A 144,179-nucleotide genomic window follows, 5' to 3' on the forward strand; every position below is an offset into this window, starting at 1 on the left:
CATTTCCTTGTCCTTGGCCAACATCAGATTCCTGCCCAGGGGCACCCAAAACAGCTCTCCACAGTCAGGCTCATTCTGTGCCCTCCCTCTTTCAGTAGTTCAAATTAGTCATGTATTACAATGATTCATGTTATCTTTTGTGTGATTGAAACCATGCAAAACTTTCTGCATTCATTCATTGATAAGTCAACAATAGCCTAAAAACTTGGAATGCCCAAGATACAATTGAAAAAGCACATGAGGCTCAAGAAGAAGGAAGACTAAAGTGTAGATACTTCAGTCCTTCTTAGAAGGAGGAACAACCAGAGACACTGAAACTTATAGAGGAGAAAGTTGGAAAAGCCTCAAAGATATGGCACAGGGGAAAAATTCCAAAACAGAACATCAATGGCTGGTGCTGTATAATCGAGAATCAACAAATGGGACCTCATAAAATTGCAAGGCTTTTGGAAGGCCAAAGACACTGTCAATAAGACAAAAAGACAACCAACAGATTGGGAAAGGATCTTTACCAATCCTAAATCCAATAGGGGACTAATATCCAATATATACAAAGAACTCAAGAAGCTAGACTCCAGAAAATCAAATAACCCCATTAAAAATGGGTAACAGAGCTAAACAAAGAATTCTCAACTGGGTAATACTGAATGGCTGAGAAGCCCGTGTAAAGATGTTAAACATCCTTAATTATCAGGGAAATGCAAATCAAAACAACCCTGAGATTCCACCTTACACCAGTCAGAATGGCTAGATCAAAAATTCAGGTGACAGCAGATGCTGGGGAGGATGTAGAGAAAGAGAAACACTCCTCCATTGCTGGTGGTATTGCAAGCTGCTACAACCACTCTGGAAATCAGTCTGGCAGTTCCTCAAAAAATTGGACATAGTACTATCAGAAGATTCAGCAATATCTCTCCTGGGCATATACCCAGAAGATGTTCCAACTTGTAGTAAGGACACATGCTCCACTATGTTCATAGAAGCCTTGTTTATAATAGCCAGAAGCTGGAAAGAACCCAGATGTCCCTCAACAAAGGAATGGATACAGAAAATGTGGTACCTTTACACAATGGAGTACTACTCAGCTATTAAAAAGAATGAATTTATGAAATTTCTAGGCAAATGGATGGACCTGGAGGGCATCATCCTGAGTGAGGTAACCCAATCACAAAAGAACACACATGATATGCACTCACTGATAAGTGGATATTAGCCCAGAAACATAGAATACCCTAGATACAATTTGCAAATCACGTGAAATTCAAGAAGGAAGATCAAAATGTGGATACTTCATTCCTTTTTACAATGGGGAATAATATACCCATGGCAGGAGTTACAGAGACAAAGTTTGGAGCTGAGAAGGAAGGAAAGACCATCCAGAGACTGCCACACCCGAGGATCCACCCAATAAACAACCACCAAACCCAGACACTATTGCATATGCCAGCACAATTTTACTGACAGGACCCTGATATAGCTGTCTCTTGTGAGGCTATGCTGGTGCCTGGCAAACACAGAAGTGGATGCTCACAGTCATCTATTGGATGGAACACAGGGCCCCCAATGAAGGAGCTAGAGAAAGTACCCAAGGAGCTAAAGGGGTCTGCAACCCTATAGGAGGGACAAAAATAGGAACTAACCAGTACCCCCCAGAGCTTGTCTCTAGTGGCATATATAGCAGAGGATGGCCTAGTTGGTCATCAATGGAAGGAGAGGCCCTTAGTCTTGGGAAGATTATATGCCCCACTATAGGGGAATTCCAGGGCCAGAAAGCAGGAGAAGGTGGATTGGGGAGCAGGGCAGAGGGAGGGAGGGTAGAGGGGACTTTCAGGATAGCATTTGAAATGTAAATGAAGAAAATATCTAATAAAAAAAGAAGGAGGAACAAAATACTCATGGGAGGAAATACAGAGATAAAGTGTGGAACAGAGACTGAAGGAAAGGCCACCCAGAAACTGCCCCACCTGGGGATCCATCCCATATACAGCCACCAATCCCAGACACTGTTATTGACGCCAAGAAGTCCTTGCTGACAAGAGCAGGATATGGCTGTCTCATGTGAGGCTCTGCTAGAGCCTGACAGTACATAGGTGGACACTCACAGTCAACCATTGGACTGAGCACGGGGGTTCCCAATCGAAGAGTTAGAGAAAGGACTGAAGGAACTGAAGAGGTTTCCAACCCCATAGGAAGAACAACAAGATCAACCAACCAGAACTCCCAAAGCTCCCAGGGACTAAACCACTGATCAAAGAGTACACATGGTAGGACTCATGGCTCCAGCTGTGTAGACCTAATTGGTTATCAAAGGGAGGAGAGGCCCTTGGTCCTGTGAAGGCTCAGTGCCCCACTGTAGCAGAATGCCATGGTGGGGAGGCAAGAGTGGGTGGGTGGATGAGCACCCTAATAGAAGCAGGGGGAGGGAGGATGCGATAGGGTTTCCGGAGGGGAAACCAGGAAAGGGGATAACATTTGAAATCTAAGTAAAGAAAATATCCAATAAAAGGAAGAAAAAATAAAAAATAAAAATAAAAACAAAATTTCCCCATACTTAGATTAGGTAATTGTCATTGATCTGCCTTCTATTTTATTGATTCTCTTCTGTGACATCCAATTTACTGAGAAGACCATTAGTGGATTTTTCATTCAGGAAATATACTTTTCAGTTACAGAATTTTTGTATTTTTCCATAATTGAATCTTTGAGACAGTGCCTTCCCATGTTCCCCTGGCTGACATTTGCTACATTGCTCAGTATGGTCTTAAACTCACAATCCTCATTATTTTCCCTCCCAAGTGCTGGAATTACGTATATGCCTTTGGCTAATTTAACTTTCATTAGTCATCTAAGATTCCCTGTATTTTAGTGTCTTATAGCCAGAGTTTCCCCTAGGCTCTTCAGCATGTATATAAAAGCAAGTTTAACTTCCTCATATGCTGACTTCACGCTGAGCCCTCTCCTCTTCTATCTTGATTGTGGACTGTATTTCTCCAAAACATTATGTTATCAGTGGAGAAAATATGAGTCTATTCTCTTCTTCAGGAAAACATTTTGCTCTGACAGTGAGTTAACTTCCTGGCATGTCACCTAGAACTTGAAGTAGTATGTTGGAGAATGGGTGGGAAGACTGTGAAGGTTTAATTTAGAAAGACTCACATCCCAAATACTGTCTTTCTTGCCACAAGATGAATCTAAAAATCTCTTGCATCTGCTTTTCGTGGCAACTTTCTAGAAAGATCCTTGGTGTCTCTCCTGTCACTGCAGAGTTCACAGGCCAGTCAAGGAAAGTATGAAGACGTTTGGCAGTCTCTACATGCCTACAGATGCCTCCTATATTTCATTTCCAATCACTTTTTAATTTTAACTGTATATTCTGATCCTTCATGTCATTATAATGTAAATGTAGGTTACATCTAGGTGGCACAGTAAAGTGTGTATATATATATATATATATATATATATATATATATATAATCCTTATGGATGTGACTATCTCCCAGGGAGGATAGGTCCTTTACAAAGCTTAATGCCCTTCCAAGCTCTGCCTGCATCTGGGCATTTGCCATTGTCTTCAAAACATTTGCACACACACACACACACACACACACACTATGATAATGGACTGAACCTCTGAATCTGTAAGCCAGTCCAATTAATTGTTGTCCTTTATAAGATTTGCCTTGGTCTTGGTGTCTGTTTACAGCAGTCAAACCCAAACTAAGACAGAAAGAGAACATGTTGTGTTTGTTTCCTATCCCTGGGGTACCTCTCTCAATGTGTATTTTCAGTCCCATCTATTTAGAAGCAAATTTCTTTTTTTTTTTTTTTAGTTGATCAAATTTTATTGTGTATCCATACTATATTTTCATTGTCCATTCATGAGTTGATGAGTATCTAGGCTACTTCCATTTCCTAGTTATTGAAAATAGCACAACAATGAACATAGATGGGCAGGTATCTTTCTAGAAGTATGTAGAATCCTTTGAGTAAGCACAGAACTAGTACAGCTAGTTCAAAGAGCAATTTCATCTCTGTCTCTTAGAGGATTCTAAAATGATTTGCATAGTAGCTGTACCAGTTTGCACTCACATCACTGGTAAATAAGGATCCCTCTTTCCTGTTATATGTTGTCATTGATTTCTTCATGGCACTCATTCAGACTGGGGTGAGGTAGAACATCAGAGTAATGTAATATGCATTTTCCTGTTGACAACTGATGTTGGACATTTTCAAAGTGTTTGTTTCCTAGCCATTTGTATTTCTCTTCTGAAAATTTTCCATTCAGACATATATCCCATTTTTATTAGATTATCTGTTCTCTTGGTGTTTTGCTTTGAGGTTATTTACATATTCTAGATATTATTCTCTATTAGATATATTGTTTTCTACTGGTGTATAACCAAATTAAGAAACATAACAACAACAAAGAAAATAATAGAATTTTACTGTTCCCAGAAGCCACATGTTATTAAACAAAAGCCCAAGTGTCAGGTATGTGATTAGATGTCCTTCTATGGTGTTGTTCAAGGAGCCCCCAGAAGTACATAATGTAATATAGGCTCTTGTCATTCTTTTGGACAGCCCTGCCAGTTCTACATATGAGATGCAATTTATTGCTGGGCTGGAGAGGTTGCTTAGCAGTTAAGAGCACTTACTTGCAAAGGACCAGAATTCATTTCCTAGAATTCATATAAGGCAGTTCACATCTGTCCGTAACTCCAGCTCCAGGTGATCTAATGCCTCTAACCTCTAACTCACATGCACACAACACACAACAAATACAAACATTCTGAGAGAGAAAATTAGAAATATTTATAAATATCTTTTTAAAAAGGACATTATTGATGAACGCATTCTATATTTGGATAAACAATATAGAAAAATCAAGCTGGAATGGAACTAGAAACTTTGGCCTTCCTAGCTAGTTTTCATAGTTCCAGAAGGTGCAGGGTGAAGACTTCTAGAGTGGGGGAAGTGCATCAGTTGTCTTAACCAGCTGTGAAACCCATTGTCAACAAGACTAACCTGACAAGTGAAATGAACCCTCTATGTAATAATGGAACTACTATTATGGAAGTAACCAAAACATCTCTAATATGTTGAATACCAACTCTGCAAGGTTGATACATGTCTGGTACTAGATACCTGGTTAAATAACCATGCTGGGGAGAAATAGGCCCTAATGGAAATTGCATATTGCTGTTTAGCTAAATAGCAATATTTAGAAGCTTCCTTCTAAACAGGTTTATACCCATAGGTATACATTAATGTCACCTATAATCGGAGAAGTCTCTTTCCAGTGAATGGAAGTTAATACAGAGATTCATGAGGAAACAAGATGCTGAGAATAAATGATGGATAAGTGTTAATTCCTATACAAGTCATTTATCCCATCCCCTTTGAGACTCAAAAAAATACTGCATGACAGAAGAGGTTTTACAAAAACTATAAGAGCCAAAAAATTAAAAGCACTTTAAAGTGTCATTCCCAAGCATGATACAATCATATGTTCACACAGGCTCACAGCAGCTAAAGATGTATTCATTGAGTGTGCACAATAACAAGCCAATTAACAGTCAAGATGAAATAGTGCATGAGTCCCTAACTCCCACTGCTGAACTATTTGCAACTGATAGATTCAGGGAAGGGGCCATCATTACCTGCAGGTGTATATCCTCTGATGACCCCATCCAGCTTCAATGGATAGTTCCAATCCAAGGGTCACAGAGATGACCTTGGTTAACCTGGTTTACAAAATCAACCCAAAAGTCATGAACCTGGGAAGGAGACTAGTAGAGATGGAAGGCAAAGATGGCAGAGATGGGAAAGATAAGAGAAAGTGAGAAAGTGTGTAGGAAAGAGGAATAAGAATGAAGTGTGTGTGTGTGTGTGTGTGTGTGTGTGTGTGTGTGTTCAAAACAAAATTAATCAAATATAGGGACAGGGGAAGAAAGAAATATAAGTAGATAAATAAATAACCTGGAAACCTGAAACCTGAGCATTGTTTTCATCAATGAAAGGAAGGACCTAATGTCCTTTTCCCTAGTTTCACAGTGAAACTTCCCAGCTGGTCATACTACAGCAAAGCTGCCAAATGACAGCCCAGCTTCCATTCAAAAACAACTTCCAGCCAACTTTTACTGCTTGGATCTAGAATATGAGCAGATAGACAGAGACCATTAGACTGTGGAAAGGATATCATGTGAAGAATGAAGGATAAAGGACATCACACATGGATGAAATGTGTTTGCCAGAAACAGATATTGTAGATATTTTTAATGGTTCAGTTAGAAACATTGTTGACTTAGGAAAATAACAGAAGTTCTCCTCAAGGTCTATGTCATCTACAGCCACAGGTAATTGGCTAGGTTTTACAGTCCTAGGCAGGAATTCCTACTGATTGATTTGCCTTTAGTTCAATTAGACAGGTGTTGATTATCCCCCTCATATAATTGTGATTACTGCATCATTAGTAAATATCTTGCCAGGGAAGTCATTTCATGGTTCATGGGTATACTGGCTAGTTTTATGTCAACTTGACCCAAGCTAGAGTTTTCACCCAAGGGGCAGCCTCAATTGAGAAAACGTCTCCACAAAATTCAGCTGTAGATCAGTCTGTAGGGCATTTTCTCTTTCTTTCTTTCTTTCTTTCTTTCTTTCTTTCTTTCTTTCTTTCTTTCTTTTTTTATTGTACATTGGATGTATTTACATTTCTTTTGTTTTGTTTTATTTTTGTTTTTTATTGTATATTTTCTTTATTTACATTTCAAATGTTATCCCCTTTCCCAGTCCCCCACACACACAAAGCCCCCTATCATACCGCACTCTCTCTGCTTCTATAAGGGTGTACCCCCACCCACCCATTCCCACCTCCCCACCCTCACATTCCCCTACAATGGAGCACCTAACCTTCCCAGGAACAAGGACCTCTTCTACCATTGATGCCTGACAAGGCCATTCTCTGCTACATATGTGACTGGAGCCATGGTTCGCTCCATGGTTAGTGGTTTAGTCCCTGGGAGCTCTGGGAGGTCTGGTTGGTAGGTCTTGTTGTTCTTCCTATGGGGTTGCAAACACCTTCAGCTCCTTGGGTCCTTTCTCCAGCTCCTCCATTGGGGACCCTGTGCTCAGTCCAACGATTGGCTGAGAGCATCCACCTCTGTATTTGTCAGGCTCAGCAAACAGCTATAGCAGACTCCTGTCAGTAGCACTTGTTGGCATCCACAATAATGTCTGGGTTTGGTGACTGTATATGGGATGGATCCCCAGGTGGGGCAGTCCCTGGATGGCCTTTCTTTCAGTCTCTGCTCCACCCTTTGTCTCTGTAACTCATCCCATTGGTATTTTATTCCCTCTTCTAAGAAGGACTAAAGCATCTACACTTTGGTCTTCCTTCTTCTTGAGCTACATGTGGTCTGTGAATTGTATTTTGGGTATTTCGAGCTTTGGGGCTAATATCTACTTATCAGTGAGTGCATACCATGTGTGCTCTTTTGTGACTTGGTTACCTCACTCAGGATGATATTTTCTAGTTCCATCCATTTGCCTAAGAATTTCATGAATTCATTGTTTTTAATAGCTGAATAGTACTCCATTGTGTAAATGTACCATATTTTCTGTATCCATTCATCTGCAGAAGGACACCTGGGTTCTTTCCAGCTTCTGGCTATTATAAACCAAACAAAAAATTCTCAACTGAGGAATATGGAATGGACATTTTCTTAATTAGTGATTGATGGAGAAAGTCCCAGTCCATTAGGTATGACGCCATCCCTGGGCTGGTGCTTCTGGGCTCTATAAGAAAGCATGGAAGCAAGCCAGTAAGCAGCACTTTACCATGGTCTCCGTAGAAGACCATGGTAGCTGCCTCCAGATTGCAGCTCTTCTTGATTTCTTGTTCTGACTTCCTTTTGTGATGCACCATGATGTGGAAGAGCAAGTAGAATAAACCTTTTCCTCCTCAAATTTCTTTGGTTATGGTGTTCCATCACAATAGTAACCCTAAGACCAGAGGCTTTATCACTAAGCAGAATTCATTGATTTTTCTACCTCAGAAGTTTGCATAGCACCTTCTGATACATCTGCTAATCCTGATGGAGGAGGTAAGGCCTTGTAAAATTTCTCCCACTCATATATCAACTGATATGGGCATTACTCAGGTCTTGTAGTGTAACCACACTGTTAAGATTTCATAACTGTAGCATCCCTACTGTCCCTAAAAAGCACTACCAAGATGTAGGCATCTTGATCCTCTGGTTTTTACAGTCTTTCTGCCTCTTCTTCCCCCAATACCCCCTGAACCTTGGATGTAGGGTCTGTGTTGTATATGTACCAGTTATTGATAGAATTTCCATTGTCATTTATTCTTTGCATTTTGACCTGCTGTGGATCTCTATAGTAGCAGACATTTGCTAAAGGGCTGGGAAGTTTCTATGATGAAGGGTGACCTACATTTAAGAGCTACCCACTAGCCATCAATGGATGATGGGAGAGGGAAAATCAATTTTCTCCAGTGGTGAGCAAATTGTAGGTTTTTCAATCCCAAGTGAACAAGCCCTAAACACATGTATGCATAGCAACACTAAATGTACTTAGTAGTTTAGATATTTATGTTTAGACTGAAATGTATTTAACAATAATAATTAAAGAAAAGTCATTAGTTTGAGAATGAATGGAGAATATACTAAAGGAGTGAAAACGAGGAGTAAACATCATGCAAACAATACTTATGCATGAAATTGTCAAAAAATTGAAAATTTAATTTAAAATATTTTTAAACAAATTATTAAGGGCTTGGGAAGATAGATCAATAATTAAGGTGCTTACTATAAAATCATAGGAAATTGAGTTCAGATCCCCAGAGCTTTGGACCCCAGTGCTGAGAGTAAATAGGTGGATTCCTGCAGTTCACCAGCTAGCCAGTCTAAAGCTGAATTGGTGGGTTTCACATTCAGTGCAAGAACCTGCCTCAAAAACTAAAGTAGAGAGACACTGAAGAAAACACTTGTCTCCAAACTTACATGTATGCGTGTGCATGCACACCCACGCCAACATTAATTACCCATACTCAATCACACACATGAGCACTCATAGACACCATATTTGTACAAACCACTCACTGATATCCTTATATGTCTAAAGTTTTGTTTCTATAAAACACATTACAGGAAACTTCAGCTAAGACATTATCATATGATTAGAATACCAGAAACTAAATTAAGAGCTAAGAGTATGAAGAACTTACACGTTTTCAAACTGATATGGTTGAGAAGTTGGACAACTACTGAAAATACTATCAGGTTAGCAGCGCATTTAGAGAAAGTGTTTGGGAGAATTACTTGTGTGGGCTCTGAACAAAAGAGCAAAGAGTGTCTTCAGTAGAGATACTGAAAGTGTCCTGAAGAGTAGGTGGGGGGATTTGGGAAGCTGAGGCCTGACTCTAGTCCAGGATCTGTGTGTGACAAGAGCAAGATGGCAGACTTCTTTTACTATGACAAGGATGAGAAATACAGCAATCTCCCAGAACACAAGGTGGAAGGCTAGATACAGTGCCTCAATCTCAGTCTCCAAGGAACTCAATAAACTGCTCTTCAGTAGAGGACAATCAGACTAAAATAACATCCAAGGGACCAAAGGGAAGTGACCTTGCAGCAGGACATTCATAAAAAGATTACTGGTATAGAGAGAATATAAGAAAGATACTGATAGAGTTAATGTTGCTATGATTCCTTGCTCTTCTTCCTACTCATAAAAAATCAGTATAGCTTGGTGTAGAGTTTTGAGAAATGGTGAGAGATAAAATGCACATCTAGCAATTACTATCTTCTAATCACCCTCCATGATTCATATTAACCCATTTGAGTATTACCATACACCATCATAGGGGTGTCATCAGTCTCATTGTTCAGATGAGGAATCTAAGGCTCTAAAAGATTATGAGTCACTAAGGTCACACAGCTGTTCACACAGTGGCAATTCCAGTCATGCTCCCAACCAGTGTGTTTTCTGGTTAGCTCTCTCATTCAAACTGAATAAATTATCCTCTGGTAAATCCTTGGTTATAACACATGCTAAGTATTCTGATGTATGCTTAGCCTCATTAAAACTGTGTTCTGAAGAAGCAATCTTCTGCTGCTTTAGCTGCCTTTACACTCATTACCTTTCTTCAATATAAACAAAAGGAATTTATGATCCTCAGGGAGTACTGCCATCACAGGAGTTGGCCCTGGAGCACTCCAGTGTCAGCTCTTGTGCTGACACAGGAAGCAGATTTTTACCTTGATGGAAAGTTTCCTGGACGAAGCTGCCATGGTAGTAGATGACTATCACCTGTGTACTGAGCAGCCTGGGAGGATATATATATATATATATATATATATATATATATATATATATTATTACATCTTTTCCTCAATTACATTTCCAATGCTATCCCAAAAGTCCCCCATACCCTCCCCCCACTTCCCTACCCATTGCATTCACTAGCAAGATTTTGCTGAAAGGACCCAGATATAGCTGTCTCTTGTGAGACTATGCCGGGGCCTGGCAAACACAGAGGAGAGGGCTTTTAATTCAAGGCCAGATTCAGCAGTGCAGGAAGGGTGAGCTCATTCTAGGCTCCAGAGGGAGACCATGTCTCTCAAAAACACAGTCCTTTTTTTGGAACACTATGTAGATCTAGTAATCATAATTTAATATGTATATCTTCTAAGGATATATTTGAACATGAAAGACATTTTTTAATTAAGGCTCACTTTTATTAAAAACTGAAGACCCTGCTGTGAAAATCATTCCAGTAATGCTATGCATAACACTCAAGAATTGATAATACCTAAGGATAAGACAGAAATATTACTTTCCATACATTTTAACAAACCTGGTTTAGAAGTCCCGTTTTAAAGATACCAATCAATCATCTACTTAAAAGTCAATATTTTACATTTGTGTCCAATTATGTTGTTCATATGCATTTGTTTGGTTGGTTGTTGTTTGTTTTTTGTTGACTATACTCACAAGCTTAATTTTGCTTTCAGTCTCTGTAGTTGCCAATATTAACATTTAAAACTTCTGTATGAGAGGTCATTCAAGACAGAACTGACAAATAGAATAGAGTACATCCCTTTTGAATTGTCTCTAAAAGGCAACACTGTTAACATAGTAAGTGAGTTGTTTTGGATTTCAAGAGTGCATCAGACATTTATTTCATCAGCTAAATCTGTGTTTCTTGATTAGGGTCAATTAATTTCCACCCATTCATTCTTCAAATATCCCTGAGCAGCTATTATACAGTAATACAGTAGGCTTATGCTGGGCATAGAAAGCCAAGGCTAAAAATAAGGTAGAAATGATCTCAGCTCTTTTTGCTCTGGCAATGTAAGGGATTTATGGAGTTGAGTTGATATACCTGTTCCACCCATATAGGATCTCTTTGCTGGAGTAGAAGATAATTATACTCATAGGAATGTCATATAAAACCCTTGACAACATCTGTGAGGGACCTGAAGGACCAATGTATGTTCTGGTTATCTTTTTCTTCTTTTTCTTTTTCTTTTTCTTTTTCTTTTTCTTTTTCTTTTTCTTTCTCTTTCTCTTTCTCTTTCTCTTTTTCCTTTTCTTTCTTTGTTTCTTTGTTTGTTTCTTTCTTTCTTTCTTTCTTTCCTCTCTACTTTTATTAGTTCTGCTATCATTTTTTGTTAAGAATTAATAGTCTTTGCCTTATTTGTAAATCAAAGTCACAGTTCTCTGTGGTTTTGTTAATCGAGTGTCTACTGACTTTCAGCAATCCTACATACACTGTGTTCTGTTTGAAGGCAGACAAGAACCAAGGACTGGACGAATATTGCAGCTCATGCTACAAAGGGCTCAGCAATCCAGAGCTTTGAAAGAAATCATTTCTTCAAATTTCCTGGAGTTGAGGTCAGAAAATCAGGACAGAGATGTCTGCAGGGGGACAATAAGAGCAATTTTCTGGGACAGAAATATACCTAACACTCAGTTTTCCAGACAAATACCAAGATGATAAGGTGCCATAAAAAAAAAAATTGGCAATCCCTGCAATTCTCAGTACCAAAATTAAATGCAACGACTAAGCTAAGTAGGGCTGCATGTTGCCTATTGCTCATCATAAAATCCCCCAGGCTGCTAAGCTGATAGGAGCCCCAGAGCCAAGTCCTGCAAGTGACGCCAAGAGCTGGGAATCAAGTCAACTGCCACTTAATTGACTCTAGGCATTTCCCATGCTCCCTTGCCAAACCAGTTTCTGCAAATCCTTTCTGTGTACACTTTGATCTTTACAATTTTCAAGGACAGTTTTTATCTTAGTTGCCTTTTCAACCTATTTTACTGCTATTGCTTTGGATTCTTGTCATTTTTTCCCTTATTTTCTCTTTTTTTCTGGACCTCCTGAAATGAGAGGGTTGGTTTTGTTTTTGTTTCCTTTTTGTTTTTGTTTTAGAACCTGCTGAGAGTGAAATCAACCAAGCTTGTTCATACTTAATTTTTTTTCCCAGCAAGTACAGTGGCTCAGCTGCTCATCTGGACAGAAATATGATAGAGCTTTTGTTGAACTTCCATGCTACTTGCCAGATCAATAAGTGATTAGAAGACCTAACACACAGTGAGGGGCTCCAGTGACTACAATGATGAACAGTAAAACACTTTCCCATGATCATAACATTCACTGCAAAAGTCTACTTTTGTAATCACTTGGTCTTTTACTAGAAAGAATATGTGGTCCTTTGATTGTGGTCAAGGCTGCTGCTTCTTTCTCCTACCAAGAGAATATACAAGTTTGGCATGGATATAACTTGGCAACATCTTAGTGTTGCACACTAAGCTTCCCACACAATAATACATTCATATGTGCATTAGTCTTGCTGTGTTTAGAAGGCCTGTTTTCTTGGTGTCCTCCGTGTCCTCAGGCCCTTATGGGATTCCTGCCTCCTCTTCAGCAGGGTCCTCTGAAACCCAAGAGCAGGATCCGATGGAGACATCCCTTTCAGAGGGAAGTATTCCAAAGTCTCTCATGCTCCTCCTAATGTCCAGTTGCGTATTTATCCCCATCTGCTTCAGAAGGAAGCGTCTCTGATGATAGCTGAGCAAGGCACTGATCGTGTCTGTCTTTCTTTGTCAGGGTTAACTCATTTGAGATGATTTTCTTTTCTTTAGTTCCATCCATTTACCTGTAAATTTTATGATTGGGGTTAGGGGCTGAGTAATATTCCATTGTGTAAATGTGTGATGTTTTCTTTATCCATTATTCTGTTGAGGGACATCTAGATTGTTTCCAATTTCTGGCTATTAGGAATAAACATGAGTGAAAAAGTGTGTCTATGGTAGGATAAGTCATCCTTTGGGTATAAGTCCAAGAGTAGTGTAAATGGATCTCAGGGAGATGGATTCTCATCTTCCTTATTAACCAGCACACTGATTTCCATAGTGGCTGCACAAGTCTGCACTCGCACCAGCAATGGATGAATGTTCCTCTTACTCCACATCCTCTCAAGCATGAGCTATCATTTGTTTATTGATCTTAGATATTCAGATGGGTGTAAAATAAAATATCGAAGTAGTTTTGATTTGTGTTTCCTTGGTGGCTAAGAATGTTGAATTTTTCTTTAAGTTATTCCCAACCATTTGAGTTTCCTCTCAAAAATTCTATATGTAGATATCTACACCATTTTTAAATTGGCTCATTACTTTTCTTGATATCTAGTTTCTTAAGTTCTTTATATATTTTGGTCATGAGCCCTTTATGGAATGTGGAGTTAGTAAAATATTTTCCAATCTGTAGGCTTCCATTTTGTCCTAATGACAGTGTACTTTTGGTTTCCTGAAGTCCAATTTATTAATTGTTGCTCTTTGTTCCTGTGTTAGAAGTGTTCTGTTTCTTGTGCAAATGATTTCAACCTATTCTCTGTTTCCCTTCTATCTGGTTTTACGTTGGGGTTTTTGACCATTTAGAGCTGAGATTGTGCCGGGGCTAAGCATGGATCTATTTGGATCTTTGTATATGCAGCTGTTCAGTTTGACCAGCAGCATTTGTTAAGGATGATGTCTTGGTTTTGCAGTGTGCATTATTTGCTTACTTATCAAAACCCTTCTTTTGTTCTAGAGCTTCCAAGTGCAATAAGTTCTAGTATAAGTTCTCTCCATTTTTTTCATGTAGGCATTTGGTGCTATGAACTTGCTCCTTAGAGTTACCTTCATTATGTCCCACAGTGGGTATGGTGTGTGTCCATCCATTTCATTCAATTCTAGAAAGTCTTTCATTTCAAAGGCCTGTTTTTCATCTAATGAAATGATAATATAGTTTTTATCTTTCAGTTTGTTTATATAGTGGATTACCTTATCCACTATATATGTTGAACCATCCCTATATCTCTGGGTTAAAGCCCACTTAATCATGGTGAAAGATCATTCTGCAGTGTTCTTGGCTTCAGGTACAGTTATTTTATTGAGAATTTTTACATCTATCTTTATAAGGGAAAGTAGTCTGTAATTTTGTTTGTTGGATCTCTATATGGTTTGAGTATCAGGGTAACTACAGCCTCATAAAATGAATTGGACAGTTTTTTTTTTTCTGTTTCTATCATGTCTTCTATCCATCTCTTCCACCTCTTGTATTCTATTGGCTCTTTTTAATTGTGTTTTAATGCTGGTGTCTAAGCATTTGGGATTGGAAAGATTGTAATTCTCCATATTGATATCTGCTCTTGTCTTTGTTGGGTGGGTATTTATTTCATGGTTTCTGTTTCCTCTCTTGTTCTGGAAATTTTTCTGGGGTCCTGATAGGTATGGCCACTGAGAGTTCCCGGTAAAATGTGCTTGGGGGTATTGAGACCTGTCAGGGATGGGAAATGGCTTATGAGGACTGACAGCATCCACAGGAGGGAGGAAAACAGGGTGTTTCACCAGGACCTGCTTAGTCCTCTGGGAATGAGGGCAGAGAATAAGGAGAGGCCAGAACAGGTGGTCTGTTACAGAGCTGGGGATAACACTGGCGGATAAGACTCGTAGAAACGGAGGGAGTAGCAGTGATCTGTAGTTAGCCTAGTTGTTTCCCTGTCTTGAGTAACCTGTGAGTTTCTAGGTTGTGCCTACTGAACTCAGAGGGAGACAGGGCTTAGATAAAGCAATATGATGGGGAAAGATTAGGAGGGGAAGATCTGTGTGGTCCACTGGAGATGGATGCAGGATAGGAAGGAGGCAGGCAGCACATGCTCCACTGCACAGCTGGGGATGAGACAGGAGGATTGAGTCTGGAAGAGAAGACAGAGAGCTAAGGCTTGGCAGTCAGCCTACCCAGGCAGAAGTGGCCTTCAGGTTTCCAGGGAATGCTAGCTGAATTTGGGTTCTGCTTCCCTGTTCAGAATGTTATTTTCTTTTTCTTTCTTTTTCTTTCCCTTTCTTTCTTTCTTTCTTTCTTTCTTTCTTTCTTTCTTTCTTTCTTTCTTTCTTTCTCTGATCAGGATTTTATTTGATGAGCCTTAAAAAGCAGAATTCAGAAATGGCCACCCACTACTAGGACATTTAGTGGTAAAACATTGTCACTGCCTGTCTTTTATAAGGTGAGTTCACATGCAGATATCACAGCAGACATGGAAAGTCCAGGAGGTACATGCACACTCTTGGGAGGCGAAACGCTTTCTGAGCCCACTTTGATAAAAACCTTCAATAGGTTCCTTATAAAAAATTCTCCCGGGCTGTTCCCCCTTTATTTACTAAAAATACAGAATTGAAAGTTTCTCTCCATTTTAGCACTCTCCAAAATGGGTAACAGAAGATTCAGTTCGGAAAGCTACAAAAGGTGTTTAATCATTCTAGCATGGAGCCCACACTGACACTACCTTGCTGATCACAGACTCTGCAGAGACCTAAGGAGTCGCCAATACACAAGTTTCAAAGAAAGCCAGTCAGCAGTGCGTTGTGATAGGCAGAGGGGCAGAATGCTAGCGAAGACACAGAGTAAAGATTCCCGAGAAGGTTTTGGTCCCATTTCCATTTAATGACCCAGTAGTGTAGCGAGTGAGCTACATGACTCCGGCTGTAGCACACCACAATGTTTCTACGGAACTGCTACAAGGATCCATGCCTGTTAGCTGGCATCATCGAATCCCAGTGCTGGGCACGCAGATGCAGCTCCAATTCCCACAAAGACTTAAGGCTGGGGTGTATAATGGAGGTATTTTTTGCCAGGTGGGAGATCTTTGGTGAAGACTCCTTATGGTTTGGCTTCCTCTTCAGGGAGGTCGGGAAGGACCATCAGGTTCTCCCCTTCTTCCAATCAACTGGCTTTGCTGCTGTCAGCTGAAGAGAATCAATCACTCTGAGAATCTCATCAAAGTTCCTGCCCGTGATGGCTGGGTACAGGATAGACAGCTTTAGTTTCTTGTCAGGGAAAAAAATAAATAAATAAGTAAATAAGTAAGTAAGTAAATAAATAAATAAATAAATAAATAAATAAATAAATAAATAAATAAATAAAAAACAAAAAACCTGAACACCACACAGGCGGTCACAGGCACGTCATTATCATCCTTCTCTACTGGATCCAACATGCCCAAAGGATAGCAAGGTCCCTGTCCTTATCATCGATGATGGGAAATGTTTCTATGTTAACCAAAGCAATTAGAAATTCTCAACAATTTACAAATCATCTTGTACACCTTGAGAAAGATATAGCATTACCGACAATCTGTTCACACCACGACAAGCAGCCTGCCCTGGGTTTCCTTGGCTGCCACTTCTTACCTTACCACACCACATTCTATGCCTTTAGTCCTTCCTTCTCTAGTAAGCATCGGGTTTTCCTCTCTGATCTTTCCTTCTCCTTGATTTTGCTCTCCTCTCCATCACAGATTCACACAATTTCAGTTTACAGAGGCTGCCATAACACATTACTACCTCCTGGGAGGCTGAAAGCCAGAATCAGAGACTCAGGTATCCAGAGACACAACTTCTTCTGAATCTTCTCCATAGCTTATTATGGTCCTCTTGCCATGTTGTCTGCAGATAGTCTCCTCATTGGCAGTGCCTAATTGAAGATATTGTATAAGTGTCCAGACACACTGCTTTAGGGCCTAACCTAATCACTTTCTTTAACTTAGTTACCTTATTATAGATTCTGTCTTCAAATACAATCAATCACACCCCGAAGCTCTAGGGATTAGGCCTTTAAATTATAAACTTTGGAAGGGCAGAATTTAGCCAACAATTCATACCAACCTTTCTCTCTTTTGAAAAGAAATGATAAAAACCTTCTATCTAAAAGTTGACTTTAAATTATCAGCTGCATCAGAATCAAATTCTCTTCAGAGGTGCTGTGTCTTCCATTTTGCTCAGGCTCTTGCTACAGGAAAAAAAAAATGTTGGAATCAAGTTTGAGTAGGCCAGCCTCCATTTCTAAGTGACTGGGAAGCTTTGCACTTTGAAAGTTAGAATAGAAGAAAGGGATGTAAGTGTAGTTTGGAATTGTTGCCTCATAATACCAATATAGTAGTTTGAATGAGAATATATTTGAATGATTGCTTTTCAGTTGTTGGAAGTCTTTGGGGAGGATTAGGAAGTACAGCCCTATTAAAGGAGGTGTGTCATTGGGGATGCTCTCTCTGCCCCATGCTTGAGTGATTTAAGCTCTCAGTTACTGCTCCAGTACCATGCTTGCCTATCTGCTGCCCTGCCCTGACAGTGTTGCAGTCTAACCCTCTTAAACAATATAGCTGTCTCTTGTGAGACGATGCCGGGGCCTAGCAAACACAGGAGTGGATGTTCACAGTCAGCTATTGGATGGATCACAGGGCTCCCAATGGAGAAGCTAGAGAAAGTACCCAAGGAGCTAAAGGGATCTGCAACCCTATTGTTGGAACAACATGATGTACTAACCAGAACCCTGGAGCTCTTGTCTCTAGCTGCATATGTATCGAAAGATGGCCTAGTCGGCCATCAATGGAAAGAGAGGCCCATTGGACTTGCAAACTTTATATGCCCCAATATAGGGGAATGCCAGGGCCAAAAGAATGGGAATGGGTGGGTAGGGAAGTGGGGGGCGCTATGGGGGACTTTTGGGATAGCATTGGAAATGTAATTGAGGAAAATATGTAATAAAAATATTAAAAATCAAAAAAAAAAGAAAGTTTGTTGTAAACTAACATTACATTTGTGGTAGTTAGTTTTATTTGGCAATTTGACACAACCCAGGACCATCGGGTAAGAGAGCTTCAATTTAAAATTTTCAAAATCAGGAATGGTCTATGAGCATAGGCATGTGGTGGACTGTCTTGATTAAGTTACTTAATGTGGGAAGACCCAGAACTCTGTGGATAAATTGATTCCCAGTGCTTGAGTGCTGGACTGCATATGAGTGAAGAGGGACATGCTGATGAGTAGGCATATATGCAGTATTTTTCTCTATCCTTGCCTCTGGAAGTGTCTAGCTTCTTGAATGTTTAACATTACAAGTTACTTAAGACAAGAAATAAGCACCATGAGATCAAGGAAGTGGCTTCTTCCTTTGGATCACTGATCATAGGATACCTATGATGTCACCATTAGGCACAACACTGGTCCATACAAAAATTCACTCCGTTTCTACTGATAGGAATCTATGTAAAAGTGTCCAGACAAGCAAGTTATGGATCTAGGAACACACCCAAAAAAATGTGTATTCATTTTTTTACTTCCATTCTGTGTCTACCTTAAAGCCAAACCCCTGCTAATTTCTAGCTGGTGATAATAAACTGTGACATCTCCGTAGTGACTTTCTGGCAACCATCTCTCATTCGGAGAGATTTCTGATCTCCATCAGTGCCCCTCATTTTGTTGATGTCATCACTCAAAGGTTACTTTAAAAGTGATACTATTTATCAGAGGCATGGCCTTGTTCTGCAATGGCAAATATATTTCCTAGCAAGCATCAGTTTTGATACACTGTCAGTGGCTAGCTGGGACATTGTTTTAGAAGGGTTCCAAAGCTGTTTCCTGGTTTAGTAACACAAATGTCATAATTTATTAGTGGTCTGCCAGTAGACCTTAGCTTCGATGCTGTGCATTTGCTGACCCTATGGAATCAACTGAATTCACTTTGGCAAACACGTGGAGGACAAGACAATAAATGTCTAGTCCATGTAAAAACTGCACAGCAATATAACTACTATGTGGAGCAATAACAGAAATCAGCAATAGCATCAGCCTTATCAGGAAAATGGATCTGCTTAAAATGAAAACAAAGGAAAGAAATATATAAGGATGTATTAATTCCTATAAGGCTTGCAACAACGTGGGTTATGAATCTACATACCTATGCTAGTTATCAACACAAGCTAAGGACATCTGAAAAATGAAGCTTCAGTTAAGAAAATTGCTTCAGCAAATTAGCTTTTTAAACAAGGTCTGTGTGGTATATTCTTGGTTAATTATGGTGTGGAGAGAGGACAGCCCATTGAAACTAGTATGAGGGTCCTGGGTTATGTAAAAGCACAGGCTGTGCAAGCCGTGATTGGGTAAGCCAATAATTAGTATTCTAACCTCATCTCTGCTTCTGATTTCTGCATTGAGTCCCTGCTCCATCTTCCCGCCATGATAGAGATGAACTGTAAACTGAAATAAACCCTTTCCTCCCCAGATTGCTTTTGGTCATGGTGTTTATCACAGAAATAAAAAAAATCAAAAGAAGACAACACCTAAATATCCCCTTAATAGTGTCACTTTCAGATCTTGTACTCAGAAATGGCTTTTCCAGCATGGACTACTGGAAGGAAGATTTTAGGAATGCCACCGGTGGCTCCACTCTATTCTGTATGTTGTCATTGTTGCTGCTGTAGTATAACGTCAGTTATGGCTTGTTTTGCTTTGTTTTGTAAGTTTAATTATAGTGTATGATCACATTGATGTGACTAATACCTGATCATGAAGGAAAGAGAGTAAATGGAAAAGATGAAGATGGATCAGGAAATCAAGGAGGACACAGGCACTTTCTCAACCTTGAGGAAAGTCTTGGCTTTCCCCTCCTTTCCAGGTGAGGCAGATATTTTGTATTTATTTAATGTGTTCCTACAGCTGTTACCAGTACTATGAACACTAGTGCAGAGCAGTGATAAAAGCTAAAAATAAATCTTTTAAATCACATTTTGTTGATGAAATACAAGAATTTTCAGCTCCTTTGGGACTGGGACAAATCCAAGCCCTGACAAACACACTAAGGTTCTTTTGTGGATTTGCCTTTTCTCATTTGCCTGAGGGTTACACTGTACAGAAGTTCATAGGAAAACGATGCCTACAGCTAATAATTCTGGCATTGTGCAAGAAAGGAAAAAGAGAAAATACTAATATAGAATTCGTTCCCTTGGAAACAAAAGAATACTTACTGTTTCTGGGGATGAAAAAAACATATTTACTGCAGAGTTTTCACAAAGCTGTGATACCAAGATGTAATTCTGACAACATAATCACAAATAATACTGGTTCGAAATAAATGGAAGTAGAGACACAGAGATAATTTATACCTTTAAAGGCACTTGCATAGATTTGACTAGACAGGTCAGAATACCAAAATTACATATGAAATAATAAAATGATAGAGAGCAAAGAAACATAAGTCATTGTTTTATTAACAGGGGCTGGGGACCATAATGGTGAGGGCCTGGCTCCTCATCCCTCAAGAAAACACATTGCCAGGGAGGGGAAGAGAGCAACATGATCAGGTATTGGGGGTGGGGGAACTGAAGCCCTGAGGGCCAGAAGAATGAATAGAAACAGGCAACTTTGAGAGGTAGGAAGTGGGAGGACCTTCTAGAATGTACTGGAGACCTGGTAGGTGAGAGACTCTGAGGACTCAAAGGGAGGGACCTTGGATGAAATGCTCTACAGCGGAGAGGGGGAACTTATAGAGCCCACCTCTAGTAGAGAGACAGGTCATCAAGTGGAAGGATGGGATTGCCATTCTACAGTCAAAAGCTCTGGCCCAGAATTGTTTCTGTCTGAAAGAACTACAGGGACAAAAAAAAAAAAAAAGAGAGAGAAAAAAAATTGAGAAGAGCCTGAGGGAAAGGAGGTCCAGCGACAGGCCCAAATTGGGTTCCAACTTAAGGGGAGGTCTCGGGGCCTGACTTTGTTATTGATGTTGTGGTGTGCTTGCAGACAGGAACTTAGCATAGCTGCTCTCCAAGAGAGGCCTAACAAGCAGCTGAGTCAGATGCAGATCATGGCACCCAACCAATGCATAGAAGCCAGGGAACCCTGTGGTTGTTTTGCAGAAAAACTAGAAGAAGCTGAGGAGGAAGGCAACCCCATAGACCAGCAGTCTCAACTGACCTGGACCCCCAAGATCCCTCAGAGGCTGAGCCACCAACCAGACAGCATACATTAGCTAATATGAGGCCCTCAACACATATACAGCAGAGGACTGCTGAGTCTGGCCTCAGTGGGACAAGATGCACCTAACCCTCCAGAGAGAATTGAGGCTGCAGAGAGTGGGGTGGTCTGGTGGAGTAGGGATGAGGAGGGAGACATCTTGGAGATGGCGGGAGGAGGTATGGGATGGGGAGTGGGAAAGCAGACTGGGAGGAGGGATGAAGACTGGACTGCAAAAAAGAATTAAAGAATAAGAAAAAAAAGAGAGCTAGAGAGATGGCTCAGCACTGACTGCTCTTCTGAAAGCCCTCAGTTCAAGTCCCAGCAACCACATGGTGGCTCACAATCTCCATAATGAGATCAGATGCCCTCTTCTGGGTGTCTGAAGACAGCTACAATGTACTTACATATAATAAATAAATAAATCTTAAAAAAGAAGAATAAGGAGAAGGAGGAGGAGGAGGAGGAGGAGGAGGAGGAGGAAACATGTGGCTAGTAAAAGGACTTTACACATTGTTGGGGGTATCAAAAAAGCAAAAAAGAAACAAGAGTGATTCTAAAACAAAGGATTAAAAGAATGTCACAGACTTTACATTAAGCAAATAGTGATTAAGCACCAGCCTGAGTTTCTTAATGTCAAACTAGAGAAACTTACAAAACTAAAAAGCAGAATCCTATAACTTTGACTTCCATTTAATAGAGGTGTGAGACTTAGGACAATAATATTGAAATATATTTTGTTTTGGTTTTTTGGATTTATTATTATTATTATTATTATTATTATTGTGGGTGCTATGGGGAAGGGCATGGAGTATGTGAATCACCACCGGAAGGAAGCCAGAGGCATCAGATCCCCAGACAGTTCTCAGCCTCCTGACATAGGTGCTGAGGCTTGACCCTTGGTGTTCTGCAAGAGCTTAACCACTGAGCCAGCTCTCCCGCACCAAATGCGTGTCTTAACCTCTAAAATAAAAACGAACAAATCTGGTTGTCTCTAGTTCCAGCTTGTTTTTAAAATATAGGAGTCTAATAAATTGGATCATTGCCTTGTCTCTAGTTTTCTCCCAAGTTTGGATGCTACAGTAGTGGGAAGAGAATAATTTCTGGGAAGTACAGGGAGAAAGGGATCTGGGAGGGAGAGAGGACACAGAGGAAGGGGGGGGGCATTCAGATATGGGAGGAGATGGGGGAGAAGTACAGAGGGTCAGGAATTTGAAAGGAGGTGTGTAGCAGTGGGGGAGGGGGAGCTGGGAGTATCCACTAGAAAGTCACAGATGCCAGGGACCCAAGAGGTTCGCAGGACCCAACAGGGAGGACTTTAGCCAAAATACCCAACAAAGGAGAGATAGAACCTGTAGAGACCAGTGGATAGGCAAGGCCCCCAGTTATGGGATGAGGTCACCCACCTACCTCAAAAATATTAATCCAGAATTCCTCCTGTCAAAAGGAAATGAAGGACAAAGAGTGGAGCAGAAACTGAAGGAAAGGCCATCCATAGACCGTCCCACCTAGGTATCTATCCCATCTGCTGACACTAAACCCAGTCACTATTTCTAATACCAGAAAGTGCTTACTCACAAGAGCCTGGTGTAGCTGTCCCCAGATAGGCTCTGCCAGAGCTGGATCGATACAGATGTGAATTTACACAGCCAAACATTGGACATAACACGGAGACCCTAATGGAGAAGTTAAGGCAAGGACTGTAGAAGCGAAAGGGGTTTGCAACCCCATAGGAAGAACAACAGTATCAACTAACCAGACCACCACCCCCTCCGCCCCCAAAGCTCCCATGGACTAAACCACCAACCAAAGAGTACACATGGTTACAGCTGGATATATAGCAGAGGATTGCCTTATCTGGCATCACTGGAAGAGGAGTCCCTTGGTCCTGTGGAGGCTTAGGATAGGGGAACACTAAGCGTCTGAGGCACAAGTGGGTAGGTGGGTGGGTGGGTGGGTGGGTGGTGGGTGGGTGAACACCCTCACAGAGGTAGGGGAAGGGAGAACAGAGATAGGGGACTTGTGGAGGGGAATCTGGGAAGGAAGATAACATTTGAAATGTAAACAAATAAATGAGCAATTAAAAAAAATTCTCAATCAATAGTGTTACCCACTTTAATGAATATATAATCCTTATCAAATTTCTGGTGACAATATGAAATAAGATATAATTTTTAAAATAATGTCAAAAGATTTAAGCTTTTCTATAATATTTACAGAGCAAAGAGACTATTATACAAAAATCCTGATACCTGACCAGGTGTTTGATTTCTGCATGTTCAGAGAGCCCTGTGTCAGGTCTCCCACTTATACTCGACCAGAAATCACCACAGAAACTGGCTTTTTGCACTTAAAGGATCCAAAAGCATCCTGCAACCAATACTGCAGCTGATACAAATTCAGAGAGTACCACGGAACTGTAAAGTACCATACTCTGGTGGCCTCAGAGATGAATGTAGGAACCAAGCTTTGCTCCAGTGTGCACAAAGTCCTTGAGGAGAGCTAAAATGAATGATTAAGCTCTACTTTTCTCCGAGGTCTGTGTGGGTTTTTTGGATTTGACTTCTGGGGTTCCAGTGGTCACTGCAGAACCAGGCATTTATACACTTGTGATTCTGGAGGTTACTTCTGACCTGAACCTCTAACCACAGTCTTCTGGTAGTATATAGACTTGTCTGACATTGGGTATTCTGTTCCTAACCAGTTCAAAGAATTTAAAGAATGACCAAGATTTTTACTCCATTGCATTCCCTTGGGGATAAGTGTGCACCTTACCCTTGGTCCTTGTGGTGCTTTGAACAGTTATGGCCCCACAGACTCATCTGTGTGAATGCTTGCCCCATAGAGAGTGCACTATTAGAAGGTATGGCCTTGTAAGAGTGGGTATGTCTTTTGTGGAGGGAGTGCATCTCTCTGGAGGATTTTGAAGTCTCTAAACTCAAGCTAGGCCTAGTGGAGCTGGTCTTTCTGATGCCTGTGGATCCAGATGTAGAACTTTCAGTTTCTTTTCTGCTTGTGTGCCCCCATGCTTACTGCCATGTGATAATGGAATAAACCTCTGAAACTGTAACTCAGACACAATTAAATGGTTTTTTTTTATAAGGATTGTCATGATCATAGTGACTATTCACAGCAAAAGAAACCATTACTAAGAAAGTCCTGTTGGTATATAGGCAAAATGGGGTCACCTTAGCTATTACATTTGACAATTAACACCAAGTTTTACCAGTTTCCATAGCTGTTCTTCATACAAATATCCTCTAAGAAGGATCATAGAAGACAATATTCAAATAGACTCAGAAAAAGGGAAAATCAATATTGAAAGGCAAACCTGTTCCCACAGATATAAACACCTGCATGTACACATGAATACAGAGAGAGAGAGAGAGAATATAATACAACCATCACCATGACCCAGTCAACTCTCCTATCAGGGAATTCAAAGTTTCAGAGAGAGGTGGAATATCTGAGAAAGAATTCACCTAACCTGGATTCCCCAAATCTCTCAGACACTGGAGTACCAACCAGGCAGCATACACCAGCTGATGAGGCCCCCAACACATATACAGAAAAGGACATCTAGGTCTGGACTCAGTCAGAGAAAATGCTCCTAACCCTCAAGAGACTAGTGGCCCCAGGGAGTGGGTTGGTCTGGTAGGTGGGGGCGGGGGGGAGGAGGTTGGAACATCCTTGTGGAGAGAATGGGAAGGGATATGGCATGGGGAACAGTCAGAGGATGGGCTGAGAGGGGGATAAAATTTGGATTGTAAAAAAAAAATTAAATAAAATTTTTAAAAATTCAGTCATATTTCTTAAAGAATTAATGATAACACATAAAATTAAAACCAACACATGCATTGATTATAGAAACCTACTGAAGACCTTAACAAGACAGTTTCCAAAGTGAATGAAAACTTAGTAAATAACAGACAAAAATCTAAAATATGAAGGAAAAATAAACAAGGAGATTGAAACATTGAAAAAGAAACAGACAGAAATGAAGTTGAAATGAAGGAGGTGGTAGGTAAAATAGAAACCGTATCAGATAACATAACAAACAGACAAGATTATTCAGAAGAAATTTCGTGGATAGAAGAGAAAAAGCCAAAGTTGAGACAAGTACATAGACATATATGGAGCAGGCAGGGTTATGGACCATGGATGACATTTCCAAGAAATCTGGGATATATTCAGGAGTTTAAAGATGAGAACTGTATTATATCATCTCTCCTTAAACAGAGATATAATCATAAGAAATAGGCAAACTACTTAATGAAATTATAGCAGAAAGCTTTCCAAGCAACTCTAGAGGAAGAAGTAGATATCCAAACATAAGCGATGTATAGATCTCCAGATAGGCATGACCAGAGAAGAAATTCATCACGTAACATAGTCAAAATGCCAAATCTTGAACGCAGCACGCCAGAAAAAAATAAATAAATAAAAAAAAATCAATCAATCCACATATAAAGGCAGAAATATCAGGATTGCCACAGACATTCCATAAGGATCCAGGAAAGCCAGAAGAACATAGATGATAACTTACATTGATGTAAGTTAAGAATGCTATATCCTGAAAAGTTATTAAAAATTGATGGGGAGATCTTGGATCCAGGACTCCACCCAGACTACTCTGCACAGGTGAGAGGACTACAGAAGCTAACAGCTTCTGGAATAGGTGGGAGCCATAGAGCTCCTGAGGCAGCCCCCTTTTCAGGCTCCAGACATCCGGGCACATTCCCTGCCAGAGGATAGGTGTCCACCCGGCCTGGAAGGGCTTTGCCTGAGCAACTGCCGGAGACATCTTGGCTCCCAGACTCCACCGAGAGTAGTCTGCACAGGTGAGAGTGTGGACTACAGAAGCTAGCAGCTTCTGGGACAAGCCCTGTTTCAGGCCTTCATATTCTGCCAGGAGGCAAGTCTGAACGGCAGATATCTGTGCACCTTCCCTGAAAGAGGAGAGCCTGACTGCAGAGAGTGCTCTGACCACTGAAACTCAGGAGAGAGCTAGTCTCCTTGGTCTGCTGGTAGAGAATAACAAAATCATGAGAGGAACAAGCTCTAAACAGAGACAACTATAACAACTGACTCCAGAGTTTACCAGATGGCAAAAGGTAGATGTAAGAATCTTACTAACAAAAACCAAGACCACGCACCATCGTCAGAACCCAGTACTCCCACCTCGGCCAGTCCAGGGCACCCCAAAACATCCGAAAAGCTAGACCCAGATTTAAAGGCATATCTCATGATGATGGTAGAAGACATCAAGAAGGACTTTAATAACTCACTTAAGCCAGAAGATCTTGGATAGATGTTATACAGACACTAAGAAAACACTAATGCCAGCCCACACTACTATACCCAACCAAACTTTCAATTACTGTAGATGGAGAAACCAAAGTATTCTACGACTGAAACAAATTCACACATTATCTTTCCACAAATTGAGCCTTTCAAAGGATAATAACAGAAAAAAACCAATACAAGGACGGAAACCATGTCCTAGAAAAAGCAAGAAAGTAATCCTTCAACTAACCTAAAAGAAGACAGCAACAAGAACAGAATGCCAACGTTAGCAACAAAAATAATAGGAATAATTACTTTTCCTTAATATCTCTTAATATCAATGGACTCAACACCCCAATAAAAAGACATAGACTAGCCCTTCCGGTCCGACCAGCACCTGGGTAGCTAGGGCACAGAGTCTGCTGACACATAATAAGGACACATGCTCCACTATGTTCATAGCAGCCCTATTTATAATATCCAGAAACTGGAAACAACCTAGATGTCCCTCAACAGAGGAATGGATACAGAAAATGTGGTACGTTTACAAAATGGAATACTACTCAGCTATTAAAAACAAGGATTTCATGAAATTTACAGTCAAATGGATGGATCTAGAAAATATTATCCTGAGTGAGGTAACTCAATCACAAAAGAACACACATGCTATGTACTCACTGATAAGTGGATATTAGGCAAAGAGCATGGAATACCCAAGATACAACTCACAGAGCACATGAAGCTCAAGAAGAAGGAAGACCAAAGAGTGAATGCTTCAGTCCTACTTAGAAGGGGGAACAATATAATCAAGGGAAGTAGAGGGTGGGAGGGATTTGGGAGGAAGAGAAGAAGAGGAGGGGGGAAAAAGAGAAGAATCAGGTATGGGAGGAGATGGAGGAGATGTACAGAGGGTCAGGAAATTGAGCAGAGGTGTGTAGCAATGGGGGATGGGGAACTGAGGGTAGCCACAACCAGTCCCAGATGCCAGGAAAGCAAGAGGCTCCCAGGACCCAACAGGGATGAGATTAGTTGAAATGCCCAACAAAGGGGAGGGAGAACCTGTAGAGGCCATATCCAGATGCTAGCAAGGCCACTGTTTGGGGGATGGGGCCACCCACTCATCTGCAAATTCTTAACCCAGAAGGGCTCCAGTCTAAATACAGAGACAAAGTGTGGAGCATAGACTGAAGGAAAGGCCATCCAGATACTGCCCCACCTGGGGATCCATCCCATATACAGACACCAAAGCCAGACATTATTGCTTATGCTAAGAAGTGCTTGCTGACAGAAGCCTGATATGGCTGTCTCCTGAGAGGCTCTGCCAGAGCCTGACAAATACAGAGGTAGAGGCTCAAAGCCAACCATTGGGCTGAGCACTGGGTCCCCAATGGAGGAGTTGGAGAAAGACTGAAGGAACTGAAGTGGTTAACAACCCCATTGGAAGAACAATAATATCAACCAACCAGATCCCACCCCCACCCCTGAGCTCCCAGGTACTAAACCACCAACTATACACTTGGATGGCTCCATGTGTATATGTAGCAGAGGGTGGCATTGTCTGCATCAATAGGAGGAGAAGATCTTGGTCCTATGAAAGCTGTATTACCCAGTGTAGGGGAATGCCCTGGCGGGGAGGCAGGAATGGGTGGGTGGTAGGGGGAGCATCCTCATAGAAGCAGGGAGAGGGGGGTGGGTGGGAGAAGGGAGTTCCAGAGGAGAAACCAGGAAAGGGGATACTATTTGAAGCGTAAATACATAAAATATCCAATGAAAAAGGAAAAAGAAAAGAAAAGAAAGGAAGAAAGAAGGAAAGCAATTCTCCTTTGAGAACTCTTGAGCCATGTCTACACACTATTCCAACAAGGCCACACCTCCAAATAGTGTCACTCCCTGGGTTAAGCATATACAAATCATCACAACAGTCACATACTTTATATCTTATAGCACTAGGAGGAAGGATGTCAAATGTTTAATCTTGGATAATACATGTTAGGTGTTTGATATAATGTAAATGTTATCCATGTATGCATATGTTCAAGCATCACAGTGTTACATTGCTGTCTCTAATTTCTTTTTATGTCAAAAGACAATTTCTAAATGATCCCAAGAACGTGTAATAAATCCTGCACACGTTGTAGCTAAAGATATCAACTATCCACAGACTGTCTGCATGTCAACATTAACAAGGTGTTCGTATAACCACAGACAGCTATCATAACATTTTATAAAGAATGGAACGTCAACTCCCCAAATCTATACAAGTTCGTTCTTTAAAAGAATCTCCTGCCCTTTAAAAAACAGCTGCTTAGTGTTTGCTCTGTTTAAAGTTCCTCTGTAATATCATATATTGGTCAAAAATGATCCCCTCCCTCCCTCCCTCAAAAGCACTGAAAATGATGGGTGGGAAGATGCTTGAAGGTTAAAGTGCTCTCTGTGCAAGCATACAGACTTGAATTCAGAGCCCAAGCTCATCTTGAAACCTGGGTATGATCATCAATCTGCCTGGGAGATGAAGCCAGGAGGAAACTCAGGGGCTTACTTGATGGGAGGCTGGCCTACCTTTCTGAGAGACTCTGCTTCAAAGGATAAGGTGGAATGCCAAGCTTTATCATGGAATTCTCTAAATTTAATCAAAGCTAGGCACTTCAGAAGCCAAATGGATTTATCTACTGGGAGTGTTATATAGACTAATATATTTACATAGGAAAGAAGCAAAATATTCTTTACTAAGTACAATCAGGCTTCTGATTTCCCCACTGATTAAGATGGGAAAATGGTATGTGTGAATAAACAATGGCAGCAGTTATCTTGTCTAAGAAGTACAATGCCATTGCCTTCCCCAGTTTCACTCCCAGCAACGGTCATTCCTTTGTCCGAGTAAATAATAATAATAATAAGTTTTAGAACACATGAACTGAAGTCCATGGCGTTTGCTATACCCAAATAGATTCATTTTGGAAGAACAAAATTCAAACTGATGCAGTAGTGTGGAACAAGTTTCTCTAAAACTGACTTCATTCTTGGCTCAAATAAAAGCCCCATTCACTGTTCAAAGTGGATTAGTCACGGTTTGTAAGAGTCCCACAAAAGAAGTGTGCCTCGTCCGCTCAGCAAGGGCGGAAGATCATTTGATGGTTGCTGGACAGAAACAGGAACCTTGCAAAAAAAAAAAAAGGATTACTGAGTCAGCTTCAGCTTGGCTTTGTAGGAGTTTAGGAAGCCGCTTCCCGCAGGCCACGCCCAGTTGAGGGCGGAGAGCTCGGCCGTCGCGTTTCTGCTCGCGAATTTCCTTGACGCAGGTCTCTTGGCCCTCTGCGCGGCCCGTCCCGGGGTGCCTGCGGCAGGCTGAAGGCTGACGTGTCTGCCGTTTCCCTGTGGCGGGGCGAGCGGAGCAGTGATGGCGGACGCCTGGGAGGAGATCCGGCGGCTGGCGGCTGACTTCCAGCGGGCGCAGTTTGCAGAGTCCACGCAAAGGTGCTGGTTCCCTACGGTGTGGAGCCGGTTTAGGCCCGGGACGCTGCCCCGCTCCCGCACTGCCTGCCGGAACGCGGTGGGACCCCGGAGCCCGTCTGCTGCGGCGGCTGTCGGTAGAGGCGTTCGCTGCCCGGCCTAGGGCGAGCTTGCAAAGTCCCCAGTGCAGCGCGCAGCAAGTAGTCTGTCCCTCCTCTAAATCCTTTTTACGTGCAGCCACAGATCTAAGCCAGGCCCACACGCCATCTGTCATATTTTAGGGACTCCGGGACACCAACTTTTCTACACTCCAGAATTGGGGGAGTGGCCGAATTACCCCGACTCTGCGCCCGTGATTACACATCACATATATAAGGCGAATAGACTTTGTCTCCCTGTAAACGAGTTCTTGTAGTATTTTATTTCTCTTGGACCTAAACACCGTAGACCGTTGATGCTGTTCTATAACATCGAGAGCTACAGACATATATACACTCTCACAACAAACAAACAATAAAACCCAAGAAAAAAAAATCTAGTGCAAGAAGGCTGTGAGTAGCTTAACAGTATAGTAACTATAGTTCTGCTAAGCCACATGACCTGTCTGTACACCAACTGTACCAGTAAGGCCAGCATACTGTGATTTTAAAGAAAAGTTTGTTTTCAGCTGGAAATTTTGACACTTAAGGCAGGACTAGGAGAGAACATCTGTAGAATCAAAATACAGTGACGTGTGTGAATTAAATAATTGAAGGGAATGTAAGCCTACTCTCAAGTTTTCTTTTTAAATTACTCAACCAATATCATTATTCTAATAAAAGGCAGATTTTGTAATGTAGAAGTTACTCACAATTTTGCTTTCAAATACTTTGGGGCGGGGGGGGGGGGGAGGGTTGGGGGGAGACATAGCAAGTACACTCTTAAAACTCCTGGCTTCTCACAGGTTGTCAGAACGGAACTGCATTGAGATTGTGAATAAATTGATCTCTCAGAAACAGCTGGAAGTAGTCCATACACTTGACGGCAAGGAATATATCACTCCAGCCCAAATCAGTAAAGAAATGAGAGACGAGCTACATGTCCGAGGTGGTAAGTAAGTCCTCAGTGTCATGCTTTTGTCTTTACCGGATGTCTGAAGGAAATAATTAAAATTAAAAATAAGTGCTTACATGGAGGTTATAGGGCATTCTCAATGGCTCCTTCTTCTTTCCTCTTTGTGTTGGGTGTCAGACCCAGAGCACATACTAGGCAAATACTACCCCTGAGCTGTAACCCTTCTCTACTGATAACTTGATGATCAGCCTTCATAGGATCATGCAGTCAACCTTCGTATGTTCATATGAACATAATCTTACAGGTTCATGCAAACATGACCTTAACTATTGCCACTTAACAAATACTATGTTTTTGTTGTATTGAATTAAATGTACTATATATGTGTGTATGTGTGTGTGTGGTGTATATATATATATATATATATATATATACACACACACATATATATACCACACACACACACACACACACACATATATATATATATATATATATATATATATATATATATGCACACACACACTTCATGACCTAGGGGTGAATACCTAGGGGTGAATACCTAGCTGCCAGTGATCAGGTACTTAGTTATAAAGGAGAAATAGAGATTTCATAAAGTTTTAAGATCTCAAATATTAAAGCTGCATTACTAATTTTAAAAAACTTTGTAAATTGGTATACTGTGGCCTGAGGCCCACCATATTATGAAGTGCACTTAGCACCATCAAACGTAAAATATTGTTTTGCTTTATGTTTTTGAAATTTGAGCAATTGAGCAGATTGGGCAGTTTGATTGAAACAGAAACAACCCGTCACTAGATACCACTTGGGTCTAGCCTGGGTGTTTTGTTTCTTCCTGCAGGAGTGCTAATAAAATGTGAGCTGTGATTTGCAATAACTAACAGATCCTCTCTTGCTGATAGACACTCGTTTCAGTTTTGAGCAGTGGGGAAATCATCTTAATTTAGCTGCAGGCATTTCCTCTGGTCATTTTAGCTGAGCTGACTTGTGAGAAGAATTGAAATTCCTTCCACGGATTTCTCCGCATTGTGTCCGCTGATGTTCATAATTGGTCTGATGTGATAAACATAGCTTGGAGAAGAGTGTTGCCTGTGGCTTTACCATGAAGATTGATCAGCTAGTAATCTGTATCTAAGTCCATCAGTTACTACTGAGGTCCTATGCCCTTCCTAGAAGGACTTAGAGCCATCAGCACTGTCTGTTAGAGTTGAACCTGTTCATCTGCACTTCCATGTAATTTCAATTCCTCTCTTTTGTTCAAAGGTCGAGTAAACATTGTTGACTTACAACAGGTAAATTTATAAAAATTTTGCTTTGATTTCTTAAAGCTTTCTTAATTTATAAATACTACGGATTTGTTGGGTTCCTTTCTACATGTCTTAGGGTTTCCATTGCTGAAAAGAGACACCATGACCAAGGCAACTCTTATTATAAGGGACAGTGTTTAATTGGGGCTGGCTTACATGTTCAGAGGTTCAGTCCATTATCTTCAATTGTGAGAAACATGACACCATCCAGGCAGGCATGGTGCTGGAGGAGCTGAGAGTTCTACATCTTTGTTCTGAAGGCAGACAGGAAAAGACTGGCATCCTCAGACAGCTAGGAGGAAACTCTTTTCCCACCCCTACAGTAACACACGCACACACACAGATTGTTTTACTCTGTGTCCCTGTCTCACCTTGCCTAGAACTGGGTATATAGACCACACTGGCCTTGAAATCATAGTTGTCCTTCTGCATTATAGGTGTTTGCCATGATACTCAGCTATCAAAATTTTAGAGTAATTTCAAATTTATCTAAGTGATATGTAAAGGGTGTATAAATTAAATATATGTATATAAAATACATAAAAGTATAATTTTTAATCTCAGTGTATAATCTCAAATTTTAAAAGTAGTGGAAACTAATTGTAATTTCTGTGTAATTCTAGGTTATTAATGTGGACCTGACTCATATTGAGAATAGAGTCAGTGATATTATTAAATCAGAGAAGCACGTGCAAATAGTACTGGGACAACTGATTGATGAGTAAGTGTAACACTGAAGTGTTCTCTCTCCTCCTGTCAGGTGCTCCAGGCCGGGCGTGGCCAGCTAGGCTTTATGTTTAGAGCTCATGTAATAGAGACATTTATTATAAAAACCATTCTTTTTTTAAAAGTAAGTGCTAATTTGGGGGAATACATATTTATAAATAATATAAATTTTGATCTTTTTCCTATTAAAGCCATATCAAATTTTAACTTATTTATTGTGAATCAGCTGCACTCAAAATAATGTTCTAAAACTGATGTGAAATGACTATAAAATTTCTCTTGTCATAAGAAAAAAACCTGCCATTTGATTGCCCTTACATTAATTATATCTATGAGCAAAAAATAAGGTTTAGATCTGAGCAACAAGTGATGCTCATTCCCGTCCATTACTTGGGGGCCTACAATACTCTAGCAGAAAAGCGTTAAAGGGGAAGATACAGAAGGGAAGCATGTTTTATTTAAAAACAAAAACAGAAAAACTTTTTTTCAATATTAGGAACTATCTGGATCGGTTATCAGAAGAGGTGAATGATAAATTGCAAGAAAGTGGTCAAGTAACTGTTTCAGAACTGTGTAAAGCCTATGACCTTCCTGGGGATTTTCTGACACAGGTACTGTTTTTTCTTAATAATGGAAAGAATTTTAAAGAGTCTGAGTAGGGGTCAGGACCAGGTGGTTTTATATAAGGTTCGAGTGGATCTGACTCAGAGCCATGTAAATAGGTATAACCTACCTGATGGCTCTGAAGGGACTGTTCAAATGATACAGTTATCCCAAGCCCCGGGCTACCACAGTCCTGAGAGTAGGATGAGTTCTGAGAGTGTCGTGTGTGGATTTGCTCAATCCTTAGGATAGCTGCTATTTATAACCTAGCCAGGATATATACAGTTGTAGTAATAGAACATAGAGAGTGTAAAGATTAGGGATGCTGCTCAATATTTTGCAATGTAAAACACCTTCAGCAACTAATTTTCTTATCAGAATGTCAGTAGAACCATTCTTTTTGCTGCCATATTTTTCCTCCACTGAGCTGTGCCTATGTCTCAAGAACAAAAAATGTCACATATTCTCTCTTTAGGTCTTTATGCTGATACTAAATTCTGATATCATGACTATAGTGCAGCAACAGTGTTACCTAAAACCTGAAGCTATATGTCATCTTGTTTTAAAAGTAGTTTTTTTATCTCACAGTCATAGATATCCATGTGGTACAGTGGGAAACTTGTAGGCCTTAGTGTCACATACAACTGGATTTGAATTCTGTCAATGTGACTTCTTAGTTACCTGAGATTAAGAAAGGTGTTGTTTCATCTGTATGTTGTTTCCAGTGCTATATCTTTTGAGAAGGAATAACCATGCCCTTTGCATAAGCATTGGGGCAGCACTCTAGGAACAGTAGTTTGTTTTTAATTTACTGAAATAAGAAAACAGCCAAATCTCATTTTAACTACTGTCTTAGTTACTATACTATTGTTGTGAATAGACACCATGACCAAAGTAACTCTTGTAAAAAAAAAAAAAAAAAAGTTAGTTGGGGACTTCCTTACAGTTTCAGAGAATTAGTCCCTTGTCATCATGGCAGCAGGCAAGCAGGCAGGCATAGGACTGAGAGCTTCCTTGATTATCTACAGGTAGGCAGTCAAAGAGAGAGAGAGAGAGACATTGCCTTGGATTGGGCTTTTGAAATCTCCAAGCCCACCCCCAGTAACACACCTCCTCCAACAGAGCCACACCTCCTAATCCTTCCCAAACAGTTCCTTTAACTGGGGACCAGGCATTCAGACACAGGAGCCTGCGGGGACCATGCTCATTCAAACAACCACAACACCTTTCACCTTAAAGAAATCCAACTTTAGATCGTTACCGAGCCGTAATTACCCATGTGTAGTGTAGATTTATTCACTCACCTATATTAATAGAATAAGCTTTCCAGGCGGCATTTAAAACACAATTGAGGAAATATAAATGTCTAACACAGCATTTTAAAGGTCTAAGTCCTATTTTTACCTGAATAACTATAAATCATAGAAAGTCAAGCTTAAAAAATATAAGGATTACACCGAATGGTTTCTTCTGTAACTGTGTTTCTAGATACTAAGGAGTTTCCAGTTCTATTTTCTGAATATCACAAATGTGTTCCTCAAAGCTTATTATATTTTTCTTTGTTGTGAATCTATCAAACCAACTTGAATAATCTGCTTTGAGCCGGGAAAGCGGGGTATGAAATGTGTCCTAACCTATTTCACATGGACTTGTTCAGATGCCGTCTAGCTGAGAAGAAAAAAAATACTATCTTGAATTTGAAAGCTGGTCAGGAAAGCAGATAATCTGCCAGTTTAAATCAGGAAGAAGTCGTGTTGCTCTTAGAGAATATAATTTTTCAGAACTTACGTTTCCCTTAGTTGCAAAGTCATGGAGTAACATTTCTTTCTATACCCTTTATCCAAAGGTCCAAAGAAAGGCCTTCCTAAAGCAGTCAATCATGTTTATTTCTCTTTAGAAATAAGTATTGTAAGCAAGAGCTGTTATTGTGGTTAAACCTTTATCAGTTAACTAATAATTATTATTATAGCTAATCTTTAATAATTTGGTATGGTTCCCGACTCTGCAGTGAGACGATGAAACTCTCCAGATATTAATCCTTCATTTTAGTTTAGTTATCATGTAATTTGTGCAATTGAAATTTCTGTCACAGCACATACCAGGAATTGAGAAGGATTGTACAAATGCACATTTTAATTTTGTTATTTCAGATTAATAACAATTGACCTCTTATTCCCAGGCATTAACTCAGCGACTTGGTCGGATTATCAATGGCCATCTCGACCTTGATAACAGAGGAGTGATTTTCACTGAGGCCTTTGTAGCTCGCCATAAAGCACGTATCCGTGGACTCTTCAGTGCCATTACCCGGTAAACATGTTTCCAAGTGTATATAGGAACTTACACACCTATTTGACACGATTTGCATTTTTTCCCAGCAGCTGAATGTTTTTGAAGCCCAATCTCTTTGAGCATCCATCCCAGTTGTTAAGCAGGTGGGTGGAGAGCTTCTCTGGAAGGGGGCTACAAAGCCTCCAGAGTTCCAACTTCACCTGTCTCCACACATTCCCCTCCGCTCCCTGCTCCAACAACTTCTGTCCTGATGACATCACGACATATAAATCACCCTGAGGTCACATGAAAAGACCATGCAGTTATTAAAATAGAAGCTTGGGTCCATTGTTATATTACACAGTAGCCTTGTGTTGCAGGGCAGTGAAGTCAATAGCTTAACTTACTTGGAGTTTAGATGGCGCTGTTTTTGGATCCTTTTCCTGCGAGTCCACAGTATTAAGGAAGAGCAGTGTTACATTAGACAAGGAACTAAGTCTGTAGCCTACTTAGATTTATTTAAATATAGAATTCAGAAAGCCTACATTCTTAATTGTCTCCTCACCTTTGCATCAGGTCCTGTCGAGTGGCTTTGTGTTCGATCAGAGTTTGAGATGTCCAGATTTTCATTTCAAACAACTCTCTAGATGTCATCTTCTCGTGTCTACATTCACTGTTATTTTCTTACCCTCTGTCCCTTCTCAAGCCACTCGTCTGGTTTCTACCGCGTACAGTGTCACTATCACTAATCTAATGTCTATTATCTATCCTTGTTGTCCTTGTCTTTACATCAGTGTTTAACTGCACACACCTCTTTTAGATGGGGAAGTTGTAGTCATTTAGCAATAGGATGCATTTATTGAATACTGAACACATACAAGGCAAAAGGAGAACAGAAAGGTTTGGAGAGGAAGCTTATAGTCTGGTGGAACAAAATTTTTTTTTTATTATTCTTTTTTTTTTTGATTTTTAATATTTTTATTACATATTTTCCTCAATTACATTTCCAATGCTATCCCAAAAGTCCCCCATAGCGCCCCCCACTTCCCTACCCACCCATTCCCATTCTTTTGGCCCTGGCATTCCCCTATAATGGGGCATGTAAAGTTTGCAAGTCCAATGGGCCTCTCTTTCCATTGATGGCCAACTAGGCCATCTTTCGATACATATGCAGCTAGAGACAAGAGCTCCGGGGTTCTGGTTAGTACATCATGTTGTTCCAACAATAGGGTTGCAGATCCCTTTAGCTCCTTGGGTACTTTCTCTAGCTTCTCCATTGGGAGCCCTGTGATACATCCAATAGCTGACTGTGAACATCCACTCCTGTGTTTGTAAGGCCCCGGCATCGTCTCACAAGAGACAGCTAGAGAGTTTTTCTATGACCAGTATCAAAGTTGGTTAAATTTTACAACAAATAATTTTATCTGTGATTCCTACAAAAGAGCATTATTCTGTACAATACAAAATAGAACTCATAGTCAGAAAATTAACATTGATGCATACACTCATCTAGTCTTTGGATTCATTTTGATATGCAGAATGCTTCAGCACTGCCCTTTCTAGCTGTTTCAGGTTCGGTTCAGAATCACATATTTCATCGAATTGTTACAAGTTTTTGTTCACCTTTAGTCTGGAACACTTGTTTAGTCTTTTTCAGACTTTCCTGATATCAATAATTTAAAGGTCACAGATCTGGTGTTCTTTAAAATATTAACTTCTCTTGTCTGCTGTCTGTTTGATGGTGCTGCGAGTGTCCATATTTACCCTGGCCATCATTGACAGGAACACACAGAAGAGACACTTTATTCTTCTAATTAAATCTTAGCAGATGATACACAATTAGATTTTTTCAGTTACTGATGAATATATTTACTTAACAGGTATATGTGATAAAATTCTTGTAAAGCTGCTTGCTTTCCTTTGTAACAAAAACAAACAAGTGGTCATGTGCAGGGATGAAATTTTAGGACCATGTATCCCATTCCTCGTCAGACTTACAGTTTGTTTGTTTGTCTGTTTGTCTGTTTGTTTGTTTGTTTTATCACTGGGGATTTAGTGTTCCCTAAATGTGTTATTTGGCTTTAGGTTGTTATAAGTTACATTTTCAGATCACCATTGATTTTTCTAAACGATGGCCCTCAGACTGGCTTTGACCTCTGGCATGACCCTGTCATTCCTCTGTGGTATACTTTTTCGCAGATACGACAAAATGTTTAGGTTCGGCTCATAGTTCCCTGTCTATCCAGTTCTCCAAGGCTACCTGATTCTTCTTTGAGAGCACGTCTGGGTACTTAGATGCTTCTCACACAGTCTGCTTCTTACTGTTCCTTGGCCCTTTTGGTAAGGAGGAGAGGACGCACTGACACAGATATGTGCACATTCTGTAGATGGAAATGTAAACATATACAGCAGAACCATGCTTTCAAATTGATCGCGCCAACTAAACAGATAGTAAGCTTCACTTCATTCTTATTTTCTTTTTCTTCCTATTTTATTCATTTCCTGTATTTGTAATCCTCTGTGTCAACCATGGGAGACTGAGCATTTATTACCTGTAACATGTTGGTTTATCTCATTAACTCCCCTTATGTACCTGACTTGTTGCTGCTATACTTTCTTCCATGTACTCTCTGTTCCTTGGGTTCTGACCACCCATATGCAATCACCCTCCAAACACAGCAAGTGTTGGTCTTTAGGGGTGCAGAACTGGGAGGGAAGCTGATTGGTAGCAATAGAGGGAGACAGGTATGATACCTTTGTGCCCTTCAAGTTTCTCATTTAGTTAAAAACTAAAAATACTTTTCTGTTACTATATTTGCCATTTATATTTTGCTGATTACTGTAGCAAGTGTAAATTTTGTCAGCTCAGCATTTTGTTTTGTTTTCTCTCATAGTAGCCTTGAGCTACTGTGTAGAGATGCTGTCAAACTACAGAGTAAGGCTAATTCTGAACTGAAAAGATACGGCTGAGACTGGTGTCTTCCAGTTAGTACATTCAGTCCACTGTATGTGTACAAGAGCTAAAAACTAAGGAACCGCTTCTCTTTTCTGATCTGAAGCCATGTACATCCAAAAGGTTATGTTGGCAGCTGTTATGGGTAGCTAAACGGTCAGGAAGTAAAAACTGATATGAGTGGGACATGCAAGTACACTGGACCATGTTCTATTCCAAACCAAAATACAAATTCATCAAACAAAAACCTTAGAAGTTTAGTACATTTGTTTAATACACACAATGAGTAATACCTAAGAGTTCCAAGGTAGAGTCCTTTAAGGACGGACTGTTTTTATGTTTTCTTAGCAGGAGGAGAAAACATACACAGAATAACATGTAAGAAGGTTGTGATGATTGCTGTAAGATAAACAGAGATGACACATTTCGCAGCATACTGGGACCTAATTCAAACAATTTAATAAAGCAATCTGATCTACATGAAATTTTGTTAAATAATTTAGTCAAAATTCTCCAAACACAGGAGTAGCTTTTAGTATTTCATTCATTTTTTAAAATAAGTGTTTCTATTTTTACCAAGTTTCTTAAATGATTTAAAAGAAAATAAAGTTGTGGCATTCTAAATAATCAGTAAGGCATTAATAAGTTGGAATTAAAGGACTTTGAGTATACATAAAAATAGAAGCTAATTGAAGGACAGAGATGATGGCTTAGGGTAATTAGAAACAAAATGTTACTTTAAAACTATAGGCAGTGAGAAGTAAGTTCCGGCCTGTGGAGATGGGTGAAGTGCTTGCCTTGCAAGCAAGCAAATCTGAGTGCAGCCTCAGCGGGCTTTAAAGCAAAGCTTGGAGGAACATGTGTGTGACCCAAGTACTGTAGGGTGGAGGCAGGCAGATCCTGAGAGCTCTCTAGCTAAACAGAAAGCTCCAAGATGGGTGATAAACTCTGTCTGAAAAGGTACAGTGAGGAGACACAGGAAGATATCCAAAGTTGTCCCTCTGCCTCTATAGGCTCACACATAGGCTGACATGCCTGAAGACATATATACATACAAACACACACAGTGAAACAAAGACATACACTTGGGAATATGTCAGCTAGCTAAGAGAATATATTGGGCTTAGGATATAAGTTAGTGATAGTCACCTATACATAGTAAAGTCACCTATACATGCACAGGCCCAGGGATGAATTCATAACATGCTGTTATTTCATTACCACAGTCAGATACAGTGTCCACCCAGAAACATACCAAGGACATGAATACATGATATTCATTAAATCCATTCATGATGCCTCAGGCTATTGTGACAAACACTATAAATATCTATCAGCTGGTGAAAATAAAAACAATGTATGGAATATCTGTATGATAGAGTGCTGTTCAGGACTGAACCACTTCATGCATGCTTCATTCTTGAACATCCTATAAGATAAGTGAAAGAAGACAGGAACACAAGACTTCCTATTGATCAACTCTATTGGATGTCTGGAAAGGCAAATGTACAGACTCAGAAAGGATGACTCCTCCACAGAGTGGCAGCAGTGACTGACGGACTGCAAATGCTACTGTAAATTGTAAAACTGGATTGTTGTGATGTTTACACAAGCTTGCAAAGTTATTAAGACCATTGACTTACATACTTGAAATTAAGTAGATGTTGGTTATATGTAGATTATATCCTATTAAAATAGTTTAAAAATGTTACAGAAAATATACATAAGTAAAAAAGGCCATTTGTACATTGGTTTCTCCAAGTCAAACACTTTTGACTAGAAACATCTCATTCCACATACATTTAAGTCACATCACACTTTCTTCAAAAACAAAATGCTGAACCACTCACGTGAGTATTTCCAGGTGAAGAGGGAAAGCAGCCCAAGGAAAGTTACACACACCCGGCCTCCCGTGTCGGTGGGTTACACACTTACACACAGCCGACCTCCCATGTCGGTGGGTTACACTCTTACACACAGCCGGCCTCCCGTGTCGGTGGGTTACAAACTTACACACACCCGGCCTCCCGTGTCAGTGGGTTACACACTTACACACACCCGGCCTCCCGTGTCGGTGGGTTACACTCTTACACACAGCCGGCCTCCCATGTCGGTGGGTTACACACTTACACACACCTGGCCTCACGTGTCGGTGGGTTACACACACCCAGCCTCACGTGTCTGTGGGTTCTCTGTCATTCTGGGATGCAACCATGGACCAAAAATATTTGGGAAAAAAATGCGTCTAGTATTAGAAAACCAGGAAATCTAGAAATGGTACGTGTACAGGGTATAGGGAGATCCTCCAGCATTTTATACGAGAGCCGTGAACATCTTGGACTTCACTGTACCGCCCAGTCAAGGGCAGAAAGCAATCACCTGGTGGAATCATAATAGAAACCAGTCTGGGTTGTGAACAAACACTGATCCCTGCTCTCTAGGTAGCACAGCCCTGATCAGGTGTCTAAATTTGGGTATAACTTTGCTGTCATTTTTTCCTTTAAGTAACTTGGTAGTTTTCCTATAACAAATTCCAGTTCTTATTTACTTTACTCATATACATTGTATAATAAATTAGTTTCAATTTTTTCTTTTAATTTCCCATTAAGGCCTACAGCAGTGAACTCTTTGGTTTCAAAATATGGATTTCAGGAACAGCTCCTTTACTGTGAGTTTTGTTTACATTTGTATCACTTTGGTTGTGGGTGTAATGCAGTAATAGAGTATGTTCTGAGAATTCACAGGTACCTAGCTTTCCTCCGGACCAGGGATGAGAGAATGGTTATTTTTTATTTTATTTTGTTTTTTGGAGACAAAAATAGGACTGGTGAAGAAAAGAGGGGGCTAGAAGTGGGGAATCAGAGAAAGAGAGGTGGTTTGGTTTGGTTTGGTTTGGTTTGGTTTGGTTTTTTTGTTCACCAATCTGAGATTGGGTGGACTCATTTCCTGGGATCTCAGTAGGGTATTGCTGAGTGATACTGGTGTGGATCCTTTGGCAAATAAAACTATGCCAGGAACACAGAAAAGAGGGGAAGAGTCTGGGGACACACAGCTCTCTTCAAGTATATTCATTTACTGCCCAAGGATTTCCCAGTAGGTTCTACCTCCTACAAACTCCATCAGCTCTAGGACCAAGAAGATAATCAGCATCCAAAGTACAGCACTGCTTTGTAGACCATTAATGAAACAAAGTGATCTCATTTTTTCTTTTTTATTATGTCTTATGTTTTAAGAGTATAATATAACCATGTATGTAATTTCTCCCTTCCCTTTCTGCCCTTAAACTTCCCATATATGCCTCCTTGCTCTCTTACAATGATGGCATCTTTATTAATTGTTCTTGTTCGGTGATGGTGGTCGTGGTAGTTGGGAGGTCGAGGTGTGTGTGTGTGTGTGTGTGTGTGTGTGTGTTACTGGAAAACTAATTGGGAACAGCTGGGGAAGGCGTTCTCCTGCTCTGAGCACTTCTTAGTTTCCCGTGTTAAGGTTGAAGCCCCCTGGGCTTTCTTCTATCACATTAGCATGTCTGTTGTTGTGGGCATCTGTGTTGGTAGGATTTTGACATTGCTAGGAGACTCAATTTCACAGTAAATTCCCTGTTCTCTGGCTCTTTCCACCCTCTCTTCCACAATAGTTCCTTAGCCTAAGGTATAAGAGTTGTATTATAGATGTCCGTTGTGTCTGGGCTCCACAGCTCTGCCTTTTGATTGGTTGGGGTTTTCTGTAGTGGTCTAAGTGTCTTGCAGAAAGAAGTTTCCTTGATGAGGAGTTGGAAACTCACTGTGGGTATAAGGACAAATATTCAGAGGATAACTTGGGATTATGCTGATTTTAGTAAAGTGGTAGTTGTTGGTTCTCCTCCAAGTGTCATAAATATTGGGACTTTTTTTTTGTTTGAACTGTAATTTTATGCATGGTGTTAAAATGTTGAATTGTCTTTTAAAAGTTTAGGAAGATGGAGTGAAGAAGTACTTGGCCTTTAAAAGTGTGTCCCTAGTCTGACCTGTCTGTGTCATGTGCATTTGCTTTAAGCTGTGCTTGAGGACCTCGTCAGCACTGGCCGCTTACGAGGCACTGTGGTTGGCGGGCGACAGGATAAAGCAGTGTTTGTCCCTGACATCTACTCCAGGACACAGAGTACTTGGGTGGATTCCTTTTTCAGGCAGAATGGCTATCTAGGTAACTATGCTTTCTTTTCTTTGAAACCAAAATTTCTTCCTAGTACTGAAATATTATTAGAAAGTATTGTACTCCAGACTCCACATGCATTTTCCTGTGGTTACTAGATATTGTCATGGTTTCATTTGACTGCAAAAGTTGTTACTTTCAATTCTGTAGGGCTTTGGAACTGAAGATAATTCCATTATTACTAAAATACTAAAATTTTAAAATGCCAAAAGATACTGATAGCTTCAATATGTATAAAAGTGATATAAAACTTAAGGTTTTAATCCCCCCGAAAGTATCATATGTTTAATATACTGTGTTTATTGTTTTATTAAGTTTTCTCTTCTCAGTTACTTCATCTTAGAAACATTTATTGACAGATTTGCAATGCTTGCTTTTATCAGCCATCTACTACTCAGAAACAATACTATTATTCTAAAGTATATTTCTTAGGTTGTACCATGATTTCAGTAAAGTAGACTGATTCATTTAAAGCAGTAGCCACTTTGTTTGCTGAATGCAGTCCTGATCAAGCTGCAGTGTGTTGCATATTCCCATGTTTGTGAAGAATGGTTTGATTATACTGTACATTAGGTACAGGGCTTTGCTTGTGGTCACTTGATCTTTGCTGATTTGTGTTCAACTTTAAACAGGTTAGAACTTAGTATTAATAACCATGCTACCTTCAATACCAGTAACATTTATAACTCGGAACCTATTATGCTAAATCATCTACTTTAGAGAATGGCTCTGCCCTAGTGTGCAGTGATACGGTTTGAAAAATAAAATTCACCCCTTTAACTAAAATAAGCAAACTAGATTCCAGTTTTGATTTTTAATTTGGACCATTTCCATTTCCATTACTGCTGTTTTCTGCTGCATTGCTCGGCAGTCCTATCAACCCTTCAGCTGGAGAAGGGGCCATGCAACTTGTGTTCACAGAGCACTGGAAGCAGGTTTCCTACAGAGACCTTTAATAATAAACATCCAGGAATATTACCTAGGGAACAAGCTATGTTTCTTTTCTTTTATTCCTTTGAAAATACCAGAATGCATTACATCCACAGTCAATGGGTTTGTGTATAACTTAACTTCTTGTGACGCTTCTGGAAGATGTGAGTGATTGACAGTTTCATTCTACTTCCTTGTGCATTTCTAGAATTTGACGCTTTATCCAGACTTGGGATCCCAGATGCTGTGAACTATATAAAGAAAAGGTATAAGAATACCCAACTCTTGTTTTTGAAGGCAACTTGTGTTGGCCAAGGACTCGTAGACCAGGTAGAAGCATCAGTAGAGGAAGCCATCAGCTCAGGGACCTGGGTTGACATTTCGGTATGTTTAACCTTTGTCTCGTACTGATTTTTGTGTAAACCAATGATAAGGGATGTTTTACTTGGATGTGCACATTTTAGAACTAAGCCATGTAAAGGTAATCTTGCCTGGTTACAATAGAAATTCTATTATTGTAGGCTGATGTTTTTAGTGTACATAACTGTAAATCTCAAAAACAAACAGGAAAATAATATAGCAACCATATTGATCTTGATAGTGAAATTAATGAGATTTTGCACATTTGTGAATTTTCTTTTGGGTTGCTGTGACAGATACCCTGATAAAAGCCACCATCAGGAGGAACAGGCTTGTCAGCTTACAGTTCCAAGTCTTATCTTTAGGGGAAGTCCCAGGAGCAGGGTTGTAAAGCAGCTCGTCATAGTACATCCACAGTCAAGGGCAGAGAACAAACTGCTTTACTTCCTTCTTTGTCGTCTAGGCCAGGACCTACACCTAGGCAATGTGCCGTTAACTCTTAGGCTGAGTCTCCCCTTACTAATTATCAGAGTCAAGGCAGTCCTCCACAGACATGCCCACAGACCAACCTGATCTAGATTGTCCCTCACTGAGACTCCTTCCCAGGTGATTCTATACTATGTCAAGCAATTGGTTGAAAGTAACCATTATGATATCTTTTTTTTTTATTAATCATTTTATTTGTTTACACTTTAAATGAAAACCCCCTCCACAACCCCTCATCCTGTCCTCCTTCCTCTTTGCCTCTATAAGAGTGCTCTTCCACCCACTCACCCACTCTTATCTCACTGCTCTACCATTCCCCTATGATGCATCAAAGATCCACAGGATCAAGGGCCTCCCCTCCCACTGATGACAGATAAGGCCATCCTCTGCTACATATGTAGCTAGAGCCATAGATCCCACTATGTGTGCTCTTTGGTTGGAGGTTTAGTTCCTGGAAGCTCTGGGTGGTCCAGTTAGTTGATTTTGTTCTTCCTATGGGATTACAATCCCCTTCAGCTCCTTCAGTCCTTCCCCTAGCTCTTCCATGGAGTCCCCAGACTCAGTCCGATGGGTGGCTGTCTGTGAGCATCTACATCTGTATTGGTCAGATGCTGGTAGAACCTCTCAGGGAACAGCCATATCAGGCTCCGGTCAGCAAGCATATTTTGGCATCAGCAATAGTATGGGGTTTGTTGTCTTCAGATGGGATGGATCCCTAGGTGGGGGGCGGTCTCTGGATGGCCTTTCCTTCAGTCTCTGATCCATTTTTTTGTCCCTGTATTTCCTTTAGATAGGAACAATTTTGGGTTAAAAATTTTGAGATAGGTTATGCTATCTTATCCAAGCATGAACAACTACCCTGGCCTCAGATATCCTGTTGCTTTTGCTTAGCCCTTCTCCAGTAGTCTCTTCTAATGTGTTAGCATACATTAGCATCATTGTTCAAGCTGTGTCTGTCCTTCATTATTCCAAAGGGATACTTACCTGTGGGTAAAGGTTACCTGGAGGCCAGTCTGTTATTTCTAGTCAGAGTTTAGAAATTTATTATAATAGAGGAGGACTCATGCTGTGGTTACCAAATTTCTTAAGGCATCTTTATCCTTATTTCTGGTTTTAGGTAGTTTCTGTATGATAATCACCATTCTGAATGCTATACAAATGGTAGACAAACAAATGACTTCTCTTAGGACAGGCAATACTTAGGAGGAGATATGTAAAAATTAAAATAATAATTTGGATGATAGAGCTGAAAGGAAACTTTGTACAGGTAAACTTATCAGGACTTACTGGTGAATTGTTTGTAGGTCTGTAAGAGAAGAAGCACAGAGGGGCCTTGTGGGTTTTGGTGGGAATTTGCCAAACTTGACATTTGTATAGGGCATGCAAGTGGAGAAATGAGTTAAAATAAAAAATGGCATATGACTCTTGAGTGCCAAGTGCTGATGGACCCAGAAGACAGTTTGGAAGTTATGATCATAACTGCTTCTGAAAGCCACTGGCTTCAACGAGGATACATGAGGGAAATTGTATTTATGAATATATCTACTCATACATATGTATATTATGTGTACAAAACATATAACCCCTGTTTCCCTGCATTTTTCTCATTTTCATTTTGCTCAAAATTGTAGCCTCTGCTACCCAGTTCCTTGTCAGTTGAAGATGCTGCTATGCTGCTCCAGCAGGTGATGAGACCATTCGGCAAGCTCGCTTCAGCTATAGTCTTTAGTGACACGGTTGTGGTGAGTGAAAAGTTCATAACTGACTGCACAGGACTGTTCAGCGAACGGATGCACCAAAAAGCTGAAAAGGTATTACAGATTTTCTTCCACCTGCTAATCCTGACAGTGTTTTCTTTCTCGTTAGGATCATCTGCTATCTTTTGGGAAATGCCATAAATAGTCTGACTACCAAGGAATATATCATTTTACATAATTCTCTTTTATCTTCTCTAGGATTTATTGTTCTTTTTCTTCATCTTCATTAGACCCTGTTAAAAATTAGAGAACTAATTTTACAAATTAAGATCTTATCAATAGAATTACATAGTTTTCAAATTAAGTTACCAAAGGCTTTGATCCGCTGTTAAAACACTGAAGTATGCAGTAGTATGTTACCTATATGTAAATCAAAATTATTTTGTTCTCAGAGATCAAAGAAAGAGAAGCAATTTCTTTGTACATATTTTTAGTACGTAGCATGTTCAGCACTGTAGACAATCACTAAATCTAGCATAGCCTCATTAATTTTTACTTCATTAGAATAAACAGGGAAACTCAGTGAGAAAGGAAATGTTATTATCAAAGTTTATTCATTTCTCAAGCATGATGGTACATTTCTATAGTTCCAGCTCTCAGGAGCTAAAGGCAGTGAGCATGAGTTTGAGTCTACTTAGGCTCAAGGTCTGCACTGGACTATATATATAGTAAGAGTCTATCTTAAACAATCTAAATATGATGGTTTTTTTTTCTTTTTTTAAAAAAATTGTTTTTATTTATCATTGTGTGGCCATGTATGTGTGTGCACATGTGTGTGTGGATGCCCTCAGAGGTCAGCAGAGACTCGTAGATCATGAAGTTTAAGTTACAGGCAGCTATGATGAGCCATGTAGGTCCTCTGCAGAGGCAGGTGTTGTTCCTCACTGCTGAGCCATCTCTTCAATCCCTGAACAATTTTGTTTTTTAAATTTTTACTTTTTAGCTCTACTACAAAAAGAAGCAAATACACCCAAGAGGAGTAGAAGGTAGGAAATAATCAAATTCAGGGCTGAAATCAACCAAGTAGAAACAAAAAGAACTATACAAAGTATCAACCAAACCAGGAGCTGGTCCTTTGAGAAAATCAACAAGATAGATGAGCCCTTAGCCAGAGGACACAGAGGCAGTATCCAAATTAACAAAATGAGAAATGAAAAGGGAGACATAACAAGAGAAGCTGAGGAAATTCAAAAAATCATCAGATCCTACCACAAAAGCCTATATTCAACAAAACTGGAAAATCTAGATAAAATGGACAATTTTCTGGACATATACCAAATACCTAAGTTAAATCAGGATCAGAAGGATAAACCATCTAAACAGCCCCAAAACCCCTAAGGAAAGAGAAGCAGTCATTAAAATCTCCCAACCAAAAAAAGCCTAGGACCAGATGGGTTTAGTGCAGAATTCTATTAGACCGTCAAAGAAGGCCTAATATCAATACTCTTCAAACTATTCCACAAATAGAGACAGAAGGAACACTACCCAATTCATTCCATGAAGCCACAGCTACACTGCATATTCTCCCTTGGAACAGTTTCTGTCGAATCAGGAACCCATTGCAATTTCCTTTCTTAGAGGACTTCATAAGAGATTTTTTTTTTCTACTCTGTCTTGTTTCCAAATAGATTTTAAAAACTGGTTGAGTGCATGTTACTTTAGCTTCAAAAGATCTCATGTATATTAAAGAGGTATTTAACTATTATTAATTATTTTTATGACTCTTTTAAAGTTTTTTTTTTTTTTGGGGGGGGGGGTTCGAGACAGGGTTTCTCTGTATAGCCCTGGCTGTCCTGGAACTCACTCTGTAGACCAGGCTGGCCTCGAACTCAGCAATCCGCCTGCCTCTGCCTCCCAAGTGCTGGGATTAAAGGCGTGCGCCCCCACGCCCGGCTTATAACTTTTTAACAACTGTCTAGATGTACTTTGAAGCAGAGTGCTTACTAGGACTGTCATCATAGCCGTCTAATTCATGGTTGCAGTTAAAGCCATGATCTTTGTATAAAGCATCTCCTCGGATAAGACAAGCCCTATGTCTTAATAGACTGTTACTGAATTCATGCAGACCTATTAAATGTTTAGCTATACTATCTGTGTTTAGCTGTATTCTTTGAAAGTTTACTAGTGCGAGTATGAGATAGTTTTCTGCAGTTATCCTGTTAGGCAGGCAAGAATAAAAACATGTAGATGTGATATTAGTAAATGTTAAGTTTAAATATGTTTATTCTGTACTTGGACAGGTAGACCTTTGTATTGCTTATTTTCAAAAACTATCCTCTGGAAAGGATATATGTAAATACAGGCTAGAAGAGTGTGTTTGTGTGTCTGTGTGTCTGTATGTGTGTGTGTGTGTGTGTGAGCTATCACTTATTTCCTTGAACACTTGTTTAACTAAAAAAAAAAAAAAAGAGTTTAAAGAAAGGTAACCTTGTCACTGGAACCTCATTAGTAAGCAGTTTTCTTAGGAAACCAAAAAAGGAAATGATAGTATTTTAACTGTGACAATATTTCTTTTGTCACTAGAAATTAAAGAACTATTTCTCAGAAAAAAGAACTAATTTCTGAAGCTAGAAATAGTTCATTGTTGTTTTAGTTAACATAAAATTTAAACAGTAGAGATCATCAAGAACTAAGTCATAGGAAAAATAGATTTATTTGAATTGGTTTGCAACCTGTAATCGTGAGGGTGGTAGCAGTTTCCATGCCTGTCTTGTCATTTCAAGTATCTACGTAGCATTGCACTCAAAAGAGTCTCAGAAACAAAAAGGAGGGGGGGGGGGTAGACCTAAGTGATTATCTTATTCGTGGTAAAACCAGCTGGTAACTGCTGGAGAACTGTTTCTGCTGCTCCATAGCTAGGTGCTTGGTAATTATAGGCCACTTGATTTTGCTAGCCAGGAATAGGTACTGAAGCTAAAAGAGCAGCAGATGTAATTGATGCTTAGGAAGACAGCCAGCCTCAGAGGAGCAGTCATAGATTTTATCATCTTTAGCAATGGAATCTAACAAGTATAATTCCGAGGTGTAAGTAAATAAGCAACTGCTCGTTATTTGAAATGTTACATATATTTTGCCTACAACAAAACATGTTTTATTTCAGGAAATGAAAAATAATCCTGTGCATTTAATCACTGAAGAAGATCTGAAACAAATTTCCATTTTAGAAAGTGTTAATACAAGTAAAAAGGATAAAAAAGATGAACGCAGGAAGAAAGCAACAGGTAATGGATCATTGATAAGTAAGACACAAAGATGAGTTGTGTGTAAATAAATACATATTCAATGAACAAAGGGGTTTTGTTGCACATTTCTATTCTTGCATAGCAGATAGCCCCTCTTCTGCAAACAAACCTGAAGTCAGAGCAGTGCTGGAGCTGTGACGATCCCTGACTACACTGTACCACAAAGACATAGTGTAGGGACAGTCAGCGCAGTACTAGCACACAGTAGACACACAGATCTCTGTGTGGAGGAAAAGTCAGCCCAAGTGGCTGCAGCTATCAGACCCTGACAAAGGGGCTAAAAACATACATTGGAAAAAAGGATGCTTTTTTTTACCAAGTGCTGCTGGGAAAATTGAGTTTTCCTTTTTTTCACGAACTTTGTACTAAGGCCCTTTGAAGGTTTTCTTTTATTTAACAGATTCATATTTTTATTTTAATGGCTAATCTGAACCAAATCTTTCAGTAAATGAAATTTTAAGGTTTTGATTAATTTTCAATTTATTTGTATGGATGTTTTCCTTTATGTATTTCTGTGCACCACATGTATACCTGGTGCCTGAGGAGGCCAGAAGAGGGCAGGAAATGGAGTAACAGACAGTTGTGAGTTGCCACGTGGGTTCTGGGAATCCACCATGAATTCTCTGTAAGAGCACACAGTGTGTTCTCAACCACTGAGCCGTCTCTTCAGCCCCTAATAAATGAGATTTTAATCATGAAAAGGGAAATGACACAGTGAATTCTGGTTTTGAATGTGTTCATGAAAATATACAAAGTCTGTTTTCCATCTCTTCTGTTTTCCCTTCTATATTCTCATATTTGCCAGACTCATGTTCACTTCATGGCCTCTGCACTGACAGGGCTGCTCAACCTCACCTCTTCTTCTAAACTGAAAGAAACTGGATTCTTCTTTCATTATGAGTATTACTCCAAATGTCACTTCCTTGGTGCCTTTCTGGTCCCTGTCAGTACAGACCACATTTCTATCTTTCCCATCTGGGATGACGTATTGATGTGGTATCTTGTTTGCAAAAAGTGCCTGTGGTTATACCTCTAGGATCAAAGGCACCACTTGGCATAGTGTAAGGTTTTCTAAGCAAGCAGATCGCCCTGCCTGCTAACAATATATTTTAATCTCTTTTAAATATATGCTCAGTGGTAACTGTTCTATGTAGTACTATTATTTAGTAACTTACCATTGAGATGTACGTGTATTTTCCCTGTTTTTACTAGTAGAAGCAAATTATTAGTGCTATGTCAGTACCAAAAACTTTGATATTCAGCCTTTTCATTAATAGAAATATGTATCAAACACATATGCTTAAAACATAATTTTTGCTAGGAAAATTCATTTCTGTTTTATTATTACGATTGTTCCTCTTGTGAAACTATTTTTTGCAAGACTCTTGAAATATTTTTAATATTTTCTCCATTCTTCCAGAGGAGCCACACTAAGTTATTTCAGTGATTCCTAATCCTCATGCATACACTTATTCTCCCTCTTTATTTCAAGTGGCATTTAGAAATACATGAGTATTGATTAAGGGCTTAAGTCAGTATAGTTGATTATTTCTTTCTCAGAGTTATAGGTCATCTAGTACTTTGTTCTGAGTGACTGCAGTTGTATGGCAGCAATTAACTACAGTGCATGCATGAGTCATGTCCAACTCAAATGTCTCCCATAAAAAACTCACCACCAACTATTAAAGATACATTTCACTTTAGGCGTATAGTTTTAGTTTTTTATTTATTTTTATCTTTATAAAGTCAAGGAAAATAAATTATAAAATATGATGAACTATGATAATTGTGCTTAGGTACTAGAAAGGTATATTTAGTTTATAAGACTCACTTTATTTAACTCAATAATCCTTATGGTGAGAACTGTTTACCACTTATAACCCATTGTCAGATGAGTGTTCTGTTTTATAGACAAGAGATCCTAAATGTAGGCGACTACAGACAGAAAACGAACTCAGTAACGTGGCTTGACTGTCACGCATAGTACTTGAGCTTCTCCAATGATTTGTATTGAACTCTTTAGTAAGTAATTGAAAATAATTTGATGATTGATAAGTTAATAAGCTAATTGATGATGTTAGTTTTCTGCTACCAATTTAATATGCCCTGACATTTATCAAGTTTCTGTTACTTTTTAACCATTTCATATTACAAATTTATAATTGAGGTGAGTGGTGGGTGAATCTGACTCATCCAAACATGAGTAGAAATCAGTCTTTTAGCCAAGAAGGCAAAACCACCTTGAAATGTCAAAGAGATGAGGATTAAATAACGCTGTGATAGCAGACATGAGTAAGTGAAAGGATGTTTCAAGTTGACAAGAAAGGTGACAGGGTGGCTGAAAAGATGGCTCAGTGGCTAAAGGCAGTAGCTGCTCTTCCAGAGGACCCTGGTTCAAGTCCCAGCACCTATGTGGTACCTACCAGCCATCTGTAGCTTCAGTTCCAGAGGATCTGCCTTAATGGGCACTGCATGCTTGTGGTACACAAACACATAGAGACAAAACACTTGTAATTTAAAAATAGTCATAATTTTAAAAAAGGAGAAAGAAAAGATGAAGGAATGGATTTGTCTAAAAAGATAAGCTACAGAAAACAGGCAGCTTTGAGTATGTTACAGTTTAAAACAGTTTTAAGAGATTGCAGAAGTTCAAGAGATTTCGATTTTTAGTGATATACTTTATTTACTATTGTTATCATCCTTAGTACCTTAACATGGAAACTGATCTTTAAAAGAATTAAATTTTTCTTTAGTTTGCTTTTCATTTTTCTGTTACATAGTTTAATATAATAATATGGTATCATTATTTTCTAAAACGTGTTAATAATACTAACTGATGTATTTCTACCAGAGGGCTCTGGAAGTGTAAGAGGAGGAGGAGGGGGCAATGCCAGAGAATATAAAATTAAGAAAACCAAGAAGAAGGGAAGAAAAGATGAGGACAGTGATGATGAGTCCCAGTCGTCGCATGCTGGTATGCAGCTTTGAGTTCGCTATTTATTTGTGTGTAGATGGTTGTCTTAACATGTTCATTAAGATGAATATAATTAGCTACATATGTTTGTAAAGAAAGTATTTATTTTACATTTTTAGTGACCACAAATTTTACAGTTTAATCATATAAAGTATAAACCTGTCTCAGATTTCAAGCTAGAAGTTAACATATAAACGGAAGGGGCCTATTATGATCTTTAACAGTCAATTGTCTCGTTTTAAGGTTTGTTGATATGTAGTATTTCTTTGTGTAAAAACAACATGGCCTGTAGTTAACTGTGTTGCTTCTCGTCCCTAATGATAAACCCATATGACAGTTTACAAATTTGAACAGTTAAAAGACAAAAGAACTGAAAAGTGGTAACACTGGAAATAAAATTACTATCAAGCCATGCATGGGGGCACATTGTTATAATTTTACCACATTTGAAGTAGAGGCAGGAGAATCAGTTTAAGGACAGACGAGATGGAGGTCACAACACTAGGCTACAATCAGACCCTGTCTCTGACTAAATCAAAACTGAAGTCAAGTTTAATGCTGGAGTAGTGTCTGGAAAAGCTGACTCAACCTTCGTGAGGTTAGCGGCAAATGGAGGAACTTAGTATTGACTCATTCACTGATATCATTTTAGCAAAAGGGGTGAATTTTTTTAGAAAATGTAAAATAGGAAAAAAAAAACAAAAACAAAAAAACTAACAACAAAAGATCGTGGGTCTCTGTGACCACCAGTGACAGCAGAGTGTTGATCCACATGAGACAGGAAGGAAATCTGGTTCAGCATTTCTCAACAGCCAGCATTGGTTCAAATGTCTAGAGTTGGACACAGGGAGTTTATTGTGGGCATATTTAAGTACAGTACAATTTGACAAAAGTTTTTCTTGGTACATCACAATCCTCAGTGAACAAAGAGGCATAATTACATCAAAACGTTCCTCAAAGTACATGTCACTTCTTGCGTGCATATGGGTTCTAGAGATAAGCTCTATTATCTTAAGGGTATAGGGGAGGATCTAGTATGGTTTGGGACATAGATATTACAGAGATCATCTAGGCTACTGACCATGTCCAGTCCTGGTTGTATGAATTTGGATGAGTTCCTGGCCATACAGATAGCACAGAGGTCACCTAGACTATTAGCTACATCTGGTCCTGCATGTGGAAGCTTGGTATGGCCTAGTACTGGATCTCCTTAGGCCGGTAGCCACCTCCATTCCCCACCTCTCAGGCAGAAAACAGTTCACACCTTCCTTTGAAACAACAACCCTACATGTTTAACATTCCTGGTTTCCCCAGTGCTATTTGTGAACATAAAGACTTTTATGCTCCCAATAGCTTTTCACCCTAAAAGAACTCTAGGAAATAACTGGAAACATTAAAAGGTGAAGAATATGTATTGGAAGCTGAGGCAGAGAATCATGTGCTTGTTTGAACTTTGCCAGTACATGGCTGGTTTGTTCTGTACATCTAAGATTAATTAATTAACTGCCTTTTCATCTTCTAGTTCCCAGACTTCTTAATATTTGCCAAAGTTAACTACAGAAGATACCATATTTTCCTTTTCTAAATACACCTTTTTTCATTTTTAACATGAAACAATACTACTCCCTCCTGTATCCCTAGCAACAGTTATGTACATGCGCACACGCATATAGACACACACACGTGAGAAGATAATAAGCTGTTACTGGCAGCATCACAATGCTTAGTCCTTCCTTAAAATATTCTAAGAAAGACTGAAAAACTATGATTGTCAGTGTGCAGAAAATAATGCTAATTAAGGAAGGAAACTGTTTCCTCTCTCCCCCTATACTCCCCTGATTCCCAGCATCAATATGGCTTTATGTGTATGTCATTTCTCACTGTGTGCTTATTTATGAATTCCCAAGATGTAGTAGGGACAAGGATAAAGAGGAATTTTTTAAAAATTATTCTCTAATACCTGTAATTTTAGAGAAATGAGGCATGTGACATTGTTTTGTGCATAGATTATTGAGGCACTATAACAGCAGTAAAACCATTCTACCTTAAAAGTAATTTCAGTGCTTTGAAAAGGGTTATGTTGTAATCTCTGAAATGGAGGGTGAAATTAGGTTCTCGACTAAAATACAGAATCAAGTCAGTATGACAGATTACTGGAGGAAATGTAATTTAACAACCTGTAAAAGGCTTATGGGAAGCAAACAAGAAAAGACAATTTTGCGTGAGCATCAGGGTTGGAGAACAGATCTCAGAAGAGAATAGAACTTTGGGTGTCTACCTTACAGCTATGGTTTCAACTGTTTAGATCCTCATTAAGATTAAAAATCGATTTTTGAGCCATTTTATTTTATTGCTAAGTTTTCACCTGCAGAATCAATAATCTGACTTAGCTAAAAGTAATCAGTTGTATAAAAGATATAGCTTTATCATTTATAATGGAAATATTGTTTGCTTTCTTTGCTACCAATACTTTTCAAGTATCTGGTTAGGCATGCCATTTCCACATTTGAAAACATTTCCATTACAGTAGCTGCATACTAATTTTATTGTTCATCAGTATAGAATTGTCTTTGAGAAAGCAAAAATAAATTACAAGGGTCTTTTCCTATTCATTTGTATTTTTCCAAAAAGATAAATTTTAACTTAGTCCTGTCCATTTCTGAAGCTCGTGTGTAAATTCAAAGGCTGTTGACTTCAGTGAGTACTCACTTTTGCGAAGAAGGAAGGTCTCCTCCATATCTATTATGGAATGAGGAGAAGTCACGGTTTTCTAAAACACGATCTCTACTTGATTGATCTGATATCTAGCTATTTGCATTTCCCAATTTAGATGGGAGGAAAGAGTTATTATTCTCTTCTGGCTGTCTGATAGAAAACATTATAAGGGAAGTTAAAACATGGTCACCTAAAAGAAATTCTACGATATGAAGTTTTAAATTTTAATTTTACTATTTACAAATATTTACTAATATTTGTACTTAGAAGTAGCAGTTTTGTTGACATAAAAATGTGTTGCTGCCTGGTGAGGTATGCGGTCTCTGCCTGGTCTTTGCTACTGGGGTCTGTTTATTTTCCTGTTGCTGACATATGTTACAGGAAAGAAGAAGCCGGACATCACATTCATGTTCCAGGATGAAATTGAAGATTGCTTAAGGAAACACATTCAGGATGCCCCTGAGGAGTTTATTTCAGAGCTTGCAGAATACTTAATAAAGCAAGTATAAATTACACCTTTCCCCATTTCTTACAGCATGTAATTTTCACTAATAGCCTCCAAAACAGGTTTTAGACTTTTTTTTTTTTTTTTGGATTTAATTTAAACATGAAATTCCAAATTCATTTTCCTTCAGAGACACTTCCATTTAGCTTTTATTTAGTTAGTGCTCTTGACAGAATGGACAGTAGAAATTGAGAACCTCTGAAGTGCTCACTGACATTGCACTCTTAGGTCTTAATTGGGACTAACTCACCCTTGACATAGCATGAAAGGTAGTACCTAAAAAGAGAAGGTGGTCACAAAGGTTACTGTTAGTCTCTGGAGGGGTACAACTGACCTCAAAACCAGTAAGGGTGGAAACTAACACCGTGTGAGTCAGCCAAGCTGAGTTTCCATGAAAAACTAAAGGAAATATTACATAATTTAGCCTCTTAACCATACCTGCTCATCGCTCAAGTTAGACCTAGCACATAAGTCTACTAGAGACGATCCAAGAGCTCGGCGCATCTAAGCTATTTTATTTTGGAATAGAGCTTTTTTTTTTAATATAAGTAAATTTATGCATAAAATATTACAGAGCCATACAGTTTGTAAAAATAGGAAATAAATACTACTGGCTATGCACCATTGAGTTTTTTAAATAATCTATTGTAGAGGATATAGGTGCTTTTTAAAATACATTATGTTAATACTACCTGGGAAATTGAGAGTTTTTCTGTGGTAATTTCTGAGAATGAGGAACAAATTTATATTCTGCTATTTTCCAAATTAAATTTACACGTCTGTTTTATGGAGTGTTTGTTACTATCTTTCTTGTCATCTTTACTGCAATTACTTTGAATGCTTTAAAATTGTGAAAATGTTTAAAATTATTCTAAAATTATTCTTAGATCAATAAGAAAAGTTCTTTACTGAGCCTCTTTCAAATTAAGTTTAACTGTTAGAAAGATGGAGGGTTTTTAAAGTGTTATTTCACTATAAGCAAAATGCCTTATCTAATTTAAATGTACATTTTAATTAACCATATTTATCTTGTCCCAGGCCTCTTAATAAAATGTATCTTGAGGTGGTACGTTCAGTCTTCATGTCTTCAACATCTGCTTCTGGAACTGGTAGAAAACGCACAATCAAGGATTTACAAGAAGAGGTTTCAAACCTATACAATAATATCAGATTATTTGAAAAGGGGATGAAATATTTTGCAGGTACATTTAAGTGTTTTTTTTTTTTCACTGAACGTTGTAATTCTGCAAGGAAGTCAGTTGTAATAAAGTGTCCTTCTTTTCCAGATGACACACAGACTGCTCTTACCAAGCACTTGCTGAAGACAGTGTGTACCGATATCACTAACCTCATGTTCAACTTCCTAGCCTCAGATTTACTGATGGCAGTGGAGGAGCCTGCAGCCATTACAAGTGATGTATGTTAGTGAATTGTCTGCTGCTTGGTGCAATTGAAGTCTGAGCACGTTTTTATTTTCTCTCATTTGAACAAGTTTAAAGGAAAAGTAAAATGACAGTTTTTATATAGAAAAAAATTCTAAAGAATTTAATCGTACAATGCTCATAAAATTTTACAAGGATTGATAATATGTCCAAACTACTTATAGTAAAGAGATTCAATTACTTTATAAAAAAGATGACTTTTTCTAATAGTTTCTGTCAGTCTTCTCCCCTTTCTTGTTGATTTATAACTCCCTTAATAATTAGTCCAGTTTTCTTAAGCTCACTGTCATTCTTTTTATTTTATTATTTTTTATTAGATATATTCTTTATATACATTTCAAATTTCAAATGCTATCCCAAAAGTTCCCCATACCCTCCCCCACCCACTCCCACTTCTTGGCCCTGGCGTTCCCCTGTACTGAGGCATATAAAGTTTGCAAGACCAATAGGCCTCTCTTCCCGGTGATGGCAGAGTAGGCCATCTTCTGATACATATGCAGGTAGAGACACGAGCTCCGGGGAGTACTGGTTAGTTCATATTGTTGTTCCACCTATAGGGTTGCAGATCCCTTTAGCTTCTTGGGTACTTTCTCTAGCTCCTCCATTGGGGGCCCTGTGATCCATCTAATAGCTGACTGTGAGCATCCACTTCTAGATATAAGATACAATATGCAAAACACATGAAACTCAAGAAGAATGAAGACCAAAGTGTGGACACTTTGCCCCTTCTTAGAATTGGGAACAAAACACCCATGGAAGGAGTTACAGAGACACAGTTTGGAGCTGAGACAAAAGGATGGACCATCTAGAGACTGCCATACCCAGGGATCCATCCCATAATCAGCCTCCAAATGCTGACACCATTGCATACACTAGCAAGAATTTGCTGAAAGGACCCTGATATAGCTGTCTCTTGTGAGGCTATGCCGGGGCCTAGCAAACACAGTCATTTTTTTAAAGCAATGTACTACTTAAATATTGAGACAAACTCTTAAGTCTATGTGTTTGAAACTGTTATCTTCAACCAGAGCCCAAGACCATCACTTTTGCCATGTGAGGTTGAACCATGGCTCAGTTACCTATAGGTGGAAGGTTTTGGTCCACCTATAGGTTACAATGACCATTCCTCCACCTCTTTCTCTTCCTTCTCGCCCTTCTGGAACCATCTTACAGCTAGAGGTTCAGGAAAGCTGAGTAAGAAAGTCTTCATATGGCTGACTGCATTTATAACTGGCTTTGAGTGTGATAAAACCACATCCATCTAATGTGGCCTCTGTAACTATGGTTGTTGCCACAGAGGTGGCATGATTTTTCTTGGTATAAAGGTTAGGTAACTCTGCTACATAATAAAGTCCATCCTCAACCCCCAGACAGAAGTGCGTTATTTACCCGCTACTACTACTTGGAAGATACTAGATTCTACCTCTTTCACTTGGAGCAGCAATCTCCAGCACTCTGGAATGTTCCATGTCTCCTGTCTCTTTACTAACTTCCACTCTAAAAAGACAATATTAGCATCCTTGCTCCTTGACCTTACAAAGAACTAAGAGATGGAAGAAGAAAGCCCTGAATAGCCTGTGTCTTCATAGTATACCCCTCAGGTCATTCTTCCTAAAATATATTAGAGGGATCGGTCTGTCTGGTTTACATACAGTACCTCAGAATTGACAGTATCCTCATCTGTGAAAGATGATGAAAGCTTCCATATGCCATGTACTGTACAAGCATCTAACCACAGAACTAGCTACACTGCCCTTCCTATAGGCATCCCCTCTGTGTGAGAGCCACTCTTCAGGAGAGGCTGAAAAGAAAAGCCACGATGTGCTTACCCAAGTTCTCTCTTTCCACATGGCCAGACACTAGTCTTCTAATGGAGGCTGTCAAGATGAGGGCTAAGCTCTGTGATTCTGTAGTATTTTAACATTTTTATTTCTGGCTTGAGACCTAACATTCAAAACCCCAAATATACTACACTTAGCATTCTATTCTAAATGTATTCTGAATTTGTGGATATTTGTGTTTGTCTGTTTGAGCTTATATCGAGTATATATCAAAAACACAATGCCAAAAGAATTTTTTTCCGTTACAGATAAGAAAAAAAATTTTAAGCAAATTGACAGAAGAAACCAAAGTAGCTCTCACAAAGCTCCATAACTCTCTGAATGAAAAAGTAAGTCAGTGCTAAGTGGTGGCTGCAGTTAGCACTTTGTGTATAAATCAGGGTCCCTATGAACATCCCTACAGGATCATTCCAAGCTGGATCTAAAGCCTGTGCTCGGTGTGCACGCACCTTGTGGGAAGGGGAAAGGAAGAAGATGGGAGCACTTAACAGTTTTAGTCCTAAATCATTTTCTGTTTGCCAAATGCCCTGCTAAAAGTTTGTGTTTAGCATGTAAAATTACAAAACAGTATTAAATGTCTTTAAAAGTAAAGTATGGAATTGCATGCCTTCAGAGCATAGAAGACTTCCTGTCTTGCCTGGATGCTGCCACGGAAGCTTGTGACATTATGGTGAAAAAGGGAGACAAGAAAAGGGAAAGGTAACATTGATTCTGTTGTTGCTACTCCGAAACACGAGCTTCTTTGTGGTTGAGGCTTGAGAATGACTGAGCCATAGAGAGTTGTAGACCTCCAGTCTACTCATGCCCCTAACCCTAGGACATTTTATCAGGATTGAGACCTTCGGTACAGAAAACCTTATCGTAGTCATGCCTTGTTTGATCCCAGCAACATATGAGCAGAAGTACTTGCTTTATAGCTTTCTCTGTAATGTTTATCTACCTATGACAACCAAAGTTAAAGTAGGATATAATCATATCACCCATATTTAAAGAACTCCTTAAAATGCTGTGGAATCAAGTCATTAAACTAGAGAAGGTGAAAAATGAATGCTAAAGGGAAAATACGCAAATGATGAGGCCTCACTAATTATGTATTTCTGTGATTTGGGTTTTGCAGACAAATCCTATTCCAGCATCGACAGGCTCTGTCTGAGCAGCTGAAGGTCACAGAAGACCCTGCTCTGATTTTACACCTCACATCAGTCCTGTTATTTCAGTTCTCAACCCACAGCATGCTCCACGCACCTGGAAGATGTGTCCCACAGATCATCGCTTTTCTTCACAACAAAATCCCAGAGGTATTACATCTTAATATGCTAGAAAACTGCAAGCTTTTAAACGTAGTGTTCTGGATGTGAATCACTGCCAACACCTAACAAGAGTTAGAGACAGAAGCTGTTAACATCTGTCTGCTGTGGGCAGGAATGGGGACAGAGTGAGGAATTGATTTAAAAAAAAAGAAAAAAAGAAAAGAAAAATCGAGCAAAATTCAGCATTCTGTAAGATCCATGGTGAAAAATCCTCTGGTTTTAAAGGTTAAGATTTCAGGAAAGATATAAGAATCTCTGAACTTCTGTCTCAGTTTCCCTAGTTTTGATTTAGCCCCCAAGGACCCTTCAAAAGTCTTGACCAGTTTATCTAAGGAATTCAACCCCTAGCTAAAAGCAGCTTAGCTTCTTTACTTATTATTTTGTGTCCTTAGGTCATAGAATCTGGCTAAATCAGATTCCCGTGACATGGTCTGCACAGGTCTTATGTCTCCTGATCTGCACTCTGAGAACATAGACCTTGCTTGCCAGATTCAGCTTTCCACTAACATGCCATTGTTCCGTGAAGATAAGGCTATTCAGTTTGTGCTGTTCAAACAAATTCTATTCTCTATGTTCACAGAAAATCAGATGTGCTTGGTACAGTTTCTTCTTTCTTTTCACAGGATCAACATACTCTCTTGGTAAAATATCAAGGTTTGGTTGTGAAACAGTTAGTCAGTCAAAATAAGAAGAGTGGGCAGGGAGAGGATCCATCAAGCGATGAATTAGACAAGGAACAACATGATGTCACAAATGCTACTCGGAAAGAGCTTCATGAACTGTCATTATCCATTAAGGACCTTGTTCTCAAGTCCAGGAAATCATCTGTCACAGAGGAGTAATGCCCCTAACTGACTTTTGTTACATAGTATTTGCCCCAAAGTAGGTGAGTGATCACAAAATTCGTCACTCAGCACACCTACCCCCCCTCCATCCCGCCCCACACAATTCAAATAAAGTAGTGGTGTTGTAATAGATGCAGATTTTATGGGAAGCTTTACAGCTGAGTTCTCCATGAAATGTTTTCTTTTCACATAATCCTGTGTGTAATTTTTTATGTAATAAAAGTTCTTCAAAGAGTTCTGAATCTAGAACATAATATATGCTTTAATGTTCTTCCAGATGTTAAAATGAAAAATAAAATAGAATACTTTTTATCTCTAGGAAAGGACTTGTTTGTTATTTAATTTATATGGTATATTTTTTACAAGGAAAAATGTTTATATGTCTGAAATAAAAAAATGAATCAGTTTTACTTTTAAATTTATAGTGAATGCTTTAGAAGTAGAAATTTTCAAATATATTTTGTATTCCTAAGTTCCGGCTCTTGCTTTTAACAGCTAGAAGGAAGGCCTCCTGCATGAATGTCTCCAGAGGCCTCAGAAGTGATTTAACAAGTGAGAACACTGAAGAAGCAAGCATTGCTGTGTTCGAATAAAGCAAGCCACAGGGTACTGTGAGGGAAAGCGTGAGGCACGCTGCAGGACAGTGCAAACCATGTGTCTGTCTGAGGGGCTAAAGGCACAGAGATGCTTCTGTCATTAGCCCAGTCTAGAGTTCTAAGGCTTGGTTGTTTGATTTCTGTGGCTGCTTTTACCCTTAGTTCTTTGTTGGAACCTGTATAACAGGTAGCTAGGCTGTTCTAATGAACACAGAATCTGTGGGTGTTTAAACTGTGCAGAAATTATATTCTAAAAGTAGACGTGTTTAAAAGTTGAATTTTTGTTTTCTATGATTATTAGGTAAGACATACTAAAACAGTTCCTTGGAACAATAATTTAAAGCAAGTTATAAGCAACATCCTATTGTTGAAATTTTAGTTTTTCTGAATGTAATAAAATTAAAACCCAGATGTTTAAGGAATGCTATTTTATATAATGTCAATGGAATTTTTATATTTTAAAATGTTTAAATAAGACTACCTCTTTTCTGAAATGGCAAAGTGTTAATAATACTGCATAGAAGTCCTTAATTATTAATTAAAAATTTTGTTAAAGTTGATGATAGAGATTTATAGAAAACATTTAGGGGCTGTAGAGGTGTCTCAATGGGTGCTGCTGCTGCTGCTGTTGTTGTTGTTGTTGTTGATGGTGATGGTGATGATTTGCAGCACCACGTGGATGCTTTGTATCTCCAGTCCCAGGAAAGCCAATGCTTTCTGGCCGCTCCAGGCACTAAGCATACACAAGATGTATAGGCGCACGTGCAGGCAAAACACCCACACACATAAAAGAATATAAATGATTTCACATGGGTAATTTTTATTGTATATTTTCATATAACCAAAGGAAGAAAAGTAATAAATTCTATGACTCCAAAACCACTTTATTTTCGTATTCAGATTCCAAATTAGTACCCAACGTACTCAACTTTTGTTTAATAACATGTTTCAAAAACTACAAAAGGGATCCATATTTGCTTCATACTCTACAATTAAAGTAAACACAAGAGATGATCACATACTCAGTTTAATTTACAAAAATAAAGTAGGAAAATGTAAAGCTGTGTTAATCTTACTTGCATTTATTTCATTTGTCCAAACAGTTTCTATTTTTCCTTCATAAATAAAAAACGTGTTTATAAATTATACAGCTGATTTTGTCTCTACAGATTTAATTTCTGATATTTTTTAATGGACTGAGTTAAGAACATTATTTAAATAAAGTTGTCTATCCTATTACATTTTATGTTATACAGTCTGTGTAATGCTTATATTTTGAATTATTCTGATTGTTAAAGGAGATAACATTTCTTATTACACAAAAATAACTTCCTTGTATGTTTTGTTGCTTGAAGGTTTGCCATTATCTTACTAAATCATTTCTCAGCCAGATTTCAGCAAATATATAACGTTCTTAGGTCTGTTAACTCTTGCCATTATAGTAGAGATCTGGGAAAACCTGCCCCAGTTTTCATATTCTGTTGTGTTCCATCTTTACACTGTTATACAGGAAACCCACTCTGACCACCTACAACAGCAGTTCTCAACCTTTGGGTTGTGACCCCTCTTTAGTCGTCAAAGGACCCTTTCGTGGGGGTTGCCCAGTGCCATGGAAAAACACATATTTCCATTTTGATTCATGAAAGTAGCAAAATTACAGTTATGAAGTAGTGAAATAATTTCATGGCTGGGGGTCAATCCAACATGAAGAACTATATTAAAGGGTCACAGCATTAGGAAGGTTGAGAACCACTGCCCTAGAAGATAGAATCTCACGGTGCTTTGAGCAAAGACTATAATGCTATAGAATACTAATAAAAAGTGTCTGACACTCTGTGGAGGGCTACCCTGGACATGTTAGAGAAGCTCTTTACCCAGATAATGAACAAGGTCAAAGCTGGCCAATGAACAAATGTCATCAACCACGGGCATAAATGTTTTATTGTTGTTTTTCTATCAAAAACTACTTATGATACATTGGATGAAAGGAGGGTGGAGAGGAAACTTTATTTTCTTTAAATTCTATGAAGTCTTTACCTCAGTAGACCTGAGAGATAAGGTAAAAATACACATTGAAAACTCTGGGATGATATTCCACACGCATTTTGATTCATTACTATTGACGTGATTGTTTTTTTAACAAAAAACAATTTTTAACTATTAAAAAATTAAAATAATAAGTAGCCTTAAAAAGGGTTAGACATATTGTTCTACTTTTATGGACAATTAACAAATGAGAAAAGAGATAGGAGAGTCTTATACATTCAATAAGAACCATGACTTATAGGTGTTCAGAAAACAGTTGCACGACACACAAAAGAAGTAACATTTAGTTAAGTATGATTCATGTTCACAGTCTAGTACACAAGAGAGAAATCCTTTGTCTGCCTCAGCCAGCCAGCCAAAAGTACAAAAGTTCATCTTTTATGCTTAAAAGGGAGGAAGTAAAATTATTTCCTTTCTGAGCCTTTAGGCCTTTAACTTAATTAGACCTCAAGATTGGACAAGCAACTGAAGGCATTATGAAAGGTTGGTACAGAAAATGCATATGTTTAAGCAAGGCATGATATTGCATACCTGTAACCTCCTGTGGGTTACAAGATCAAAGCCAGCCTTAGCCACATGGTAGATGTCTCAGACAAAACGAACACAGAAAATGCAGTTGTTCATGTAGTATTAAAATGTAAATGAACAAAGGTTTGTTGTTGACAGAAACAAGCAGTGAGCTGTGGAAAAAGGAAGACCATTAAAATTTTTATTGTAGCCATTATTCTCAGCTACTTTAAAGACAATATTTTATTGATTCAGAAAGTCTCAGTGTATTCGTAAAAGCCTTGTGAGATAGCAGTATGGACAGTCATAGCTTCCTGAAACATGTCCTCTGCTTCACCACTGATCTACTCTTCCCTGTCCAGTGTTAAGTCACAGCTGTCCACTCGGCAACAAACCCAGGCCAAAAAAAAAAAAAAAAAAAAAAAAAATCCCAGGTCAAGTAAATACATTTGTCCATTGTAGTGCTTTTTATGAGAATGTCCCATAGGCTCAAATGTTTGAATACATGGCTCCCACTTAGCAGTGCTTCTTGGGTAGGTTTAGGGGTGGGGGCGGTGTCATAATGGAGGAGTTGTATCAATGGGGGCAGGCTTTGAGGTTTCAAGAGCTGCATGTCACTTGGTTTGCCCTCTGTTTCTGGCTTGGGGCTGAGATGTGAGGTCTCAGCTTGCTGCTCCTGTTCACCATGCCTTCCTGCTGTTATGCTTGCCTGCTATGATGGAAATGCACTCTTATGCCTTACCTCTATAAGTTGCCTTGGACATGGTCTTTTATTACAACAATAGAAAAATAACTAATACATATGTTTTCTCTTTAATTTGCCTTTATATCTGTGAACCTAGAAATGGGAATTCTGTGTAAATTATAGTTGGTCACTTCTTGATAAATATAATGTGTACCTCTGAGGCTATATTTAAACATTTATGCAAATACCTAAGTATTGCCTGATGTAGTTAACATATACATACAAAATTCTACAGAAAAATGGAATACTGTGAAGTTATGCCTGTTCCTTTGAATGCAAGTAATTTTAAATTCTGTTTCTTCCAGAATGTAGGCAACATGCATTTTTATAACTCAATAAGACATTTTAAAGTAAACATCACTTTTTAGTAATATAAAGAAAGGAGTGGTATTAGTGGGTCCTCTGGTAGTACTATGTCCAATTTTCTGAGGAACTGCCAAACTGATTTCCAGAGTGGTTGTACTAGCTTGCACTCCCACGAGCAATGGAGGAGTGTACCTCTTTCTCCACAATCTTGACAGCATCTTTTGTCACCTGAGTTTTTGATCTTAGCCATTCTGACTGGTGTGAGGCGGAATCTCAGGGTTGTTTTGATTTGCATTTACCTGATGACTAAAGATGTTGAACATTTCTTTAGGTGCTTCTCAACCGTTTGGTATTCCTCAGTTGAGAATTCTCTGTTTAGTTCTGTTCCCCATTTTTAAATAGGGTTATTTGGTTTTCTAGAGTCTAACTTCTTGAGTTCTTGGTATATATTGGATATTAGCCCTCTATCAGATGTAGGATTGGTAAAGATCTTTTCCCAATCTGTCAGTTGCCTTTTTGTCCTGTTGACAGTGTCCTTTGCCTTACAGAAGCTTTGCAATTTTATGAGGTCCCATTTGTCAATTCTTGATTTTAGAGCATAAGCTATTGGTGTTCTGTTCAGGAAATTTTCCCCTGTGCCCATGTGCTCGAGGCTCTTTCCCACTTTCTCTTCCATTAGTTTCAGTGTATCTGGTTTTATGTGGAGTTCCTTGATCTACTTGGACTTAAGCTTTGTACAGGAGATAAGAATGGGTTGATTTGCATTCTTCTACATGCTAATCACCAGTTGAACCAGCACCATTTGTTGAAAATTCTGTCTTTTTTCCACTGGATGGTTTTAGTTCCTTTGTCAAAGATCCAGTGGCCATAGGTGTGTGGGTTGATTTCTGGGCCTTCAATTCTATTCCATTGACCTACCTGCCTGTCACTGTACCAATATCATGCAGTTTTGGTTTTTGGGTTATGTTTTGGTTTGTTTGTTTGTTTGTTTGTTTGTTTGTTTTAATCACAATTGCTCTGTAGTACAGCTTGAGTTCGGGGATGGTGAATCCCCCAGAAGTTCATTTATTGTTGAGAATAGTTTTTGCCTAGGTTTTTTGTTATTCCAGATGAATTTGCAAATAATACCACTCCTAGGCATATACCCAGAAAATGCTCTGACATGTAATAAGGACACATGCTTTACTATGTTCATCACAGCCTTATTTATAATAGCCAGGAGCTGGAAAGAACCCAGATGTTCCTCAACAGAGGCATGGATTCAGATGATGTGGTACATTTACACAATGGAGTACTACTCAGCTATTAAAAACAATGAATTTATGAAATTCTTAAGCAAATGGATGGAACTAGAAAATATCATCCTGAGTGAGGTAACCCAATCACAAAAGAACACAGTATGTACTCACAATATGTACTCACTGATAACTGGATATTAGCCCAGACTCTCGGAATACCCAAAATGCAAGTCACAAACCACATGAAACTCAAAAAGAAGGAAGACCAAAATGTGGATACTTCAATCCTTCTTAGAAGGGGGAACAAAATACCCATGGAAGAAGTTACAGAGACAAAGTGTGGAGCAGAGACTGAAGAAATGACTATCCAGAAACTGCCCCACCTGGGGATCCATCCCATATACAATCACCAAACCCAGATACTTTTTTGGATGCCAACGAGTGCTTGTTGACAGAAACCTCTTAGAGCTGTCTTCGGAGAGGCTCCACCAGTGCCTGACAAATAGAGAGGTGGATCCTCACGGCCTACCATTGGACTGAGCACAGGGTCCCCAATAAAGGATCTAGAGAAAGGACCCAAGAAGCTAAAGGGGTTTGTAGCCCCATAGGAGGAATAACAATATGAACTAACCAGGACCCCCAGAGCTCCCTAGGAGTAAACCACCAACCAAAGAGTACACATGGTGGGACTCATGGCTCCAGGTACATATGTAGCAGAGGATGCCCTAGTCGGTCATCAATGGGAGAAGAGGCCCTTGGTCCTGTGAAGGCTCTATGCCCAAGTGTATGGGAATGCCAGGGCAAGGAAGCAGGTGTGAGTGGGCTGTTGAACAGGGGGAGGAGAAAGGGAATACCAGAGGGGAAACCAGGAAAAAGGACAAAAAAAAATTGAAATGTAAATAAAGTAAATATCTAATTAAAAAGAAAAAGAGAAAAAGAAACAAAATATAGAAGGGAACCACACTGGGCCAGAGGCACATGCTTATGGTTGATAAAGCAATTTATGTAGTTAAGTTTTAAGTAAAAGGATAATATGCCTATGAGATGTCATTAAATAAATCCAACAGAAGCTGTAAAAATAGAGGTGGGTGGAGAATAAGTGAGGAAACCTAAGATTTAAGATGACAGGTAGATGGCAGTGCCATGCTCTGAGAGACTTGGACCCAGAAGATAAAAAACTTCATTCCAGCAGATCACAGGGCACTTAGGAGAGCCATGTCAGATGGCACTAAAGATCTGCTGGTCGTAACATGTAAAGTATCTCATAAGGAACACTGGAGAGTGCAGAGAAACACTGAACAAAGAATAAACCGCCAGAGAAGAGAGGAAACCAGAAGTCTAACTTAGAGAAAGTAAGGAAGCAGGTTCCAAGAATAGGCCTGGCCAGAGGAACTTCCTGCAAAACCTGACAGTGCTCTGGGAGATTCTAGTCAACACACTTCATGACCCTAAAGATTTTCTTCTTTCTGCTGGCGTAGTTCATGCAAAAGATAACTTGAGGGGATCAGTGAAGTTGAATCTGGAAACTATCCCTTTGAAAGTGCAGGGGTAAATCAAGGTCAGTGGCCTCATAACTTGTTGGGATAGGCACTGTGACATCACCAAGACTGATTCCATTTTTGTAAGGGGAAGAAAATGCCTGTTTAGCGTGTACTTGATTCTATCACCAGTGAAAGGCAGAAACGATTTTGCTGATCAGATTTTCTTCTTGCTAATCCTAATGCTTTGTCTTCATGTCCCACTAGTCAAATCCAATGAATAAAAACGTAGTTAATTGGATCCATACTTCCTGTCCCCAGTTCTTTGGTTATATTTAGCTGAGTTTGATTTTGAGAAATATTTACATATGCTTTTACGGCTTAAAACCAAGACCATCTAAGTGTGGTCAGGAAATAAATGGCTTTACGGCAGAGCATTTCTCCTCTTCTCCCACCTTCTAAACTGAAAGAATGGTCTGAAATGGGAATTCTAAGAACAGATGCCATTTGTCATATAGGTCAGTGTGTCCCTCTGAGAACTCTTATGATGGATTAGTCAAAATCAAACCTCTCTCCCAATATACTCTGACGTTCTCTGGACACTTCCTGTTTTGAAGATTTCAAAAGAACAGATGAGTTTGAGCTTCCATGAAGTCACACAGTGTGGCTCATGACATAACAATCGGTGCCAGCACCTGGGGACCCAGGCAGAAGTCCAAGCACACTGAGAGTACAGAAAGCAGGTAACAATCCTGAGTTATTTTCTTCAAAGCCAACACTACTCAGAGTTCTCAAATTTCCCAAGAAAGAACTGAAGAGTGGCAACAAAGAACACCGCATCCGCTGCTCTACAAAGAACTCCAAAGGTAAGCGTTCTCCTCATCACTCCCAGACAGTTCAACAAAATAGCTCTGCATCTCTGATGTTTCCCACCAAAAGGAGGAGCTTGGAAGCTCCCAGGAAAGAAAGCCAAAAATGGATTGATTAAGGAAATACAAAATACATACTTTCAGAGAACATTTTGTTTAAAATCATGACCTTAATTGAACTTACTGGAAATTCTCAAGGATGTGTGTCTGCCTAAATGTTCTATATTTTAAACTTTGTGGCTTTGCCAGATGCTTCAAATACTAACACTAGTCAAATTTCCCTTTAAGGATATTCTGAAGGGAACTTTTTCCTTGTGATTTTAAGTAGAATTGACCAAGAGTAGTTTTTGGCTTAGGAGGAGTCTTGGGTGTGTGTCACAGAGTTTTAGGAGAGAACCTATTTTTTCCTACAAAACTGAAAGGCTGTAGGGAGCGGTCCTCACATAGTGCTGCCGAGTATTCTGTTCATTTTGGAGTCGACCTGTCTGTGATTGAGAGGGAAATCCACCATCTATTCTCCCAGCCTGTAAGTCAAAGAAAAAGCAGCTGAAAAAAAAAAAGTGAGTTTTCTCCCCAGCGCTTGCTTTATGTTTGGTTATGTGGCATTTTGGCTTTTAAAAATATTTGAAGGATGAGAATTTTACAAACTTTCCAGAAAAGCCTTAGGATAACCTTTTGCTTGGAGCATGCATGCAGACCGTGACGTCTCAGCAGCTAGAGCCCACTGGTACTACTTTTCTCTTTCTGGGTTTTACAGATTTCTCATTTTGATGAAACTCATGGATGCAGCACAGTGGCAGATAAATGGAATTGCCTCTCTGGGTTTGTAATCTTCTTAATACAGGGACATTCTTCTTTTTATGAAAGGGCGGGGGGGGGGAATAGTTCAAGTTTTTATTCTGCTTAATTTATTTGAGTGAATAATATTATTGTGGGGATGTGTCATGACTGAATTACTTATACGGAACATGCTAAAGTAGTTAAATACAGAACACATGTTAAAGCCTTTATGAGAAGGAGGGAATCAGAAGCCTATTTTCTAGAAAAATCTTACTACTCTCTAAAAGCGGGCATAGAGCAGTTTCCTAATCTGTTTCCAAGGACTGATGTACACTACCGCTGTGGCCCACCTGCACAAGTAAGTGTCTGATACAAAGCATCTGACGCGCGACTTTTTGACATTAAGATTCCATTATTTAGGCAAAAAGTGCTCACCTGTCTCCCGTTTTTTAGTCAGACCTCTTTGGTACCTGCCATCCATTAGAAAGCAAACTCAGCATGCTGACTGTTTGGGAGTATAGAAATGTGGGAGCTTAAAACATCAATAAAATGTGTAGTTCTTGTACCTATAATGAAAGAAAAGCATTGAGTCGCTTTGGCCACTATTTTAGATTTTACAACACAAAACGTGTAAATTCTAGCAAACTTAGGACAAATCACAGACAAGATACCTCTAAGGATGTGTGTTAAGATAAATGCGTAAAATCACAAGTCAAATTGCTTGATGGGGAAGGTATACGCATGTCTGTTTTCTACTTCTGTAGACTTCCCATGCTGACCTTAGCCTAGTGCCAGTTCTGTGTAATACAATGGCACCTCACTGATAAGCTTGCCTAACATGGCTGCTCACAGCAGTCTTTTGAGTAAAGACTAAATTTGGACTAGGCAAACCTAAAATATTTTCTACTTGTTATACTGAAAATATAGAACATTTTAGGGAAATGTTTTTATAGAATATTTTAGGGAAGTGTTGATTATTTTGATGGAATCAGCTATCAGTTAAACTCAGCTTGCATTTCATTAGTCTTACAAGTAACTAACGTCTGCCTGTCTGCTTCTTGGGTAGCCACTGGAAGGACCCTATCCTCTTTGAAGAGAAGGATAGGGAATGAATGAGGGATACTGCCCTCAAAATACCTCAAATCCTCTTAAAATTATCAGCTCAAAAGTGTATGTGCCTCTCAATCAGATCACAGTGAGCTTCTATGTGACCTACAGACTCTTCTCAGAATAGCAATAATAAATTGACTGGAATGATACAGGAGCACCCAGGGCAAAGTGGCTAGAGATTCTGACAGGGACAATACATAAGACCCCTTCCAAAATAAAATGCCCTGGTAACTTATGTTATTTCCGTTCATGCCTCTTTGGCCCTAGCTTTACATCTCCCTTGGGTTGTCTGACAGCCTTCATTCTCAAGCCTCGTACAGGCCAACTAATTACCTCCCTCTGCTTCAGATAGTACTTTCAGGTACAGTCCTCTACAAAGATACCATGATCCACCTTGTGACTAAACCCAGACACTGGATAGAAAAATTTCTTTCCTTTTCTTGCTCACATCTTCTTTCACTTGTTAACATTACCCTTTCATTACCCTTGCCTCTAGCAGAATGAATAACTCTCCCTATCCCACCCCCATCTCTAACAATTTCTTGTTGAGGCCTCATGAGCCCAACCCCTACTCATGACAGTTTTGCATTCCAAGCAAGTAAGTTCTGGTGATGCTAGCACTATTAGTCTATAGGCCTCACTGGAGGGCAAAGATAGCTCTTGGACTGAATGGGCTAGTGCTCAAACAACAGAACATCTCTGGTTGTCATTGGCACTAGACATTAAAAGAGATGAACATCTTAACCAGGTTTTTAGTAGTGTTCTACTGGAGTAATCTAGCTGGTGAGTAGGTGAGTTTAAAATACGTGAATGAACAGACGATAGGTGGCATAAATTCCTGTTTCTGTAAAAAGACAGAGAAATCATTTAATACCTTTGTCAGAAGTGTTAACACTCTTAAAAAAATGTTAGCAATCCTATGACTAAGGTGCGATTAAGCTGATGCTACTATGGGGCAGAGGGTTTCTATAATAAGTTATGATTAAATTCACACTAGTAAAGAAGTAGCAATGCTTCTAATGTGTGCACGTCCTCGTCACATGAAGGTTAACATTTCCTTAGCAGATATGTGATGTCACTGTCACTTGGGAAAATGTAAAGGCAGTTGACACTAAGCTGCTATGCAGTCTAAATTAAGATTCTAGCTCTACAATTATAGTACTTATACTTATTTATTCCAGGAACATTTTCATAATTATAATATGACAGAAGTTTCTAACCTTTGATCAATAACTTTCTAAATTATACAGCGGTACTCTAATTTTATCCAATATTTTTCTTATGGTCAGATTAAAAATTTTTTAAACTCTGTGACCTCAGTTAAGAGGCTTAACATCAGAGCATGTGTTATTCTAACTTTTTAAAATTATTGGTGTAATGGATATTTAATTTATTCTATTTAATTTCACTTAAAGTGATACTGTTAAATACCATTACAAACACAATGTCAATGAGGTCTAATGTTATTTTAAAGAAAAAAACTTTAGAATCCTAGTCAAACTTAAGCTTATTTAGCAACTATCCCACAGGCTATAATTAAAAGCACAAAAGGTACTTTGAAAATCTTCACCATGGGTCAACAAATATTTCATGTAAGGAGCCACAAGTAAACATTTTGGGCCTTATAACTCCTGACCCTAGTGTTGCAGCTGCCAAGTAGGCAAAGCAAGAGGGCTATATATAAGTGTGGCTTCTCTCCACTGCAATCAGTCAGCGTGTTATGCATGAATGTATCTTTATTCCACTGTAACCAGCCAGTGTGCTATGCATGAGTGTAAACCTGACACTGCAATACAGTGTGTTAAGGCATGTGTGCACAGCTGCCTCCCTCCCACTGTAACTGGAGAGTGTGATAATCAAGTTCACTGGTATGGCTGAATTTTAATACAGCTTTATTTAGGGAATTGAATCTGAACTTTACATATGTCAAAATGTGCTTCTACTATGATTTTTGTCATGTAGAAATATAAACAGTGTGTTTAAGGCTCAAGACATACAAACAGGGGGTGCTGAGATTTGGCAGACCCACTTAAAGCCTCAACCTAAGAACTGTATCTGCCTGAGTTTCAGAAACTTCTGTGCACGCACACATACATGTACTTTTTCATAAGAAATAGCAATCCAACGCTAAAATATTTTAAAATAAAATTGACTTAGGAGCATTTTTTGAATACTATCTACAAATGTGCTTTGTCTGCTATGCTTGACTAGTCAAATACATGTTCATCACTCAGTCATGACATTATTCATTTTGACATCAAAACATCTGTAAAACATTGATTAATAGACAAGTTAAATTATACATGATCTAGAACTCCAAAATGTAATAATACATTACACCTACAGAAAAATTAAGTTAAACTCCAAAATTACTTTAAATATAAATTAATGATTAGACTAAGAAAGCTTACTGGGATATATACTGTTTAATTTGTTCTTTTTTGATGGCCTGGTGGCTCGTGTTTGCCCATTGGTGAATGACTTTAATCTGAGCATGTAGAGGCAGAGGCAGGGGAATCTATGCAATTTAAGCCCTTCTGGTCTGCATATTGAGTTCCAGCCTAGCCATGGCTGCATAGTGAGACCCTGCCAAAAAATTAATTAGTTTTTGGGGGAATATTTTTTGTATTATTTTTAGGTTACATTTTACAGTAACCAGTATTAAAAGAGAATAGATCAAGTTTCCTCACATAAAAGCTTAAATGTAATACTTTTTAATACTTTCACACTCTTGATTTTTCTTTGTCACTTTACATATACACACAAAGTTAGATCAGCATGTAGCCACCTGTTTTATTCTGTATATGTAGATTTGGAATTTTCACCTATGTGATTGCCTTTTTGAACTTATGAAACAATCAAAATTAGACACAATTATAATATATGGATCGATTTATTACCAACTTTATTATTGTTCATTAAAACTGTCTTAAGGGACTACAACTTGTGTGAGAGAGAAGGATCCACTCTTGCCATGAACCTCATCTCTCCTCCAAGGCTAGACACGGGCAGAGCACCTTCATAATCTGGGAAGATACACACTAAGAGCTGCTTACAGGAAAGGCAGCACAGCAAGATCAGCACACCCGAGTGCTCAGCAGAGTAGATGAGAAGTGCTCCATCTGGGAGCACTCTCTGCCCTTAGAGCTGAAATAACTTGGAGTATAGAATGAGCAAACTAAGAAATGTGTGGGAAATTTTATCCTCAGTGTTTCCAAATGGAAGAAAATAATGGAAAAGAAGAGAATGTAGAAGGATAAAGCTTCTCTTATGGAAACTTTAATTTTAAAAAATGCAGCCTTGGTCTGTTTTAACTCTTAGACACTCGTGAAAATTGTTGAAACAATGAGCAAGATCAAAATGTTAGTTCATGAGATGGATTTGCTTTTCCCGTCCTCTCTAAAGTTAGCCAAGAAGCAATTTGTGGCCTAGATTGTAGTGGCAGTGTGACACTGAGCTTAGGAGGCCTGTGGAAACAGCTTTACCTGTGACCACCTGTTATACAGGCATGGACAAGGAGGCTGCAAAAAGCACTTCTACACCTCTGCTCCATTGCGAAACACCTTTAGCCCTCTATTCCATAGCCTGTGACTGCAGCTACCCTCAGCCTCAGAAATGGTTTCTGACTCTACTATTCAGTTTTTTAAAACATAACTCAAAAATTTTACCTGTACTTCTCTAAAAAATTTTGTGATTTCCCCAGCCACCCTGTACACACCTAAAACATTTTCAAGGAGCTGTTTTCCTGTATTCTCACACTCTGTTTCATCAATAGATATTACTGGGGACTGTACTCCACTTAGTATCATTGTTATGATCAACAAATCGTAAACTACCAAGAGAAAAGTTTGCAACTATTGATTAGTGTTATCACCACTATACAGGCTGTGGTTGTATTATTTTTAATCACATCCTGGTGAGAAATAGACTATACACCACATTATTTTATGTGATGAGCCAGAAATTAAAGCAAAACCCATTTTTGTGTCTTCTTTCCAATAGCCATAGAAATCTAATAATTATCATAATAAACACAAACATTGGCTTCATTAAATGTTGGATGGGATTTGTGTTTTCTTTTGAAGATAATTATTTCACTTTGTACAGCTGCCAGCGGGTTGGCTTCTACTGTGGAACAAAACTCTGTATTTATGTGTAGGATGCTGTTACCTTGTGGTAATTAAAACCTGGAGAGGGATGCAAATAAGAAGGAGCTTTTTTTTTCTATTTTAAGAAAATATATCTATAATGAAAGCCATCATTGTTTTAAAAGCTTTTTGCCATGTAGAAAAACACCACAAAATAAATCATCTACTAAGTGCCAAGAACCTAAACTATACTGAAGCATTTTTGCTAACTACTGAGTCATCTTAAGAAAGAAAGGAAGAAAGAAAGAAAGAAGAAAGAAAAGAAAGAAATTCCAGTGTTCCTCTGAACCCAATTTTCCCAGAGAAAATTTTTAGATAAGAAAAACAAAAGAGAACAAACTAAGGAATTCAAACCCCCACAGCTCTCAGACTCAGCTCCCAGGCAGGTTCTGTGAAAGGGAGTTCCCAAGCATGGTGGGAAAATAAAATGAGCACTAAGAGACTGTGGTCTCAGTCTTGCATGCTGTCTTAGTCAGGGTTTCTATTCCTGCACAAACATCATGACCAAGAAGCAAGTTGGGGAGGAAAGGGTTTATTCAGCTTACACTTCCATACTGCTCTTCATCACCAAGGAAGTCAGGACTGGAACTCAAGCAGGTCAGGAAGCAGGAGCTGATGCAGAGGCCATGGAGGGATGTTCTTTACTGGCTTGCTTTCCCTGGCTTGCTCAGCCTGCTCTCTTATAGAACCAAGACTACCAGCGCAGGGATGGCTCCACCCACAAGGGGCCTTTCCCCCTTGATCACTAATTGAGAAAATGCCTGACAGTTGTATCTCATGGAGGCATTTCCTCAACTGAAGCTCCTTTCTCTGTGATAACTCCAGCTGTGTCAAGTTGACACACAAAACTGCCAGTACAATTGACCCCTTGTCAACTTGACACACAAACACATCACTAGTAAGCCTCAACCCTTACATTCTTATTCATCCCCAAGGTCTAAATAACTTTAAATGTCTTATAGTCTTTACATATTCTTAAATTTTCAATCTCTTTAAAATATCCATCTCTTTTAAAATCCAAAGTCTTTTTACAATTAAAAGTCTCTTAACTGTGGGCTCCACTAAAATAGTTTCTTCCTTCAAGAGGGAAAATATCAGGACATAGTCACAATCAAAAGCAAAAGTCAATCTCCAACCATCCAATGTCTGGGATCCAACTCATGATCTTCTGGGCTCCTCCAAGGGCTTGGGTCACTTCGCCAGCCATGCCCTTTGTAGCACATGTGGCGTCCTCTAGGCTCCAGATGCCTGTACTCTACCGCTGCTGCTGCTCTTGGTGGTCATCTCATGGTACTGGCATCTCCAAAACATTGCATGACCCCTTCAGTCCTGGGCCATCAATTGCAACTGAGGCTGCACCTTCACCAATGGCCTTCCATGGCCTCTCACAGTGCTGAGCCTCAGCTGCACTGCATGACCCCTTCATGCCTTCAAAACAAGTACCACCTGGGTGACCCTTACACATTACCAAGTCCCACTGCATCAGGAGTACAACCTTGGCTATCTCTGGAACACAGCCTCTTTGTGCTTTCAGAAAACACTTCCCAGAAGATGTCACCTCAACGATGCTGGTCTCTTCTTAATCACCACTAATTTCTTAGCTCCAGCTAACCAGCATCAATAGTCCCAGTAATGCAAAGTTTTTGCTTTAGTAGTTCTGGTATCTTGTTAATCACAGCTGATTCTTCAGCCCTAGCTAACCAGAACTACAGAATCTTCACAATCAAAACAGCAATGGCCCTGAAAAGTCTTTAATTTTCCCTCGGAAATTTCAGACCTCCATCTTCTGCATTGTTATCAACATTATCTTCCAAGCTCCTACACAACATCTGACAGAGCTCTTAACAATGAGTGGATCTTCAAGCCCAAATTTCCAAGGTCCTTCCACAGTCCTCCACAAAACATGGTCAGGTTGTCACAGGAAGACCCCACTATGCTGGTACCAATTTGTCTTAGTCAGGATTCTATTCCTGCACAAACATCATGACCAAGAAGCAAGTTGGGGAGGAAAGGGTTTATTCAGCTTACAATCGTATACTGCTCTTCATCACCAAGGAAGTCAGGACTGGAACAGGTCAGGAAGCAGGAGCTGATGCAGAGGCCATGGAGGGATGTTCTTTACTGGCTTGCTTTCCCTGGCTTGCTCAGCCTGCTCTCTTATAGAACCAGGACTACCAGCCCAGAGATGATCCCACCCACAAGGGGCCTTTCCCCCTTGGTCTCTAATTGAGAAAATGGCTTACAGTTTTATCTCATGGAGGCATTTCCTCAACTGAAGCTCCTTTCTCTGTAATAACTCCAGCTGTGTCAAGTTGACACACAAAACTAGCCAGTACACATGCCACACAAGGAGTCTCTCAGCAAGACACAGAGTTCCCCTCCCTACTCAGGCTTTTCCTTCCAGTTCTCCTTCCCTTTCTCTTTGTCCTGAGGGTTTAACTTTTTTATATGGTATTTCATGAAATATTAGCTATATAACTAATTTGTTGAGAAGGAAACGAGCTCACACATGGTGAAGTAGAGTAGCAATTTGTGTGAAGTAACCACAACAGTAACAAGTGTAAGATAGTCAATCAGCAGCATCTAATTTGAACTAATCTGAAAGGAAACCTCTCAATCTTAGCTCCTAAGTCAACTAAGCTTGGACTTTGAAAGATCACACGTGGAAATTCTGTAATGAGAAGCAAAGCTCATTCAAGTAAATTTAGTTAACAGTGTAAAGCTGTTCTGTTAAATATTAACAAAATTTGATTTAGCAGTACATTCAAATTTCCTAGACCCCACTGGAAAGAAGTCTGAAGGTATGGTAAATGCATTCTTTGTAGCTTAGTTCCCGTGTGTAACATGGCAGTGTTAAAGTGAAGTGAGTTTTTACATGCTGTGCTCAACACCGAGAGACTGCATACAGATATGTGTTGAGATTTAATTTAAAAATTTGAGACAGGCAATTCCTGCATGTGATACAAAATTCCAAGGCCATGGAATGCTCTCCTGCATCGTCATCACAGTGCCTCTTGTGATTTTAAGAAAATCTTGGTTGACTGGAAACCAGGATAGATTTTGAGTAATTTCCCATTTTACAGAACTATTGTGGTGACAGATTATATACAACACACAAATATTAAAGGTTTTGTCACTATTCCTGTCTACACATTTTTCACAAATGCTTTTATTTTCAACAATGCTTTGCATTTCTATAACTGGTAATTTTAAGGTAACCTGGAACCCGTTATCTAATTTTTTCTATTAGTATATTATCAAAAATTCTACCATGAAAGGCATATTACAGTTGTTATGTTTTGACAAGTATGTGTTTAGATTTTTTTCGATGTACATACTATTGTCAAAATGCCTGATATAATGCTGTTAGTGCATTGTTTTGTACAATATTACTGTGAGCCATCACCCCACACCATGAAAACTGGCAACTGAAATTAAACTTTGAACATCCATTTAAAAGTCCATGCCTATAACAAGGACTGCACATGTGAACTCTTCCTCATCCCATAGGTGCCTGGGGTGGGGACCTCCCCAGGTCTGTGTAGAGCTGGAAACTGTTCTAGTTATCAGAAGTTAGCCTTGTGCTGCTTAGTCCTCTGCAGACTTGGGGAGAGTCTGATGGCTGCAGGGGCCACTATTTTTGAAGCAGAATGAAAGATAAGACAGCGAATCTGTGACTCACATCTTTATTTCTTATCTCTCAGCAAATGTCCTGTCAGACTTGAAAGTGTTTATATTCTGTGACTTAGCACATCCATCCAGGGGAAGAGAATAAGATATCTTCAGGCTTCATAGAAATCAAGGAAAATATGCCCACCACATGTACAGGATACATTTCAAACAGGAAGGAAACCTAATGTCATCCCTCATAGAGCACTCCAAGGCTAGAAGCCACACAACCTATTTTGAGGGCCTTGACAAATTGGGTAAAGTAGAAATCTGTAAAACTAACTTTTACTCACCTGATGTAACTGTTCACTTAGAGCCTTACTTAAGCCTCTGTCTGCTAACCTAGGCCTAGTTCTGGAAGCCTCTAACCACCATCCTATTGGGGCCCAGGAATCACCTCACAAGCCAAATCTTGTGACACAAAACCACCAATCTTAATCAGATAGGGAAAGTTTATTGAGTATACACCCCAGTACTGGTCAACTAGGGCTATGGTCCAGATTCAGGAACTGAAGCATGACATTGAGTTAAGATTCTAGAGGGTTTTTAAGTCCAAAATATACTAACATCTGTGCCAAGTTATTTTACCAATCTGGATTTAGAGATAGGAGATTTCCTTGGGAACATGTCCTTGTTATACACTTGTCCTGTTCCCATTGGTTGGGGTATTCAACTGTGGTAGGAAACTTGCCTTGTCTAATATTCATGTTCTAACTTGTCTACCAGTATGGGACTTATATAACATTCATGTCTTTACTTGTCAACCATGATGGCTGTTACCCAGGTTCATGTCTCTTTCTGCCAAGTAGAATGTTGGTTTCTACAGAGGTCTTGGTAACTTAAACTTTATGAGACCACTATCCAAAATGGAAGTCTTATTCCAAACAGTTTCTTAAATTGGTACACATGTCTCTATTATTCTGGAGTTCATTTCAGGGGTAGGTTATATAGGCAAATATAATAATAGCATATACATAGATGTGGGAAGTGCTTTTTGGTGGATGGTTCAGGTAAGGCCTATTGTGGGTAAGATACAAAACAGTTCTACTGACTTCTATTGTGATTGGTCCCCAAGGGCACAGAATATAACAGAATATGTACTCAGTCTTGACATTAGAAAGTTTCCTAGTCAACAGAACATATGAAGAAGTTTCCTTATGATGGCAGGCTATCCAGGTAACAGTTACCTAGGCCTTAACATTTTATCTAGGCTTAACACCTACAATCTAGTCTAGGCCTAGAATGTTTTCAGCCTCTGAGACTTGCTGGTTAATATGCTCACCCTTTCTAGTTCTTTCAGATCTCTGGCTGGCCGGTTCAACTCAAGCTGTTCTGGCTCAAAATCTTTCTCCAAACTGAATAATTACTTTGGCTTCTCCTGAATTGTTCTGCTTAGCCTCAAACTAACTCTGGCAAAATGATTTAATCTTCTGGCTTCTTCTCATTCTCTAGCTCATTCTGTATTCACTTGTGTCTAGTTTGTTCTTTCTACAAACTGTCTTTCTATTACTGTCCCAGTAAAACTGCCTCCTTCCTCTGCACTGCTCTCTTGAGTAGCTTCCCTTGACTTTCTCTTCTCATGAGAGTTGGGCATATCCTATTTTGTCAAATCTTTCTCTGATTCATCTCTTTGTCTGCCACTCAATTAGATACCACTTTTAAATATGAGTGCTTCCTTCTACAAGTTATCATTACCTTTATTGTTTTGGATTAAAGGTATATACGAAGGGCATGTCTGTATTCCAGCCTAGAGGGATGAAAAGTGCGTGCTAAAGACTGAGCCACACTAAAACTAGAAACAGCTTTTCAGTAGGACAATCTCCCGGTTCAGAATGTGATTAAATATTCTGCAATAGGAATCCTTCACAAACCGCCATCAGTTTCATCTGAGACATTTTAATTACCTCTTAGAAGGGAGGAGATACCTGACTCCAGCCTGAGGACTAGCTTCAAGATGTAACTTGTCATACTGAGCTTAAACTGAAATGTATGCATTACAAGGTATAAGTTGAACATTTCTAAGAGAATCATAAATCACTTTAATTAAACAGATTGGAATTATATAATTTCTAAATGTTCTCTCATAAACCCTTTAATTGAAAATGTTAAGGGCTTTTCTTAACAGGACAAGAAATTATCTCTTCTTTCATTCTTGTGTTTTATGAATTTTAAGATCATAAACCAAGAAGATCATAAACCAGATCATATATCAATGTGAAGAAACATAAAAATAAATATATTATTTGACAAGACTGCTACAAGCTCAGAAAATAATATGTGATTGGTTGTAAAAGCTTATCTACTGCCTTTTGTTGATTGGCTGAAAGTTCACTTTCTTTTTAACCTGGAGTTGTGATTTACGGAAGTTGTAGATTTTGAAAGAACTGTTCTGTGAGTACTATTAAACAAAGAATATATAAACTATCACTGTAAATTATTACACACTAAATATCGTCTTCATTTTATTCATTTTATTAAACAGCTTCCAATACTATCCATAATACAGAAGTAGAAACTATTTCTTATACTTAAAGGCATATTTGTTTTTTGTTTCACGTGCTATATTATGTTATTTTCCAGCTTTTTAAAAATTATACAATGTTGGGACTGACCAACTACAACATAGTGATTTGAGCCCCAAGCAATATTCCAAGCTTCCTAGAATAGAAATTACTAATTGGCCCTGCTCTAGAGCAACCGCTAAAATGAATATATTTGTCATCTGTTTATGGTGACTAATGAAAAAAGAATTGACTTTGCTCATTAGTAGTGGAATTACTTTAAAATATGGGGAAAATAAACTGACTGCCTTGATTATTTAGTGCTCAGTGCCTCACCTCTTTATGGCTTATAACCCTGAGATCACATATGGAAAGTTCATGGAAAGGCCACAGCTTCTCTTTCCAATTCTGTTTCCACAGCCCAAGGCAATGTTCTGTGACCTACCACCCAAATGTCTGTCTTGATAAGGGTTACCCCAGTGATTAATGTGTGGCACAGCTATAGCCCTGGTAACAGCTTTGCTCTGTCCTCACTGGTTTTCATTTCTACAATGGCAGATGACACTATTTGCTGGCAAGTTTGCATTTGTCATTAGGAGCAAGGGAAGCAGTTAGGAAAATTGTTGAGTGGGCATATCAATGACTGTCCAACACCACTGAAATCAGTCACTAGCTGGCAGTAGTTATAAATATGATGAAGCAATTTCCAGCTAGAAAGGATGACCAAAAACAAAAATTAAAAATCTGATATGATTAATAACTCTCTAAGACTTCACAGATTAGTTGCTCACTGAGGATATGCAAAGCTAGAGAATACTTGCCAGTGTGTATTATATTTGTCCTGTTAGACTTTATGACTGGACGTCATCACGAGGAAACAGGGTTGCCTTGCTCCCCAATATACACTGAGCCTGAGTGATACCATTAGATGAGTCAGCTCTCTAAGCATGTCTTCAGTAAGGCCTGGCACAAAGATTCCTGAAAAGACCTCAAAGAGACTAAAACAACTCAGGAATTGGGTTTGCTTTCCTAAAATATCTTTTCCAGGAACAGCTAAGCAAGAACACAGAGAGTGGAAAGACAGGTTCAAATCACATCTTCTGAAATGTTCATTGTTCCTGTTATAATGATAGATTAAAGGAAAGCAGAGATGTGGTTAAGACCCAGTTACCTTAAAAGCAAAGGAGCTTGGGGACTCTTATGGAAGGACAGGGGGAAGGATTGAAGCCCCAAGGGGGAAAGGAACTCCACAGGAAGACCAACAGAGCCAACTAACCTCGACCCTCGGGGCTCTCAGAGACTGAACCATCAACCAAAGAAAATACATGGGCTGGCCACACATATGTAGCAGATGTGCAGCTTGTCTTTATGTGGGTCCTGAACAACTGGATCAGAAGCTATCCCAAAAGCTGTTGCCTGTATGTGGGATATGTTCTTCCATCTGGGCTTCCTTGTCTGGCCTCAGTGGGAGAGGATGCACCTAGCCTTGCAGATACTTAATGTGCCAGGGTAAGGGGATACCCAGGCGGCCCTCCTGCTCAGCATAGAAGGGGTGGGGGTATTGAGAAAGGATTGTGGGAGGGGATGACCAGGAGGGGGACAGTGAACAGGATGTAAAGTGAATAAATAAATAAATAAATAAATAAATAAATAAATGTTACTTATACATTAGTGGATTAAAAATCAAGTGCACTATGCAGCCTATGAATTTACTTCTGAAAGAATAAAATGTCTATTAAAATGTTATGTTCTTAACTTCATGAGAATGATGTTTGTACCTCTGTTACAGTTAATGGCTACTATCACAGTACCACTGTAAAAGTAATCTCTCCATGAAACCATACATCTTTTTTCTTTGCTCATCTACACAGAATAAATTAACAGATGGAAAAGTCTAGTCAGCTGCTCTATTCCATGGGAGAGTACTTCACTGGCTCTCGGGAGAATTCATGTTTGAACTCTCTACACAAAACATCAAATTTCCAACAATCTGGGCTTGCAAAGATTCCCTGGAGACTAATATCAAACATTCCACCACAATTCTCTGTTGCTTGATTTAGGTTATTTTTGATTGATGTCTGAAAATTATGACTTGGTTATTTTAAGATTGTTGGGTTGTTTAGTTGTGTTTTTTTTTTTGTCAGTAGCATTTTGAAGGGGGCAAAAATAGCTACTCTGTCAAAATGTGAACCATAGTAGTTTCTAGCTATAGGTTACCATGACTTTTTCATTTTTGCTTCGTTGGGCGGCATCATAGGCAGCTAATAGAATTCTTATTTTGTGGTTAAGAAAAATTGCATGGCTTTATTCAATAGAGTACACATGTAAGGGGTGCAGAGAAGAGATTAGAGCACATGAGACACCTGTCTCAGCAAGCACAGGGCAGCCATAATTTATGGAGTGTAGACTGCTTTGACCACCCTTTGTAAAGGATGGTGCACATTGTCCCTTGATCAATGATGTTTTAAAATGCTTCTGCCTGCTCATTCATGCCTGTCTGACCTTCCAGCAATTCTTTGAAATTAAAGCCCTAAGTGAGAAAGTAAATCCAATGAAGTACAATTTATATTAAGAATCCTCATCCAGTCTGCTTCTCCGAGCTTCATCCATGAAGCAGACAAATTTCAGATTGTAAGATTTTTCACTAATGTTTTCCAAGAGCACGTTAATAACGTTTCCAAGGTTATTCTTTGATTCATATTTATCCCTAACACTCAAAAAACAAGTGAATCATCCCCAGAAGGTATTCTGGGAAAAAAAAAAAGTAAAATTAAGCCAGAAGTCCCAGCAGAGTCTAAAGAGTGCATATATTGCCATCTATACCACTGATTTTCAGTCGTCTTAATGCTGGCACACTTCAGTACAGTTCCTGATGTCATAGTGACCCACCAACCATAAAATTAGTTGTTGCTACTTCATAACTGTAATTTTGTTACTGTTAATGAATCACAATGTAAATTCTGACATGCTGCTATGTAACTCCTCTGGGGGTCATGACCCACAGATTGAAAACAGCTGATCTATATGAAAGTGACTTATGAGCATCTATGCAATTAAATCATGCATTGGAAAAGAAAGTCATCTTAAATACCATTTTCAGCACATTCTCTATGTAAGGCATATAGTCACTGTGATTATTTTTAAACAGCATCACCACTGCCTTGGTGAATACAAAGCTATAATCAAAGCAATGAGGTTAACTTATAATTGGATTTAGAATAGAGGATATATGATAATTCAACTCCATCAAGCTAGAACACAAAGAGACAAAATTCCTTAAAAAACATAACTGCACAGAGCTATTATTGGAATTCATAGGGTCAAATTTGTTTAATCTCTATCACAGAAAGGTAAAAGCTCACTTATTTGAGAATCTTGTATCCCTGGTTATAAAAAAAGTAAGAAACTATACATATACTAGTTCTTGGTTTTTACAACACTGCATTAGCTGACATATTGCACATTGGAAAAGGATATATGTGCAAAATATAAGAATAACAAATCAGCTTTATATAGTAAAATCCATTGTATATTCAAAGTCTTTTATCTAACTTCCTAAACCTTTTCAAAATCAAAAGTTAATTTAAAACTGAACCTTGTTGTTATAATCACCACCATACTTTTAAAAACATCCTTGTGTGTGCATGAGTGTTTCTATATTACACATTTGTGTGTGCTTTTGTGTGTGTGTATAAAATTTTCTGATTACTATATTTTGCTGGTTATAACTTATGTGAATAATATAGCTTTTAAGAAGTCTTTGCCACTACCTGTTTTTCAGATTGTAAAGTTTGGTGTTGGGGAGGGTGCCTATGCCTTATCTGCTTTTATTACCATATGGTGAGATGGTATAGAAGCATGTATTTATTTGTCCTTTTATCTCCCTTGGACACACAGGCTGTGTCTTGCTATACAGATAGTCTACTGTTCTGAGCATGCATATAATTGTGTCTTCCTTCCTTCCCTCCCTCCCTCCCTCCCTCCCTCCCTCCCTCCCTCCCTCCCTCCCTCTCTCTCTCTCTCTCTCTCTCTCTCTCTCTCTTTCTTTCTTTCTTTCTTTCTTTCTTTCTTTCAATTTGCTAAATTCTTTTAGTAACTATGGATTAGACTGAGAACACTTCCAAATAGTTTCTTGGCTCTCCTCTTAGGCATTTTCTCGGTTCCGTCTTCAGCTGCCCTCTTTTTCTTCCTTATGCATTTGTTGGAATCTTTCCACGTCCTGGATGTGAACTCTTCTTTGACTCTGTGGCTCATTTTCACTAATTTAGTTTCTTGACAAACAGAAGTTCTTACATGTAACTTTACATGGAATCTATTTTTGGATAGTATTTTTTCTGTCTTGAGAACTCTTTCACATGGACACATTCATACATGTCTGTATTGTCATCATTTTTAATTTGCCCTACATTATAATCTAGCAGAAATGATGTTTTCACATGAAGAAAAATAGTACCTACCTAATTTCATGCTTTTTCACTTGGAAATTCAAAGAGTCATTTACTGAAAAGACTATTTTGTCCCTCATTATTCATCTTGGATAATAAATCCTTCCAACTTGTCACGTGTAACACTGTTTCTCAGGTCACATGTCTTTATGGGTGGGTTCATTCCTGAGCAGCCTCCTGTTCCAGGGATCTGTGTAGCTAACTCTGTGTTTCTGCCGCACTGCATGTTGCAGTAGCTCTGTCCTGGCCTGACATTTGACTCTGGGACCACTCCCATCTTGTTCTTGAATGTGATTTGATTATCCTCAGGCTTTGCATTCCCATGTGGGTTATAGAACAAGCTCATAAACTCCACCAAAAATAGCCTAGCAGTGGTTTTGTTTGATCTGTCAGGCAAGTAGAGGGAAAACACACACACACACACACCACATTCAGAACAGCAAATCTTCAACTCCATGAATAACTTACATCCTTCTACCTACTTGGGTTTTCTTCATGTTCCGTCAAAGCTTTTATAACTTTCTATGTAATGGCCTATTACATAGTAGTTGAGCAGATGTTTCAAAATCACATTGCTAACTTTACTGTCTGATTATTGCCATTGGATGATAATAGGATAGATTTTGACCTATACATATCATCCATTCTAGAAACCTGAAAGCATAATGGGATACTTGACACCCTAATCAGATCACCAAAAATAATGTATTTGCTTCCTTTCCATTCTTGCTCTTTTTTTCCTCTTTCACTTTTGGTGCAGTTTGTGATTTTCAAGAGAAGCTGATCCATTTGCTGGTGGATAAGCTGCAGTGGGAGCTGACATTATCATATTGAATGATGCTGTCAGAGAAAGTTGAGGTACAGAAAAGTAAGAAACATAACTGCTGCAGGCCTTCTTTGCTAATTTCTTTTCTTTTACCTAGAGCTCTTTCTTCCCAGGTGGCATGTCCCCTTTTTACTTTCCTGGGTTTTGTGGTTCCTCCAAGTCACATACTCACATCTGAAGACTTGGAACTAAGAACCACAAGTGCAATTCATGTGCAGTGTTTTTCTTGTAAAAGGAAGGACACTGAGATTTTGATTGGAACCGTTTTAAATCACATTTCTAGTGCATTAGTAATTTGTTTTTTTAATGTTAGCCAATGTCTTTCCTTCCCATTCTTTGACCTTCATCTTATTCTCTCTTTTGAATTTTTCTAGTGCATTAGTAATTTGTTTTTTAATGTTTGCCAATGTCTTTCCTTCCCATTCTTTGACCTTCATCTTATTCTCTCTTTTGAATTTTTCAGGCATGGAATGACACAGATATTGTATAAGTTTTCCTGTGTTCAGGCCAGGTTCTAGACAATACCAACCTAATTCCACTAGTCTTCTAAACCAAAATCTTAGTCTTTTAAACTAAAACACACAAGAACTCAGAAGTCAGTCCTCACTGGTTGCCATGGTCACCATAGCTGGCTTAGGTATCACCATACCTGAGGAGGTTTCTTTGGGGAGGAAGTTTTTGTTGTGATTGTCTCTCTTCCTAGCTTGCTGATTTCTTACTATTTTAAGTTTGAATTTTTGTGTGTGGTTTGTTTTTTTTTTTTTTGCCAATTCAGCAATACATTTTATTTTATTTTCTATTCTTGGGGGAATATTTTTGTGAATGTAATTTTCCAAACTTTCAGCAATGACCACCTTTACAATTAAATTTTAACTCTGAAATCTGGCAACAATATATGCATACATATTCTAATCCAATGCAATTAATTATTTATCACATTATATTATGTGATGTAATATTTAATGTAATTTTGAATATTCCCTCTTAATCTTCTTGAAATTGTTCCTCACTTGCACTAAGTTCCTTTCCAATGCTCTTCCATAACTCATGTTGCTCCACGAGACTTTTATGTTTCCTACTTTTCTGAACTGCAACTTTCTCTGACAACATCATTCATTATGATAACATCAGCTCCCACCACAATTCACCCACCGTCAAATAGTTCAGCTATGACAAAAGTCAAACCTACTGTAATGTAATATAATGTGATATGATGTGGACAGACAACCTGGTGACTCTCAAATCCAGCTCCTCAAAATCAGTACACATAAATTTGAAGTAATCTTTCCTCTCAATTAATTTTCCCTCCTATGCCCCATCTTCTGCAGCTCAATAATCCTAAGAGGAAGTCAGATATGAAATCTCAGGATGACTCATTCTGACTCCTCCATGTATTCACTTAGGTCCTACTAAATCTTGCTTCACCTACACACCTCACATCATCCTCTTCTAAGTGAGACATCACCTTCAGTCTGAGCGCCTCTGGTTATTCATCTTTCCCTGACTGCCAATGCCATTCCCGTGCATCGTCTGTTCTTCTTACAATACTAGGAGCAGAAACATGAATGTGCTATAGTGTTACTTCTCCTAATCTCTAAAAATCTGTCTCAGCTCTGTTCTCCATCTTCTCAGATTTCACTTATGGCCTGTGTGTTATACACTATACCATCTACACTTATGTGAACAAACTCTAGTCATTACTACAATAATGAAATTGATTAATGACAAGTTCCTCAGAACAAAACTATGCCTATAGCAAGATATGATTGTATAAATCATATCTAACCCTATATAATTTGATATATACATGAATTATAGAATTTAATGTGAATTTATTTGTGTTTTATTCTAATTTTTCATTAATAACTTTCCTCATACAAAAGGTCACAGTGAATCTCTTTCACATTCCTCTGAAACACATTAACAACTTTTCTAATGAAGACACAGTATTTATCAATCAAGTGGAAATAAAAGTGTCTGATTTTCTTAAAGTATCTACTAATCATTTCTTTCACTATTGTTAAGTTTTCATAAATGTCACCTAGAAGCCTGTCACTTATCTATTATAAAAAAAAAGTTTGACTGTAAATTGAATCTTAAAGCAATGAAGCTCTTTACTTCAGTTAGACTTTCCAAATTTGTTGGCTAATATAATAATGCCATCTCCTGCATGGTAAGCCACTTTGCATAAATTTCCTGTTCTTGTCTATGAATGCCTCATATATAAGCATGCTTCCCAATAGTGTTAGCCCATAGTAAATGCCCTACCCCATAAACTCAAGGACAGAGAAGTTTATTTTGGCTAAGATACCAGACTCCAGTTTTTAAGAGGTGCAGATTTGAGTTCTTAGATCATGCATTTTATCATCCAAATGATCCTGGCTTCAGAAAACAGTTTCTTTACCTGCCAAATGAGAAAACTAATACTACACTTTGGTGAATCTCTATGAAGATAAAACGAATCTGTGGACACTGGTAAAAATAATATTCGGCTTTCAGGAAGCTGAAGTATTCTACTCCATTGTTAATGTTTGTTGCACCAGGAGTGGTACTGAGTAACCTCTTGCCATGTTCATGACTATTCCACCCTATGATTCAGAAGTCAGCTTGCCCATTTTCCACCAATTTTTGCCTCTATCTCCACCACTGATACTGCTATTCACAGCCAAAGTCTGGTGATAACACCTGGGAAACTGACCGTAGGCATCCAGAATGGGTAGTAACCATCGTCAAAACATGTTGTGTGATACTATTGATAGGCTCACTCCAGATAGAGTATCTACCAAAGCAATAGTACTACCAAAGTCAAACTTGGTGAACCAATGAGTTTACCAGAGTTACTTACAGGAGTGTGGGAATGACTTCAAGATTGTTGCACCACCGAAGCCCACCCCTGTACGGGCTACATATCAGGGACCCTAGAGTACACTGTACAGCATGTTATAGGTCAGAGGGTATCTCTTCTGAGAAGCTGGGCTTATCTGGAAACTACTAACTCAAAGGAAATTGCTACAGAACAAAAGTAGGAAGATTTCTTTCACTAAGCATATACCTTCTAGATCTAGTAGCAGGGCTAAATGAGTTTCCTGAATACTCACTCACTGGAAGGGAACTGAAGAGATAATTTTGGTTGACATATGTTTCCACCTAGGAAGCGAACAGGGCCAAGGTAGACAAATTATAATATGTTCATTACACCCATGCAGATTCACCTTCTCCAAGTAGTTCCTGAATCTGTAATTGCTGAAAATAATTCCTGACTCCTTCCTTGAGGAAGGTAACTTTCAGCTGGATATAAATTAAATGAGAAATGAAAAGTACTTATCTTCACTCTCCACCCCTAAAAATTCCGACTTGGGTTTTAAAAAATACCTTAGCCATTTAAACATTTGTCACGCATAGAATGCTACTTCAATTATTGTAAGTTTTCATCTCACTTTGCTGCATTCCAACCTTATTCAGATGTTTATAAAATGCCCTACTCTTAGTTGGTTATATGCATGCTCTCTGCCAACATGCTGTAAGTTTGTCTGTTTTTATATAGCTTTTATAAACTCTAGCTGGCTATTTTACAAATAAAGTATACTTCATATATTTATTAAATTCATAGATAAATGAAACGTGTGTAATTCCCTTGGGAGGATATTAAGGATCTCAAAGATGGCAGCTAGTCCTCTCTGTCCTCACCTTGCTTGGCATGCTCTGTCAGGTATACCTGTGGTAAATCTCTTGGTTCTGCCCAGTAGAGTAAAATATAAGTAGATATGCTGCTCACAGCTTCGGCCTCCTCATCAGTTCCTCACCATAAAATGTAACTTGACAGGAAAATATTCTTTACTTGAAAAATAGCACCTAGGAAACCTCCTCAGCTGAAAAGCTCACATCCTTTTATACACAAATTTAAACTCTAGAGCAAGAATATGAAGAACACAGCCTTGTTTATCTTCCTGTGCTGGGTGATACACCATTTCACTTCTAAAGCAATCTTCTAAACCTGTAGTGCATATGGATAAGAATTACGAGCTTAAGTTTCTATCAACCGTGGGATGAATTTGAAAGCTTGGTACAAATGCCTCAGTTATATAGCACACATGAAGGAGTGCATACCTACATGTGTTGACATATCCCATGTGGACACATTACTAACACTAACAGTTCTTAAGGCTCATAATCATAAGTCAGCTTTGCTCAAGGATTTTAAAACTTCAATGACAAACTTCCCTACTGTCTTTGACAAGTTAGCACCAGGAGAGGGGTACTCCCCATGTTCTTGTCGGCAGCTTTACCATTCCATGGGTAAGCACCAATCCTGGACACTATTAATAATACACTGTTATGCTTGCAGATAGTAGCCTAGAATAACTGTCCTCTGAGAGGCTCCACCCAGAAGCTGACTGAAACATAGGCAGACATCCACAGCCAAACATTGGCTAGAGCTTAGAAACTTATGGGTGAGTTTACTGCTATATTTACTGCAGCAGTACAGTTCTTCTATGAGTTTTTTAAAAAGAAGATGTTGAATCCATACACAAGAAAGAGAAAAAAAACCAAAATAATGCACACACACACACGATTGGTAAAATTTCATACATCTGAAAAAGACTCTTTTTTTCTAACCTCTCCATCTTACCCCATTTAGTCAGAACTTCAAAATGCTGCTATTTCAAGGTCTTCCTGTATGCCTCATCTATCACAGTAAGAATCTGTTCCCAATTCCTGTAGCAATCTCTTATGTGTCTTTTCCCATTCCTTATAAACTGAAAATGATTGTTTGCGTGCTTGTCTGACCTCCCTTTCTTTTTGTTAATTCCTATTTATTTATTTATTTATTTGTTTATTTATTTATTTATGTATTCCAATTCATTCATTCATTCATTCACTTTACATCCTGATCACTGCCCACCTCCAGTCTTCCCCTCACACAGTCCATCCCCCTTTTGTTCCCTCTCCTGTTCTCTGAGAGGTGGAGCCCTTCTCCCAACCCCACCTCCATCCCTCCACACTGGTGCATCAAGTCTCTGCAGAACTAGATGCATTCTCTCCCACTGAGGTCAGGCAAGGCAGCCCAGTTATGGGAACATATTCCACAGACAGGCAACAGCTTTAGGGACAGCCTCCACTCCAGTTATTGGGAGACTCAAATGAAGACTGAGCTGCACATCTGCTACATATGTGCAGGGGAGGAGGAGCCTGTGTATGCTCTTTGGTTGGTGGTTCAGTCTCTGAGAGCCAAGAAAGGTCCAAATTGGGTGACTCTGTTGGTCTTCCTGTGGACTTCCTACCCCCTCTAGGGCTGTTAATCCTTTTCCCCAACTCTTCCATAAGAGTTTCTGAGCTCTAGCCAATGCTTTGCTGTGGGTCTCTGCCTTTGTTTCAGTCAGCTTCTGGGAGGAGCCTTTGGAGGACTGTTATGCTAGGCTCCTGTCTGCAAGCATAATAGTGTATCACTAATAGTGTCAAGGATTGGTGCTTACCCATAGAATGGGCCGGTTATTGATTGGCCATTCCCTCAGTCTCTGCTCCATCTTTGTCCCTGCATTTCTTATAGACAGAACAAATTTTAGGCCAAAAGTTTTGTGTGTGGATTGATGTTTTTATCCCTCCCTTGGGGGTCCTGCCTGGCTACAGGAGCTAGACTCTTCAGGTTCCATATCCCCACTGCTTTGCATCTCAGATAAAGTCTCTCCTATAGACTCCTGGGAGCCTGCCCCATCCCAGGTCACTGGCATGTCCTAGAGATGCTCTCAATCACTCCCACCCCACTCCCAGCTGCAGATTTCTATTCATTCTACTGGTCCTCTCTCCTGTCTCACCCTACACTTAATCCTGAACCCCTCACTTGCCTCCCCATTCCCTCACCCACAACAATTCCCTCCCTCAATCTGCCTCCTATGACTATTTGCCTCCTTCTAAGTAAAATTCAAGCATCCTTGACTGAGATTCCTTCTTGTTTAGCTTTGGATCTGTAACAAGTAGCATGGGTATCTTGTATTTTATGGGTAATATCTATATGTGAGTATATATCATATATGTCTTTTGGATCTGAGTTACCTCACTTAGGATATTTTTCTAGTTCCATCCATTTGACTACGAAATGCATCATGTTCTTGTTTTTAAAACCGAAGTAGTATTCCATTGTATAAATGAACCATATTTTCTGTATCCATTCTTGGGTTGAGGGACATGTGGGTTGTTTCCAGTTTCTGGGTATTACAAATAAACTTACTAAGAACATAGTGGGGCATGTGTCCTTGTGATATGGTGGAGCATCTTTTGAGTGTATATTCAGGAGCAAAGTGGCTGAATACAAAATTAATTTTAAAAAATCAGTACCCTCCTTTATACAGATGATCAATGGGCTGAGAAAGAAATAATTTAACAATCCCCTTCAAAATAGCTACAAATAATACAAAATACATTTGGTATAACTGAAACCAACAAGTAATAGACCTGTATGTCAAGAGCTTCAAATCTCTGAAAAAAAAAAAGGGAGGAAATTGAAGAAGATATTTGAAGGAATCTTGAAGGAAAAGAAGGAATTTGAAGATTGAAAGATCTCCCATGCTCATGGATCTGTAGGATTAACATAGGAAAAATGGCCATCTTACCAAAAGCAATCTATAGATTAAATGCAATTCCTATCAAAATTCCAACACAATGGTTTGCAGACCTTGAAAGCACAATTCTAAACTTCATAAGGATAAACAAAAAACCCAGGACAGCTAAAATAATCCTGAACAATAAAAGAACTTCTGGAGATATCACTATCCCTGATCTCAAGCTGCACCACAGAGCAATAGTAATAAAAACTGCATGGTATTGGTACAGAGACAGACAGGTTGATGAATAGAATCAAATCAGAGTCCAATTAATAAAACTACACAGCTATGGACACCTGATATTTAACAAAGAACCCAAAACAATACAATGGAGAAAAGAAAATATCCTCAACAAGTGGTACAGTCTAACTGGATGTCAGCATGTAGAAGAATTCAAATAGATCCATATTAATCACCATGCAAAAAACTCAAGTCCAAGTTGATTAAGGACTTCAAAATAAAACGAGATACACTAAATCTCATAGGATAAAAAGTTGTAAATAGCCTTGAACACATCAGTACAGGAAACAATTTCCTGAACAGAACACCAATGGCTCAGGCTCTAAGAACAATTATTAAAAAATTGGACCAAAGAGTACACATGGAGGGACCCATGGTTCCAACAAAGGATAGCCTTGTTGGGCATCAATGGGAGAAGAGGCTCTTGGTCCTGTGAAGGCTCAACACCCCAGTGTAGAGGAATGTGAGTGTGGGGAGGTGGGAGTGGGTTGGTGGGTTGGGGGTACAGCCTCATAGAAGCAGGAGGAGGGGGGTGAGATAGCCGGTCTGGGGGAGGGGGAACCGAGAAAGGAGATAACATTTGAAAGGTAAATAAAAAAAATATTCAGTAAAAAATTCTAAAAAAAAAATGGGACCTCATGAAACTGAAAAGTTTCTGTAAAACAATGGATACTGTCAATAGGACAAAATGTCAGCCTACGAATTGGGAAGATATCTTCACTAACCCTACATCTGACAGACGGCTAATATCCAAATATATAAAGAACTCAAGAAGTTAGATACCACCAAACCAAATAACTCAATTAAGAAATGAGGTAAACAGAATTGAAATGGCCGAGAAGCACATAAGTAATGTTCAGTGTCCTTAGTCATCAGAGAAATGCAAATTAAAAAGACCCTGATATTCCATTGTATACCCATCAGAATGACTAAGATCAAAAATTCAAGTGACAGCACATGCCATGTGCTATCAAGGATATGAAACAAGGTGAACACTCCTCCATTGCTGGTGAGATTGTAAACTTGTACAACCAGTCTGGAAATCAATCCAGCAGTTTCTCAGAAAATTGGAAATAATTCTACCTGAAAATCCAGCTGTACTTCTCCTGGACATATACCCAAAAGATGTTCCACCTTCCCTTCTTTCTTGATTTGCAGATTTCTGGCAGTTTAACCCCCCTAACCCCTTTCAAGGAAAGACCTTTCCCACTGGTCTTTCTATTGGCTCCCTAAGAATTGTGTATGGTATTAAATGTATATTTCTATAGCAATGATTTTATTTTTAGTAAAATATTTGAACGTATTTATACATCCATAGTTAATGGACATCATGAAATGAGGACTGAACCAACTTTGTGTTTAACCTACCCAACTCTTTGATGCTTTTACAAATGAGAATGAAATAGCTATCCTTAGTCATTTTTTTTTTTAAGAGTAAGGAAATAGGATCCAGGTTAAGAATTTTCTGTAGCACAAAGGCTGTCATGCACTTGGGAAGGGAGGATGGTGTGTTCTTGTCCTTATATTTAGAGTGTTGAATGTAAATCAATGTTTTAAATAAGCTACTGGAATAGTACCATTTTGGGAGGTTTTTGTCTTTATTTTTTCCAGTATACTAAAAATCTCATAAAATGAAACTCATCTGAGTATTCCCAAGCCAGGAGGGAACCCATATTTCATGGTGGTACACTATTCATTTTAAACTAAATACATATTCATAGTGAAAATATTTCCATATTGAGTGAAAGAAGTTAAAGGTGTCCTATGGATTGCTGTAAACGTAATTTGAAATATTTTTGTCTCAAGGGAATAGATCTGTTTCCTGCTGTTTTCAGGCTACTTTGAATGTGTTTGTATTCACTAGGAATGGACATTTCTGTGAAATTAATCAAATAGGGAATTCAATGTTCCTTGCAGATAATTTTGGCCACATCCCTTTGGGAACTTTCTAGTTTGAGTTTGTGTCTTTCCTGGGAAAAGACCCTTATGTTCCAGATCCTCATTCTTTCCCCTACTTAGCTGTGAAGAGCAGTAAACAAAATCACTACACCAGGAATTAATAACAATGTGGATTTGCCAAGAAACTCTTGCTACAGACTCCATCACTCAAATAAGAAAACAAAGTTTAATAATAGCATTTTTCATGGAGTGGACACAAATTAGCATCAAAACATTTTAAAGCACCATAGGAATTACTTGATCTACTGATTTTCCTAAAATGAAAGACATCTAGATGGGGAGAATCAGAATACATTCTACCAAATCCAGAGGTTGCAAATTCCATTTTTCCAAAGAAAAATAGTGCTATTGTTCTTGGCTATACTTAAAATACCATGCTCACTGCTTTTCTGTGTTTATAAAATAATTCAAAGTCTTATACTAACCCTAGATTTATATTTTAAGTCAGTTTTTATTCTGTTGGAAACTGTTGTACTGACTCATGCCATATATATGCTGGTCTTGCTCTGGAGCTTAAAGAATCCTATAGTTTTCCCGGCATCTCCATACTTGGGACATTGCTCAACTAAAGTCATAAAAACCTAGCATGTGGAATGAATCCTGCCTTCAGAGGAACTTTGTGTTTTCAGATTGGTGGGGACATTTCAATGCACAGTTCCAGATGGCCAAACCTAGCAGGAAGCAGGTTTTGGAGTCATTATCTAGAACGATAGGTGAGGAGAAGTAAACAGGAAGGCCTCAGGATTAATAAGCAAGACCCTTACTGAGAATTTAATACATTTAGAAATAAAAAATGCAGTAAAAATAGAAATGCATTAATTGTGCAAATTTTAATTAAAAAAATAATTGATATTTCTATGAAATCCCATTTTCAGAACTCATGATGATAGCTATGCAATGCCAGTTATAACCACACTGTCCACAGGTCCCAGGATTGTGTTGATGTGGGGCATCTCCTGTCTACCGTGTTCTCACTGATTTCTACATTGGCACATGGTGAATAAAAGATTTTGTCTCACGATTTGGATGGTTTTTGTTTTAAGAAAAAGAAGGCCAGGTGGTGGTGGCACAGGCTGGGTGGTGGTGGCACACATCTTTAATCCCAGCACGTGGGGGGAAAGCAAGTGGATCTCCATGAGTCCAAGGATAGCCTGATCTGCAGAGAGAGAGAGAGCTTAAGGACAGCCAAGGCTATACAGAGAAACCCTGTCTCAGGGAGAGGGGAAGGAGGAAAGAGATCATTCAAAAGAACTGTCAAGATGGATAGCCTTTTCTATATCACCATGACTACAAGCAGCTCCCTAAATTTGTGAAATTTTGCCTAGTAACATATAAACTCAAATGCTTGACTCACATTTTATAAAGGATTTATTTTATTTGTAATGACACTATGTAATGTATAAAATCTTTTTTTTTTAATCCATAGGATAAAACTGAAATGACAAGTAGTCAATTTGATTGTCAATACTGCACATCATCCCTGATTGGGAAGAAATATGTACTCAAGGATGATAATCTATACTGCATCTCCTGCTACGATCGTATCTTTTCTAACTATTGTGAGCAGTGTAAAGAACCAATTGAATCAGATTCTAAGGTAGGAATCACTTCTGTTCACACAGTTCCTGCTCCTATATAGTAGGTAACTGCTTCAGGATGCTCCTTTTCTCTGTGTTGACTTTTACTCACGTTTTCTACAGTGTAAGGCTGTGAAACACAAGTTTTAACCTCATCCTATTCTTAAGACAACTTGTGTGTGTGGCTGGGTGTAGTATGTGTGTGTGGTGGTGTGGTGTGGTGTGTGCGTGTCTGTGTGTCTGAGTAGTAGTTTTAGGATGAGTTAAAAAAATGTAAGAAGTTAAACTGTTTCCCCAGAATTTTACAACTAAAATGTTGAGTTACTTCTGGAATAGCTAAGGTATATAAAAATACATTTAAAAAGTTGGAAGCATAAGGAATAGAAATGCCTTCTTAAAAGTCTGCCTTGTTCCCTTAGCCCTGCAGGCTGCACCTTCTCACCTCACACTCTCTCCTCCTTTCCGAATATTATTTGCTTTCTCTTCTTCCTTGCCTTTGCTTTAGCTAAGTGTTGTCATTTGTTTGAAGTGTCAATAGATAATAAGATACTGCAACTAAAAAATAAAAATAAAATAAAATTAAATAAAATAATTCCATGTAAAACCTGTCTGGTAGGCTATAAAAGAAAGATAGAGAAAATCGACAAAATCCAGCGAGATTATTTTTCAATGTCCACTCAAACAAGCCTGAGGTTTTTGCTCTTAATTACCCCAGTCTCCTTTTTACAGATAACAGTTTCAGCAACTCTCCCTGAAACTAGGGGCACTAAGTTCCCAAGAATGTCCCATCTTGTCTTAGAAAACAGCTTGTTTTATTGAAAGCACATTTAATTAACTTCGTTTACTGTCTGAAAGGATCTTTGCTACAAAAACCGTCACTGGCATGAAGGATGCTTCAGGTGCAACAAATGCCATCACTCTTTGGTGGAAAAGCCTTTCGTTGCCAAGGATGATCGCCTGCTGTGCACAGACTGCTATTCCAACGAGTGTTCCTCCAAGTGCTTCCACTGCAAGAGAACCATCATGCCAGGTGAGATCCGGGCGGTTCTGCCTAAGGAAACTGCATCTCTAGTCACTACACTAGCATCACTGGCTCACAACACTGCTCTAAGAAAAGAAGTGCTGTTCTTGCTTTCTTCCTCTGACTTTCCATTCATCCATTCTTCTTGAACACATAAATTATGGTGCTCTGCAATTTTGTGATATTTTTGCAGTGACCAATGTCTTCTTTTTCATAAAGCCTAATTCATACAGACTTGTTGAGCCAGAGACAGAACTGAAGGATAAAGCTTATACCAGAAGAGCAACTGAAAACGCCCTGCCTTGGGCATAATCAGTGGTATTAAAAGGATCATTCTTCACAAGAATTTGGTCATAATCTTCACTCTGTCATTCATTCATTTATTCATTTGTCTTATTTGTGTATTTTTTTCCTTTGGGAGTGTCAGAGGACAACTTTTTTATTATTAGATATTTACTTTATTTACATTTCAAATGCTGTCCCCTTTCCTGGTTTCCCCTCTGAAAGCCCCCCTCCCCCTCCCCCTCCCCCTCCTCCTGCTCACTACCCAACCCACACCCACTTCCTAGCCCTGACATTCTTCTACACTGGGGCATCAAGCCTTCACAGGACCAAGGGCCTCTCCTCCCATTGATGACTGACTAGGCCATCCTCTGCTGCTGGAGCCATGAGTCCCACCATGTATACTCTTTAGTTGGTGATTTAATCCCTGGGAGCTCTGGGGATACTGGTTAGTTCATATTGTTGTTTCTCCTATGGGACTGCTAACCTGTTCAGCTCCTTGGGTCCTTTCTCTAGCTCCTTCATTGGGGTCCCTGTAGGCTAGGAGGATCCACCTCTGTATTTGTCAGGCACTGGTGGAACCTCTGCATTGACAGCTATAATAGGCTTCTGTCAGCAAGCACTTTTTGGCATCCACAAAAGTGTCTGGATTTAGTGATTGTATATGGGATGAATCCCCAGGAGGGGCAGTTTCTGGATGGTCATTCCTTCAGTCTCTGCTCTATACTTTGTCTCTGTAACTGGAGGACAACTTTTCTGAGTGAGTTCTGTCCTTTCACCATATGGGATCCAGGGATCAACCTTAAGTCAGCAGGCATAGCAGCAAGTTCCTTTACCAGTCTGGCCTTTTCAGTGGACAAAAAGGCATCATTTTATAGCTCTATACAAACTAGTTTGAGAGGAATTGCTTTCTTTCAGGGAAAATGGTCCCATGTATTTAACATCACTTAAAAATTTAATTAAAATGCAATATTATTTTCCTTCTTAATCTTCTCCCTCCTACCCCTCATAAGTTGGTCCCCCTCTCAGATTTCCAGCCTCTTATTTAACCTTTGTTGCTACATAAACATGTAAGCAAATAAGCATATAAACACAACCTAGTGAGTTCTTTTAGTGGTTCCTGAAGGTGTTTATTCTAGTACTGACCATTTAGTATTAGAAAACTAATCTGGGCTCATCGCTGGGAAATTCTAATAGTTTCTCTCTCAGCATCCCTTACTCCTAGGTATTCACCTAGGTATGAGGCATGATGAAATTCCCCCTATGTTAGAGCATCAACTGTTTTGGGAATTGTTCAGGTCTAGTTTAGGCATTCATGTTTAGATTTCATGGATGCAGCTCCCTTGTCATAGCTAAAAGCAATGATTTGATGGCAAATTTCTTGTTTCTCTGGCTCTTAAAATATTTCTTCCCTCTCTGCTATGCTCACCCCTTTTATTTTGGTCCTTTCCTATCCCATGAGTCAATCAATGCCCCAATTCTAGTTATTATTACTATCACCACTATCATTATTATTCATTCAATAAATTCAGAAAGCATTCTCACAATGTGGATCTTAGGGGTAGTGCTCTGAGCATTTACAGTTATCCCTGATGATGGCAGTGATTCAATTTATCTAAACCACAAACAATCCCAAGTCTCTACATGCAGAGCTTTCCCATTGCTTATGCAGAGACTGTAAGTTTTTTATGGGTGGCCCATTCTTTTAATAGCAGATCTGCAGCAATCCATCTTCTCTCTAATGTCTCAGAAAATACAAAATGTTATTTCACTAAAGGGCAATTTGTTTATTACTATTATACTTAAAATATTGGATATGTTCTCTTATAGGAAACACAAATGTACCTGGCTTGTACTAACCGTGTCTTACTTTGGGGTTCAGGTTCTCGGAAAATGGAATTTAAGGGCAATTACTGGCATGAAACCTGCTTTGTGTGTGAGCACTGCCGACAGCCAATAGGAACCAAGCCTTTGATCTCCAAAGAGAGTGGCAATTATTGTGTGCCATGTTTTGAGAAGGAGTTTGCTCATTACTGCAACTTCTGTAAGAAGGTAACTATCTAGTGATGGTAAAGCTGTGGAATCTTCCAGAACACTGTTTTTGTTGTTGGTGTTAGTTTTCTTTCGTTTTGTTTTTTGTTTCATTTTGTTTTGTTTTTAGCTGCGTTATGTATTTTGGATGAAGTGATCCTACCATGCTATATCTAATGTATAAGGTAATCTTTAATTCCAACACATCCCAAACTAAAACTGTCACCATGAAGATGACTGTCACCATGAAGATGACCTATTGTGTTTCCTAGCCCTAAATTCTACCTTAGATCATGGATTGATACACAGGTGACTTCATCTCTCAGTCCCATTCACTGTTTTATAGAAACTTTGTTCTGGTACAAGTGCATTTCTCTTCGCTTCCTAGAAGACAGCTTTGATTCATTTAGTATTCAATTTTGATCCATTTAGTTTTATGTGTTTCAGAGAAAAAGGGATTTGCCTCTCACAGTGACGGAGGGAAACAGGGTACTAGGAAACCTTCCTATCATTTTCTATTAACTAAGGATCTTTTCTGGGCTCAGGACTCTGTGTTTTCCAGAGGAGATGGTTAGGCTTAAGTAGGTGACAGATCATGAGAGAAATCCAGTTGGCATGTGGACACAGAAAGCCCAAGAGCTATGATTTCCTTCATTTCTCATGGCAGCACAAAATGAATTGTATTCTCACTTGCTTTCCATTCAAAGCATACTTTCTAGTAGGGAAAAGTCCTTTTTTTTTTCAATTATTTATTAGGTATTTTCTTCATTTACATTTCAAATGCTATCCCGAAAGTCCCCTATACCCTCCCCCCACCCCACCCCACCCCACCCCTGCTCCCCTACCCACCCACTCCCACTTCTTGGTCCTGGCATTCCCCTGTACTGAGGCATATAAAGTTTGCAAGACCAAGGGGCCTCTCTTCCCAATGATGGCCGACATCTTCTGCTACATATGCAGCTAGAGACATGAGCTCTGGGGTACTGGTTAGTTCATATTGTTGTTTCACCTATAGGGTTGCAGATTACTTCAGCTCCTTGGGTATTTTCTCTAGCTCCTCCATTGGGGGGCCCTGTGTTCCATTCAATAGCTGACTGTGAGCATCCACTTCTGTGTTTGCCAGGCACTGGCATCCACAAGAGACAGCTATATCAGGGTCCTTTCAGCAAAATCTTGCTGGCATATACAATAGTGTCTGTGTTTGGTGGCTGATTATGGGATGGATCCCCGGGTGGGGCAGTCTCTGGATGGTCCATCCTTTCATCTCAGCTCCACAAATGTGACCTAACATTTCCTCCTCCGTGCTTTAATGTGCAAAGCAACTCATATCCATCATCTTGATGAAGCCTGTCTGTATTTGATAAAATATATATTGATATTCTTGAAGACATCCTTAACACATGAAGCATCATGAGTTTAGAATGGCATTGTAAGTTGCAGGAGCACAAGGAATCGTGACGATGGTTTGGTGGTACTCTGGCTCCTGAATACTGTTATGTTTTAACTGTCCTGACAGCTCTCCTAAAACTACTTTTATAGTTGCATTTGGATGGCTGGAAGGCTCATTCAGCTTCCCAGGCTGTGGAAGACTGTGGCTATATGGAGGATAGGATTTGAAGCATTAGAAGCTAATGGAATGCTCTTATTGGCTTGTATACAGAGAATGACTAGGATTATTTCTATTTGAATTTTAAACTATACACTCCTTTAAAAAATTAGCTGGATATAAACGATTGTGGTCAAAGCAAAGGAAAAAGATAATTTTCAATTCAAACCAAAACCAAAACTTTGCTTAAATAAAACCAAACTATTGGACATCCAGACCTTTAAATAACCCCCCTCCCCTTTTATTTTGTTACACTTGAATATTCTACTAAAAAACTGGTAGCCCAAACTGTAAGTGCTTCAAATTCAATTATTAACAGTAAAAATAGAGTTAAAGGCGGTCTTCAATGTTTTAGTTTCTCTCTGCTGTGTTCACAATCATTACTGCTGGGGAGATGGCACCGTGAGCAAATCATTTGCTGTATAAGCCTGAAAATAAACGTTCAGATTCCCCAACTCCCATGCAAAAACTGGGCCTGGTGGAACAAATCTGCAACCAGAGCCAGTCCAGATGAAATGGGAAAGTTCAGTGATAGATCCTGTCTCATAAACGAAGGTGGAGAGCGTTAGACAAACTTCTAACCTGTACACACACACACACACACACACTCATGCACACACACACACACACACACACACACACACACACACACACACACACACTCATGCACACACACACATTACTGTCTCCACTTTACAGGGGAAGAAACTTATTCTAAGTCAGTCTTCAAACCAAACTTGGATATTAGATTTCAACTATGCTGCCTACTTCTTCAAAAGGAATATAATCACGGGCAAACTTTTTTTTCAAATGTTCCAGAGCTTTGGGATATATTATTTTTGCAGAGAATCCATTTTTCAACTTTCTGATCTTTTAAGCACAGCCTACAAACCATTTGACCAAACAAATCAAAGGAAGCATGATTTTGCGTGTGCCTGCTGACAGGCATTTGAAGTCAGTGGGAGGCATTCTCAATTGCTTCCCTTCACACATACCACCGAGCTCCTCATTTACGTATTCAGAACACTGTAGTGTGCCTTTTCACTTCTCGAAAAATTGACTCATACCAAAAATCTTTAGTTTCTAAGAAACTTGATATAAGGTTACAGTGTGTTTAGAATATGTATTATTTTTCAAAAAAATCTTATAAAAGACAAATTATGTCTGTGTTTGTCAGCAAAGATGGCTTTAGCATGGATTTTTAACATCTAGTAAAATTGATACAGATCTGTAGTCATCTAATACCTTCAATAGTGCATTTCCTTGGTCTTTGTAAGAGATGAACATGAACATATTCCAGGTTCCTCAGCAGCTTTGAGGACAACATCTGTGGGTTGCAAAGAAGAGATGATTGTAAAATAGCTACACAGGAAGATGTAGCAAGAATTTATCAACCTGATACTCAATAAAGATGTTTCAACCTTTAAAATAACATGAAGGTTAAACTGGCTTTAGAAAGGATATAATGTGGGCTATCTAAGTGGTAAAATATCCCCCTAGCTACAAAGCCCTGGGTTCAATCCCCAGTACTATACAAGCAAAATGGAGAACTGAGAGGCATCTGAGGTTCAATGTACAATGTTACAGATTCCGTGAGTCCACGCTCAGCTTTTATGTGGGTGCTAGGAATCTAAACTCTGTATATCAGTTGAGCCCTGAAATTAAAATGTCACCTGTTAGTTTCAACCACTTTCTTGTTCAAAGTATGATATTATAATGGCTTTCCAACAAGGCTGAGCATGTGCAAATTTCAGTACCATCTCTCAGGAGCTGTAGCAAATGACCCTGTCATCATCAAACACTCAAGGACTGCTTATCTCCAGAAAGACCAAGTCTATGCCATGTAGAGGTGCTGAGGATATTCAGAAAGGGGCATCCTTAATCTGGTACTGAGGATCGGGTAGAGAACTAGTCATTGTTCACAGTGACAATGCTCATCAACCCCGCCCAGATCTCCAGCCCTCACATGCTGAGATGCTTTCAAGAAAAGTACTGCAGCTCTGTTTTGTTTTATTGTGTTTGTCAGCATTCGTCAAGGTCAGGAATTGATATAAATATGTTGGGTAGAACTATAATAGCCCTAGCAAAGATACAAATAAAAGCTTACTGAAAGACAAAGTAAATCAATTGCCTACTTCCTTTACAGTGTTCCAGAGTCCAAAGTGGTTCTGCTTCTTTTCTGACCCACTGTTTAAGAAAATTGGATGTATTTTCATTTTTGATGTTCTGTATGATCTCTATAACATTTGGATTCTCATGTTTTCTAAAAACTTTCAGATGTTTTCAAGGAAACAAAGCATCCTAACACAGTGTGGTGCATAGTTCAGAGCACCAAGTATGGGGACAGAGAAGCATGAGATTGTCTGAACTGCAAGGGTACCCATGCTCATTGCCTTTCTGATGCTGCTTTGGCAGGTGATAACTTCCGGTGGGATAACCTTCCGTGATCAGATATGGCATAAAGAGTGTTTTCTGTGCAGTGGCTGCAGGAAAGAGCTTTATGAGGAGGCATTTATGTCAAAGGATGATTTCCCATTCTGCCTGGATTGCTACAACCATCTTTATGCTAAAAAGTGTGCAGCCTGCACCAAACCCATCACTGGTAAGTGCTCCATCTCAGTATGGTTCCACCATGACACAGTTTCAACTATGGAAAATGCTACCTAGTAAATTTAGAAAATGCAAATAAATATGTGATTTCTATCAGTGACATTTTCATTTGAGATAAACACAAGTACATACTCACTTTTAATTCTAAATTTTACATGGCCCTCTCAAGGAAATGACAGGGTATAATTTAGGTGGTGACACTGTAAAAAAGTAAATATTAAACCTACTTATATGTTTTCTAAGGACAGTCACAGTCCAAGGTAGGAAAACAGGTAAGCTATAAGGTCAGAGAAGGCTCTAATAAGGAGGTCCAATTTGAGAGTCTTTGAGGAGTTGAGAGGGCAGAAAGGGTACTATTAAATCAGAATCCTACATTCCAACAAAAGCCAAAAAAGATTCAAAATGTAAAAGCTTTTAATTAAATTCAACTATTCTATAAAATACCCGAAGCTATAATTAGAGTAACATAAAACAGGAAATGGTTGGATTTCTTTTTTAGATGCTTTTAACAAATGTATTACTCCTTAATCTGTATTCACTTGCAGCAACTTTTGATTATGAAAGAAAGCAATATAGTATTCTACTAAAGAAGCAAAGTACAGGAGACGTGGCTTGAAAAGTAATGTCGATGACAAATCGATCCGTACTAAGTAGCTTCTCACAGGGCTGGAGGAGCACACTGTGCTTGTCTCAGAACCATCTCTAAAATGTTAATCCTGTGCTAAAGAGGTTGAAGCTGGCATGAGACTTGAGAAACCTAGCAGCTATCCGTCCAGGCAATTTACTGTCATTAATACTGTGACAGAGCTTTATGTCCCCTTTCCATTCCCAGGATTCTTAGAACATATTTCATGTTTTAGCTCAGATTGCATGAGAACAAATAAATTAAGTTATTCGCTTTCCTACTCCAACCTCAAGTCTCTCTCCCTCTTTCTCCTTTTCTCTCTCTCTCCCCTTCCTCCCTCCCCCCTCCCTCCCTTCCTCCCTCCCTCCCTCCCCCCCTCCTTTCTTCTCCTCTCCTCTCCTCCCTAAGTCTCTGTTGAATCTACATACATTTTGAAATAAAGGAAAAATACTTACTGTGCTGAGCTAAAAATTAAAGATTTCCCACTTGTAAACAAAGAAAGTGGTTTCCAGGTTAGGCACAATCTTGTTTGTCTATATAGGGGCACCGTGTTTCTCAGATTCACACGGGTCCCTAGAAGTGTTTGGCTAGCAGACAGGTTTACTTGGCCAATATGTAATTGACAGGGTTGGGAAAGGAACTAATAATAAATCCATTGCTACAACTAAAAGCAAATTAAGAGCTTGCCACAGTCAGGCTGCCTTCACTGGCCCTAAGTCACTCTCCTAAGCAGCAGAGAGGCTGCCCTGTTACAGGGGCAGGTCCTGCCTATCCATCACATGTTTCCTCTAACATTAAGTGGTGTTACCTACCTCCTTGGCTCTTTCAAGATCTCACATTAACAATTCTGGACATTGGCTCCTAACCACTCCACTCTCTTGCCTAATATGCATCTGTAGCTCCTGCAAAGGAAGCCAGTTACAAGCTCCATCACTTTTAGAATGAGGGACTTCCTGCAGTTCAGTAGCACCAGGACTCCAGATTCTCCCTAAGAAATCCTCCCATCAAACTCTGCCCTAATTTGATTTGAATTGGGGGAAAAAAAAGGCCCTGTGATGAGAAAATTAAGGTGTTACATAATTCAAAATATTTTTACAGCTCTTGGAGAATTGTAAAAGTTAATGGCAATCTCACAGAGCCTACACAAGCCCTTACCTTGATGGGGCTCAATTCTGATCCATGACGGACTCATGTGCCTATGTGATGTTTCTAGTAAATGTATCATCAAGCTTCATTCGGTATGGACAGAAACCAACACTTTTTTACACAATACCATAAAACGAAGCACCAGACCGAAAACTAATCTGAATGTGGTAGCATTTAAGTGAGAAGGGTCAATCTAAAGTAATTTCTAAGGATTGTCTCCAGACTGAAGTGCATGCACAAACTCATTCTAATATTTCTTAGATATATGTAAAGTCCAAAGTCAGGCTTCTTTAAACTGGAACCCTCTGAGTTAACACACAACAGGAAATGCTGGGAACACTATGTATTTTTCTTCTGAGAGTCATGAATTAGTGGAAACCCTTAGGCACCTAAGGAGTTATGCATTCTTACAGATAAGTTCAAGTTCAGGAAAACTTATTGCACATTGTGCTGACTACAGTGAATGATAACCTATTATACAATTGAAAATCTAAAAACAACTGAATTTTAAAGGATGTATCTGAAGTAATGCATGCTAATTAAATTGATTTAGGCATTCCATAATGCTTGCATATGACATCATGCTGCATACTGTAGATAAATATAATTTTAAATCAATATTAATTTTAGGAGAATCTATTTATGTTAGAATGTTTTTAGCATTGTATCCTATTGTAACTAAATCTACCTACAGCTGGGTACATGCAATTTGCTGATGCTGTTACAATGAATTGGCTTCAGTTGAACTAATTTCAGATATAAGTATTATTTTCATTTGGGGTTTTATTTTTAATTAAAATATAATTACACCACTTCATTCACTTTCTCCCTTTATCTTTTCCTATCTCCTCTTCTGAAACTCCTCTCATTTCCTCCTTCACTCTCAATTTGATAGTCACTTTCCATTGATTGTTGTTGTCACACACACACACACACACACACACACACACACATACAGAGAGAGAGAGAGAGAGAGAGAGGAGACAGGAGACAGAGGAGACAGAGAGAGAGAGAGAGAGATAGTAAATACAACCTACTGGGACTGTTTGTATGCAACTGGGACTGTTTGTATGCATATGTTTTCCTTCCTTCCTTCCTTCCTTCCTTCCTTCCTTCCTTCCTTCCTTCCTTCCTTCCTTCTTTCTTTCTTTTTTTAGATGGGGTCTCAATATGTAGCTCTTGCTACCCATAGATACTCAGATATATACTATCCAATATGTAGACTAGGCTGCTGGACTCCCATAGATCTACCTGCCTCTGCCCGCCAAATCCTAGAATTAAAGATAGGCACTGCCACATCCAGCAGCAGGTTTGATTGCTAAAAAAGTTACTGCAAATGACCCTGGTGACCTAAAGAAGTAAACACAGCCAAATTTGAAACAATTTGCAAAATCCTCAAGGGTTGGACTACGCCTTAGAATCCTACTGCTAGATGTCTCAATTTTTCTTCCTTGTAAAAGTTTATGGCTACTTTTTCATTTGTCACTTGAACATGGTTTGCCAATATAATTGAGAATAACTCAGAGGCTTCAATGTCCTACACATTCAATAATTAGTTCTTTGAGAGAGATTATTTATGTATCCACAGAACCTTACTCTTACAGTTAACTTATTAAAGCTTTAATTAATTGGCATACATCTTAGTTATGGTTTCTATTGCTGTGATAAAACACCATGGCCAAAAAAGCAAGTTGGGGAGGAAAGGAAAGCAAAAGCAAACGGGAAGGAAGGCTTATATTTCTATATTACTTCCATATCCATCAGTGAAAACTTCCATATTGTCATCACTGAAGGAAGTCAGGACAGGAACTCAGATGACAGGAACCTTGGAGGCAGGAGCTGATGCAAAGTCCACGGAAGGATGCTACTTACTGGCTTGCTCCCCATTGCTTGCTTAGCCTAATTTTTTTTTTATAGAACCCAGAACAACCAGCCCAGGAACGCTGCCCCCAATTACTAATTAAGAAAATTCCCTAGAGGCTTTCCGACAGCTAGATTTTATGGATGCATTTTCTCAGTTGAGGTTCCCTCCTCTCTGACTACTCTAACTTGTGTCAAGCTGACAGAAAACTAGTCAGTATAGTATACTGCTAGTTTACTCTTATTGTAAGATAATGATAGGACTATCACAGATATATAAGATACATGTTTAATAATGAAAAGAAAATCATATCTGAGTGAAAAAAGAAATAAAAAGAAAAGGAAAGGAGTATGGTGGAGGAGAAAAGTATATTGTAGATTAAAGAGAGAGCATAGCCAGAGGCAGACACATCATGGAGAGTCCTAAATGGTCATGGGCCATGTGAGGAGAAAGGAGGAGGGGACAGAGAGGGTCCAAATACAGCAGCCAGGAGGCCAAAGGTACCAGAGGGGCAAGAAACCAAAATGCCTGGATTATATAGGGAAGAGCCCCTGGGGAAAGGCCTGCCCAGCACCTGTGGTGGAAAGTTTAGGATGAGGGCCAGGTATGCCAGCCATACCCTATATAGATAAGGACTGTGGGATGCTGGGGAAATCTGTTAGCCAGGGCCCCTTTGATATAAGTAAGCACCTCAACCATTTGTCCCAGGTTGGAAACTTAACATGATCTTAATTTCTTTATGAGCTAACCTCTGTGAAAAGATGTAGAGATGACTCAGTGGTTAAGAGCACTCGCTGCTTAATCACAAAGACCAGAGTTCAAGTCCTAGCATCCATGTTATTAATTCACCACCACCTATGAATGCAGCTCCAATAGATCCTACACCTTTGTCTGGCATCCTCAGACACCTGTACACACATGTGTACAATCACACAGACACAAATATAAACATTTTTATATGAAAAGGTTAAATAAAACTCCATTATCATTTTCAGAGAACTTACATGAAGTAGATTAATATTCACACTTGTGCTTCATCATATCATAAGAGAATTAGCTAATGCATGTGAATCAGCAAAGGAAACATTTTTTGTCACTCCATAAGTCATAAGCAAGTCACCAGAAACCCATGATGTGAACATTACTTGGAGAGAATTGTCAAAGGAAATAAATATCCAACCTGTAACATTCCAATCACTTCCCAACTTCTAGAACTTTCCTTTCTCCCTACAACTACTTGACTTGAGTTTGTTGAAATGTATGTTAAAATTATATTACACAGACCGGTCGGTGTTTCAGTGAGTGCTTTAAAAACTAATTTAGCTTAAGCAAAGTCAAAGTTGTAATGGAGGTTGAAGGCCATCTTGGAACTCATCTCTGAATAAAGTGACCAGGTATCTAGAGTGAGGAGACTCCTCCACTCACATTTACATTCTGAGCCAAAGCTGTCGCAGGACAAAGTACTATAACTGTTACTATAGAATAGCTCTAGAATAGTCTGGAAGACATTCTCTGTGCCTCAATCCTCTCAAAATAGGACTTGTTCCATGTAAAATTAGCATGGAAAAATGAGAAGGAAAGTCACTAAAATAATAACAGAAGTATACATTCCTTTCATTGTATTTGCAGCGAAGAAAACTTGATCACATGAAGAGGGGGACAAAATATATTTCTGTTTGGGTTCCGTGGGCTTCCACATTCCCGCTGTGCTATAACTTCCTAACCTTCAGGCACAGTTTTTATCTGCCTCCTCCCCAAAAGAATCATTTAAAAACACACATCCAGATCATTTTACCTCCTTAGATTACAGCAGAACTGAATCAGGAATCTTGTGTGGCTGAAACACTCAGTTGAGCATGAGGCCAGAGAGCCACACACTGTGGAGTTACTCAGGTCTACATTGTCTGGCTCTCTCTATGCAGTAGTTTCTAGAGGTTTTGCCAACTTCCCAATTTGGTCATTGAAAGAATGAGTTACTCTTTATCTCCAATTCCTTTACAGGCCTCAGAGGTGCCAAGTTCATCTGCTTTCAAGACCGCCAGTGGCACAGTGAGTGCTTCAATTGTGGAAAGTGCTCGGTCTCCTTGGTGGGTGAAGGATTCTTGACCCAGAACATGGAAATCTTATGCCGCAAGTGTGGCTCCGGGGCAGACACTGACGCTTAGAAAGAGACAAGTCTTTCACCATCTGAAATCTGCTTTGCCCTTGCTCTCACTAAATCTGGAACTTAGTGGCACTATTTTTTTATTTGTATTTTAGAAAGTAGTTTAGTGTGGGGTACATAGCATAAAAGGTTTAGCACGCTTTATAATTGAACTCTATAATAAGAAACACACAAAAACCACAGTCCAATGGAAATGAAGTACTAAGCCTCAAACTTGTATCTCCTTGCAAAATACTGCACTCTACTGTTTGAACGAAGATTATACTTTTTTTAGCATATTTCCTATACTTAGTGATTATGAATATTCCTGATGACGGACATGTTTTCACACTTCAGATGGAAAATAACAAGATCCAACTGAGAAGTATACGAGAGAGAAATATTTGCATTGTAAGCTAGTTGGTTATATCTAACATGATAGATTGAATATGAATGGCAGGAGAACTAGATTTACGAGAAAATCAATTAGTTATCATCACATTTTAGGATCATTCTTTCAGAATGACTTAGAATCATTCTTTGTTCACAAGAACTGAATGAGAGTTGAAAAAAATGTGGATTTTCCTCATATATAAATTTTCCACCACCAGTGGCCCCTTAGTCAATAGAATTAGACAGTTATAGTACCTTTATAGTTAAGTACAAAGGGCTTCATCTCTACCTAGGGAAAGCCAAGCATGGATTTTGACACATTTTATATTAATTGTATTTTCCAAGCCCACAATGGCTTTTCTAAATGCTTACTGATGCTAAGTAAATCTAACCAAAATAATTGTTCTCCCCAAAAGCAAAACTTGAGAGTAAATAGATGATTAAATTTTCACTTATAAAAATTAACGTTAGGGAATTAGTTCAATGTTAGAACACGGCTTTCATCCAGACATCTAAGGCATAATAGAATGTGTAATTATTTCTACACTTCACACATTTTGCCTTCAAAAATTACATAGATGATTAATGGTCAGATGTGGTATTTAAAGAAAGCTAGTAAAAGTAATAACTTAAAAATAATAATTCACTGCTGGTTATTCAGGACCTGCAAATAAGCACAGTGCAAGATCTCCATCGTTCCCGTCTCCCCAGGTGATGCTTGCACCACCCACCTGCCCCAAAGCCAGCAACCCCAGGGCTCTGGTCTGATGCATGCCCAGGACTTCCAAACACTCAAAACCAGCCCACAAATCAACATTTATTCTATCACACAGGAAATTTAGTGGGGATTCTGCCATCATACAAACAACCTTTGTTTCAAACACCAATTGATCACAGCCCTCTCTAGCCTAGGACAAACAGAAAGCAGTTTCTTCTCTCAGAGTTCCGTCATCATGCTTGGTTACAAGAGCTCATGTGTAGAAAGTTCAGGAGAAAAACTCTCCCAGATGTAGCAATATGTTGAGCTTCAGACTCAATATGTTGAGTGCAAAAGCTTTAAACGTTAAGATTCTAAGTCTAGTAGAACAAAAGGCTATGGCGTTGGTGAAAATTTCATCACCTGAGAAGCAATTACAATGGCTATTGCATCGATTAAAGTAGGGTAAGATATGAGGGATGTTCAGAAAATGTTAAAGACTTCAAGAAACTAATAGAATGCCAGGCTACACATAAAATTTGAAAGACACAATTATACTTACTTGAATTAGCAATGGCCAAGGTATTTTCTCATATTAACATTATATTATGCAGACGAATCAGTATTTTTTTGCATTAAATGAAATTGCACAGATAATACTAAACATGCTGACTGTTCTGGGATCTAGAAAATAATAATAATGCATTTACTTCTTTAGAAATCTAAGTTCTTCAAAACTTATATTGGTGTACAAGATATGGCATTGTCTCCATTAGCCAATTATAGATAAACGCAGAGCATACGATGTTTTCTGGTTAAACAATTTGAAATATTAGGTATTTGTTGTGGCATGTGGAGATTGCATTTAATTTTTAATGGTAATGAAAATCAAACCCTGGAGCTAACACATGCTGTGCAAGAACTCTACCACTGGGACACATCTTCTATATTTAATCTTAACAATTAAATGTATAAAATTACTTGCTAGATAAACATAATATCATATTTTAAGTATAGTTCATAAATATATAGAAATAATTATCTATTTTAACATTGCTTAGTCACCAAATATATAGCATATATGTGCTGCCCAGAAATACATGTCATGTTTCTGGGACTTTTGAGTTGGGAGGAGGACAGATCCAGGTTCAAAAATTGGAGGTGTCCCTTGCAAAGAACCCTTCCCTGATGCTTAAGGAAAGTGTCTCTGTAGAAACAGCATTCATATGCAAAACAAAGAAGAAAGACTTCTTCACAGTGACCCACACAAAGATGGCTGTGAAAAGCATGGATAATTTATTTGATTTATAAACAGGAAAGTTCTCTTAACTAACATATTCAAAAGTGGAATAGGTTGCCTCAGTAACTAGTGGTCATCCACGATGCAGGGGGACATCTACAAGGGCAGGGAAATAGTCAGAATCAAGTCTCTTACCAGATGGTTTGGCAGCTGCCAAGACACTGTGCTATAGCGCATGGAGAAATGCTGCAAGTGAAAGTCAGAGGAAGGGAGAAAGTTAACTGACACGACAAAGGGTGCAAATGTATAGAACAGGCCATGGAAGTTACCAGCGCTCATGGTTAGGACTGAAAAAAGCAGTTAGGACAGTGTTCAAAGACAGTTATGCCAGGATGTATACTGTGGGGCAGAGGACCAGAATAGAGTGGGCAGGAGTTGCATAGTTGGATTTCCTATGCTCACCATGTGCATGGGTTAGAGGCTGCAACAGTGAGAGAGCAAGCAACAGGAAGTTGGGTCTAGAGTTGTGTTTGATGACGTAGGTGAGCATACATATGAAAGTTGACAAGATAGAAATGACGCTGATAAAACAGGATTTTGCCTTTCAAGTAAAATGGGTAGGATTCTCAAGGGTTCAATTCTGAATTAACAAAAGCATGAAAAACCTTGACTGAGACAAATTAGCACGAGTGGGGAACTGAGACATGATCATGTCACAATCATGGATTCAAAACTCAGTCATGATCATTTTAGGAACGTGACCACATTATAGGCTGCAGTAAAAGAGATCAGTCAGGGTGAAAAATGTGTGCCTCTGAGCACAAAAGACCTTCATTAAAAAAACACCACAAAATGCCAACATGAAAAATCAGCCTCAGAGCATTTTCGATGTTAGCAATATCACTTTTTAATGTAAGAGTAAAAATACTTTTTAAAGTACTTGACATACTGACATAGTTCATGTGTTAAATTTAAAAATGAACTTGATACTATGATATGGTTATATTTAACTGAGCTTATAAATTATTCTATAATGCTTTCATGGATGTTTCGCATCTGTAGCTGCCACGATCCAGCTTTTTGTGTTACAAATGGTGGTTTATCAGAAGCTTCTTATGGTGAACAAATACATCCTGCACATGGTAGATATTTTTGAAATGGATTTGGAAATTTATTTTTTACATTAGCTGTGCTGTAAACACAACAGATAAAGAATAACTTCTTTTCCATTTCTACTTCTATTTCATGCATCTTCCTTATCATTTTTATAATAGATAAATTACTACATTTGGGAATCATCTCAAGCCACTAATAGGAAAATACCTTAACTAAATATTGATCCAAACAGAATGCTTTTATTAGTAGTAAATAACCTTTGTCCTGCCATTTTTATAGTGGTTAGATTTAAAAGACTACTAAATTAAGTAATTTTTATTTCTAAGTACTATCTCTGAGATCAGGAAAATGGCTCACTTTAGAAAGATATTCCCGCCATAACTCAGACTATTTTTAGTATATTCCACTTATTTTTTTCTGAGTTAGAGGAATTGTTAAAACTCTTGGTAGTTTTAAGCTCTTGTTTATTTTATTGACATTAAGGCTTTTGTATCCACAAAGTTTTCCCAAATCCACACTGTTTCATTCTGTAATTACTTTAGGCAATATTTTTTTTTAATGCTTGAACCAAATAAATATTTGGAAAAATCCCTCTAAACAGACATTTAAAGGTTGCTATTATTATTTTTAATGACTTTTGAGAAGTCATGTTATTTATATGTACACATGAAAGTTAAAATTTATGACCTTGTGTCTTCAAGTATTGTTTCTTCTATTAGAGTCAATCTATCACAAGATATTGTGGTGGCCAGGAACATTCCCTTCACCCTGAACATTTCCCTGAAGGGACATTAAACCTTTAGTTCTCATTAAACTACCAGTTGTCATTAAACTAGGAACATGTCATATAGCCTCACCATCAAGAAATGTCTGGGGGCTGCTGACGGCTCAGCAGTTAAAAGCACATACTACTGTTGGAGAGGACCCAACAGTACGGGTGCCTCATACTGGTCCAGTTGCTCATCAGCTTATCCAGCTCCAAGGGGATCCAGAGTCTCTAAGCTCTGCAGACATTGTCATGAGCATGCACCTGCACAATGAAGTTCACCTGACAACACAGCAAGACCTGTTTCAAATGAGGAAAGCACCATCTCAAAAGACTGAGTCTTTCACGTGATCCCTATCAGGACTTGAGACAGTATACTTCAAGAGCAGGTGTAAACTCAGAACTCAGAAATTACTAAATCTGAACTTTATATAAATTATATATTATCAACATAACAGAAAGATTCCATGGGAGAAGATAGTGAGAATCTTCATTTGAGCCATACAAATGGTTCAAATTTCTTCTCAGTGGGAAGAATAGTTAAGACTCTTAGTGTTTCAAGATCTTATTTATTATATTAAGAGCAATGTTATATGGATAACACAAAACTTTATGAAACTTTGTCTAATCCCCACTTTTAAGAGAGCATAGAAATACACTTCCTCAACTGGTCACTCATGTGCAGCCTTAGATGGCCCCAAAGTGCATCCAGAAATAGAGACATTCTTTATTAGAATTAGAACAAGTCTGACTTTACCTGATTGACTAGCTGTAGGGTCATGTATACTCGGGAATAATGGAGGTAGGGAGGTTATTAATTCTAAAATTGGAAATCAGAATGGGAAAAATCAAAGAAACACAAAAGGAACAGGCTCAGAGTTTAAGTGTATTAAAGAAAAAACAAAGATTGTGCGTTTCTGTAGCCACAGGCCATGATACATTTATGGTTGGGAAAAGGAACAGCATACTCTGATAGAGCTATACTCCACATCAGAGAAAATAAGAGTATTTTGCTAACAAATTTTCCCAGCAATGGCCACGAACTTATTGGTTAGATGTCTGTAAAAGGTTGTTTAGCCAAATAATATTGGTGAGCTCAACAGACATTCACCCAGTGACACAGTGACATTACAAGCTACTCCTATCTTATTCAGAAAGAAAAATCTAATGTAATGTGTGTGAAAAGAATCATACTTGTAGCTTCAATTTTTTAAGTCAATTTTAAACAATGATTCTTAAATGCTTTAACCCCTCTTTTCCCTCCAGAGGTAGTAGAAAAGAAAGGATCTGGGGAAATGGACCTGTTTAGAAATTGTTCTTTGAAGTAACTCCCATCTGTGTTGTCCAGAAATCTATAGTTTAATTTACAGGTCAGCAACAGCAGCTAGATCCATTCGAAAAACACTTTACGGATATACCAGCAGTCTAGTTTAGCAGAGTCAGGTTAGCAACAGTGGTGATATGACCTAGCAGAGACAGCCAGGCCTCAGCCTTAGCATACGTCAGCAGGAGAGGCCAGGGAGGAGCTCCAGGAAAAGGTCTCAGCAGTGTCTCTCAGAGAAGCGAAGATCAGCAAAGACAAGACCAACAAGTGTTGCACAGCTAGCTCTATAAGCAAGCCTAGCCCTGCTTCCATCACTGTCCATCAATTTGTATTTATATTTTCTCTAAATACCACATGCTCTCCATGGTTCTTGCCTTATTCCGTGTCTTGTCTCAGCACATGTCATGCCTCAGCTGATATCACTTGGCCAATCAGCGCGAGTCCAAGGAAGCAGCAAGAAACTATAGCACACCACCAGGAAGTTTTTTTGGTGTGTTTCTCTCGATGGAATCCTTGCTAATGGAGCTCAACTACACAATGTAAGGCAGAACAATATATGTGTGTCATTAGTGAAGAATCTTTGATCACATGTCCTGTCATGTGCTTGCTTCAGCAGAACATCTTTCTCTTGTATATGTTTCAGTGAAATGTTTCTTCACAAGCCTGCCTTAGTCTTTTACCTGTGTCCACATCATGAAAACACATGAAAATACTCCTTCATGTGTTTGCCCCAGCAAAACATCACCTGACACAACTGAATTTACAAAGAACCCTGAAGTTTCCACTCCACATACTGAGTACATTGGTTTTCCCTTTAAATCCTGAGCTGTGCCTGTGATGTCATTGACCAGACTCTCTTCCTGGTAACTCCACTTCAAGGTCTTGGCCAGAACCTGAATGAAGGAGTGTGGACAATGCAGGAGTAGGAGAATAGGGGAGTGGTGGCTTAAAAATGTCATTCCTAAAATTATAGGTTAAAATTGAACTTCAATGAACACTGGCTATCTTATATAATAAAGATCTAACACAATTACATACAATTCCAAGGAGCCAAAATATATAAACAAAAAATAAAATTGTAGTCTTGATACATACATTTTAATACCATCTTTGTTTTCCATGGAAGTCACTCAGATGCCAGTGACAGATACACCACTGGTCTCTTTCTATTCTGCTGTAAGAAGTGTGTTATTGTTAATCTCTCTTTATTCCTTTGAATTCTTCTGATGCTGTCCATGATATACACATCTCCTAAGTCTCTGTGCTATCCCTTCACTATAAATGGACATGAATAACCTTTGTTAAAGAAAATATTTTAAAACTGATTTATGGGGGCTGGAGAGATGGCTTGGTGGTAAGAGCGCTGGCTGCTCTCCCAGAGGACCCATGTTCAATTCCTAGCACTCAAGAGTGGTTCACAATTGTCTGTAACTCCGATTCTAGGGGATCCAACACTTGCATGATCCTGATGCACAGAAATGCTTGTAAACAAAGCACCCACACACCTAAAAATTTTTAAATTAATGTTTAAAACTGATTTGTGCAGTGTGAATGTGAATATGTTCAACATACAATACATACTTATATTAAAATGTCCTCATGTGTCACCATGTACAATCAAAACATTCAAGAAAAATTGAAAGTAGAGCAAAACCTGATTCATGCTGCTGATTGCACGATTTTCTGAAAATAGTAAAAAATAATTTATTTGTACACTTAAAGTTAATAAACTCTATGATATGTAAACTGTCTCAAAAAAGGCTTTTAAAAATACTGTTTTTTCCTCCTCTAAATCCCTCAGATAAGATCCATAAGAAATCTCACAATGTCTCGGTTGTTCCCTGAAAATCACTTCTCCAAGTCATAAATCTCCCTTTATGTTCTTCTGCCCTGCTGCTTGTTTGATTTTGCCAAAGATTCCTCCTTTCACCCTCCTGTCACATGTTTAGCTTACATCAAAGTCCAGTCAGAATAATCACCTCTAGAGCCTTTACTGACACCCTTAGCCAAAGTTAATCAGTTTCCTCAGTTTGTTGTATAATTTTTTTGGAATGCTTAAATGTCTTGGTCCATCACATTTAGAAAGAAACATAGTTAAAAGTTTATCTTCATAGCAAGAAAAATTAAGTTTAAAGTCCCAGTTTGTGGGTATAAGAAAAATGTTTAGAATGTAGTTAGAGACTACAATGGCTTAGTAAAATGATGTCTGTATGTCCTCCACTAAGATCCATGACTTTGCTAGATCTGAGTTGCTGATTTCCAGTACTAGGCATGATTTCTTTTGTGTTGACCAGATCTTAAGTCCAATTAAGGAATCATCAGTTGCTGTACAGTTATGCATGTCATGACTGCACCCTTAGGGTTATTGTGCCACAGTGAGTCATTGTTGTGGTTCATTTTACCCAGGTATGCATGTCACGACTGCACCCTTAGGGTTATTGTGCCACAGTGGGTCATTGTTGTGGTTCATTATACCCACAGATAAATGTATTCCCCATTCCCTTCAAGGAAAACCTCTTTTTGCAAGAGATGGACACCATTAAAGAAAATCATAGCCAATCAAAATGCAGAACTGGGCAGTCTAGTCTCAGTGAAAACACCTGCATAGCAACGGACATTCCTAAGGCTCAGAGATCATGGTGGAAGAGAAAAGGAAAGATCTTTGCCTACCTGTGAGACGCTATCTCCTAGTAATCCTAGAAACTACATCTATACAGTTTCACCAACACTACTGCCTACATATGTGAACTAAACAAGAACATGCCAAAGTATGTGGGGAAGAGTCCACAAGGCTTCAACCTTATACAAAGAACTACAGCCAACTAAGGAACACTGAGAGTCAGAGAAACAGTCACCCCAGTGAAGAGCACACTAACTGGTCATCCGATACTAAATGGTCAGACCCAAAACATATGAGTAACATACAGACCGAGCAGGTTATATTTAGGAGTAATTATGCATATATGTGTATGTATAATACAACTAATGAAATAGGACGCCATGGATTTAAAGAGTAAGGAAGGGTAGGAGAAGGGTTTGGAGGGGGAATGGGAAGAAGGAGATGATGTGATTATAATTGCAAAAAATAAAAGAATAAGAGAATCCCAGCTCTTCTACTTGCTTCCTGTGTGGCATTGGTGAAGTACTAACCTCTGTAAGCCTCCATTTTCTGTTTTCAAATGGGAAACAATAACATAAACCTTAAAAAGCTGAAGATCTGAAAAAGGTGTATGAAAGCTACATCAAACCTAACTGGCACTTTCCGGCATATTATAAGTTTCTAAATATCAACTAGGTGTACTGTGTGCTCTGGGGATCATATGTGCATTAGTATTTTATAATACTAGCACTTAAATTAATGTATGACATTTGGTTGACAGTCCAGTGAGTACCAAACTCGTAGTTGTGGAAGCAACTGCATTGCTACATTGATGTTCTCTTTATGCTGGCAATAACCATGATTCATGTGTAAGTATCTTTATTCCATGATATATGAAATTGCTCATGTGAACAGCAGCTAAATGGAAAATTTATTCCTGCAAGTTGAAATAATTCCTTAGATGCTTCCATTTTGACACCACTTTCCTCTGACCATGTGAACTTGTATGCCTTTCCCAACAAGCACACAGGCGGCTACCTGAAGACTCCTCAAAATTTATTACATATAAAAAGCTTTTAAATTAAGCCAGACCAACCCAAATCAGGAATCATTTGTCATACATATTATGTGATTTTTGTCATTTGGAAATATAATTGCACCTAATTATCTTAAACTGTGTTTTGGTTAGCTTTTATTGTCCACTTGACACAATCTAAAGTCACTAGGAAAGAGGAAACCTCTATTGAAGAATTTCCTCAATCGGACTGGAATGTAGCTTTGGTTAGTTATTGAACTGAGAGGGCACAGCCCACTGTGGGCAGCAGCAAACCTAAGCAGGTGAGTCTGGACTACAGAGGAAAGCTGAGAGAGAACCAGAGAATAGAGCTACTCCACAGTTTGTGTCATTTTCTGCCTGAGTTTCTGCCCTGACTTCAATGATGGACTGTGAACTGGAAATAGAAGCTAAAATAAATCCCTTCTTCTCCAAGATGCTATTGGTCATGGTATTTATCACAGAAACAGCAAGACTGGAACAAATTGCAAGGTGTGTTTACTGAGTTCCCCAGAAGTACATACAATGTTTTTTAACCCACTGCTATGTCTTTCCTTGTGGTGCTTTAAATATGCTTGGTCCAGAGAGTGGCACTATTTGGAGATGTGGCCTTGTTAGAGTAGGTGTGGCCTTCTTGGAGGAAGTGTGTCACTGTGGGTGTGGGCTTTAAGACCCTCATCCTAGCTGCCTGTAGGCCAGTATTCTAACTCCCTTCAGAATAAGAGGTCGAGCTATAAGCTATTCCAGCCCCATGTCTGCCTGGATGATTCCATTTTCCTGCCTTGATGATAATAGACTGAACCTCTGAACCTGTAAACCAGTCCCAATTAAATGCTGTTCTGTATGAGTTGACTTGGTCATGGTGTCTGTTGACAGCAGTTAAAACCATAACAAAGACAGTGATGTGGACATCATAAGTTTGATTATTCACTGCATTCACTGATAGGACCTTCTTCTCATTCCTGCTTTGTAGGCTTCACCTGTTCCTGACACTGCCGTGTCTCCCATCCTGATGTCCTTAATATGTACAATCAGATTATTCACATAGTTACTTTAGCTTGAATTCCAGAAAGTAAGGGGTTGGTTAATTTACAAAGTTACTACCATCTCAGCATTTCTGCTGCCAAATATTTCTACAGTAAGTTCAACATGAAACGTCAGAAGAAGATAAACCCAAGTCCACAAATCTTACGACTACAAGAAATAAAACAGACCACATACTGATATTTTCATGCCCCACCCGGGGGGGGGGGTTCCTAAAATCTTTATATCCCTCACCACAAGCATGTTTCTAACTGACAAAATAAAGCCGTTGCTACTCTGAAGGGACAGTAGTATCAAAGTTAACAACTTCTTTGATTCTCAAATTTAAAACTGAAATGATAACCTTTTATTTGTGACCCCAATGAAGAATAATACTTTAAGTTCTCTATGAATTATCCTCTGTATATGCAATCATCACCTAACCTCCCCTCTATGTACACCTGATATAAATAGGCATAAAGGCATAAGTAAGTTTATCTTGGTCTCAGATTCAGACCTCCAGAATGGAGTATTCATCTGTAAAATACACTTGTCTTTACTTCCCACATATAATCCTTCCCTGACAATGCTTTTGAATCAGATCATGGACCAGTCTTGCCTTGCTGCATCCCCACTGTCTCCATTATCTCACTTCCAAAATCTGTCCTCTCTACTGTCCTCTTAGTATTTTTCCACACTGGAATAAACACTCTTGAGAATGGAGTATATGACTATTCTACCACCATCATATAAAGAATAAAGATAAATATTTGCAATGTGGTTAAGGACTATGCTCTTTTAGTAAAGCATGGTTATAAATTTTCCAATATCTATGACTTCACTAGCCTTGGGTAGTTGCCTGGGTTTCCAGTACCAAAAGTAATTTCCATCTTGTAGAACAGACCTTAAGTCAATTGGAGCTGTTAGTATCAAGGTATGCATACCACCATTGTGTTCTATAGGGTATTGTACATGCTGCTGGCCAGGTTTTCACTGGTTTTGTTTCTAATTTTTAATTCTATTTTTGATATTATAAGATTCCATCATTTTCTCCCTTTTTTTCTTCACACCTCACCCTCCCATATATCCTTACTTACTCTCTTTCGGATTTGTGACCTCTTGTTTCATTAATTGTTGTTATATACATATATGTAAGCTGGCTCCTGTCACAAGGAAAGACCACTTCTAATCTTTTATACAGGGAGTAAAAGTTCACCCATTAACAATATTGGTAGAAACAATGGCACTGAAAACTAAGTGTTTGGCAATGGCTAGGTCATCCCAGCAATTCTAGGAGGTGCACACTGTCATTATCAGAGAGAGAAATAGAAGCACAAAGAGGTACATTTATTCTCTATGTCTCCACAGTTCCATTCAGGCAAAGTCAACATTTTAAGTCAGAGGGTGAAGGCCAAGATCTGTTCCTGTTTCCTCTGGACATTACTACTTCCAAGATGGGAAAGAAAGAATTTAAAAGCTAAATATAAACATATTTACTCATATCACACACATTTCACTAAACATTCAGAAATGAGGTCTGTATGTTTTATGAGTGTAATTATTAGCCGCATTAAGAGAAACAGTAAAATGCTAAATTTCCATGTTTATTTATTTGTTATTTATTTATTTTGGAAAAATCCATTTGAAACTAAGTTTGTGGTGAAGTTGTTGTTTTACTAACACAAATCCTTCCAGTCTTAGGATTTGGTAAAGTTACAGTTTATTCTCTGAATTATCCACTAGATGGCAGAAAATTGTTGTCGCCCAGGGCTCTGTTACTGAACTAGCCACAGTCTGGGATCTAAATCCCAGTAGTATGTAAATTGTTTTCCATCTGTCCCTAGCAACACTTGCCCTATCCACAAATGACATATTTTAAGCAAACCACTAGTTTTTAGCTGGGAAAGAGAAGTTTATTGCTGTGAAAATGTCTGACTTCTCTTTCTGCCTGCTACTAACAGGTTGTGATGCACAGCTTTGCCTTGCAGAGCAGCTGTAGGTTCCTAGGAGAAGGGCTGGGCAGAGCACAGCATCCTTCATGATGCTGGAGAGACAGAAATGGGAACCCCTTGGTCAGCGTCCGGATTTATCTCAAGCCACTGAACTCTCGTGACAGCCGACTCCCAAGCCAAGTTCATGGAAACCGATTTTATTTTGACTTAGTGTGGAATTTTTTTGTTTGTTTGCTTTTTCTGGTGCTAGGGATCAAACCTGTAACTTCATATATGGTAGGCAGATAATCTGCTAATGAACCCTGTCTCTAGCCCTCAACTATAAACTGGGAGGAGTAGACTAAAAAGATAGCACTAATGCTCTGAATAGCAGCTAACCTTGTGTCTACTACTGTAAAAAATTTACATGCAACAAATGTAAATGCTGCTTCCATTCTGGATCTCTTACAAATATGAATTTGGTTATACTGTACTGTGAAAGCTGAAAGGGATGCTTCATAGTTTACCTCGGTGCCCCTCACAGGTACATGGGATGTTGGAGAATGTTCTACATAATTTGCTGATAAATTGCTGACTAGTTAAAGAACTATATCTAGCTATGTCTTTCTACACAAACATACACACAAACACACAGGCACACATACACACACACATCCCTGCCTTATTCTAAGATCTGATAGAATGGTTGAAAAAGCATAATATATCCTAGGGTAGACCAACTCTAAAACTATCCTACAACCAGGATTAAACTGTGTTTCAACTCAGCAAGCCTTGGCTGTTATTTTGAAGAAAAACCATAAAGTATACAATGCACACACTAAATTTTTCCATTAATTAACTTCCCAATTAAATTAATCTTACAGGCTTTTATGAGTATAAATTTTACTCTAGGGCTCTAAGACGTAGAACCTAAATGCTAACTATACTCTCATCTCCTCTTTAGAGTCTCACTTCTTTCCAGGTATCTGTTGGGTCTCTGAATCCAGGCAGAAGGATTTCCTTAAGGTAGCTGGAGGGAGTGTGGGCCCTCAGCCCATTAGACAACTTTGCATGCAGACCTACCTTAAAGTCACTATGGCTTTTTGCCAAGGTGGCTCCTAAAGATGAATGGGGCAAAGGGAACCAGTGAGGAAAGTTCAGACTTCCTAACTTTTGGGTGATGTAATTATGAAGATAATAATGCTCAAGTAAACTACACTTCTAAGGGTGACCACGGCATGATGCTGTTTTAACATATGCAAAAAATGTATAGTACATACAATAAGTATTCAAAAGCTATTTGACAACTTCAACAATTAAATCCAAGATAATTTTTTATTTATATCTCTACATATTCCTTTTCCTCACACTTGATTTATTTTGAAGCAAACATCATATAATCACAGTATTAATCTGTCAATACCTTAATTTAAAGAGATCTTTCAAGGAAGACAAAACTTTCGGATTACATTTAAAGAAATATATACACATTTTAAAATTTTGTCTAAGTCAATTCATTATTGAATTATTTGGCCCTACAGAGCATCAGTACATATTTTTTTTTTAGCTATGTGCTTTCCTATTCTATGAATTTCTTGTTCATTTTCTTTGAACAATGTTTAGTTAGTTGGTACTTTGTTTCATGGTCTGCTTAATAAATTAAAAGAAAGCTACAATTTAAATATATTAAAATCTATGTATCCTTTCAAAATGTACTATATTTTTTAGTGCTGAACTCTGTTCAGTTTTACAGCTACCAACAAAACTAACATTTAGGACATTTCTATGGCTTAAAACGGTCTCTCATGTCTACTTGGAATAAATAGCACTTCTCTTTCCAAGCAGTCTCAAATATCATTAACAGAAGGTTAAATTAATTAAAAATAGCTAGGCAAGGTGTTTGTCTTATTCTCTCTCTCTCTCTCTCTCTCTCTCTCTCTCTCTCTCTCTCTCTCTCTCTCTCTCGCTCTCTCTCTCTCTCTCTCTCCCTCACCCTTCTCAATTCTAAGTGGGGCAGAGGATGATGACTGTCCTATCATGAGATTTCAAGTCTTTTCACCAGTCAGCTTCCATGAATCTTTTTTTTTCTTCCATATTTTTTTATTGGGTATTTATTTCAATTACATTTCCAATGCTATCCCAAAAGTCCCTCCCACACTCCCCCACCCACTCCCACTTCTTGGCCCTGCACTGAGGCATATAAAGTTTGCACGACCTCTCTTTCCACTGATGGCCGACTAGGCCATCTTCTGATTCATATGCAGCTAGAGACATGAGCTCCAGGGGGGGTGGGGTATTGGTTAGTTCATATTGTTGTTCCACCGATAGGATTGCAAATCCCTTCAGCTCCTTGAGTACTTTCCCTAGCTCCTCCATTGGGGGCCTTGTGATGCCCCGGCATCGTCTCACAAGAGACAGCCATATCTGGGTCCTTTTAGCAAAATCTTGCTAGTGTATGCAATGGTGTCAGTGTTTGGAAGCTGATTATGGGATGGATCCCCGGATATGGCAGTTTCTAGATGGTCCATCTTTTTGTCTCAGCTTCAAACTTTGTCTCTGTAACTCCTTCCATGGGTGTTTTGTTCCCAATTCTAAGAAGAGGCAAAGTGTCCACACTTTGGTCTTCGTTCTTCTTGAGTTTCATGCGTTTAGCAAATTGTATCTTATATCTTGGTATTCTAAATTTCTGGGTTAACATCCACTTATCAGTGAGTACATATTGTGTGAGTTCCTTTGTGATTGGGTTACCTCACTCAGGATGATGCCCTCCAAGTCCATCCATTTGCCTAGGAATTTCATAAATTCATTCTTTTTAATAGCTGAGTAGTACTCCATTGTGTAAATGTACCACATTTTCTGTATCCATTCCTCTGTTGAGGGGCATCTGGGTTCTGTCCAGCTTCTGGCTATTATAAATAAGGCTGCTATGAACATAGTGGAACATGTGTCCTTCTTACCGGTTAGCTTCCAAGAATCTAATGCTACATTTAGCATTGACAAGTGTTTATTCAACAATTGTCATTAAAAAAATCAATTACTTCTAACTTGAAACTAGTCATCAATGGACACAGAAGTGATTTGCTTATTTTTAAAATAAAAACTACTCACTTTTTGCGTGATGATTTGTTTCTGACCAAATAATTTTACGTAAATATTTATTCTTCTGACACCCACCCTGGGCTGTTCTCTGGGGTCAAGAGAATCTTTAAACAGAGAAAATAGAAAATTCACAATAAGATGAAGCAAATGTGAATACCCCAGAATTACTAAACATGACAGTATACCAACACAAAACAAACAGTAGTACATAAGCTTGATAAGTTGTATCTGATTACAATATACCCATTAATCTTCAAAATTACTGGTTTCATATATACCCATTAATCTTCAAAATTACTGGTTTCATGATTTGACTTTTATGTATTCAATAGTCCTCTTCCTTGCTGTGAGCATTCAGGTTATTTCGTTTGTTTTTCACCTGTGAGAACATTTTATGCACAGGTTGCATGGCTCAAGTGGATAACAAAACACTGGCAATACTCTTATAATCTCCACTACAGGGAGCAATTTGAAATCAAAATTAATAATGATAATATATGAAAATATTTAACCTATTAAGTATAATAAAACCCACCAGCCCGAAGTGATATAAACACCTAGTACTACAGACAAAAAAATGGGGCATAAATTCTTCTTTGCAATGAATTATTAGCTGCAAAGGAAAAGTGAAAGCACTTCACATTGTCATACTAATAATTGATTCAGGAAAGGATTATCTAATAAGTCTGAGTGAACTCAAACTGAAGGATATTGTGTCAAAGATTCAATATGCACGTTTGTAATGTCAAGATCACTAATGACAAAGCAAAACTAAAGTGGCCAGGGAGGAAGGAAGGGAAGAATAGCTAGATGAATAAATGACTTTAGATTAAGGAACAAGATAATCCATGATCTTGGAATAGTCCTGGGCTGGAAAAAAAATATGGTGACAAAATACATTTCTAAAACAACCATTCTATTTGAATATGTCGACTGGCTCATGGTCAAAAGTCACAAGCCTGATGACCTGAGATCTGATCCTCCAGACCACCATCCTAGAAAGACAGAACCAACTCCACAAGTCGTCCTCTGATTTTCATCTACATGCCATGGAATATTCACAATTGATAAGTAAAAGACATTAACTTAAAAAAATTGTTATACGTACATAGATTTGATAATGATGAGGTATTGATATTGATGTTTCTGATTTTATAATTGAAAAAGGATACTCTTGCTTGGGGAAAATAAATGTAGTTATATTTAGGACAAATAAGAATGATTCTTGAAAAGTACTCAACTGTTATTCAAATGGACACTCAAATTTTTAATGAAAAATGCAAAAATATACTTAGAAACTTTGGAAGAAAATGATAAGTAAAATATAAGCACACAAGCAGGCCCGCCTACAGGCCAGTCTTCTGGAGACATTTTCTCAGTTGTGTTCTCTTTGCTGACTAGATGACTCCAGCTTGTGACAGGTTGTCAAACAAACAGACAAAACCAACCAGGACAGGAACATGGAACATAATTTCTAAATATCACTTTTCTCAGTCTTCTAAATTTTAAGTAATAGGAAAGTAATAAAAATTATACAAAGCAATGTGTTGGAACACTGTCCAAGTATGGAGCCATGAGGGTAGAATTCTGAGTACTTGTGAGAAAACAAGACAAAAGTCTTATGACCTCAGCTTCTTTAAAATCACAGACTTGTCCTTGGACTATGTTTTTATGCCCCTCTCAGGTATGGTGGATAGGAGTGAGTTTACTTCAGATTATTTATTACAAATGGCTATTTTTGTTTATATGCCTCTATGGAAAAATATGGTTTTGCCACATGTGACTTGCCCACCACATGCAGCTTCTCCTAGGACCCCGACAAAGCATGTTTTTGCGGTGTGTGGTCTGTCTGACACGTACTGCTTGCCCTTGTGATTGTACACTTTACTCATTTGACCCTGATTAACCCTCAGAGTACCCATTGTTTGGTGCTCTGAATAAAGTTGGCAATTGCATGAAACTCCAACTCATTTATTGGCTCTACTCTCCCAGTTTCTACTGCTTCTAGAGCAATAAACAGCAATGAAAATTTCCTGAGAGACTGTCCTGTTATGTAGAAATATCACTTACAGGCTCATGTGTTTGACTATAAGCTGGTGGCAGTAATTGGAAGGAGTACATTTAGGAAAGCAAGCTCTTAGCATTTGTAAACTAGAACTACTTCTCCCTGAGACTTTTACTCCCTAATCCACTGAGGCATGAACGAGGTGCAAGCTCCCAATGCCACTGACCTGATCCAACCATTGTGCCTCCCCTATTAGGAGGGGCTGAGAACATCTGAACCATGATCCAAAATAAATCCTTCCTCCTTTATTTATGTTGTGTTTTTCTGTATGCAGTGCTAGTGATAAAAAAGTAACTAACATGGAGATTATGGGGAATATTGCACAAATGTAAACATAACAAGAATCACTGTCTAGGGTAGAAGACCTTCAGAAAGAATGGAACAGAAGTACAAAATGAAGATGTCAGTGGCTGCCAGCACCTGCTGCAGACCTCCAAGGAGTACAGAGACCCAAGAAGCCATGGTGAAAAGGGAGTTTGCAGAGCCTGCAATAGCTGCAGAACAACTAAGAAAAATAAAAAGTATGGAAAGATGCTTTAAAAGTGGGTTCACAAAGTTGAAAGATGGTGGAACAATGTATATACCCTTCACCAGGTCATCTCAGCCAGCAGACTGCAAGCAGACAGGTCATGCCAAATGAGCCTTGGGGCTGCTGTCACGGATGATGGAAATGTTCCATGGCTTGGAGCTTGGAGACACGGTGCCCAGCTGCCTTGGATTTCAGCAACTACAGAGCATCAGAGATGAAAAACAGTTCATTTTCTGAACTAGAACTCTGTGGTCCATGCTGGCCCTGGAGGTCACTTTTGTGTCTGTAGTCGGCTGTCCCTGGCCATATTGAAGCCTGAGGTTCATGAGGACGCCTAGGGTCCTACAGCAGCTTGGAGGCATGTTTAAGACCCTGGTCTGAGTTACCACTGAAGTGGATGCCTGTGGTTTATGTTGCTGTCTGTGGGTCATGCTGCCTCTAGAGACAATGTTGACATGAGTGGCCTAAGTCTGAGGCCTAAGTCTAATCTGAGGCCATGTTGATGTCTGTGATTCATGCTCCTACCAGGGTCCACATCTGGGTCTGTGATCTTACTACAGCCAGTGTTGATGTCTGTGGTCCATATTACCTCTGAAAGTCATGCAGATGTCTATGGTCTGTTCTCCTACCTGAAGCTATGTTGACGTCCATGGCATGGGCCAGGCTGCTGTCAGATACTGTATCAATGAGTGACCTATGCTGTCCTATGAAGGCACATTCATGTCCATTGTCCTTGCTGTTACCATGTGTTATATTGATGTGAATGGCCTGTACTGTCACCTAAAGTCATGTTGATGTCTGTGGGCCATGCTGACACTAAGGGCCATGTCTACTTTTATGGTACTTCTGCATCCAGGGGGTTTGTGTGGATGTCTGTGGCCCACATTATCACCAAAGGCATGTGAATGTTACTGGGCTGTGCTGTTGCCTCAGGCTGTGGTGATGTCTGTGGACCATTTTTCTGTTGCCTGAAGCTATATTGATGTGAGGGGACTGAAGTGCCACCTGAGCCTATGTTGATGGCCTTGGCATATACAGTGACAGAGAGCCGTGTTGATGTTTGTGGTCAGCACTGCCACCTGAGATCATGCTGGGGTCAGTGGTACATGCAGATGCCAGAGGCCATGATCTGTGATCCCACTGACTATTAAGGGCAAGGAAGCTACATTAAGGACTGCAGACTCACAAGTGACAAAGAGGGACATAGGAGGCTTATGTAACAACCCCTCAATACTTCCCCCCAAAAGTAACAGCCTGGAAAGTTCTCTGAAGATAACAGTTTTTTAAAATTGGATTTTTACTTATGTACATTTCAAATGTTATCCCCTTTCTTAGTTTCCCCTCTGGAAAACCCTAACCCATTCTCACCTCCCTCTGCTTCTATGAGGATGCATCCCCACCAGGGCATTCCCTACACTGGGACATCGAGCTTTCACAGGACCAAGGGCCTCTTTTCCCACTTATGTCCAACAAGGCCAACCTCTGCAACATATGTAGCTGGAACCATGAGTCCCTCCATTTGTACTCTTTGATTGGTGGTTTAGTCCCTGGGAGCTCTGGGGGTTCTGGTTGGTTGATATTGTTGTTCTTCCTATGGGGTTGCAAACCCCTTCAGCTCCTTCAGTTCTTTTGCTAACTCCTCCATTGCGGACCAGCTTGCTCAGTCCAATGGTTAGCTTTGATCTTCTGCCTCTGCATTTGTCAGGCTCTGGCAGAGTCTCTCAGGAGACAGCTATATCAGGCTCCTGTCAGTAAGCACTTCTTACCATCCACAATAGTGTCTGGATTTGGTGTCTGTATATGGGTTGGATCTCCAGGTGGGGCAGTCTCTAGAAAGCCTTTCATTCAGTCTCTGCTTCACACTTTGTCTCTGTAACTCCTGCCATGGGTATTTTGCTTCCCTTCTAAGAAAGACCAAAGTATCCACATTTTGGTCTTCCTTCTTTTTGAACTTCATGTGGTCTGTAAATTGTATCTTGGGTAATCCAAGCTTTTGAGTTAATATCCACTTATCATTGAGTAATTACAAAGTGTGTTCTTTTACCTCACTCAGGATGATACTTTCTAGTTCCTTCCATTTGCCTAATAATGTTATGAAGTCATTGCTTTAATAGCTGTGTAGTACTCCATTGTGTAAATGTACCACATTTTCTGTATCCATTCCTCTGTTGAAGGACATCTGGGTTTTTTCCAGCTTCTGGCTCTTATAAATAAGGCTGCTATGAACATAGTGGAACATTTGTCCTTGTTATATGTTGAAACATCTTCTGGGTATATCCCTAGGAATGGTATAGCTGAGTCCTCAGGTAGTACTATGTCCAATTTTCTGAGGAACCATCAGACTGATTTAGAGAGTGGTTGTACCAGCTTACAATCACACCAACAATGGAGCAGTGTTCTTCTTTCTCCACATCCTCACCAGCATCTGCTGTCACCTGGGTTTTGGTTGTAGCCATTCTGACTGGTATAAGATGGAATCTCAGGGTGGTTTTGATTTGCATTTCCCTGATGACAAAGAATGTTGAACATTTCTTTAGGTGCTTCTCAGCCAATCAGTATTCCTCATTTGAGAATTCTTTGTTTAGTTCTGTATTCCATTTTTAGTAGGGTTATTTGTTTCTCTGCAGTCTAACATCTTGAATTGTCTGTATATATTGGATATTAGCCCTCTATTGGATGTAGGATTGGTAAAGATATTTTCCCAATATGTTGGTTGCTCTTTTGTCCTATTGACTGTGTCCTTTGCCTTACAGAAGCTTTACAATTTTATGAGATCCTATTTGTCTATTGTTGATCTTAGAGCATAAGCCATTGGTTTTCTGTTCCGGAAATTCTCCCCTGTCTCCATGTGTTTGAGGCTCTTCCACATGCTCTCTTCTATTATATTCAGTGTATCTGGTTTTCTTTGGAGGTTCTTGACCCACTTCGACTTGAACTCTTTTTTTTTTTTAATATTTTTTATTCATTTTTTAATTAGGTATTTTCTTCATTTATATTTCAAATGCTATCCCAAAAGTCCCCCAGGCCCTCATCCCCCCCACTCCCGTACCCACCCACTCCCACTTCTTGGCCCTGGCATTCCCCCATACTGAGGCATATAAAGTTTGCAAGACCAAGTAGTAGCATTTCACAATTTATGGCTTCTGGTGGTGGTGTGGGTGGGGAAGGGCTCAGTTATTTTAAGGGGCTAGCTACTGGGAATTTGACAATATTCCAGAGAGTATATGGGCAACATAAATTGGACTTGAGGTTTTTTTTCTTCTTTTTTTGGGGGGGGGGGTGTCAGAAGGTCACAAGAATGATGGTATGGAAGAGAGGGGACTGGAAAGTGAATTGAATCAGGGTTCATGCTGTGAAATTCCAAAGTAATTAATAAAATATTATGAGAAAGAAAGAATGGAGCAGGAGCCTGCACCCCCACCCCCTGAGCTGTAAGCAGCCTAGGTACAGTTTGATTCATCCTCTAGGCAGAAATGAAACCGGTCTCTAATCACCATGTGTCTCAATGCTGTTTAGTTCATATCTTAGCTGAATAGCTTAAAACATTCAAACTCTACTCATAAAGCTAGTTAAACACAAACTTATTTATGGTATTATAATACTACCTTTTACCCACAGTCATAGCAAGTACGTCTTATAAGTAGAAACATAGATTTTTTTTTTTTTTTTTTTTTTTTGCTTTCAAATTTTAAGGCCTACATAAATTCCATAGAACTGGAGACTCAAAAGAGTTCAGGGAACATAAATGAGTGTGTGATGGAAAATATCAGGTATTTTCATAAGATTTTTAGACAAAGTAACAATGTCCTACATATAAGTATTGTTATTTCACATAAGATTGACAAATGGCTATGATGCAAATAATTTTTTCCATGTCTTAGTTGGTTTGCCTAAAGCATGACTGCTACAAAGAGTCTCCCCACTTAGCTTCAAATCCCTTATGCTAATTCTCGGGGTCTAGAGATTTCATTAAACAGAGGTTTCAACCTTCCTCTGCTAGATAAAGTGATACCAACAGCAAACTGTAATTATTTAATATGTTAAATGATTTGCTCTCATCTCTACTGTCTGGGTCATATTTTGAACTGCTGCAGTGAGAACAGATCATACACAGCATCTTTTGCCTGGAAAGATATGTACTTGCAATTGCAGGGACATTTCCTATTAGCTCTTCTTGAATGCTTTCATGGTGATATAGGAAAATAAGTTTTACCTTGCAAGTCAAACAACATATGCACCAAAAATGTAGTCAGGATAATTTTTAAAATCCCATCATTCTTTTTGGAGGTTGTTGTTGTTTGGGTTTTTGTTTGTTAGTTTGTTTTATGTTGTTTTGTTTTGTTTTTTGAGATATAATTTCACTGTGTACCCTTGACTTGCCTGAGACTTGATACATGCAACAGGCTGGCCCTTAACTTGGTATAATCCTCCTACCTCTGCCTCCTATTATATCATTCTGATACTCAACTTTAATGATAGATATTTTTGCTGGACAAAATAGATATGGGTGTAGAAAAGACATATTGATTTACTGTTATGTTGCTTCTACTTATAGTAGGTTCAAAAGAGACCTGTGAGAATAAAGACTACAACATAGGAGCCATGTTCCAGTGGCTAAGTGAATTTATATCTTGTTATCACAAGAAATGCCATTATCATACTCTCCTTTTTTCTGTTATTTGTGAAGGTTAAATAGATATCTCCAACCAGGCAGTGGTGGTGCACGCCTTTAATCTCAGCACTTGGGAGGCAGAAGCAAACGGATTTCTGAGTTCGAGGCCAGTCTGGTCTACAGAATGAGTTCCAGGACAGCCAGGGCTATACAGAGAAACCCTGTCTCGAAAAACCAAAAAAAAAAAAAAAAAAAAAAAAAAAAAAAAAAAAGGGGTATCTCCATATATGTATTTCATACTTTTTTAGTCTCTCAGATTTGTTAAACAAACACACATGCACATGCATGCACAAACACATACACACTCATATGCATGCACACACACGCAAACAATTTCTAGGAAGATGAAATCACTCAATTACCTGTTTTGAAAATTGAAAATAGAAAACTGATTTCTCTGTATGAGGCATATTTTCTGTTCTTCCTAGATGTGGCACAAAAGAAGAGCTATTTATATTGCTAGCAGAGGAGACATCTCCAGATATGAGATGTCATTGCAGATTGATTTCTTTCTGTATTCTTTCTGTTTCTGTGCATATTGTGTTATTGCTTTTTAAGAAATCATATGAGGAAAGGACACACAACAGAGCTGATCACTTTCCAATGAGGTTTTTAAAACACACCTTACATGAATCAATGCAAAAATAATAATTCATCCTTTTGGATTCACTGTCTACTTAGCTGAGAGGATAATAATGGAAAACCAGAGAAGAAGAAGTCTTCTGAAACCTTGTTCTCTTACATATGACTTTTCTTCTATTTTTTTCCTTCTTTCAAGAGTCTTATTTATTTGCATTCTCAAATCTTACTCAGTATTGTCACTTCAAAACATGGATCTCGAAAGTCTTCCATGCCCAGTGGCAGTTCAGACTGCTTTCCTCATGTTTGACATCATCAACACTCCCTCGCTTATGACTTCCTGAGATACCAAGACTGCTGTTGTCCCATTAGCTGCTAAAACCAGGGAACATGCAGGACATGCTACACCCTTGTCATGTCTGAGCATGAAGAAAGAGTCTGGACTCTTAATGATTTTCCACATTAGCTTAGGGAGATGGCTAAGTCTGTGAATTACTTCTTGTGCCCATAAGCTTAAGCACCCTGGGATTAGATCCGCAGCACCCATGTGAAAAGTCAGATATGACTCTGCATGCAGGCAATCTTTGCACTGGGGAAGAAGAGATAGGAAGATCCTGTGATTGCTGTCCAGTCAATCTAGCCAAACTTGTGGGTTCTGGGATCAATAAAAATCTACACCTGTCTAAAATTAAGGTATGGATCAATTGAGGAAGAAACTTAACATTAACCTCCTCCCTCCATCTACATGCACACACTTGTGACCCACAAGTAACACATACATGTGGAAAATATGATTTTGAAAGATCTCTTATATTCCAAGAGACTAGAACTTTTAGGACCTTATAGACAGTAATAATCCTTGAGGTCACTTGAGATTAGTAGCCAATTCTGTGCTCAGCCTGTTTATTTAACCTACTTTTCTTTCTTTTTTATTTTTTTAGATATTTTCTTTATTTACATTTCAAATTTTATCCCCTTTCCTGGTTTCCCCTCAAAAAACCTCCTATTCCCCATCCCATCCCATCCCTCTCACCAACCCACCCACTCCTGCTTCCTGGTCCTGACATTTCCCTACACTGGGGCATCGAGCCTCCATAGGACCAATAGCCTCTCTTCCCATTGATGACTGACACGGTCATCCTCTGCTACATATGCAGCTAGAGCCATGAATCCCTCCATGTGTACTCTTTGTTTGGTGGTTTAGTCCCTGGGAGCTCTGGGGGTACTGGTTGGTTCATACTGATGTTCCTCCTACGGGGCTGCAACCCCCTTCAGCTCCTTCAGTCCTTTCTCTAGCTTCTTCATTGGGGACCCTGTGCTCAGTCCAATGATTGGCTGAGAGCATCCACCTCTGTATTTGTCAGGCACTGGCAGAGGCGCTTAGCAGACAGCTATTTCAGACTCCAGTCAGCAAGCACTTGTTGGCATCCACAATAATGTTTGGGTTTGGTGACTGTATATGGGATGGATCCCCAGGTGGGGCAGTACCTGGATGGCCTTTCCTTCAGTTTTTGCTTCACAATTTGTCTCTGTATCTCCTCCCATGGATATTTTGCTCCCCCTACTAGGAAGGTCCAAAGTATCCACACTTTGGTCTTCCTTCTTCCCTGAGCTTCATGTGGTCTGTGAATTATATCTTGGGTATTCCAAGCTTTGGGGCTAATATTCATTTATCAGTGAGTGCATACCATGTGTGTTCTTTTGTGACTGGGTTAACTCACTCAGGATGATATTTTCAGGTTCCATCCATTTGCCTAAGAATGTTATGAAGTCATTGTTTTTAATAGCTGAGTAGTACTGCATTGTGTAAATGTACCACATTTTCTGTATCCATTCCTCTGTTGAAGGACATCTGGGTTTTTTTCCAGCTTCTGGCTATTATAAATAAGGCTGCTATGAACATAGTGGAGCATGGGTCCTTGTTATATGTTGGAACATCTTCTGGGTATATGCCTAGGAGTAGTATAGCTGGGTCTTCAAGTAGCACTATGTTCAATTTTCTGAGGAACCACCAGACTGATTGACAGAGTGAGCACAGGGTCCCCAATAGAAGAACTAGAGAAAGGACTGAAGGAGTTGAAGGGATTTGAAGCCCCATGGGAGGACCAACAATATGAACCAACCAGTAGCCCCAGAGCTCTCAGGGATTAAACTACCAACAAAAGAGTACACATGGAAGGACTCATGGCTCCAACAGCATATGTAGCAGAGGATGGCCTCGTTGGTCATCAATGGGAGAAGAGGTCCTTGGTTCTGTGTAGTCTTGATGTCCAACTGTACAGGAATGCCAGGACCAGGAAGCAGGAGTAGGTAGGTCAGTGAGCTGGGGGAGGGTGTAGCAAATAGGGGGTTTTTGGAGGGAAAACCAGAAAAGGGGATAACATTTGAAATGTACATAAAGAAAATATCTAATTAAAAAAACATTACAAACTCTATTTTGTTTTCAAACTACATTTTATGATTAACTTGCCTTCTAAATGAACTTAGCAACTGGAAAAACCCCAACTTGTTCTAGGAGCCATGTCTCCCTGGTAACAATCACAATTCCTCTGGGCAAATAGCCACTCCACTCCTAACAACAACCAATCAGTTCTTAAGGGAAAAGTACCTAATGTCTAAAGTAAAGTGATTAAGCTAGCAAGTATTGTTCATACCAAGCTGAAATCATTACTAGCCAATAGAAGTACACCAAGCAAATGTCAACCAATCATGTATCTGCCAAGTTGGAAAGTGTCTCACCCTGCTACCATGATAAATAGTCAAGGCTTGTACCTGCTCAGGACATTCCACACCTCCCACTGTGCTGGAGAGGTTAGAGGGTCCTAGACCCAGCTTGAATAAAGACTGTGTTTGCATTTGAGTTGGACTTCTAGTGGTCTCTGGTGGTCTGTGAGGACCTCACAATATGGACATAACCATGCTCCAGATTGCATTTATCACAAAAATCATAAGCTACAGACAGAGAGAGAAGTAAAGATTGAACCTCAGGCTTATTCTGGTTAAACTACTCAGAGGCTCAGAGAGGGGAGTGCTTTGATTTCTTCTCCTAATGAGATGCTGATGCATATTAGTGACTATAAGTTTCTCCTCCATGCATTTCACCCATTTTTTATTTGGTTGTTTGTTTTGGGGGTTGTTGTTTTTGTTGTTGTTAGTTTTGGTTTGGGAATTTTTGTTGTTATTGTTGTTGATTGGGTTGGGTTGGGTTGGGTTTTTTGCTGTTGTTGTTGGATTTTTTGTTTGTTTTATTTGTTTTGTTTATTTTGCATGTGTGTATGTCTTGTATGAGGAATCTTTACTGCATTTAAGGCATATAAACATACAAAGAAACAAAAAAAAGTGTTGCTTACCAATATTTACCAACAATTTTTCCATGTCTAATTTCTCACACTTAATTTCCCCTGGTCTTCTGTTCTTTTAACGTTTGTATTCCTATTGTATTTTTCTCTCTTTACATATCTACATTCCCTTCTGAGACAAGGAACAAATTTATTGCTATCACCATGTAATCTACATGCATATCAATGACTATTTGTAGTTCAGCCTCTGCCCTACAATGTTTCAGTATTAGGCAAACCTTCTTGGATGTTCAGTACCTCTAGCTCAACATTCAGAGTTTACTGTCTCCACAGTACCCAGATTATCCCTTCTTCTGCACTCTTTTATAGGGATGCTGACCTTTTTTGGAGTATTACTGGCAACCATTTCTCCCTTCTTCAATGTAACGCTCACTAAGTTTATGCAGCACTTCACTAATTCTATACCAGGCTGTTATTGAGTTTTTGTATGTGCTCTCATGTTTAAAGCTCAACAAGTACTTAAGATGATTTGTCACCCCCACTTTCCAGATAACAATTGGGAAGCACAGCATGACCAAAGAACATGCCATATCCACATGTGAAGTGAAGGTCCCCAGAAACACCACACTTTATACTACTTCCTTTCCAGTGCCTGCTCTACCTTTCTGCTTGTTTATACCTTGCAGATATTTGGTTTTTACCTTAGCCCTGCCTGCAATATTTTTGATTTGCCCATTATTACCTAGCACTTTTTTTTCACCCTAAAGGCTTCTCTTTTTAAAGTATTACTAATTAATTACTAACAAACTTAAATTTTTGAGCCTTCTAGTACTTTTAGTACTTTTAGTTTTACTATGAGACTTTTCTCCAAAACAGCAATCAGATCACTTTAAGTCACAAACCCTTGGAGCGAAACATAAGGTCTTTAAAAGTTAGACTCCTATCTACTCCTATCTAACTGCCACATTTGCAAATGTTTATCCCCACCAGTTTACATACCTGTCCTCTTATTAAAAATGTATCACATTGTGTCATAAAATTACAGATATTCAACAAATTTAAAAATACAAAAATAGCAAAGTTGCATTCTACTTACTGAGGTTTTTTTTATTGAAAATACTAGCCCCTACATTTTTGTTTCATAACCTTTTTTGTTGCATATTATCCAAAGACAACACTTTCCACTGTTTCCATTGCCACTTCTGATGCTAGTCACTTCCATATTTTTCACAACGTGCTGAAACACTACTAGACTAGGCTCTGAGACTCAACACAAGAAGGAATGAAGAGTTGTTGTTTTTGTTTGCATCAAAAATGCCAGACCTGCTGGCCTCAGTGGGAGAAGATGTGTCTAGTCCTGTAGAGATGCCCAGGTGGGGTACCCTCTAAGAGGCAAAGGGGAAGGGAGAGGAGAATTCCATGAGGGGAGACCAGAAAGGGGACAACATTTGGGGTGCAAATAAATAAAATATTTAATTAACTTTTAAAAATGCCAGACCTGCAATTAACATTCCACCACTTGTAGAATATGACCATGTACTGATGTGGTCAGATGGAAAAAAGAAAAGAAAAGGTATGTTATCTTTTAAAACAATCTGCCATGTTCTATTACTTGAAACTTGTACATGCTCAGAGCAGATGCCATTGAACTTGGAGGTGTATTTTTGGCACTGGATAGTCACACACTGAATCTTTCCTTGAATGTGGGGGAGGGGAGGACAGTATCCTCTATGCATACATTAATTCTTCTCTAGCTGGGTTTGTCAGACATGATCTCCTTATTTCCATTTGTGGGATTTATGTATCTAACTCTTACACCTCTCTGCTCTCCTTCCTATTTTTGAATATGTTCAAAAGCTAAATCTAGGTAACTCCATGTGAGTATGATTCAGGAAATATTTTTGGCAACATAGAAAAATTAGCAAGACATTACTTCTCTTACAGATTTTTTTGTTCACTAAATTGTGGATCAAAACTTTTTGCTTACAGCCAATGAGTTGGCTCATTGGGTAAATGACCTTACTGCCAAACCAGATGACCTGTTTGATTGTGACTGATTCCATACCCAACAAGGGGGTTGGAAAAACTGATTCCTTACAGGCTGCTCTCATACTTCCCAATGCAGGCTACAAAATGAGTGCGCATGTGCATGCTTTCTAACACACACACATACACATTTACAAAATCAATGTATAAAAACCTTGGGGCTTAGTCTCCATGTTATTGCCTGCTTTAGCTACCTTATCTGTAAGTTATCATTCACAATTACAAGTATTCTGTCAGGCCCACTTTTGTCTCAGAGTTCGGCATGATAGAATCTGTTCAATGCTACAACAACGTCATAACAAATTAGCTGCTATCAAAGCATACAGAACAGTTTTCATCACAGCATTCTGTGAATCTCCTTAAATGGAGACATTATTTCTCTAATACTATATTTTCCTCTCTCCTGGTCTTGATGCAACATATCCTGTATTAAAAACTTAAGAAAGATTGCATAGAAGGCAAATCTAAGCAGATCCTCTGACCTTACTCATCATTGGCTGTTTGGATATAAAGTTTCCAATAATTCATAAAGATAGATGCTAGATACCAAGAAAGATCATTGTGATAGACTGACATATGGTAGACTTGTACATTATTTTGATATAACTAATGTTTATCCACTGCTAGCCCTTTGTATATAACCACTTCAAAAACTCATACTTACCTGGGTTCTCAAGTTTTCCTTATGCACATGCTCTGAAGTTTTGTTCTGACTTTCCTGGTATGCATTGTTGTTTGATAACAGCACTTCATTGGGTCTCTGTGTCTGGACATGGGTCTCTGTGTCTGGCCACAGGTCTCTGTGTCCAGCAATGGGTCTCTGTGTCCAGCAATGGGTCTTTCTGTCTAGCTGTTGGTCTCTCTGTCTAGCTGTACGTCTCTATGTCTGTCTGGCCATCCTAAACACCTTAGTCCTAAAACACTGCATTGTGTTCGTCCCTCACTATTTGCTTTCTTCCATTTCTTTTTGTTCTAAGGCTTGCAGAGTTATAGAACTTTCTATATTCATCTTCTACGCATCCCTTTCACCCCAAGTGATATTATTTTCCCTCCACATGTTTTTAGAAGTTGCTCTAACTTTATGTCCCAAATTACTTTACTCCCTCTCTCCATGCCTCCATCCCTCTTTCTCACTTTCCTTCCTTTCCCCTCCTTTCTTCCTTGTGATCTTTTTTGAATCCATCTTCCTGGCTTTTACCTAAAGATAGGATTTCTTTATGCTGCCCAGGCTAACCTCAAAACACCACCATCCCCCACCACACACACACACACACACACACACACACACACACACACTCAAGCAATCCTCCTGCTCCAGTCTTCCAATTAGATGGGGCTTCAGGTACTTGCCTGGTTCCAAGGTTCTTTGTTTTGTGTTTTGTTGTTAATGTTGCTCTATGTGGATCTGTAGGGCTTTGAGCATGCTTTATCAGTGAACTAAACTGCATCCTCATTTTCAGATTCTTAACTTATATCTTATTTGTCTGTTTTCATGTAGCAGAAGAGGTTCCAAATAGTAGCAACATGTTCTCACTAATATTAGAGAATTAATGCAAGTAGTAATGGTTTTAATTGGGAGAAGTTAATTCGGATTAGTGTATTGCTTTGTTTCTTTGAAGTACTTTCTTTTTTGTGCTTTTTCCCCCTCTCTTTTTATATACGAGAGTTGACTCTGATGTCTCAAACCTTTGATAATTTACACACATTAAAAAAGATTAAAATCAATTTGGTATCCGTGAATGTAGATGAAATATATCTGCTGTCATGTCTAAGTTTGAGGCCTCTAAGAGGAAGACACATTTGTGTTGGGGCATGCCTAAACATCAGTGTGTCAAGGACATACCCTTTTCAATTTTCCATAGAAGAGTTCTTCACTGAAGAGCTTCATAAAGAGTACATCTACAGAGGTCTAAGCAGGGCTAAAGAAAATGAACAAAAGAAAGCAGAATCCAGGACCATAGAGGTTAGAAAACTATTACGACCTCTAATAGACCACAGTATTGTATACTGTGTAAAAACACACTTAAAATATCTACAAGCCACAAGCTTTACAACAAGAATAGAACATGGACTCTGGACACTGACCAGCTCAGACCTACAGCTGGACCTGCCACACTCTGTCTCTCTCCCCCTAGTTTCTACTCAGAGGCTACTGGCCACCAGCCTGAGGACAGAAAGGGAACAGAGTGTGGGTATGAGGTTGATAGGGTTGGGGTGGGGTTGGGAGGGTGTATGGAGTCAGGGTTCAAACAACTGTATATGTGGACACAATGACCTCTGGAGACTGGTGCTACTCAAGGGGTCTACTTTATCATTTCTGAGATAGGGTTTCTAAAGGCTTTTTAAGGAGTACAGGTGAAAAGGGATAATTGGCCATAGCATCAAGTGAGTGGGAAGAGCTGGTTGGTTATAATACAGTACCTGATTATCATGCATGTAGGAAGCCAGAAGGAGACATATGTGCTAAGTTATGCAGTCTTGTACAAGTCTGTACAAGGTCACTTTTCAGACAAGGCCAGCCACCTGTGTTCAGACACACTCCCCAGACAAAAGCAGGCAGAGACAGGGAAGCCCCTACTGAGAAAGGGAGTTGCCCATTTTGTGCCAATCTCAGAAAGCCACGTTGTCATAGGAGGTGGCTACCTTAACAGCAAGGTTCCCCAGCAACATTCCCAGCATGACATGCAGTATCCAGGGTGATTGGTATCACTCTGCTATAGCTCTGGTAAAGGTAAACTACCAGCTTGCCCATCTTAGCATGAACATGCATTTTGAGAGACATGTCCCTTCTTAGAAAGCAAACACATATCTAGGAGGTGTTTGAAAAATGTTATTGTGGTAGATCATAAGTGTGTGTTTGTATGAGTGTGAAAGTGTATTTGTAAATGGTACAGACATGCTACAGTTATTTGCCAAGAGAACAAAACATGAGATGTCAGCAAAATTCTAAACCTTTGTGCCTGCCTAAGACTCTACATCAGGACATGCAGCAGATTGCATTTTCATACAGGAATTCTGGGCAGCATGAAGAATGACAACTCTGAACATTCAAATAAAGGACAAAGAGTCATTGATCAAACTGTCACAGATGACTCACATCATAGAATCTAACTCTAACAACAAAAGAATCATAATCCCTTCAATGTGTCATGTCAGTTATTAACTCCATGGGGGAGTAGCTTTTTTCTGGGAATCAGAAGATGTCCGTCTTGGGTTTCTTTCAGTATTATGTATTCATTCATTAGGAACCTGAAGCTAGGTGGTTTTATACATGCTTGCTTTTCTCTTTCCCTTTTCATGTGTATATGTACCTAAGTGTCTATATGAATGTTCACATGTGTGCAGGGCTGTTCCTAGGTGGGGTAGAAATAACACTGATTACAAATGAACCCAACTTATGGGGATATCTCATTCAAACCAACACATTTATACAAGCAACTCTCTGCTGTGGAACTTCCCACTTAGAGTATCATGTCAGCCCTCATAATTATTATGTTTTATAATTCTAGTTCCAAGTTCCATGAGAGCCAATGTCTTTTGGCCACTGAGAACACTACAAACATAGGCACACATGCAGGCAAAACACTCATAATATAAATAATAAAATAATAAATCTTGTTTAGATTGACAAATATTTTAATATGAGAAAATATGTAAATCTGAGGTTAGTTTGCTTTATACAATCATCTCCAGTTAGTAAAATTATTTTAATAAACATGCCTAAGTCTTTGATGAAGACAGATCTTGAGTCAGTTGCATGCTGGTAGCTAAGAATCACATCGACTATAACAGCACGTGATATGCAGATATAGGGGTAGGGAGAGAGCTCTCAATACAAACAGTGAGATCCTATGCATGGTCTGGCTTTAAAAAAGACTAAACAGTGCTTGGCACACTATGGATCAAGTAAAGGGTAATTATATTGCAATTTACATGTTATTTGCATTCTGAAAAGTCAGAGCATATGACTAAAATAGTTACATTCGAGATTGAGATAATTTCAAAACTAGTTCTTCTGCCTACTGACTCCAGCCCTGTTTTCCTGGGTTAACATGATAAAAATTGGGGAATTCACCTGATACTTAGTGACTTCTCACAGTGCTTTTCAGCCAAGTGGTAATCAAAATGAACAAAAAAGTCTGCTGCTCACACTGTCACCACTTTCTGCTCTCACTTTATAAGTGTTGCATGTTCTGAGATTAACTAGAAAGCAAAATGTCATTTAAATAGATTATACTGTAATGTAGCATAGAAATAATTATTTACACCATGGGAGTGGGCCAGTAGATCACCATTTTAGAATTTAAAATAGCTGTAGTTGGATAATTACTATTATTCGTTTATTCTCCTAAGGGTCATTTAATTCTCTATGTAGCACATTTCTTTATTGTAAAAGGACATCAGAAATAAATGCTGTCTAACACGTTCTTGCAAAGATAACAAAATATGAGCAAGATTGACCTGTTGTATTCTGCAGTACTTACTTTGATAGGATTTTGAAAATCATAAGAATTCATGAACCATTTTTCAAAGGATGGCTTGTCATTGCTGAAAGAAACAGTTACATGAAAAGAGAGTTGCCAGACACTGATGGCCTAGACATTGAGTGTGGTTAAGGATGGGTCACTTGGGTAGTCTCACTATGGGCTTTATCTCTCTAATGTAAATTCTTTGTCCTTTAATAATATATCTCAGAAAATATTACAGTATGATTCATTATTTTTTTAATTCACATACCATATTAACAACTTACCATAACTACACAGTGTATTAAATACTGTTGAAGTGAATAAAAACCAAGTTTATGTAGACCACTTCTATACTTAGCTTACAATGTCATATACAGAAATTTTTCAAAGCAGTAAAAATGAGTAAGAATTCTGAAAGCAGGGAAACAGTGCTAATGAGATTTACTTGAGTTTTAGGAATATTAAATCATTTTGCCAGTGATAGATATGTTCTGATTCAGGGTGTGAATATCACTGTATTTCAATATTCCTAGAGGCTAGCATAAAACTCATTTTCTGTGGCATTCTTTCAGCTCAGTGGAGAATATGATGAACAAAATAAATGTGAGTAAGGTATGTTTGCTTAGTGGAGGTAAGACTATGCATCCTTCAGATGACATATATTGAAATGAAGATTTTTAAATCTAGTTCTGAACTCTTTG

General features: G+C 38.9%; 2 protein-coding genes across 5 annotated transcripts; both read left to right on the forward strand.

Annotated features, from left to right (window-relative positions):
* The first annotated feature begins 29,973 nt into the window (after positions 1–29,973).
* On the forward strand, positions 29,974–63,430 carry Ufl1 (UFM1 specific ligase 1). 2 transcript variants are annotated; one of them, XM_029476264.2, is made up of 20 exons: positions 29,974–30,108; positions 31,028–31,173; positions 32,422–32,450; positions 33,089–33,186; positions 33,688–33,802; positions 35,974–36,104; positions 41,628–41,686; positions 43,051–43,197; positions 44,345–44,520; positions 46,614–46,793; positions 49,840–49,960; positions 52,833–52,955; positions 56,052–56,169; positions 57,214–57,377; positions 57,462–57,592; positions 59,707–59,787; positions 60,072–60,157; positions 60,576–60,756; positions 61,392–61,654; positions 62,109–63,430. In XM_029476264.2, exons 1-19 carry the CDS (start codon positions 30,032–30,034, stop codon positions 61,608–61,610), a joined length of 2,382 nt encoding a protein of 793 aa, XP_029332124.1. In that variant the 5' UTR covers positions 29,974–30,031; the 3' UTR covers positions 61,611–61,654; positions 62,109–63,430. The 2 variants fall into 2 exon arrangements, with proteins under 2 accessions (XP_029332124.1, XP_021015896.1); XM_021160237.3 differs by lacking the exon at positions 62,109–63,430 and having other exon boundaries at positions 61,392–62,101.
* Positions 63,431–69,209: 5,779 nt separating this feature from the next.
* On the forward strand, positions 69,210–110,684 carry Fhl5 (four and a half LIM domains 5). 3 transcript variants are annotated; one of them, XM_021160840.3, is made up of 7 exons: positions 69,211–69,395; positions 70,156–70,220; positions 97,102–97,272; positions 98,108–98,282; positions 100,438–100,607; positions 104,608–104,794; positions 110,436–110,684. In XM_021160840.3, the coding sequence occupies exons 2-7, from the start codon at positions 70,203–70,205 to the stop codon at positions 110,597–110,599; spliced, it is 885 nt and encodes a 294-aa protein (XP_021016499.1). In that variant the 5' UTR covers positions 69,211–69,395; positions 70,156–70,202; the 3' UTR covers positions 110,600–110,684. The 3 variants fall into 3 exon arrangements, with proteins under 3 accessions (XP_021016501.1, XP_021016499.1, XP_021016500.1); XM_021160841.3 differs by lacking the exon at positions 69,211–69,395 and adding an exon at positions 96,551–96,671 and having other exon boundaries at positions 70,160–70,220; XM_021160842.3 differs by lacking the exon at positions 70,156–70,220 and having other exon boundaries at positions 69,210–69,395.
* The last annotated feature ends 33,495 nt before the right edge of the window (positions 110,685–144,179 follow it).

The sequence above is a fragment of the Mus caroli genome, unplaced genomic scaffold (genome assembly GCF_978045245.1).
Source record: "Mus caroli unplaced genomic scaffold, Mus_caroli_1 scaffold_6, whole genome shotgun sequence".
NCBI classification, from domain to species: domain Eukaryota; kingdom Metazoa; phylum Chordata; class Mammalia; order Rodentia; family Muridae; genus Mus; species Mus caroli.

What these genes read in the sequence shown, in the direction of transcription:
- Ufl1 (XM_029476264.2), top strand. Translation starts at nt 30,032, where the DNA reads ATGGCGGACGCCTGGGAGGAGATCCGGCGGCTGGCGGCTGACTTCCAG. An exon ending in CTTGCAGAATACTTAATAAA is followed by an intron (nt 56,170 to 57,213) that starts GCAAGTATAAAT and finishes ATCTTGTCCCAG; the next exon opens with GCCTCTTAATAAAATGTATC. An exon ending in ATAACTCTCTGAATGAAAAA is followed by an intron (nt 59,788 to 60,071) that starts GTAAGTCAGTGC and finishes GCATGCCTTCAG; the next exon opens with AGCATAGAAGACTTCCTGTC.
- Fhl5 (XM_021160840.3), top strand. An exon ending in CAATTGAATCAGATTCTAAG is followed by an intron (nt 97,273 to 98,107) that starts GTAGGAATCACT and finishes ACTGTCTGAAAG; the next exon opens with GATCTTTGCTACAAAAACCG. An exon ending in CTGCACCAAACCCATCACTG is followed by an intron (nt 104,795 to 110,435) that starts GTAAGTGCTCCA and finishes ATTCCTTTACAG; the next exon opens with GCCTCAGAGGTGCCAAGTTC.